Genomic DNA, 144,179 nt, shown 5'->3' on the forward strand with positions numbered 1-144,179 from the left:
CCTTGGTCACACTCCATCTGTCCCCTCTCTGACCTTTGTTTGCCTCTGCATAGGACAAATCAATGGCTCTGAAGAGCTCAGCTTTAAAAAGGAGGAGGGGGAGGAGGAAGGGGAGGAGGGAGAGGAGGAGGGAGGGGAGGAGGGAGGGGAGGAGGGAGAGAAGGAAGAAGATGAGGGAGAGGAGGAAGAAAGGAGGAGGGGTAAGAGGAGAGGGGGAGGAACCGTTTAAAAACCATTGGCCTAGATGACTTCACAACTGTGTCAGAATTCTTACGCGTCTCCTACTAAAAACTCATCTTTAAGTTTAACCACGCAATGCCCTGAGTCTGATGCATCTTCTCTCCTCAGTCTGAACCTGAGGGAGGGAGATGGGGATTCCTGAGGCCAGGCATCTTCCTTGTACCAGCCCCAGCTAGGGATTACGTCATCCCCCTCACCCAAGTTCTCCCTCCTCCTGGAGTTGGAACCATTTCTTCTATGCCCTCCCATCCTCAAGAAATTGTCAAGGAGCTTGCAAGAGTAACAAGTCCCCACTCCCATCTCCTGTCCCTGCTCACACAGAACAGCTAACTTACCATGGAGGAAGGGACAGGAATTATTCTCCCCTCTTTACAGAGGAGAGAACATGCTCAAAGAGATGAAGGGGCTTGGGCCGGGTGCTAACACTTGTTTTTGACAGAATGATGCAAGAACCTTTGCCTTCTGAGACCCAGCTAAGGTCATAGCAGCCTCAGTAGCCAAGGCAAGAGTGGCATATCTAATCTTATTCCTCTCTGCTAGGTTTACATGCACCTGAGACAGTTTCTTTCCTGCAGCTGCTACAAAGGATGCGACAGGAGGCACCTCCCCAACTCTCTACAATAGCCTATATGTGAACCTGGAACCTCTGACAGAGTCCCCCTAGTGCCTAGCTTCCAGGACAATAGCTGGACCCCTAATTCTCATTTTCCCAATGTAGCCTACACACCCATCTACCAGACTCTTAAGGCAATGGTTTTCAACCTTCTTGATGCTGCGACCCTTTAATGCAGTTCCTCATGCTGTGGTGATCCCAACCATAAAACTATTTTTGTTGATACTTCATAACTGTAATTTTGCTACTGTTATGAATAAATATCTGTGTTTTCCAATGGTGTTAGGTGATGCCTAGGAAAAGGTCGGTTGATCCCCCCAAAGAGGTCACTACCCACAGTTTGAGAACCACTAGCTCTATGTCTTAAGAAGACTACCAATAGCTGTCACACTCTCTACCTGTACATTAGATACACCCTGACTGTGTCCCCCTCTCTTCTTCCCCCACACCCTCTCAATCACAGTAACAAGACTCCATTCCCTCATCCCAAAGATCACCTTCCCCTTACCTCCACCGGGAAGTCAGAGACAGACTGCCAGCAATGCTGTGAACAACTCTCTAACCTATGGCTGGACCTATGAGGAGGCGCCACCACGCTGCCATTTGGGCCCAAGCCCTCCTCAGCATCCCCACCATGCTTCCTGTCTCTGGCATCCCTCTTTTCTTGGCATTACTATCTCTCAGTAAAGCTCTTATCAGGAAGGGCAGTCCTCCTCAGTATCCTGCCTTGACCCCTGAATCCTAAACCTTTCAGGCCCCAAGATAACTTGTCACTTCATTCACTCCAGATCTGAGGGGTCTCTGGGGAGGCAGGCATCTTTACCCTCTGAACCGTCTTTGCTAGCCGAGTAATAGCATTTTCTTTTTTCTTCTCTTTTCGTTTCATGTGGTGTGTGTGTGTGTGTGTGTGTGTGTGTGTGTGTGTGTGTGTGTACATGTGTGTGCACGTGTGCTCCCATGGATGCTTCTGTAAGTGTAACTTAGGAAATCATCCTCCATTGATCTTCAGCCTCAATCATGTGAATTAATAACTTAATGGGACAGTCAAGCCAAAGTCAAACAAAACAAAACAAACCTAAACTGTCTAGGAGAGGGACCCAAAGTTAAAATTCACAGTCTCCCTTGAAACCATCTTTTCCAAATGTCCCCTCTAGATTTGAGGGTGATCAGGAAGATGACACCTCCTTTTCATTTCCAACCCAATCGTAGTTTGAGGCTGGCTGGTCATTCTGTCTATTATGCCATGGGGAACTTAACTGCATCCCAGACTACAAGCCTCTACCTAAGGGCAGGCCAGGTCCCAATAAGCTCTCTGCCTTGCCTATAGAGCAAACTTATCACATCTGCCTACAGCAAGCAGTTAGGGGGGACCAGCGGACTCAGAAGGCTTTGAGTGACAGCAGCCCAATCCCTCATTCCTGGCTACAAAATATAAAGAGCCAGGAGACCACTCAGGGGTTTTACTTAAGAGTCCCTCTGTGTGGAAATGTGTGGGACTGTGATAGGCAGCCTATTTTGGTTGAATGGGGCTTGCTCTGGTGACCCAATAGAGAAATCTACAAGGGACGGAAAGGCGAGCCACATTCCCAGAATCAGGTGCTTGTCCATAATTCTGTGACTCAGTCATGCAAACAATGTCCCAAGCTTCTGGAATTCTGGCTAGACTCCACCCCCACAGTTACCTGACAGTAGCCAGGTATGCTCCTCCCCACGGTTACCTGATAGCCCAGCCCACTATAAGAGGGGCTGCTTGGCTCCTCCTTGCTCTCTTAAGCTCTCACCTTTCTTACTCTCTAGCCCTCCTTTCCTCTCTCCCTTTATCCCTCTCTCTACGTGGCCATGGCTGGCCTCTCTCTTTCTACCTTCTCTCCTTTCCCCTGCCTTTCTACAATAAAGCTCTAAAACCCTAGACTGTCTCTGATCATCAAGGCCCACCGTGCTTGAAGGATGGGATAAGCTTTCTCCTAATGAGCCACGTCTAACCTCCCGCCAGAAGGCCATCCTGTGCCATGGACCTGACCAAGGACTCTCGCGTGAAAACCATCCAGCGCCGCCTCTCCCCCTGCCCTCTCCTCCCTTCATCCCCAGGGCCAAGTGCCACTCCCCGGGCTTCTATTCTGGTCTCAGCTCCTCCACTGTATCCAGCGTGGGATGCTGGAGGCTGAGAACCTGGTACCTGGGGCTGCCCCTTATCCACCACCCGCCACGTGGGGTCAGTGGCTTATCACAGCCAGACGCCCACCCAGGTCCGCGTGGAAAGCGTATGGAGTCCTCTCACGTCCACCCGCCCAGAGCCCTGGAACTCTAGCGGGACGCGGGTTCTCTCCTAGTCCCCTCTTTCCCCCACACCTACGGCCCCAAAGAAATGTAAGGAGATAAGGCATAGGCACTGAGAATGCCTCTAACCCCACCCACATGGCTGCCCAGACACACCTCAGCCATCTTCGAGGCTTGCTTACCGTCACTCTCAACCTCTGCTCACCTCTGAGTACTGCCGATTTACTCCCTAAATAGGTTTTGAATCTACTTTCTTGGGCTTATTATATGACTGCTAGTTGTTAGTCTAAGAAAGTATTATCTCTCTTGTGGGCTCTTCATTAGCCCCCTTCTACCTGCAGGTTCCAACCCTTCCTTACAGGATTGTGGTTAACAGCTTGTTGCTCTTTGGTAAAAGTTAAAACCTATGACGAGGGCCCAGTACTTGGTACATCTAGCCCATGACTGCCTCCCTAGCCTTGAACATGGCGTAATTCCCTTGAAACTCATGTTAGAAACTATAGTCATTCCATTCTTCTTGATTTCTTAGAGGAAATGGCTTCATTCTGCCCCAGAATCCAATCACATACTGTTGCATCTCCCAGGATGCATCTGACCTTCAAGTCCCTTCCTTCCTTCCTCTCTCTCTCCTTCCTTCCTCCTTCTCTCCTCCCTCCTCAGACCTCCCTTCCTTCCTCCTCCTCCCTTCCTCCCTCCTCCTCCCTTCCTTCCCTCCCTCCCTCCCTCCCTCCCTCTCTCCCTTTCTTCCTCCTTCCTCCCACTAATTCCTGCTCATATTTCATGTTTTAATCTAAACACCAACCTTCTAAGAAATTCTTTCAGACCCTATCACGGCCCCTACTAAAGTATTCAAGAATCACTGATATTTTCCTCCACGGTATCAATCACAGTTAGCAATAAGATTGTTAGTCTTTGCTGTAGGCAAAAAAAATGTCCTCAACCAGCTTTAATAAGGGTTCAACTTCTCCTCCAGCTCACCACCCACCAGAGTGGAAAAGAAAGGTTACTAGGCTACAGGAGAAGTGGACCTGTTTTGAAATAGTTCTTTGGGGGCAATTCCAATCTTTGTTGTTCTCAGTCCAGTCCACTAACAAACCCTTGCCAACTGGCCTGAGTCCCCGGAAGCGGCAAGAAGCTGCAGGAATCTCACGAGAAGTTCTTTGGTGAGTTTCTCTCTGTGAAGTCACCACAAGCGAAGCTCAACAACACAATGTAAGGCAAACCAATACAAGCATGTCTGTTGTCAGCGGAAAATGTCGAGGTGGAGCAAAGCAAGCCAATGCTTGAGCTCCCACTGTCTAAGGGATCATGTTCATATTCCTTCTAAACATCACATGTCCTTTCACGTGTCTGCTATAGCAAAACATCCTTTCACCCGTGTGCCCCAGCAAAACATCATTTGACATAACTGACTTTTCAAAGAAACCACATGTTTCCACTTCATAATGCTGTGTCCTGCACTGAGGGGCTGTGGGTGGAGGGAAAGAGGGGGGAGGGAGAGAGCCGGAGTCCAGCCAGAGTTCCTGTGCTGGCAGACATGGGAGGACTGCCGGACGCTTTCCACACGGCCCCGGGTGGGCATCTGGCTGTGTGAAGCCACTGACCCCATACGGCGGCGGGTAGACAAGGGGCAGACCCCGGTACCAAGTTCTCATGCTGGATAGGGCAGAGGAGCTGAGAACAGAATAGGGGCCCCAGAGCAACACTCTTGGGCCGGAGATACGAGAAGAGGGCAGAGGAAGAAGGTTCCCACGAAGGTGAGAGTCCTTAGTCTGGGCCTTGATGAACAGAGACAGTCTATGGTTTTAGAGCTTTATTGTAGAAAGGCAGAGGGAAAGAGAAAAGGTAGAAAGAGAGAGACTGGCCATGGCCAAGAGGAGAAAGGGGGAAAAGGAGAGAGAGAGGAAAGGCTAGCGTAAGAGGGAGAGATCGAGGTGGGGCCAAGCAGCACCTCTTGTGGTGGGCTGTTATCTGCTGTTGCTAGGTAACTGGGAAGAGTCTAGCCTGAAGGTCAGAAGCTTGGGACATTGTGACTACTAGCCATGCTTCTCCTGTGGGGGCTGAGGGGGCAGTAACTTTGACAGGAGCCAGGGGTCCAGGAGACATGAGGGAACGCCTTTCGTCCCATGTAGGTGAAAATTACCACCACCAGGTTTCACCAGGGTTCAAAACCTCAGCTCGACTGGAGACCACTCTATCTGTGCAGAGCCCATTGCCCCACACTACACTATATTCTAAGCTCCAGGAAGGTGTTTTCCTATCCCTTGGCACCCAGCAAGATCACAGTATATGACAGTAGATATCTGGTAAACAATTTGCCAGTCAGTTGGATGAGGGAGAAAAGTGGCCAGAGAATAAAATGCATTTCCAGTGGATGGTTTGAGTGTCAAATGCCCGGACTGGAAAAGCATGGGATGTCTGTGTGTGAGCAGTGTGTGGACTGGGGAGCATAGAATAGCGTGTCCGCATGTGAGCAGAGGAGGGGTGCTGAGAGATAAAGGTGGGTCTGGAGTCGATGGCAGAACTAACAGATCCACTGGCCAGATGTGAGAAGCTCGGCCGTGACCTTATGATGAGTAAGTGGGTGGAAAAGGAGAGTGTCCCAGATGGGGACATACACACAATTGGAGCTACTATAGAAAATCAGGAAAATGCAGCTCTGGGCATCTGCCATCCCCAAACTTGCCAACATTTCCCTAGGATGTAGATTCTCTCTCATGCTGCCTTATCGATATGAGTTGACATTTATCATTTTGAGAGATCTACCATTTTGGTTTTGGGGAATCCCCATGGCATGAACTGGCTCTATTTGTTTCCCAAACCAGGTTCTCTAATCATTAGTCCTAATGCTACCCAATTTTCTCTAATAAATGACTTCCTTCTCTGCTTAAGTCAGCCAGAATCGGTTTCTGCTGTTTACAGCCAAGGACTGTTTTAATTTGGGAGTCAGTAGACTCCATATGACCAGGCAGGTGAGTATCAAGCATGTAGGTACCAGAAACAGGTGACAAGCATGCAAATACTCAAAAGTGTATTTTCAAAACCACTCTGGCATCACAGGAGTTTAAGGTCTCCATTGAAACGGGAAGAGGAAGTGACTGTTTGGGAGTTGGAGTTTGCAAATATCTGTGGGTAGTGGGTGGTGGCCCCACTAGATAAGAAGCACAGTTGGCTTACAGCCTTGCGTCTCCTGTACTTGTTGTGCTTCTCCTAACATGTTTGCATCCTGGTGATGTGTTTGAGAGCATTCCCCACCTGGAGGGGTGCACACTCAGGCCTAAAGCCTGAGAGGAAATCATGGAGTCAGAGTGCGCTCGCCACGCATCCTGATGCCTCACAGAGGATGTCAGAACCGGAAAGACACTCGGCCTTCTTGTCTCCTGTCTTGTGGTCTCAGACATCAATGGGCCACAGGGAAAAACTTAACAGCATGGTTCCCACGGTTTCTCAACACCCCCAGAGCTTGATCCCTGGGCCTGGGGAGAAGCCCCAGGATCTGGGGTTTGTGAGTATTCCCTGGTGATCCTAACACGTGTTGTTCAAGAACAGTGGCTTTGCACCCTTCCTCACATCTCACTGAAGAGGAAACTGAGACTCCAAAAGAAATAGTCTCCTGACCAAAGACTCCTCTGCCCTGCTCCACCCTTAGCAGAGAAGCAGTTGCCAGGCCTCACGAATTCTGGCCTCTTCGACCCCCATTTCTCTTGAGAGTCTGGGGGGCACAGAGAGTATTTCTTTCCCAAGCCATAGCGTAACATTTTGTATCTGTGCTGGGTGATTTGTTGTTGTTGTTGTTGTTGTTGTTGTTGTTGTTGTTGTTGTTGTTAATTTGACACAAGCTAGAGTGACCTAGAAGGAGGGACCCTCGATTGAGAGATTGCCTCAATCAGATTGGTCTGTGGGCTCATGTTTGTGGTGCATTTTTGTTGTTGTTTTGTTTTAATGGTTGAAATGAGAGGGCCCTGCCCACCATGAACAGTTCATCCCTTGGCAATTTGTCCTGGGTGGTATAAGCATGTGAGTTGGGGCCTGGAGTTCCCTCCAATTGGACACGGTCTTTCTCTTCTCCTTATGTATACCCAGTTCCTGCCCCTCCGCCATTCTTACAACACTGTTCCCATTCTTAGGTTGTGTTCAGGTTCATGGCCTCTGAGATAGGTCAGGCGTTTGGCTGCCTCATATTCTGCTTTAAACAGGCTAGGTTGTTTGTGGATGGGTAGGCATAGAACTCTATAAGGCTAGCTAAGCCAGTCAGGCCCTTGTTCATTGACACACTTAGAGAGGGTTCTCTTCTTCCCTGTTGAGTTGGCCCAGCTTTGGTTTGTTAGAAAAGGCAGGAGGATGAGGTAGGGATTTTAGGGTGAAGTACTTTGCATGATAATGGCTCCCATAGACTCATTACAGGGTCATTTGAATGCTTATTTAGCTCCAGCTTGGTAGAATGGTTTGGGAAGGATTGGGAGGTGTGGCTTCATTAGGGGTGTGTCACTGGGAGTGGGCTTTGAGGTTTCAAAAACCCACATTATCCCCCATCTCTGCCTCCTGCTTGTGGACCAAGATGTGAGCGCTCAGCTGTTCCTGTCCCGTGCCTTTGCTCTGCCATCATGGACCTTGAACTCAGTTAAGTGTTTTCCTCTGTAAGTTGCTTTGGTTACAGTGTCTTATCAGAGCAAAAGAAAAGTAACAGATACACAGGCCTCTAAACTCTACCCTGTACATATATTTAACGGATTAGAGTGCTTCTTCTCCACATTTAAAACACATATTTATTATACTAGCAATCTCATCACACACATATGATGTTCATTAGTCCCTATTCCAGCTTATAGAGTTCTGAGGAAGAGAGGTTGCAGGGTAATCACACAGTACACTTCCTACAAGTTGAGGATGTCTCTGAGTATTAAGCCTCATTATGACAGTCTCATGCTGTTAGGGGGTGATACAGCGATCCCCACAGCAGAGATCAGAATAGCAACAAATCAGTAGTTATTATAATCAAACTTCTGCCTACCTGCTAGGCCCTGTGTGAAGCAGTAAAGACAGAATTAAAAGACATGGGCCTCTGAATGCAAAGGGTCTTGGGCTGAGACACTTTGTGCCAAAAGTATGGATTGAAATCAGTGTGTGTGTGTGTGTGTGTGTGTGTGTGTCTAAGAGAATGTCTGTGTGTCTATGTGTGAGAGAGTGTGTGTCTGTGTGTGAAAGAATGTGTCTGTGTGTGTGTCTAAGAGTGTGTGTGTATGTGTGTTTTTGTAAGTCTAAGAGTGTGTGTGAGTGTGTCTGTGTGAGACTGTGTGTGTTTGTGTGAGAGTGTGTTTATGTGTCTGTGTGTGTATGAGTATGTATAAAAGAGAATATGTTTGAGAGTGTGTCTGAGAATGATGTGAATCTGTGTGTATGTGAGAATGTTTGTGTGCCTGAGTGTGTGTGTGTATGAACATCATGCCAGAGGTCAACCTCAGATCATTCCTCAGGAGTCTCCCCCAATTTTTTTTTTTTTACACAAGCCCTCTCAGTTGGCTCTAGTGCCATCCATTGCATTAGTAGGCTGCTGGCTAATAAGTCCCAGTAATCTTTTTTCTGCTCCTCTGTGCTGAGACTTGAAGTGTGTGTCATCACACTTTGCTTTGTATGTGGGTGCTGGGGGCTGAACTCGGGTTAGAATGCTTAGCCAGCAAGCATTTACTGACTGAGCCATTTCTCTCTGGCCCCTGAAATCACTCTTCCCATCTGACTGGCCCCAGGCTCTAGCATCAGCACCACAAATGCGCCCGGGAGTGAGCACAGGTCAGGTGCCTTCCCCTTTCGTGACTTCCTGATGCTGTGTGTCAGGCTTCACCTGTACGATGCGTATCTGCACAGCCTTTCATTTTTTCACCCACAGGAGTTCTGGGATTTGCCACTCAGCCGATTTCCCAAAGATGAAGAGGAAATGTGTTTGTTCATTTAAATTGCTTCATGTAAGGATCTGCTCAGCTGAACACCTGGATCGTATTTTGATAATGATGCTGTTGATGTTGAGGAAGCTTGATAATTCAATAACGATGCAATGCATCCTATTTTTAAAAGGAAACTTGGCTGGATCTTAGCTAAGTAAACAGAAGAGGTTTCTTTTAAGAAAATGGTAAAGGGAACAGATTTGCAAACCCACCAGAAGCGAGAACAGCCCTCCTCCTGGCAGCTTTGTCTGTGTTTGGCACTTTCCAGGTCACCTCCAGGATGATATAATGTCTCTGTGGGCCTCATGCCATCTGCTGTCTGTCATGGCCTGGGGCCCATCACTCCTAAACCTTCCCTCCTGCTGGCTTTCCATGTGAGCAGTCCCAGAAGCAGCCATGTTCGGTGCAGTGTTTTCCTGTCTTGGGATAACACATCACCCCGAGTCACAGTGTCCAACCGGCGGCTATAGGAGGAAACTACCTGATGTGATTCTGGCCTTGATCCAAAGCTGCCCCAAGAAACAGCAGTGGTAGCTTGGGATGGGAGCTGCTTCTGAAGCTGAAAGCCACCAGACAAACAGCCTGAAATCTGCTGTTCACACTGGCACCAGCCTATCTGAGATAGCCCTGTAGCCTTCTGAAGATATTTAGCCAGTTGGCACGGTAAAGACAATTCCATCCTGCCTACTTCTGTGGGCCATCCCCTCCCTGGGAGCTCCCTGAGGAGGCCGGTAGGCTGTGGGAAGCAGTGATATTTAGTGTAGGAGTCTGTAGATCTGGTTTTCATCAGAGGACTCCAGGGGTTCCATATCCTTCCCTGGGATTTTCTGGTCATGGTCCTGACTCTCTGGCTCGTGATGCTCCAGCTGAACAACTCTGTGAGCCTTCTGGCAGCCTCTGCACCTGGAAAGTGCCTGCCTTAGCCAGGAAACTAGAAATCCTAGCTCATGGGAGCGTGGACTGGCCAAGACCATCTGCAGATTTTGCACTTGTAAGGCAAGGACCTTGAAAGTCAAATTTTTAAAGAAAGCAAAAAGTGGTAGTAGAGCAAGGAGCCAAACATTGAAACAATTAAAAAAAAAAAAAGCAGAGAAGAAAATTTGACCAAGACAGATGCATTACAATGGAGCCGTGGATTGCCATGGTTCCAAGAGGGCATCAGAAGCTGTCCGTTCTTGCCCAGCCCCTTACTGCATTATGAAGAATCTTGCCTGTGTCCAATGGAGTAGGGTCTCTTCTTGGTCCTTCACTGGGTTTCAGCTGGATTAACAGAAGAGAATGATTAGGGTAGGGGGCTGTGTGAGTAGGAAAAAAACATATCAATATTGTCTTAGTCAGGATTTCTATTCCTGCACAAACATCATGACCAAGAAGCAAGTTGGGGAGGAAAGGGTTTACTCAGCTTACACTTCCATACTGCTGTTCATCACCAAGGAAGTCAGGACTGGAACTCAAGCAGGTCAGGAAGCAGGAGCTGATGCAGAAGCCATGGAGGGATGTTCTTTACTGGCTTGCCTCACCTGGCTTGCTCAGCCTGCTCTCTTATAGAACCCAAGACTACCAACCCAGAGATGGTCCCACCCACAAGGGGCCTTTCCCCCTTGATCACTAATTGAGAAAATGCCTGACAGTTGTATCTCATGGAGGCATTTCCTCAACTGAAGCTTCTTTCTCTGTGATAACTCCAGCTGTGTCAAGTTGACACAAAACTAGCCAGGACAAATATGAAAGCAAAGTCTAAGGTCTGCGGCTCATTACTGTTTAAAAATGAGATAAGGTGTAGATCAGGGGTAGAGCCCCTGCCTAACATGCTGGAAGCCCTGGATCCCATTCTCTGCAACAAAGAAGGAAGAGGGGAGGGAGAGAGAGAGGGAGGGAGAGAGAGAGAGAGAGGGAGAGAGGGAGAGAGGGAGGGAGGGAGGGAGGGAGGGAGGGAGGGAGGGAGGGAGAAAGTAGGGGTGGGAGTAGATTCTCAGCCAATGTGTGAGATTTGTCACTAGGCAAGCTGTGAGTGTCAAACCACCTAGTGTCTCCCAAGGCAAGGTCCTCAGAAGTACAGACAGCTTGGCAGCTGTGCTCACACAGCTATACATTCCATAGTCCAGTGAAGCAAGACACTAGATGGTCCTGCAGACTGACGGAACCAACAGTCAGAGGGGCTTGAGTCTCACACGAGCCCAGCACAACTGAAAGAGAACATAATCTTTCCTCTGATCCTCTTGGACTCCTCGGACATGCTGGAAATAAACTGACGAGTCCAGGTGGTTAGCGGGCCTCAGTAGCCAGAGGAACGGAAGTTTAGAACAAGGAGGGGGTGTGGGGAAGGGGGATCTGAGCTACAAAGGCCATGGTGCACATTCCCTCAGTGCAATCCCAGCCACCATTTATTACCAGCTCTGTCCTGCCGGTCCCCTGCTGACTGTGGTCTATCCTAATGCCAAACCAGGGGAAACAGATGGCCCAAGATGCTGGGATGATCACAGACTAGCATTTGAATTGAGGCAGCCACAGTATCAGGTCTAGAATGCTTGTTTTGCAGATAAGGAAGCTGAAGCCAGGTAGGAAAATATCACAGTTCTGATCCACACTCTGCTTCCCCACTAGACTACAATGGGGAAAGGACTGGCTTCCCCCTCCTCCATTTTCATATGCATGCGTTTGTATACATGTGTGGGCACACAGTTGTGCATGTAACATGGAGGGCCAAGGTTAATGTTGGGAATCATCTTTGATTGGTCTTCTATCTAATTCATTAAGACAAGGCCTCTCAATGAGACCAGAGCTGACCCATATGGCTTGCCCTGTTGATCCCCTGTCTCCATGTATGGAATTACATACATGTGGGCTGCTATGGTTACCTGGCATTTACTTGAGTTCTCAGATCCAAACTCAAGGGTCTTATACTTGCAGGGCAAATGCTCTAATCACTAAACAATCTCTCAGCCTAATGATTATTTTTGAACTCAGAGGCTTAGCAACGAACATGGCCCAAGAAAGCTGCTCAATAGATGTTTGGGATGGAGAGAGGGGTGTGGCGGAAGAGGGAATTTGCTAAGGTCACTGGTGTGACTGTCTAGATTGCACCCCCACACCTTCTCCCCAGAGAGCTGGCCACTGTCCTTCTCAACATTTCTGTCTCTTGCCAGTGCACCCAGGAGGCCAGGCTTGCTGTCCCTACTGTCCAGAAGGCATTACTGATACCATCAGAGCCCAAAGCATCCTCTGTTCGGGGACAGCATTTGGGTAGCTCCTGGTTCATTTGAGCAGCATCAGAGAGTTAAGGGGATATTCGGTTTACATCCTTGCTAAGGAGCTAAGGCTGTACCTTCTCAGGTTAGGGTTTATGGCTGAATAGGACTCAAGAATAAGACATTGCCTCCACCCCCCAGAGAGCAGAGCCAAGGAGAGTTAAGTGCAGGGCTCCATAGGACCCAAGCAGGATGAGGCAGACCGTCCAGCAAGGCATTCATGCAAAATGGTAGGGTTCTTGAAACAAACAAACAAACAAGCAAACAACTATTAGGCAGGACCAGAAAACAGACCAAGAGAGAGAGCAGAGGGGACCTACTCCAGCTCAGACACTGTCAGAGATGGAGAAAGATTAGATGCAGAACCTGGGCTGTTCGTGAGAGACAGCAGTGGCGAGCCTAGCAAGTCTGTAAGGCAACAGAGTTCATCTGTAGATTCTACAGGGCAGCAATAGCCTCTCCCAAATGGGGGCATAGGAGAGGGACATAGGAGCTATTAAGGGAACTGATCCCATCGGAACAAAAAATTTTATGTTGTCTTAGACCCAACTCTACATTCTGCCATCTCTGGGATTCCATCACTATCCTTAGTAAGGTCTACACTTTAAGGATGGCTGGAACTCAGATTGGGTGTGACCTTCTTCTCGGCCTCTAGGCCCTATCAGAAATGTGATCTTCTTGACATCCAGGTTGGGGCCAGCCCTTTTGTCTCAGGGCTGCTGCTGCTGGGTCCACTGCTTGCTCACACCCCCAAGTGTTACGATCTTGTTGAGAAATTAGACGTATTTGAGAAGCACCGTATGGCGCACTTGTGGCAACCATAGTTTCAGACCTACCTGAGCACGGGAGCCTTGGTGGCCCATGGAAGATGCTCAATAGATGTTTTCAAAGGGAGGAAAGGGAGGGATGGAGAGAGTGGTCCAAACTATGACAGTGTAGAATCAGACCTCATTCCATAGTCTCCATATGCTTGCTCACATAGCTTCATACACTAGCTGGCCTCTTAGAGGAAATACATTTGGACCTGAGCATTCCATACTGGGATGAGGGTTTGAAGTGAAGTCACCATGACAAGGTCTCAAAGGCTTCACAACAGGACAAGTGAGAGCAGCATTGTTGGGGCAGTCTCAGATACATGGGTTAAAGTCAGCAATGATCAAGATTTGTTTTGTAACCAGAAGAAAGCATCACTATATGAGAACATGTGAGAGTATACTGACCTGCCAAAAGCAGAACCGTGTATCCCCTCAGCTCCTGTGTCCTGGATTGCTTTGCTTTCTACTGTTGTGATAAACACGATGAGCAAAGCATCTTAGTGAGGAAAGGGAAAGACTGTTTCTATGTCACAGTCCATCACTGAATGAAGTCAGAGCAGGAATTTAAACAGGAACCTCTAGGCAGGAACTGAAGCAGAGATCATGGAGGGATGCTGCTTTCTGCCTTGCTCCCCTACAGCTTGCTTTGCTTGTTTTCTTATACAGTCCACGACCACCTGCCCAGGGATGGCACTGTCCATGGTGGGTTGGGCTCTCCCCACATCAATGCTTAATCAAGAAAATGCCCCCATAGACAAGCCCACGGGCCACTATGATGGCGACAACTCCTCAGCAGAGTCTTCCTAGGTGATTTTAGTTTGTGTGAGGTTGATAAAAACTAACTAGCACATCCCTCTGACCAATGTATTATTCCCACCCTAACCTCCAAAGTGACCAAAGCAGTAGAGCAATACTAATTCATTTCCCTTAATGGAGTATCAGGGAACCTGAGGCACAAAGAGCTCGAAGGATTGTCTCACCAGGATTGTCTCAAGCTCGTTTGCTATTGGGAGCATAGACATAACAGTTAAAAGGTGCTTTCTCTCCTGAGCTCACACTAGTTCTTAGAGAACAGAGCTGATCTGGAGATTCCCAGAAGCCCTGGATGTATTTGGACAAAGGCATACTTCCTGATATTCCAGTCTGACAGTCCAGCCAGAACTACCACCTCTTGGGGTTATAATCCCTTCAGTGAGAAGACTAGAAGCTTTGAATCACTGAGATGTTAACTCCAGCAACATAGGACCCAAGAGATCATGGACTGAACTAAGAAGGTAAAGATGTGGTGACTACGTGGACTCTGAGTGAAGACAGTCTGTGCTTGCTGACTTCTGGTCATTCATTCATTGGTCTAATGGTGTGACTTTGGGAACTTGAAAAAACTCAAACTAGGAAAAGTCCTGTTCTTTGCTCACAGATAATGTAGAGACTTGACCAACACTGGAAGCTAGACATGACTTTTTGCCTGTATTCCTTTGTCTTGGTTAAGGATCTATCTACCAGGCCTTTGCTCATTCTCATGACATATTTTACTCTTAATGACTTTGTGGCTGTAATGTCCAGCTCAGATTTTGAATGACATGGAACATTTAGATGGATAGCATATACAATTGTCTGTCAGTCTGTCTATCTGTCTCTATCTATCTATCTATCTATCTATCTATCTATCTATCTATCTATCTATCTATCTATTTATTTGTTAAATGCCCATTATTCAACCAATGTAAGAAATGCTTTTAAGATAAAAGCCATTTGCTGATGTCAGAGTCAACCCATCCCTCATTATATAACAGATTCCTCCCAGGTTAAAACCTTCCATCTTGGAGAAAAGCTTCCTGAGACACAGACTATAAAGAGAAAGTGAAAATGGGATGTTTTAGGACAGAATGTTATTAAGAGGTGAAAGAACAGGATGTCTAGATCCATCCTCCAGGGAAGCTCCATCAAGATAGGAAGTGAACAACTCAAAATAGCTGAGAGAAATTCCTGAAACTGACAAGACTCATTAGACCCCCTCCCTACTTCCTCCTCAAAATAAACAATAAAGACTGCTGAGAGTTACTATCAGACAAGCAAAGCTACAGAGAAGAAGCAGGGACCAGCCAACTGCATACAAGAAACTAAGATCAGCCCAGCTGACTGGAAGATGTTTAAACCAACTGAGGCTCATGGGAAGGACACTCTCCAACATGTTGAGCTGCCTGCAGGCTGTACAGTGTGCTTCCAGTTCCCAGTTTTTGTGAGCTGTCACCTGTTCTGGGGCAGGCTTTGGTGATACAGCATCTTTGCATCATTTCTGCCCCTATGAATAACCCCTCACCCATATTCCTATAAATAAACCCAGTAAAACTCATTGGTTTACCAAGTTGGACTTTGGTGGTATTGCACTTTGTTCTGTAGTCAGTTCCCTATCTTGGGTGAGTGTTATATGTCTCCAGGAAAAATATGTCCTGCAACACCCCTTGAAGTGGAAATTTCTGCTTTCTTTAGAAAGTCAGTTATGTCAAATGATGTCTTGCTGAGGATCCAGGTGAAAGGATGTTTTGCTAAAGCTGACACGTGAAAGAGCAAATCATGTTTTGAAAGAATATAAATATGACCCCACAGAGAGTGGGAGCTTGAGAAGTGGTTTGCTTTGCTTTGCCTCCCTCATCTTTGCTGACAACCTACATGTATTGGTTCACCTTACATCGCGATGCTGTGCTTCACTTGTGGTGACTTCACAGAGAGAAACTCACCAAAGAACTTCTGGTGAGATTCATGCCTCTTCCACTGACTCTGGCCAGTTAGCGAGCCTCAAGGTTTCCTTTGGATTGAACCGCCCTTGCTGGTTCATGTGTGGTGTCTGCTGCATGGGCTAGATTGCAGTCTTTGATTCACATGTGGTGTCTGCCAAGTGGACTGGACTGAGAATGACAAAGATTAGAATCACCCCAAAGAACTATTCTAAACTTCCCTTGTATCCTGACAACCTTTCTTTTCCACTACCTCTGGTGGATGGTAGGCTAGATGTAGAACCCTATTAAAGTAGGTTGCGAAAGATAACTGCCTCCTCAATCACCCAGCCAACTGCTCTCATTCTGCTCCCCCAGCCCCATGTAACCACCGAAGTTGTGCCATATTTTACAGTTTGTAAAAGGATAAAGTTCTTACTTGATCTTCACAAAAATGTCATGGAGCACACCAGGTAGGCATGCGCAAAGAGGAGGAGTCATGCTATGATGTTGTTAGCTAGCATTTATTGAACAAATATTTACTCACATGTATTTATGAGTGAGATAACAAGATCTGCTGACTTGGTTCCCTGGACACTTTCAGATATCACCAGGCACTGACTCCTAAGGCTAGAGATGAAAATGACTTTTCCACTGGATGTAGGTCAAAAGACTTAATAATACAGCATAAACAATTCACAGCAACCTGGTAGGTCCTAAATGACTCATGCTTCACCTGAATAAGAAACCAGAGCCTCTCATGCTTGCAACATGAATACACACTCGGAAAGGAAACATTTATTGAGACCAGTGGCTTTTGAACATTTTAAAATCACCCTTAAGATTGGTTCTGGCTTAGGCCATAGCTCAGTGGTAGAGTTCTTGCTGGGCATGGGCTAGGCCCTGAGTTCAATCCCCAGCCCTAAGACAAACAGAAAAGATATTCTTACCAAGCAGCTTGGCACAAAGAACCCGGGGCCTTGCTTATTATCATTCTTAGATAATTTATAAAAATTACTGCATATTTTATAGATTTATTTCTGACAGTCTTGGAGGCTAGGATGCCCAAGTCAAGAGGCCACATCTTTTTTTTTTAAATTAGGTATTTTCTTCATTTAAATTTCAAATGCTATCCCAAAAGTCCCCCATACCCTCCCCCCCCCATCCCCTACCAACCCACTCCCACCTCTTGGCCCTGGCATTCCCCTGTACTTGCAAGACCAAGGGGCCTCTCTTCCCAATGATGGCCGACTAGGCCATCTTCTGCTACATATGCAGCTAGAGACACGAGCTCTGGGAGATATTGGTTAGTTCATACTGTTGTTCCACCTATAGTGTTGCAGACCCCTTTAGCTCCTTGGGTACTTTCTCTTGCTCCTCCATTGGGGGCCCTGTGTTCCATCCTATAGATGACTGTGAGCATCCACTTCTGTGTTTGCCAGGCACCGGCATAGCCTCACAAGAGACAGCTATATCAGGGTCCTTTCAGCAAAATCTTGCTGGCATATGCAATGGTGTCAGAGTTTGGAGGATGATTATGGAATGGATTCCTGGGTGTGACAGTCTCTAGATGATCCATCCTTTCGTCTCAGCTCCAAACTTTGTCTCTGTAATTCCTTCCATGGGTGTTTTGTTCCCAATTCTAAGAAGGGGCAAAGTGTCCATACTTTTTTGGTCTTCATTCTTCTTGAGTTTCATGTGTTTTGCAAATTGTATCTTGTATCTTGGGTATTCTAAGTTTCTGGGCTAATATCCACTTATCAGTGAGTACATATCATGTGAGTTCTTTTGTGATTGGGTTACCTCACTCAGGATGATACCCTCCAGGTCCATCCATTTGCCTAGGAATTTCATAAATTCATTCTTTTTAATAGCTGAGTAGTACTCCATTGTGGAAATGTACCACATTTTCTGTATCCATTTCTTTGTTGAGGGACATCTGGGTTCTTTCCAGCTTCTGGCTATTATAAATAAGGCTGCTATGAACATAGTGGAGCATGTGTCCTTCTTACCAGTTGGAACATCTTCTGGATATATGCCCAGGAGAGGTATTGCGGGATCCTCCGGTAGTACTATGTTCAATTTTCTGAGGAACTGCCAGACTGTTTTTCAGAGTGGTTGTACAAGCTTGCAATCCCACCAACAATAGAGGAGTGTTCCTCTTTCTCCACATCCTCACCAGCATCTGCTGTCACCTGAAGAGGCCACATCTTCTAAGAACCTTCTTGTTATGTGGATGCTACAGAGTCCCAAGATGGTATGAGGACCTTATGGGTACATGCAACATCCTGGCTTAGACATCTTCTTATCATCATGATTTGGGGATGTTCAAGTCATGGCAGCATCTTCAGAGAAATCCTTTATTTACCAGTGAGAAAACAGTCCCAGAGGTCCAGGGAGAGGCCACACAAAGACTGGGTGCCTGAGAAGAAGTTAGGGCCAGAACCCATGCATTCCCTTGGAAGGTCCCTTACCAAGAATGGGTTGATCTTCCTAAGTCACCTTTTGAGCAACCACCTCCTGCTTTCTTCTTTGTATTTCTAAACCCACCTTGTCTTATATTTGACCTTTCTCGAGCTGGTCTCTCATTTCAGAGAGTACTTCCACTTGTGAAAGTTGCAACCTAGGTCAAAGGTGTCTCCCCTTCTGGGGAAGCTCTCCAGACCACAGCCAGAGAGTCGTCAGCCTCACTCCTGGGTCCCCTAGAACTGCTGGTGACTTTCAGGATGATGGTCTGTTTCAGAGCCATTTGTTGCCCAGTCCCAACCCTAAAGGCCTGTCCTCCTTGAGGAAGTGCCACGGAACGAAAAGCAGTGTCTTCCAACCTTAATCTACTCAAAGAATAGTTTCAAAAGGCATTGTTTAGAGCTGCCATCCTGTGTAGCACATGCATGTGTGCACGTGTGTGTATTTGAAACAAAACATGCTATGTAGCAGGTTGGCTTTGAATCCATAGTCTGCCAGCCTAGCCTTAGTGTTAGGATTACCTACTGGAAGTATACTGCACCTGTCTCAACTTTGTTCATTTGTTTGTTGATGGGCTTGCTCTGTGGGGTCAGTCTCATTACTACAGTACTCAAGCCCTGGGGTTTATTGTAGCTGTAGATTATTATAAAGCTATTTAATGAACATTATAGAAACTGTTGCTTTAAACTGCAGGCTAAGAGCAGGCTAAATATCAAAAGGGAATCACTCCGTGATGTAGTTGAAACTAAGCTTTTTATCTGATCTGAGAAATCAAGATTGGACACACCACACTAAAAGTCCTGGACAAGCCAGTTGTAAGTACTGTGAAATTAAGCAGCTCTTGCCTTAATCCTTCTACGAGTTGCTAAAGAGCCACTCATCAATCGAGTGCTTTTCTATCTCTCTGTCTGTCACCCTGCATTAAAAAAACAAACAAACAAAAAAAAAAAACCCAAAACTTGGAAATGACCTATACTTTGGAGGTTGGTTTCTTCAGCCATTTTGTGTCTATGAAACCAACCCTCTCAGCCTGGCTTAATGGAATACTTACTGTTTCATGCAATAAAAATATTGCCAGATTCTACCATTGAAAATAAAGCCGGTTAAGATTGTTGCATTGTAGTTTTGTCTTTTGACAAAGCAAAACCAAATTCCTTCCGTCTCGTCCTCATCTTCCTCGTTTCCGTTTTGGTTTTGTTTGGTGTTTTTTTTTTTTGTTTGTTTGTTTGTTTTTTTTTTTTTTTTTTTTTTTTTTTTGACAGGGTTTTACTCTGTAGCCCTGGCTGGAATCAGCTCTTGGCAATCCTCCTGCCTTGGCCTCTTGCATTCTGGGATTACAAGCATGAATCACCACACTTGGCATATTGGTTCTCATCTTAACTGAGTGTTGACCATACAACTCACACAAGCACCATGTGTGGTAGACCTTGGGCAGGTACTGAGCACTGGACGAGGAGTCCCTCACTGGCCCAGCTGTTCCTGGAGCAGCTTGAGGATAATGCTGCTCCTCTTCGAGGAGCCAAAGGCAAGCCACAAGGAGAGACATCAGCATAGTCCATGCTGCCTATGGGCCTGCTTAATGATACCATGGGGAAGGCATTTGAATTTGGTTTCTAAGATTTTAAACAAATTTGTAATACCAAGAGTTTCCCTGAACTTTCTCTTCCCAGCAAGTTGCTTTGGTGTTAGTTAGAGGTTTCCTCCTGCTCAGTAAGTCCTGCCCTGGTGTCCTGAACCTACTGCCCTGGAACAAGTTCACTGTACGATGTTTGTTCCTATTGAACATGCCCATCCCTTCCCAGAAAGTTGCTTAAGCTTATAGTTTGATTCTGAAATGTCTCCCATTGGCTTCTGCTTTGAAAGTTTAGTCTTTAGCTTGTAGGACTATTTTGAAAACTGTGACACACTTAGGAGGGACTTCACTGGCAAAAGTAGGCAACTAGGAGTGGGCCTTTCAGAGTTATATCTGAAAAACAAAGACCATGGTGTTGGTTAGGAGGCGGCGAGAGGGGGAAATGAGGGTGAGTGTGCACTACAGTGCATGTGTATGCATGAGATCAGAGAAGAATCAATACGATTTTAAATCCTAAAACTGCACAAGGCTTGATAGTTTTAGCATGTGTTATTTGGGAATTATGATTGACAGTGGCTAAATCTGAGCTGTTTTTTAAAAAAGGAATTGAATATAGTCTTCGTCCCTGGGTAGTGGAGAAGCATTTCCTGATACAGAAAGTTAGAAAACAGTCTTTAAGGAAATAGAAACTGAGAGGTCAAAGGTCAGCTCTGATGGGGTTATACCCTAAACTCGAGCCAACAATGGCTTCCTGGCTCCACTTTAGATGCCCCAAACCAAGGCTACCCCATTTTCATTGTCTTCCTTGGTAGCAGGTCAAGTCTTGGCAAGTGAAATCAAATTAAGATGAAGTCACACTGGAATAGGGTGGGCTCTACTATTGTATTGTATGATTGTTTTTCGCTATAAGAAGGGGGCTAGGGATACAGCTCAGGAGTGAAGCATTTGTCTAGAGTATATGAGGTCTTAAGTTCAGTCGCTAGGACCACACACAAGAAGAAAGGAGATGTAACTCTTGTTGCCTGTAGTTTTATGTTCTACTTGTCTTTGCTCCAGGATTGGGGGACACGCTAGCTTCCCTTGAATCTTTGGATAAAAGACACACACACACACACACACACACACACACACACACACACACAGAGAGAGAGAGAGAGAGAGAGTTGTTCAATTTCAACTTGCCTTGCCTTCTTGGCACAATTGCTGGGTGCTACTATCTCTCACCTGGAAAAGCATTCCCTTATCAGTCTCTCTCTCTGTCTCTCTCTGTCTGTCTCTCTTTCTTTTTTAAAATTTATTTATTTACTTTATGTATATGGATACACTGTTGCTGTCTTCAGACACACCAGAAGAGGGCATCAGATCCCTTTACAGATGGTTGTGAGCCACCGTGTGGTTGCTGGGAATTGAACTCAGGACCTCTGGAAGAGCAGTCAGTGCTCTTAACCACTGAGCCATCTCTCCAGTCCTCCCTTCCAGTTTCTTATCTTTGTGTCTCCCACTTGCCCTAAACTTCAGTTGTTAAACTCCCCTGACTACCCGCCTGTAGGAGTGGCCTGTGTGGCCACTCTGTTTTGAGATCTCACATAGTTGCCCTGTTCTCCTCTCTCTAAAGCATGGTGACACCGCTCCCCTTCCTTGCATCTCCCTGCCTCCTCCAGGGACCTGGAAGTTCCCTTCAGCCCAGCAATTGGTCCAAGGCTTTCTTTATTGATAGATCAAGAACCAATTGGGGAACAGGACATTAGCATCAGAATCACCCACTATGTAACTCATGGATGAGTACTACCCTTGCATGCATAAAGGCCTGGTCTAGAGAAATAGATATGGGGGTGGGGCGGGGTGGGGGCATGGGGGTAGGGTGGGGTGGGATATAGACAGAAGGAGACTGCCATGTGAAGAAGCAAGGCCTCTGGCTACTCTGAGAGACAGATTTTCCCTAGAGGCTTCCAAGACATCAGGGCTCTGCCATCACTCTGGACACTCTGATTTCTGACTTTGAACCTCAAAAACTATAAGAGAATATATATTTGTTGTCTGGAGCCACCCAGTTTTCAGGTACTTCGTTACAAGAGCCCCAAGAAACACACAGAGGAGATGTACCCTGGGTTAGTACCAGGATACTGCAAGCTCCAGACTAACGATGTAACCCTTGACCTGTGTTGCCAGGACAATGACCCTCAATCCCACAACCCACTTGGCTCAGTTCCCATCCTCATTGGTGTGACGTAATTTTCTGTATAAATTAGGGGATCACCCCCTCCTCGCTTTCTCTCTCTCTCTTTTTTCTCCCCCCTCTTTCTCCTCCCCCCTCTTTCTCTCTTTTCCTCTTCTCTGTCCTTCTACCTGCTTCGCCACCCCTCTATCTCTGCACAATAAACCTCTCCCACGTGGAACCACCTTGGCCTGGTCTGCTGTTTGGTTTATCCACTCAAAATATATAGATTAATATTATTTGATATTAATTAACACATCACCCTGCCCTCACAGAACTCACATATTCTGTGGAGACAGGACAGTCCCAAATAAAGAAGAAGATGTAGACTCTGGCTAAGTGTCCTGAAGGAATTAAATGGGGTTAGCATTGGTTTTTACTAGGAAAATAGCTTACGATGGTGGGAGGGGAGGGGCTCTCCAGATTGTGAAGGAAGGGCCATTAGAGAAAAGGTCACAGGAACCCTCACCTGGCCCAGACACAGACAGGATTGACAGACTGACAGCTCTTTCCCGATAGTTGTAGACAGACCTACCTAAGTGGTTCTAAAAGTGCTGGTGGTTTGAAGAAGAGAACTAGGATGCAGATGTTGTGTGACCGACAGCAGGATTCTGCTGGGGGGCTGGGTGTGCAGATAGAAGGATGAGAGTAGATGACTCGAGCCAAAACCACTTATTTTGGAGTAGACCGTAAAGACATTAATTGAAATCAGGAAGGCTTGGGGAGGCTGTGTTAAGGGAAGGGGTCGAGGGGAGGGTAACTGATAGTTTTGTTACGTCTGAAACATCTTTATGAAGAAGCCAGCAACCCATCTGTGATTGGAATGGCAAGACAGCCCTCAAGTTGAGCATCCTTCACCCTGTCTGTGGAAGGGACTTTCCAAATATGAAAGCTTGCAGTGAGAGTTTCTTTCTTCCTATTAGAAGCCTCCTCTTTCTCCAGGATTGCACTATGCTTGTGCCCTGGTCACTTGAATAACCGCTAATACTTAGAGACTTGCTAAGCAACACTGGCATTGTCAAGTCCTTCACAAAGTGCACGGAGCTTCAAAAGCTTCCTGTGACACCCTCCACAAAAATCCAGCTTCCTCAGCAGGGCAGGGGCTCTTGGGGCTTCCAGGATAAACTGGGTGGAAGGCTTGGGGGAGGCTGTAGGTGACCTTGGACAGCATCCCAAGGGCTCTAGGCTCCCAGCTGCTCAGCCAATTAAAGGAGAAACCTTTTGTTTTGCATGGTCTCACTCCCCTGTACAAAGAGCTTGAGGAAAAAAAAACCCGCCTGCATTGTGGCAGGCAAGCCTCGCTCTTCACTGCTGACTCAGAAATAGCAGCTGCATGCCCTGGGAGCTGGCAGTTGTTGGCACTGATCAGAGATCAATTAAAATTTGCCATTCTGGCTTGCCTGTCCTCCACTAGGTGTCCCAGGGCGTGTCCTCTCACTTTCAGGGTCCCCCAAGAGTCTTTTGCTGCCTAATTAACCTGTAGCCTAGCAGCCTGAGAAGGGTCACACATCATGAGTAGGAAGGAGCACTGTACAGGGAGCCTAAGACCTGGGACTTGTTCAGGGTCTACCAGAACTATTTCCCAGGCTGTGAGCAAGTCTTTGTCTCACTGGCCTCAGATCCCTCAACAAACCAGGTAGTGACTGCCCCCTTTTCTATTCAGGTGCTTGGGGGAATCATCTTAAATAGAGAAAATACACATGACTGTGCCTTTCCATACAGCATATACAATACAAATGTGTATATGTGTTTGTGTGTGTGTGTGTATAATTTTTGAAACAGGATTTCAATATGTGGTTGGAACTCTCTATGTGTAGACCAAGCTGGCCTTGAACTGACATTGACCTTAGAGCCCACCTAAAAGCAATTTTTGAAAATCATGTCTCTAAGCATGGATCTAGCACTCAGGAGGCTGAGGCAGGAGGATCACAAGTTCACACTCAGCCATGGGGATACATTTAGATTGTCACAAATTTCAAAACGAAAACAAATCTTTTCCTAGTTTCAAAGGCATTTGAGGGAAGAAATGATGATGCTTAAATTCCCAGAACTCTCAAAGCTCAAGCAACTTCTCTTGGGCCTCAGTGGTCCTGACAGGGGCTGTAATTGGATTCCCTAAAATAACTGAAACAGGGGGTGCTGGGAGAATTGTCAGATTTGGCAAATATAAATATAGGACATTCGGTTAAATCTGAATTTTAGATAAACAGTGAATATTTTTAGTGAGTATCTTCCAAGTACAGCATGGGGATATAATCATACCGACTTCATTGCTTACCTGAATTTAAATGTAAGCAGACACCTTCTGCTTTATTCAGCTCTGCAGGATGTGTGCAGGCACCAAGTGGGGCTCAGCAAGGTACTCAGAGCCCCAAACTCCTCAGCTACGTGTGCAGGAGAGGGCTCTGGCTCAGAGCAGGGTGTAAGGTTCCCGAGGTCTTTGGGTAAGGAAATGGCCTCCTTCCCTAACTGGGTGCACAGTGCTAAGGGTCCATGTATGCCATTGCCTAAATGTGTACTGCAATAATTCTAGTTGGCTTGGACTATGGCCTCAGAAGACTTGAGAGTGTAGGTTTTGGCCCTTACCTGAAGGAAGGGAGATTGTACTCACAGTGGACAATAAAGGGTCAGGATTTTGTGAGTTAGGCCAAAGATACAGAAAGAAAACATGGTTTGGGGCTGGTGAGATGGCTCAGCAGGTAAGAGCACCCGACTGCTCTTCTGAAGGTCCGGAGTTCAAATCCCAGCAACCACATGGTGGCTCACAACCATCCATAATGAGATCTGACTCCCTCTTCTGGAGTGTCTGAAGACAGCTACAGTGTACTTACATATAATAAATAATAAATAAATCTTAAAAAAAAAAAGAAAACATGGTTTGGGAAACTTCTTAGCATAGGCTCCTGACCAGGGACCCAGTCATCCTTGCATGAGTGTGTCCCCATGCCACTCTTTACTGAAGGAGGACCCTGGAGCCAGTGATGAGCTTTGGACAGAGGTGAAGGGAAATCTCAGAGAGAACATACTCCACCAATGCCCCCCTGGCAGCAGTGTCCGAGCCTCTCCTCGGAGACGGTCACTTGTGGCGTTGGCAGTGCCCACTAAGGAGAGAGCAGAATTGGCTGCCAATCCTGCTGTGTCCCAGGCTCAGCAGACACTTGGCAGTCCATCTTCTCTGTCCTTTCTCTTCTGTGTTAGCCTACTTTGTGCTGCTATAATCAAATAGCACCAGCCGGGCAACGCACACAGAATGGAAGCTGATCTGGCTCCTGGTTCTGCAGGCTGGAAGTCAGTAGATTGAGAGGCCACGTCTAGTGCTTCACACTGCCTTATCTCATGGGATGGGGTGAGGTACACGGATGGACTAGGAGACTGCATTCATCAGGCACCCACCCCTTCTTCAGCGGCACTAATCCACATCTTCATGACTTCTCCACCTCTCCATACTGTTGCAGTGAGAACTATGGAGGAGTCCATAAACCCACAGTACCTTTCTTCTTGCCTTCCCTCACTCTTCCTGATCAATGACCATGAATGACCTTTCATCTGATCTTCAGAAGGGAATCCGCTGTAGTCCACTTGCAGGATGCTTTCACCCTGAGCTCCCAAAGTTAAGGGAAAAGACTGAGGACTGGGAGATCAGAGGCAGGGGGGGTGATGTGGGCGGAGGTGGGGGGCTTCGAGAAACATCCCTGTGTCCCGAGCTGAAGAAGGCAGAGCCTTTGGACTGTGGAAAGAGAGAAGCAGGGCATAGCTGACAAAAGAGAGAGGCAGAGGGGGGACAGGTGGAGATATGCACACCTTCAAATCATCTTAAAGTAGGCTTGGGCTTCAGTCTAGGGTCCGGGGGGAAGCAAACTTTGCAGCGTTCGAGGATGCTCAGGGCAACAGACTGGTGGCGTGTTTACCTGTTCCCCCTTTCTCTTGTATTGAGCGCATCTCTATCTGTCGGAGGCTCATTTATAATTCAGGCACCCTCCTTCGGAGGAGCAGGTGTATTCTGGGATGAAGCACCTTGGGAAGCAGAATGTAGGAGTGGAAAAAAAAAAAGCAAGTCACAGCATGGCCAAGCAGATGTTTGTGTGGAGACAAGGGCGGAAGGAAGAGGAGGGTGGTCGGGGTAAGAAGACAGGGAGGAAGAAGGAGAAGGTTCCAGAAAGAAGGATCCCTGTGCACTTCCATTACCTTCCTTCCACCTCATGAATGCTTTTGAGTCTGAACTGCTCCTCCTCTCTCCCTCCTCCTCCTCCTCCTCCTCCTCCTCCTCCTCTTCCTCCTCCTCTCCCCCCTCCTCCTTTTCTTTCATAGTGTTTTTAACAAGGACAGACTCTGTAGCCCAAGCTTACCTTGGTCAACTTCTTGGTCATCTTCTGGCCGCAGCCTCCCTAGAGCTGGGACTGCAGACATGGTGCCACCATGGTGGCCAATGGCCTCTCCTTCAAGGCTGTCTTTTCAAATGGTTAAGATTCTCATGCCAGACCATCTACCCTGGGATCCCCAGAGAGCAAAGCTCAAGCATAAGACAAAGGCTCAAACTTACCTGCTTTCCCAGGTGGAGGAGAGGCAGTCAGTGGAAGGACACGCTTTCTGCCACCGGTCAGGTGAGGAGTGTTAGGCAAAATCGGAGCATCACACTCAACATGGCTGCTCAGTCTGAAGGAGCAGAAGCACGCTGCTCCAACTCTCATCTTCTGGTGGACACACTGATCTACAGTTTCACAGGCCACATATGAATGAGCACCGGCCAGGCCGAAGAGGTATCAGGGTCATCAGAGAAGGCAGTGACTCATGGTGGCTGGTGTGAGACACTGTCACATTACACCAGGGGCCAGTATGTTGGAACCCATGCACAGGGCATCACCACAGTGAAATCCGGAGCTGGAACAAGAGGCCTTGAGAGAAGCCAAAGAGTATCTGGATCTGCCCAGAGAATGTGCGGGTAGCAATGTGTCTCATTAACAGCTCTCTTCATCACCACTTTGTTCTCTGGCAGGTGTCTGCCCCTGCTGAACTGAGGGCAGGCGCCTGGGCACAGAGCAGATTGGCCATGGGTGGAGGTGCTTGGAGCAAACACGGACAGGCTGGTTTCCAGCAAGCTCCTTTGCCCACATTGACCCAGGCTGGGGTGCGGCTGTGATTCCAATCTCCCTGGGAACCGGTTTGAGCTCTGAGGAAGGCAGATTCCCCCAGAGGACCCCAGGGAGCAAGTCCAACCCAAACAAAGCTGGAGGCATTACAGGGACTCCTGAGTACTTGGCGTTATTAATGGGCTGTTCGAGCTGGAGAAATCAATGGCTGTTTAGAAAGGGCTTTGTGGAAGAAGCCAGTTCAGATTAAGAAGGAAAAACAAATACTTGGCTCTTTAGGAGGCCTCAGGGGTGAGGCAGCGTTTCCCCTAGCTTCGCGGTTGCTCTCACCTTTTGATTGGCGGATGCCAAGGAAGGTCTGTGTGTTAAGTAGAAATTGCTGTCTAGACTGATTTTTTTCATCAGCTTCTTCTCCCCTAGCGGAAAAGCCCAGATTCCAAAAGAGAAAATACATTGTTTTCCTAAAACCTTCTTTCCCAGAGAACCTGGGATACATACCAAAAGGTGTGTACAGCTTTAGGGACGAAACTGAAATGTTGGTGCTCTCTGCTTTGACAGCAGAAGGCAAGATGGCTTTGTTTCGGTTTGAGTGATCTGGTGTGATCGTGGAACATTCTTCCCCTGGGCCCAGAGCTCCTTTCTGCCCCACCCCCACCTCCCTTCTCTCCCTCCCTAGGGAAGTGTGTGTGTGTTGGGGGTGGTGGTGTCGATATTGGTTCTGATTGGCAGCTTGGGAGGCGGAGCATGTGATAGGGTCATGATCTGTTCATAAGGACACTGAGGGGAATCTCTATCTCTGTCTCTGTCTCTCTCCTCTTGATTAAGTTGCCATTTCAGAACAGAAGCTATTGTAAAGACCCCGACTTAAGGAGGGGGACAGAAGTGTTGGTTACCAATGGCTACTCCTTTAGTGTCAGGAAATCTGTTTTCATCCTTTGTCCCCTGCAGGACTGAAGCTGAGCTCACATGGCAGCCACCCACTGCTGGCTCAGTGAGTGCTTCCCAAGGGACCTCCAGAATCAGGGTGACGGCATTCGCCCCAGTGACCTGGTACAGCTTGTGTCATGACCTCATGATACTTGAGTTCCATTCTCCTTTGTTGAGAGGCGTCAGTGTACTAAGTCCTGAGCAGGGCTTCGAGTGGTCACGTGAGGCTGCACTTGGCAGAAGCTGAAGACCATCAGGCCGTTGCAGATTGCAGCACCAGTGGCCTAAGGTCCACAGGCAGGCAGCACCAGACTGGGAAGGGAGGACCTGGCTCAGTTTTGGTTCAGACTCCAACTCTGCCTCTCTAGCTCTTGATCAGGGTTTCCCCCTGATCAAGCAAGTGGCTGAACCTTGCTGACCGTGGCGTCCTCATCAGTAAGATGATGGTAATGATCTGTGTCTGCCTAAAGGCCTGCTGTGTATTAGACACTCAAAACTTCTGGGTCTTGCCATGATGGGTGCCTCTGGGTGACCCTGATTCCTCACTAGAAGCTGTGCTGGTGCCTCTCGTTTCTCAGTGTCACTCCTGTTTAGGCTTGTAGCTGTCAGGGAACCTCACAGGTGGAAAGTTACAGACATTCCGGGGCCTGCCATAAAGCACACCCACTCTCCCCACAGGGAGATGAGGAATTTCCCGGCTACAGGGTCCGGATCAGTGTGTACGGAACAGGATAGGTGGGTTGAGAAAAATTTGCTTTCATATGTCTCTGGAAATCTGGAAAGGGTGAGTGTCTCACTAAGGAGGCGTGTTTTCTATCTTGGTCATCTCTGTCATATCTGTCTGTTTGTTGGGCCTTGGGGCAGGGGAAAGGGATGGGAGTCCGAAGGCTCTGGATTTGCTTGCTCATTTCCTAAATAGCCAGGAAAAACCATCAGCTGGAAGAAAACCAACATGGCTCCTAGAAAAGCTGTCTGCTTGATTCCACGGGTACCCTCACAACTCCCCACCTCTCTCCATCTCTCTTTGTCCCCCTCCCCACAGCTCCCCTACCTCCCTATCACTCCTATCCCCCCCAATCTCCCCCCACCCCTTCTTACCCTTCTCCACCATTCTCTGCTGCTCTGCAGCCGCTGTTCAGATGACCTTGACTTAGCCGGGGAAGCCATCTCCTCCCCTTGTGGCCCATTCCCTCAGGGTTGCCTGGGCGTAAAGGCACAGACTTATGTCACTTGTGCCTCTTTGTTTTGGGTAAGATACATATCATAGATGTGTGCAGTTTGTGCTGAAGCGCTTCCTACTGTCTTGCCTGGAGTTGTAGGTCATGCCTGTATCTTGCTTTTTCAGGATTGTCAGTCTGCATTGTATCTCCCTGTAAATTCTTACACGTGCCTATATCTCAGAATGTCACCATATCTGCAGACAGGGTTCTTGAAGACACAACTAAATGAAAATGGATGAAATCAGAATGGAGCCTAATCCGAGGTGACTGCTGTCTTTGTGAGAACAGGGAAGGAACACACAGGAAGGCTCCAGGGGTGCGTGTGAGGACAGAGCAAGGAGGTGGCCTGTCTGCCAGCCAAGGAAAAGAAACCAGCCCTGCTGACAACCGGCCCTCAGACTGCCAGCCCAGTGGGAAAACTCATTCTGTTATCTAAGCCACTCTGTCTGCAACGATTGGTTATGGCGGCCCTAAAAAATGAGTACATTTTCCGTCTTTGTACTGTAAAGTTGTTGTTGTTTAATAGATTGTCTCTTTTCTTGGGTTTAAGGAATATCTTCAAAAAGAGCTTGTTTTATTGATGAACTTGGTGTATTAGGAACCATCTCGGGAGGCTCTTGGCAAACACAGAAGGGGATGAACGAGAGCACATGCCTACCCGCTGTACAGATCTCGCAACTGCAGAGATAATTGGAGAAGATAGATCTATCTGCAAAGACACAAAAGGTCGAGAGTTTATGCGAGTCATCCTCTCAGGGAAAATGAGCGATTGCGGTAGCAGCAATCCATCTTACCATTGATTTATAAGCGTCATTGGAGAACTTGATATTTGTCTCACTGGAAAAACTTTTTTTTTTAATTTAATAAGAAACATGTTTCTGCCTTTTGTAATTCTAGTTGTCCTAACACAATGTGTCCAAGCCTCACATTTCTCCTTTATTTGTTGATAAGCCCACAGATCTTGATTGAATCTATAGTTCTTCCCGGGGCTAGAAGATTTTAGAATTTTTGATGGTAACTTTTTTCCCCCTTGTATCAGGGTCTCACTATGTAACCGGGCTGACCTGGAACTTGATATGTAGACCAGGTTGGCCTCAACGTCACAGGTCAGCCTGCCTCTGCCTCCTGGGTGCTGAATTAATGGCCTGCACCACTGCATAATTTTTATTGCAGAACTGGTATCAGAACCAAAGCCAGAGCTTTCCCATGATACCCAGGGACAAAATGGCACACACTTTTAATGCTAGCACATGGGAAGCAGAGGCAGGTGGATCTCTGTGAGTTTGAGGCTAGCCTGGTCTACAGAGTGAGATCCTGTCTGAGAGAGACAGAGGCAGGCACAGACAGACATACAGGCAGACAGACAGGGAGCTAGAAATGCAAATATGATCAGTATGAGCTGAGGTTTGATTTTTAATAAGATCACAGCTCCTTTTTAAAGGAAGCCAGTGCTTCTTACAGCTAGGAGGCCTTTCTGTGTCCGTGCTCTTATTTAATTTTTTTAAGATTGATTTATTTTGTTTTATGTGTATGAGTGTTTTGCTTACATGTTTGTATGTGTATCATGTGAGTGCCTGGTGCCCACAGAGGTCAGAGTAGGACAATGGGTCCCCTGTAACTGGAGTTTTGAGTGTTTATAGGCCACTATGTCAGTTTTGAAAATGGAACCCAGGTTCTCTGCAAGAACAAGTACTCTTAACCATTGAGGGCTCCTCTAACAACAGCCACCTCCCCCACCGTGTGTGTGTGTGTGTGTGTGTGTGTGTGTGTGTGTAGGTCAGAGGTCAACATCATCTCCCTCAGTTGCTCTCCACTTTATTTTTGAGGTAAGGTCTCATATTGAACCTGGAGCTGGCTGTTTAGGCTAAACTGTGCCTATAAGCCCCAGGGAATCTCTTGTCTCTGCCCCCACTCCAACACCACCTGCCCAACACTGGGGCTACAGGCACCTGTCGCCTTGCCATGCCTGGCTTTTTTAGTGAGTGTTGAGGATGCCAGAGTAGATCCTTGTACAGCCAATGCAGCACACACCTTTGTTTTGACCTCCAAGTTTACTCTCCATATGTTGGAGGAATGTTCATCTTTGTGGTACGGTTTCTTTCATGTATTACTTATTTATTTTTTTAAAAAAATTATTTATGTATTTTATATATGTGAGTACACTGTCGCTGTCTTCAGACACACTAGAAGAGGGTATTGGTTCCCATTACAGATGTCTGTGAGCCACCGTGTAGGTGCTGGGATTTGAACTCAGGACCTCTGGAAGAGCAGCCAGTGTGCTCTTAACCATTGAGCCATCTCTCCAGCCCTCATGTACTTTTTTAAAAAGGCAGATCTCTGGAATGGACAAGGAAGGTATCTTCGATCGAAGCTGTGGGAGGAGCTTTGGACTTGGCTAAGAGCCAGAGCCCTGTAGAGGGAGCGCCAGAGAGCCACTGCGAAGACCCCAGGGGACCAGGATGCAGCTAAGTCACCTGGATGCGGAGAAGCTTCTGGGTCCCCACTCTACCTCGCATCTCTTCTAGAAGGTGCCAGCTGGTGGCTATGCTTGCACTGGAGCCTTTGCATAGCCTACGTGGCTGTCAGTGAGGCCACAGGGCCATTGCAGGCAATAGTCCAGCTGCACCCCAAGAGATAGCCTAGAACCAAAGCATTTCCCACAGCATTCCTAGAAACTACTTATGCGTGTCACTCAGAAAACCCAAATCCTATCATTTCTTAGATGTCAGCTGTGCAGATACGTCTCTCAACGTTAGATTGTCTGTTGGAAAATATAACTGGATACCAGAAGTGTCAGAAACCTGGTTCATACCACTCTTCACAAGGGGAGGCCTGCAAAAACACAGGCAGGAAGGAATCACCCACTGCTGCAGCCATGGGCCTGTCAGGCTCGCTCTTAATTCCTGCCCAGGGCTTGCTCTCTAAAGCCGTGCTGGCTCTGCCTCCATTTCCCACTTCATCCAGAGCAAACATGGCTTCCCGTGCTTGTCCTGGTACCACGATGCCATAGCGTCCCCTCAGCCCACTTCCAGATAAGGGGGCCATCTGACAAAGAAAGGTCAGGCCGGCTTTGCATCTAGACTAGCAAGGCTCTTGTTTGTATGTTGAGGGCACGAATCTGTAAGTCCTGAGTTTATTTTGTCCCCATCTGTGTTGATTTTTAAATGGCCTCATAGGCTCACAGGGAGTGAGTGGCACTATTACAAGGTGTGGCCTTGTTGCAGGAAGTGGTCACTGGAATGAGGGTTAGGGAGGGGGCGCTTTGAGGTTTCAGGAGCTCAAGCCAGGCCTGGGATCACTCTTTCTTTCTCCTTCCTGCCAATCCAGATGTAGAAGTCTCGGCTACTTCCCAGTACTGTGTCTGCCTGCACGCTGCCATGTTTCCTGCTATGATGACAGTGGACTAAACCAACTCCAATTAAAGGCTTTCCTTTATAAGAGTTCCTGTGGTCATGGTGTCTCTTCCCAGCAGTAGAAACCCTAATACACTGTCCTTCCAGGCCCATTTCTGACACTGCCATTTCTGTGCTGCCTCTGTTGTCCCGACCTGGAGCTCAGCTCTCCCTCTGGCTGTAGCTGTAGAACACATTCTCTAACCCTTCCTCAGGGCACACACACACACACACACACACACACACACACACACACACACATTGTTCAAACAACAGTGCTTCGTGCATGTCGAGGCCATGACATTCCTTTTAGGAATTCACATGACTCAAATGTCAGGTTCAGAGCTGTTCTGCAGTCCAGCAGGTATTTGCCATCTCCCTAAAGCAGACCCCTCACCTACAGGGCTGCAGGCTTCTCTGCTGGGAAGGTCCTTAGTCCAAACCACTACACCTACACAGACGCCATCTTCCCTCTACTCGCCAACGGCCTTTACTTTATTGACTTTGTTCTTTTGCCTTTTGCCTAGGATAGGTTTCGTGATTCGGATCATCCACCCAACCTCCTGCGCCCTACTCTCCCTGGCCCTGGTCCAGAGATCCTGTAATAAATTCTAAAACAAAGTGGCCTTCAAATGATGGGCTCTCCTTGATTTTTATCCCCCTGAGAGACTCACCATGGAGCCAAGGATAGCACAAGCTTAGATGGACCAGGGTCAGTTAGTGATGTTTGCTGTTGTTTTTGTTTGTTTCAAGACAGGGTTTCTTTGTGTAGCCCTGGCTATCCTGAAACTCATTCTGTAGACCAGGCTGGCCTCGAACTCAGACCTGCCTGCCTCTGCCTCCAGAGTGCTGGGATTAAAGGCGTGTGCCATCAGTGGACCATACTCTGAAATGCTAACACCACCTCTCCTGAGACCCTTGCTCCCCCTCCCTATCTGATCTCAGAGCCCCTCCCTCACCCCTTCCCACCAACATTCTGAACTCTCCAAATCACCTTTGGAGGAAGTCTCTTCCTAATCTGTGGGTTTGGTTGTTGGCTCCTGGCATGGAGGCAGACAGGAGGCTGGGCTCCATCTTCCTCTGGCAATTCTCTGAGAGCAGGGAGTGATCTTTTTTTGAGATGTGAGAATATCAGTAAGCACTGTTTTCTAAGGCGCTTTCCGTCTCTCACAGTCAGAGCAATCTGCCTGCCTGGAGTGAGCCAGAGTGCCTTGTTAGCAGCTAATTTGGGTGCCGTTAGTATATGGTTCTGTTGCTAATCTGACATTCACATCAGCGGCTTGATGAGTGTAACAAAGGGAGGCGAAGCCTCTCGCCCCTCTGCAGCAGCGCAGGCCCATATGCTGTCATTTTTTCAAGGAACAGATTTTTGTCTTTCATGCCATTTCAGAGCTGTTTCCCTCTGAAAGAAATTACCAGCTCTGATTTAATGCAGAACACGCCTGGATGTCACTGCAGAGATCTAGCTAGGCTGAGCACTGGTGGGTCCCACGAGCATGCAGGGACAGTGCTCAATTATACTGTCTTGTCTCCCAAGCCTGTGTTGGTGAGCCTAGAGCCACCCAGGGTGCTCTTCTCTGATTGCATGCGATTCAGAATTCCAGCCTGGGGTTGGCAAGGAGAAAGGTCTTTCTCCCCTCCACTTTCTCCTTACAACGGAATCAATGAAATGGTCCTGTTTCTGGGCTGGGCCTTGAATTCCTTGAAATCCCTTGGGAACCCTTAGGGTAATGCTGTTCACCCCATAGGCTAGCTGCTCATCCTCGGGGACAGATGGTTTCAACTGAGACCTGTGGTTCCAATTCTCACTGCACTGGGGAGGACCTGAGACCTGTTCTATCAGAGCTCTATCCTCCTTTTTAAAAAGAGCAAACTTAGAATGTCTGTCCTCTTTCACCCCAGTGGTCCTAACAGTTTACATCTTTCAGAGAACCCCTGTCCTCTGAAAGATCCTCTGTGGACGTCCTGTGAGCATCACAGAATTCCAGGAGGCAGGCACTCCTGCCTGATGTTGCAAAGTTATGACGCAGACCAGCTAGTGAGGAAACTTGTTTAAGGTCAGGGGGCTGGTCTGAGAGAGGGGGAGGGAGAGCCCAGCTGGCTTCACTCCCATTGCAAGGCTCTCAGAAGCCAGCAAACTGAATCAGAGGCCAGGCTTCCAATACCACATCTCACCACAGGATGCCATCTTGGAGAGCAACAGGCCTAGGCTGTCGGGCATCTCCAAAGTGAGAAGGCTGCTGGAGAACTTTTACTCTGTGATGTGTGATCTCATGAGGAACATTCTAGAAGAAGCTGAGATACAATAGAAAAGGCACCAAAACTTAAGTCAGCATTTACTTAAGTCATCGCACGACTTTGAATAAGTCACATGGCTTTGTTCTCTCAGCATTGCTAGCTAAACGAGCAAATAGATCCGCTGCCCTAAGTAACATTGGCCCTGCGGCAATAGGTTCAATGCCAGAGCCACAAAACACCATAGCGTGTATAAGATGCTAGCTGAGGGAACTCCTGAGTCTAAGACATTCAAATGCTGACAAGGCAAAATGCTCCAGGAAGAGAAGAGTTAAGCAGACTGGATGCAGTAGCCCAGCAGGTCACTCCTTCAGGTGACTTCTGTGAATGCTGAAATGGGTCACAAACTGACATCTTAGCCAAGCTGGTTAATAATGGAGAGATGAGGACAGTGTAGGGCACAGAGACTTGGGGTGACTGCAGTAAATCACTGCCTGAGTGAAATGGACTGTCACCACTCAGTCCTTGGGAAGTGATGTCAGGCAGGAACGTCAGGGCTGTGCCGCTGAAATCCCAACTTTCCATGACACTTGGGAATCTGGATATTTATATGAAAATACTCCAATTATTCAAAATTAAAAACAAATCCGAGGACTTCAAACCCCTTTCCTGCCAAGCAGACTGCATCTGCTGGCCATATGGTGCCTGAGATCGCGGCTCACAGGTCTGTGCTAACAGTCTTCTGGGTTGGTTAGTGTCTAGCTTTGCCTTAAACAATTCCAGAGGCCTCATTTCCGGGCCTTCCTGGGGTAGAGGGAGTGCCCCACAGCAGTGACACATCTCTACCATTTCACGTCAATAATGCATGGCACCGCACAAATCTCATTTTCCTGTTCAGAGCCTCTGAGACTGGATCCCCGACAGGGGCCAGCATGCATGCCCCGTTGCCCTCTCCCTGCTTGAAAATAACCATCTCAGAGACACACGTGACAGCATGGCAAACACGGAACGATTTGGCCTGGCTAGCAGGGTGGGACAGACATGGATATTTTTTTCCCTGCAGTCATATCTACTTTATTAGATCACATAACCATTTTTATTGTTAACTTAGGAACAAATTAATTGCTGTACAAATGAACGAAAGCGCAGATGAATGCCCTCGCCATTACTTGAATCTTAAATGGCAATTACTCGGCTTTGTAATCCAATAGAGGCAACAGTAGTGCAGTTGCGGTGCCTGCTCTGGCCCAGTTTGCTGCTAATGGGAAGAGTGGATTTCCCCAGAGATCCCCTAACGACCTGCGCAGACCTGGGCAAGGCGCTGAAGCCGGGCCTCCTGTCTGCTCCTGCCCTCAGTCTAAATGTGAAGGGGTGTGGGGTGGGGTAGAGACATTGTTTCCTTTCAGGAGGATTTCTTGTCACTCAAGCTCCTGTATCTGTCTTCCTCTTTCTTTCTCTCTCTCTCTCTCTCTCTCTCTCTCTCTCTCTTTCTTTTTTCTTTCTTTCTTTCTTTCTTTCTTTCTTTCTTTCTTTCTTTCTTTGGCAAATCTCCAGAACCACACATAAAGCAATAGCTCGCCAAGGCACTGCCCAGAGACTCTGGGTCCAGGCAACATTGCAACCAGCCCCACCCCCTAACCTCCTAGGCTGAGTGTGAGCAACCTCCGTGTGCTCTGGGGACCTGACGAAGCTGGGTAGAATTGTCCTAGGTAGCTGGCCGAGTCTCCACCAGAGGAGCTATAACTGACTCCAGAGCAGGGGCAGTGTCTTTGGCATCTTGCTGCCCTTGATGAGGGCGTGGCCCCTGCGGATGCAGACATCCCTTCTTCTGTCAGGTAGATTCTATTTGCCTCCTCAACTAACCTTCCACCCAGACATCAAGCGAGTCTCCCCCATGCCACAGACTTTTGTAATTTCCCGCCTAACTAAGATTGTCCTCTTCCCTCCAGCAGGGAATGTGGGATCGTCCACCTAGAAACGTCTCCTCGGTTCCCACTCCCCAGGTCTCCCTTGCAAGTGATATGTTGTTACTTTTTGATTGAATGTGCGCTCAGAAACAGATCCCACTGCTCAGATACTTTCGCACCACAGACAACTTTTTTTTTCCTGGAAGACCATTCCTTAGTGAATGTGGCTAATGCTAGACTCTAAATGAGATCTGACTTTTTTTGTTGTTGTTGTTGTTCCTGAGATATTTGGACTGAAGCCTCTTTGGAAGTTTCTAAAGTGAGCTTTTAGATTTTGATCACAAAGGCCTAAAGGTGGAATGTGTGTGCTCCCCTTCCCCCCCCCCCCCCAATTAACAGTCATCAGAGGGCCTGTTCAGAATTCAAAGACTTTCTGACTCACTACTGGGACATCCTAGTATTCTGGGAGTTTTACATTCCAATAGAAGAGCCCCTGATGGCGTCACCAAAGGTGGCTTTAAACTCTGTGTCGAGAGGCTGCCATAATGACTTCCTTCCCTTATAAAGGGCAGCTATATGGAACTGGTCCAGTGTGCTGTTGTGTTGTTTATAAGCCCAACACAACAGTCACACACGCAATCAACACTGAGTAAATGAGTGAGTGGGTGACGTCTCTCAAAACAAGGTTAGGAAACCACTCACTTATTCTAGAAGGTTCTCCTTCCTTTGACGCCACAGACAGAACTTACAGACGTATACTAATATCAAAGGTAAAATTACCCAGAAACATCTAACCTGGCTTAGTGTGCTTTGCTTTTCAGATTTAGAAATCTAAGATCCTCAGGGGGGAATTTTTGGAATTTTTGTACAGAATATGAACCCTAAGATAAGCATAGGTTTCTATGGCAACTGAGCATGAACTTGTTCATTACTTTCTATATTTTACCTCTGTGAGATTCTCATGAGTGAGCTGGGACTTGGGAATATATAAAATGACTAGTTTATCAGGTACTTACTGCCTGACGACTTCATTCAGAGAGTCTGATATCTAGCGTCTCAGACATCTCCTGCGGGGTCCATTACCAAAGCAAGGGGAGTGGAAAGAGCCCTGGGTCCACAGTCACAGGATGGGGCCCAGGCCCTGGAGTTTAAATCATGTCTCCTAGCCCTGTCTTTACCCATACAGTGAAAGTGGTTTCCCTGCCCTACCGTCCTCACTAGAAGGTAGAAGGTAGAAGCAAGATGAGGGATATAAAAGTGTTCTAGGGAATCCCAAGCAGCCAGATGGCAAGGGCAGTTACTGTCCCTGCAGTGTCCCTGGGTGCAGAATGAAGAACAGTCTACAACATTCCACAGAGGAGCGTCAGCAACTCTAAAGTGCCGTGCCTTCCAGCTCAGAGCTAATATGGAAACTATCGGCTGCCTGAGAGTCCAACCAGCGGTTCTTAACTGCTTCCAATAGAAGTCCTCCTCCGCAGCCTCAGACCGTCCCCAGCGCTATTCCTGCATGATGCTGCTTATTCTTTCAGTGTCTGGTCACTGGGGAAGTTCAGACTGACAAAAGCTATCTGAATTATGACCGTTCTTTACGTTATGTGTATTCTACTAATTGCTACGTCACATTGTTACCCGAGAAAGACTAGTGCTGGATTAGAGGAAATCATGTTAGTCTTTCAACCTCTAGACCAGTGTGGGTCTCCACCTTCCTAACGCCGCGACCCTTTAATAAAGTCCCGCATAATGTGGTGGCCCCCAACCATAAAATTATTTCCGTTGCTACTTCATGACTGCAATTTTGCTACTGTTATGAATGGTAATGTAGATAGTTTGGAGCTAGAGAGTTGCCAAAGGGGTTGCAGCCCACAGGTTGAATACCGCTGCTCTAGCTGCTCACAGGTTACCCCGTTTCTCAGAAGAATCCTCTGCACTCAGATCACCCTGAACACTATAAAGGGCGAACTTATGAAGGAATGAGGACCAAGAAGTAAAACCATTTTAGGTGAACTCTGGCCCCAGGCTGGGGACACACATAACTGATAACCCTGATATAGCCAAAGAAACATAGCTGGTCACAAGGAAACTTGGTTGCCAGGGGAAACCTAAGGAGGAACTTCGCCTTGGTGGAGCTTGTGCTGTGCCTTGCCCTTGATCGGCTTGGGTGCACTGGGCAGCATGTGATTCACCCAACTACTGATTTCCCACTCCAGGCTCAGTGATGCTTCTCGTTGTCTGCATAGAGCAGACTACACTCCTCTTTCTGTAATTGCCTACTGATGAGATGTTAGATAATTCTTTACCAGTGTGTGTGTGTGTGTGGTGGTGGGGGATTGTACATTATAGGACCTTTGACCTCTACCCTCTAGACACCAATAGCATCCTATCCCCTACCCCATTCTATTTACAGCAGTCAAAAATATCTCTAGGCATTAGAAATATTCTTTGGAGAGAGGATGCCCCAACCCCACCCAGGTAAGAACCATTAAGATGAGCCATTCCCTGATGAATGCATTAAACGTATCACCTTTTGTCCAAAGGATTTAGGACTCTTGAAAAATCCCTTTAAGGAGCTTGTGATCAGTTGTGAAATACAGCCGAGCTCTGTTTGGCCGTAATGCAGAGGGATGCTGACGGCTGGGAGAACAGAAACCTTTGTTCAGCAATCTTTCTATGTACCATGGGGCAGCTCAGCAGCAGGAGTGTGGCTGGCCGGCCACACCCACCTCTGTGGAAGCTGAGAGAAGAGAGGGATGCTGGTGTTGCACTTGCCTGCGACTGCCTTTTCAGTCCAAGATCCTAGTACTTGGGGCAGTGCCACCCACGATCAGAATGGGTCTTCCCACTGCAAACCCCCTAACAGACAGACCCAGAGTTTGTCTCCACAGCAATTCTAAATCGCCTCAGGTTGATTTAACTGCGACCAGCTGCTAGCTGGGCATGCAGCTAGGCTGTCAAATTCCTTGCCTAGCATGCTGGGAACCCTGGATTCAATCCTGAGCTGGCTAGTTTTATGTCACCTTGACACAAGATAGAGCCATCAAAGAGGAGGGAGCCCAAGGTGAGAAAAAGCCTCCACAAGATCAGGCTGTAGGCAAGTCAGCAGGGTATCTTAATGAGTGATGGATGGGGAGGGCACAGTCCATTGTGGGTGGTGCCATCCCTGGCCTGGTGGTCCTGGGTTCTATAAGAAAGTAGGCTGAGCAAGTCATGGGGAGCAAGCCAGTGAGCAGCTCCCCTCCATGGCTTCTGCATCAGCTCCTGCCTCCAGGTTCCTGCCCTGCTTGAGTTCCTGTCCTGACTTCCTTTGACAATAAACTCTGATACTGTTTTGCCTGTTTGTTGTTTAAAAAAAAAAACAAAAACAAAAAAAAAAAACAACTGACCATCATAATGACCTAGTAAACAGTCACTCTCTGGATATCAATCTTTTCAGGGGCAAAAGTGTCACCTACAAAATAGGCTACAGTCAGGATGGTTTCTTTTTCTTTTGTGTGTATGTGTGTGGATTTGAGTTTAAGTATGTGCAGCACAGGCGTGCAAGTGACTGAGGAGGCCAAAAGAGGGCGTTTGGTTCCCTGGAGCTGTAGTCACTGACAATTGTGAGCCACCACGTGCTCTTGACTGCTGAGCCATCACTCCGGCACCTAAACAAAATGTTGCTGTTTTTGTTGTTGTTGTTGTTATTGATTTAAATCCTTGGTTTGTTTTTTGGTTCTTTATTATTTACCTCTTCCTCCTAAAATTAGTGTAAAAAGGTATTTTAGTCACCTGGGAAACTCATTTTCTGTGCAGATGGGCTCAGGCTTTTTTGGTTTGTTTGTTTGTTTGTTTGTTTGTTTGTTTGCAGAGGGAAGTCTAGCATTTTCAGAAGGACCCTTCCCACAGACTCCCTTCATGAAGGAGAGCATGCGCCCCTGATCACTGCCTTGAGCAGTGTAGAGTCTCTCGTGCCTCACTCAGGTTGGAGATTTTATACTGGCTTCTGTCTAGTGGTAAGTTTTCTCCTGCTTCAGCCCTACTCATTTCTAAGGCCACTACTTTCTGTTCCAGGTCCCCAGCAGTGGTGGAGGGCAGGAACACACACTGAGTGACTCAGGAGTTTTTACCCTCTCTGTTCCGATCCAACTTCCTCTTCCAACTTGCTCCAGCCCTGTGTTTTCTGGCCTTTGGAAGAAGAAAAGCTGGTTTTACCAGCACATGCCTAGCCCTGCTTCTGTCTGGCTCTGGTTTCTGGGAGCGCTTGTTCTCAGTCAGTGTGGACTGCTTGTCCTTGGGTGCAATGAGAGAGCAGAGTCATAGGGCAACACCCTGACTCACTCCCAGAGACACACTCCTGCCCGCCTCTCTGATTCCAAGACTGAAATGGAGGCGGGGAAAGGACCAGCTCCAAGCAGACCAATCAGGAAGCCCCTTCACAATGAACGTCATCGCTGTAGTGTTAGGGGGCCTCTTTGGGGGTCCTGGGACATGAAGGCAGAGAGTCTGCATAGGAGGCTCTACAGAATGTCCCAATTCAGAGCTGGTGTGTAGATGGGCTAGCCCAGTCCAGGGAGCCCTAGATGGGACTCAGGATAGAAAAGACTCACTTCAGCAATGTGTCTAATGACAAGCAGGAGAAGAGGGGAGCCTGGCTTCGGGAAGGAAGTGCATCCCACGTGCATACATGAGTGTCAATCTTTCTGTCCTGGGCAGAGCAGGCTGGGCGCTGGAATAGACACGCAGCAGCTACTACAGCTCATCCTCTCAGTGCCTTGCAAAGAAGCCCTACCCAGGTGCTAGGCGGAGCTTGGGAAGCAGCACGTAGGCCCCGCCTCCACTCAGTTGCTATGCGCCAATGCCTCTGTGGTGGCACATTGCACAGCCTTGGGCACTGCTCTTCCAAGTTCATAGACCTATCTATTGCCTGAGATATGCAATTAGCCCTCTGTATCCATGGGCTCTAAGTGCTCATATTCAACCAACTGTGGTTCAAAGAACTCTGAAAAAAAAATCGCATCTGTAGTGAGCATGTATAGGCTGTGTGTGTGTGTGTGTTCTAGAAATGCTTTACTAGGTATATAGGGAGCTGCAGAGGAGATGTGGCTGCTCTTTCAAAGGCCCTGGACTCCATTCCTAAAACTCACACAGCGGCTCACAACCATCTTTAACTCAAGTTCCAAGGGCACCAAGTACGGAGGTACATGCAGGCAAAGTATTCATACACATAAAATTTAAAAATAACGCACACAGGAGCACGTGTATAGATATGTACAAACTCTACTTACTGAAGGGGTTGAACATCTGCAGATTTTGTCCCTTGTCAGGACTCCTGGGGCCAAACTCCATAGAGCTCCATAGAGCTCAAGGAACCGCTGTGCTTATAATGTATAATTTCACCACCCCAATAGGCAGGCAGGGCATCGTTAACCCCATTTTACATATGCCCAAGGCTGTGCAATGTGCCACCACACAGGCATTGGCGCGTAGCAACTGAGTGGAGGCGGGGCCTACTTGCTGCTTCCCAAGCCCCGCCTAGCACCTGGGTGGGGCTTCTTTGCAAGGCACTGAGAGGGTGAGCTGTAGTAGCTATAAGGCAACTGCCGGGATCTTGTACGTTTTTACAGAAAGGGGAGGAGACTGAGGTCTTCACAGTCTCCTGGTTCGTGTCTACACTCTCCCTGGGAAGTTGTAGAAGAGCCTTGATCTAGACAAAAATTAAGGATCACTACTGAGGACCCAAGGGACTTCAATCACTTCCTCCGGTATGGATGCAGAAATGGACTCCCCCAGAGAACCCGAAACAGCAGTTCTTGAGAAGAGACCAGATTAGCTATGTACGCTGTCCTGAGAAAAGCTCCTAGTCTCTTAAGAAACACACACTTTTTAAGATTTAAAAAAAAAGTAATCTGCTTCTCTCTAATGTTTATTATCACTGTAATGACTTCCTAGCTGGCAACCATTAGATGGCTTGAGGTTCAGTCAGGGGGATTCATTGGGAGAGGAATCCCTGGGACTGGAGAGATGGCTCAGTGGTTAGCAGCATAGTTCAGTTTCCAACAACCTCAACCATCTGTAACTCCAGTTCCAGGGGATCCGATGGCTTCTGATCCAATGAGAGCACTGCATAAACATGACCCATATACATACATGCAGGCAAAACACATAAAATAAAGAGAGAGAGAATCAGAGGTTGGAAGCATCCTCAGAATAGAGGCTGGGTGGCAGCAGCTAGAGAGATCATGTTCCGGGGTCTGTAGAAAGCAAGCTTGGAGACTCCTAAAGAGCGATGAAGGTGGCCTGGCAGAGAGCAAGGCTGCCTGCAGGAGGCCCGAGTACAGGACTGCACGCATCCGGTTCAAAGTACAAGCGTGCAGCTCCTGGCTCCGGCTGGCTCCGGACTTGCAGCTGTTCTGGGGATCGACACAATTAACATTCTCCCAGCGCCCGGCGCCTGCAGGAATCCATCCAGTCACGTGGCGGAGGTGGTGCCTGGGAAGAGGGCGGACAAGAGAGACTGCTCTTGCTCTGTGGCAGACTGCTAGGTTCTTGCTCCTAGTCAACCTCACCCTGCCACAAAAGCGGTCTGTAAACCGACCCTTCTCAGGCGTGTGGGTGATTGAATCTGGGGCACAGGGGACCACTGCTCCCATGGATTGGGGTTTGGCCTGCCTACTGTTTCTATAGAGGGTTAATAAGAATACCCACTCCTCTGACTTGCCTCTAGCGTGCTACGGCCTGGTTACAAGATAATGTTGGAGATACAGATTTAAAGACATCATTTGATTCTTTGTTGCCTCCCCTCTAAGAACATTTTTTGAATTGAGAGGACAAAGGCTTCCATTAGAATTTCCTGAATGAAGACCCGCACATTGTGGAAGGACCAGGCTTCTTTCTCTCCTTCCTCCAAACCCAGTCTCTTACTGTGGTATCTACTATAGATATATATGCCCCAGCCCGTCTAGAGCTCCTCCAACTTACTGGGCTAGGCACCCATGAAACTGGGTGAGACTCTTTCCTGGATACTCCAATCTTAGAACCGATAAGCCTCCCTCCATCCAAGAACCCACTGCCCAGTGGGTGTTTGTTCTTCCCCCTTTTTTCGTTTTTCTCCAGTTTGTTGTGTTTCTGCCTTTGCCTGTCTTAACAGAAACCCACACTTCCGCCAAAATCTTGTCAAAAATAACTATGCAATATTTTGTCAGAAGACAGTACTCTCTTGAAAGTCACTGCCCAGAAAGAAAAAAAAAAAAAAACACTACTTTCTTTAAAAAAAATAAAATAAAATAAACCCTATCATCTATCTATCTATCTATCTATCTATCTATCTATCTAAATCAGAAATCCCTTTACTGCCAAGAGCCTGTCAGAGAGCCCTGTTTCCTGTCAGAAGTCATACTCTTCCCATAGGAAAGCACTGGCCTTGCTGGATCTTTCTCTCCACACGATCTTGTTTGCTCTCCTGGGACATCAGCAGCTTTCCTGTGCCTCTCTGTGGGGAGAGGCTGAGCAGCTGCTGCCTGTTTACACCTGTTTTGCTCTTTATCAGGAAGTTCAGTCAGAGGTCCAGATGCAGCCTGGGGCTGTGGTCACAGCTCGCCATCCCATCCGCATTGCTTGGTCTGCACCTTTGCTCTCCCAGCACCGGCACTATCCTCGTCATCTCGGCCACGATTATGGATGCGCTGTCCTCTGCCCTGGCTGGAACAGTTGCCTTCCAGAAAGGTACTACCTGGCTTGAACAACAACAAATGTCTTTTCCTGTAACTTGTATTGCCCCACAGAGGAAGACGAACAGCTCTCCCACACTGGAGCCATAACTTTACCCATGAGCCTTCACTCTCAGCCAGGGCAGACAAGAGTCCAGCGCGTCTGAGACTGTTCCTGCTCTGACCCAGATATCCAACCTGCTAGTGTGTGAGGTGAGTTCCAGACCTATTGCTGACCTCAACACCCTACTTCCCCCAAGTCTAGTTTGCTCAGGTTTTCCTTAATGGTGTGAGCAGAGAGTCACCACCTCCCCCGTAACGGCCTGAGCGTCTGTATCTCAAATCAAGCGTGTGTTTGCCATGCCAAGGTTTCCTAAACAAAGATTCCGTTTATTTATTTCGTATTATTTGTCTGGAGGTTTGTGACTTTTCACACATATCCCCCCACCCCCAGGGTTTGGTGCCAGGAATTGAGCCCAGGGAAGCTCTCTACATTTTTTTCCCTATAGTGCTAGAGACTCAACCATAATTTTTTTGACTAAGTTTTATATGTCCCTTTATGCTAATTTCAAGATCACACAAGACCCGCAGTCTTAGGCATGAGCTCTCATTCAAGTGCTGCTTCCTCCATTACTGAGAGTGATAATTAGCACTGATTTGCCTTTTGCCTTAGGATCTGTGGTGTTGATAAACTGATGTGTCATTTTTACTAATTTCCATAGAATACTCCATGTCTCAGTCAGGATTTCCATTGCTGTGAAGAGACACCGTGACCACAGCAACTCTTATGAAGGAAAAGATTTCATGTGGACTGGCCTGCAGACCAGAGATTTAGTCTACTGTTGTCATGGCAGGAAACCTAGCAGTGTGCATGGTGCTGGAGAGGAGCTAAGAGTTCTACATCCCGATCAGAAGGCAGCAGGAAGGGAACTTTGAGCCACTAGACCTGAGCTTCTGAGACTTCAAAGCCTACCCCTTGGTGACATGCTTCCCTCAACAAGCCACACCCACTCCAGTACCTAATAGTGCCACTCCCTGTGGATCTGTGGGGGCCGTTTTCATTCAAACTTCCACACCCCATATATTTCTTGGGTTGCGTGTCTACTTTGTCACACAACAGATATAGCGTTCTGGCAAGCTGTAGCATGTGCCACCATTTTCTCTCAGAACCACTCAAATAGGTGACAACACCCTCTTACACAAGCCTCTGCCACCTGGAAGAGAGTTCATCCCGCTGCAAGAGAAGGAGGACTGAGATTGAAGGGGTGTTTACTAATTATTTATTTATTTTTACTAATTATCATTTACTAATTCTGATTTCTAACTAAGGGTTAGTGTTTAAGGTATAAGGTGCTGGGGTGGCTAGTTTTAATTGTTAACTTGACACCATATAGAGTCACCTGGGAAGAGCTTTGATTGATTACCTAGATAAAGTTGGCCCACAGGCCTGCTATTATTTTGATTGTGTTAATCGAGGTGGGAAGACCTGCCCACTGTGGGTGGTAACATTCCCTAGGAAGGGGGATCATGAACTGTATGAAAGGGGAGAAAACGAATTGGTCCTAAGCACGCATGATTTACTCCAGTGTGCTCTGCTCTTGACTGTGAATGTAATGTTCATTCAAGGTCCTGCTGCTGTGACTTCCCTTCTATGCCTTACTGTACCATGGAATTGTGAGCTAAAATAAAGCCTTTCTTTCTTAAATTACTTTTGCCAGGGTATTTTATCACAGCAAAATAAAAGAAGACCAATACACATGTGTTAATTCACTTGACTTTGTTATATCACACTAATTTTTATGAATCCTTACACTACTTTGAATTCTACAGAGTCACACAAATGTAGACTGTGTGGGATGATTTGGATATGCTTGGCCCAGGGGATGGGACTGTTAGGAGGTGTGGCCTTGTTGGAGCAGGTGTGTCACTGTGGGCATATGCTTGGCCCAGGGGGTGGGACTGTTAGGAGGTGTGGCCTTGTTGGAGCAGGTGTGTCACTGTGGGCATATGCTTGGCCCAGGGGGTGGGACTGTTAGGAGATGTGGCCTTGTTGGAGTAGGTGTGTCACTGTGGGCATAGGCTTTAAGACCCTCATCCTAGCTGCTTATAGGTCAGTCTTCTCCTGTTTGCCTTTGGATGAAGATGTAGATCTCTCAGCTCTTCCAGCCCCACGTCTGCCTGGATGCTAAGCTCCCACCTTGTGGATAATGGGCTGAACCTCTGAACTGGTAAGCCAATTAAATGTTTTCCTTATAAAAGTTGCCTTTGGCATGGTGTCTGTTCACAGCAGTAAAACTGAAACTAAGACACTGTCAATTTACAATAAGAATAAAAGAAAACCACTCTGTAACCTTAGTAACACAAGTTGCTTACCATATATTTTGGGTTTTTTTTAAACATTTTTTATAGTTTAGTTTTTATTTTTATTACATGGGTGTTGATATATTACAAGCCTAAAGAGGCCAGTGAAGGAGATGGATGTATAGGTAACTCACAGCTGCCTGATGTGTGCTGGGAACCCGACTCAGATCCTCTGGAAGAACAGTACAGACTCGTAACTACTGAGCCATCTCTCCAGCCTCAGTCCCACATACTTTGGAAGTGAGTACTGACATGCCAAAGTTGAGAACTGCTCAGATAAAGGCTAAAGGGGTGCTTCACTGGGCTGTATGTTTTTCATGTTATTTTTTTTTTTTTTTGAGACCTGGCCTCATGAATTTTGGTTGGTCTTGAACTTTCTATGTGGCCAAAGATGCTCTTGAAACTTCTGGTCCTCTATGCTCTGCCTCCTGAGGGCTGTTCTGATGAATACCACTGCATTTTGTTTATACAATGCTGGGTATTGAACCCAGGGCTTTGTGCATGCTAGGCAAACACCCTATCCACTGAGCTACATCCTCAACTCTGAACAGTGTACTTTTTTTTTTTTTTAGATTTATTTATTATTACATGTAAGTACACTGTAGCTGTCTTCAGACACACCAGAAGAGGGAGTCAGATCTTGTTACAGATGGTTGTTACAGATGGGTTGTGTAAATCCCATGTAGTTGCTGGGATTTGAACTCTGGACCTTGGGAAGAGCAGTCGGCTGCTCTTACCCACTGAGCCATCTCACCAGCACTTGAACAGTGCACTTTTAAATGGCTAACTTTATGGTATGTGAATTACCCCTGCCCACTCTCTCCTCAGAAACCCCCACATTTGTTTGTTTTATTTATTTTATTTATTTCTTTTTACTTACTTAATTTTAAAATTATTTTATTATTTATTTTTACTATTAGTTATTTAGTTTATAAATATTGCCTGGAGGCAAATAGTTTACATTTCATTCATCTTTGTCCTAAACAGGTCCTCTGCTGAGAGAAGTTTCCTAATCCTTAAGAGGCTCATTTCATCCTGCATCCAGTGAGATTTCCAATTGCCCTCCTTCTTTGCCCTCATTAAAAGACCCATTCTGCCTCCATTAGGGCGACCTTCCTTGCTTTGTATGATGGTGTGTCTCTTCATTGTCATCATTGATTGCTGTACTGGAGAAGTTAATGCCAGCAGGATTTTGGGGTTGTCACTTCTACCACTCGTCACCAGGTTTTCCACTTGTGAACATTTGTTCTTCCACACCTGCCCCAAACCCATGAAGGTCAGGCAGGCATCACCTGCCTTGCTGCTGGTTGGTTGAGATAAAGAGCTGACAGCCAATAGCGAGGGCAGGAAGTGCACAGGTGGAACTTCCAGGCAGAGAGTAGGATGCAGGCAGAGAGAAGAAATCAGCCAAGGGGGAGATTTGAGCAGACATGGAAGAGGACACAGAAGAGGACACAGTCACGGACTGGAGCAGAGCAGAGAGGCACAGAAAGAGCCATGTGGTGGGTCGTAGGCTAGAATAGTCGGGTTACGTTTAAACAGCAGCTGGGAGGCTGCCCCAGCAAAAGGCCTAAGCTTTAAACTATGTTAGAAGTCTCCGAATCATTATTTATACCTCAGGAGGATCCATGAAAAGTCCCGCAACACGCCACCACTGTGTAGAGTGGCCAATCATGACATCCCATCCTTTTAGAACCAGTGATTGGTACAGACATACTCACATACAAACTGACTTCGTCAAGATTCTTGAAGAGGGAAAATGTGGGAATTAGGTCAGTACGGGGCTACTTATTCTCAACTTGACAATGTAAGGCTCAGCCAGAGCTCCTGGGGCCATCACATGCAAAGAACACACAAGAGAGTTAATGTAGAAGAATGAAGGAAGCACGAGATCTCTGACATAGTCTGAGCCTGGATCCCATCTAGCCTGAAGCCAACCGACTGCCACTGTTTTTATTTATGTGCACCAATTCTCCTTCTTTTTCTTAAGCTTGTTTGAGTCAGAGTTCCGTGTAAATGGTATTTTAAAATATTAGTTATAACTTTATTAGTTATTAATATGACCTGGCCAGCCTCCCGGTACTCAAGGCAAAGTTAAATCAGCACTGGGCAAATTATCCCTAATCTATTTCTCTCTGTGCTAGACTGATCATTCTCCAGTTGTGTTCCTCAAGTCCTGGCTACTGGAGCCCTGCCTGGGCCACTTCTGCTCCATCAGTGAGTCCTCAGGGGGCATTTCACTCAGGCATGTGCTCCTACTCCGTCACATCTAACGGAGACCTCTTGTTCTCTCAGTCTTTCTTTCTCCTTCTCTCTCCTCTTTCTCCTGTTCTCTCATAGTCCCTACCTGGGAGTCCCACCTCACTTTTATTCTCCCCAGTAATTGGCTGTAGCCATTTCTATTTAACTGGTCAGAGAGGGTTGGTGAGCAACGTTTATACAACATCATTTGGTGTACCTGAGACTGTGCTTGTGGGAAGGGGGGGGGCCAGGACTTAACATTTGAATACATAGGAGCATCCGACCAACCCCCAATCGCTCTGTGATTGGCAACCCGAAGAGGATTAATATGGATATCTATTTTATAAGACTGTTAGGAGAATTACGAGTGTTGATAGACAGGTACTCGAAAATGAAAATATTGTAATTGCCAACACCATCATGTGATACTTAAGATAACTTTGTGTTTGCTTTATATTATTACCTTATAGTAGCAAAGATAGCACTAAGCATAAAGTAGGAGCTCAGAAAGCATTCTTTATCGATGCTTTCCCACCCCAGCCTTGGCTAAGGATTTAGGTATAGAGGGATTTAGGGAAGTCGTGTGCTCACTGCACAGAAATAGGGACCTGAGTTCAAATCCCACATAAGAAGTTACATGTGATCTCTCATAGACATGTAACCCCAGTGTTTTCCGAGGCAGAGACATGATTCCTGGGGCTACTGGCTCTAGGCTCAATGACAGACCTGTCTCAAGGAAGTAAGGTACACAGTAAGAAAGCAGGACACCCACTGTGACCTGTGTATGTGCACAGATGTGCATACTCACATACCCCCTCAACATGTGCACTTACACACACACACACACACACACACACACACACACACACACACACACACACACACACAATTTAAACACGAATTAACCAGAATTGTTCTACTCACAGGAGATACAGATGAATGAACCTCATGGAAACATGATTTGAATCTGAAACATTCCTCAACACCCCCACCCAACTCTGCTGCTATGAAAAAAAAAAGATATTTAGGAACCTTTTCTTTTTTAAAGACAGGATCTCACTATATAGCCCTATCTGTCCTGGAATTCCCTATGCAGACCAGTCTGGCCTTGAACTCACAGAGGTCTGTTTGCCTTTGACTTCCAAGTGCTGGTGTTAAGGCTGTGTGCTACCATGACTGGAAAGAGATTTTTAAAATGTATCTTTTAAAACTATTAGTATTTCTTTCATTTTATGTAGGTGGGTATTTTGCCTTCATGAACATCTGCACGCCAGGTGCAGGCACTACTCACAGAGGCCAGAAAAGAGCGTCAGGTCCCCTGAGACTGGAGTTACAGACAGTTGTGAGCCACTGCTACGTGGGTACTGAGAATCAAACCTGGGTCCTATGGACCAGCAGCCAGAACTCCTAAGTGCTGAGCTCACTCACTAGCCCCAAGGAACAATCTAACACTCTTTATCTCCTGTGAGTAAAATCAATTCACTACTCTACTCCTTTTGCCTCTTCTCTGCAGCCTCCCACCCACCGTGTCACGGCTAAGTATGGTGCTGGCCATGACTGCATTTGATTCTGTACACCCATAGGAGGGCATACAAAGAAGTTCAGTATTCAAGTTACAAGGATAAAAATGGCACCACATACATTTTAGCATGACTTTCAGCCATAAGGCCAAAAATATAGTTTAATATCTTGAAAAAAAAATCAGTGGAAGCCAATTCTGTATTGCTCATGCATCAGAGACTCGGCTGGTGACTTCTAGGAGCATATTGTGTCAGAGCAGCAATGGAAGGGCACCTAAGGCTAGCTTCTGAGGCCAAGGGCAGCTCTGCCGGGCAGGGGCTGTCCCAGAACACCATGCTCATCTCGGTGGGTGATGGTGCCGGAGTTGGAGACTAAGAGGGAACATACAATCCCTGCTGGGCTCATACTGTATACCAACCGCATTGTTTTGACACTTGGCTGTAAGTTCAAAGTACTTCCATCCCGCAGAAGTGCCCGTGTGGCCAAGGCACAGAGAGACAAGAGCCGTTCCACCCTGGCTCTCAATCTGTGGACCCTTCTTTTCTTTCTTCTCAGCCTTACTTGTCTGATTTTCTTTCTTTTCTTTTAAAGAGGAAAGTTCGCTAGAAAATAATTATAATGTTTCAATATCTAATCATCCCTCCCAGGAATATTTAAATTGGAATTTAGCTTTCCAATAAACTCCAAAACGCAAGAAAGAGAACTCTGCCAACAGCCTTCATGGGTCAGTGAATGGTGGTTGTGTAAAGGGTGTGGGCGACCGTTTATCTCACCCCCTCTGTGTGCCAGCGGGGAACATCTTCCACCCTTTTTGTGGAAGGATTAATTCTATGCCCATTTTCTCCTGAAGCTGTGAGGCAAAGACACACTATGAAGGGAACAACTCCTCTTAATGCCTGTGATTAAATCCCCAGAGAGACAGGATGTGTGGCATCTTTTGTGTTCGGGGAATGTCTTTGCCTCAGGAAGATGAGCTTGGTCCTCCTGCTGAGGGACAGACACCCTGTGGAGGTTGCAGTGGGGAAGGTCTCTCTCAGCAGAATAAGCTGACCAGAATTTTGAAGCGTAGGAGGGTGAGGGATACAGAATATACTTACCCTTCAGCTCCAGGAGGCATCTCTTGCCCTCCCTGCCTCTCATCTTCTGAGAATCAATTATTTCCCAGAAAAAAGTAGAAATGTGGCCAGAGGAGAAACGGGAAGGAGATATCTCTGGTGGGAAGACCAGGCAGCATACATTTAAGCACAGATGTGACATTGGGGCCCTCACTAGCCTTGGAGTCAGCAAAGGGGACCTGGTGTGGCCTGGTGGCCTTTGTGCTGGCCTGGAGGAGTCAGTGGACATGACCCGTAGGTACCCTCTAGCCCTTGAGATACTGTGGTGGGTTGCTGTGAGTACAGCCAGCACAGCAGGGTGATGCTCTGTGGCCTCACTTCTCACAAGGCCATGTCTACTGCACAGCGGTTTCCCAAGCCCGTCTTCAGCTGCCATTCCTGAAGCCACGTTACACACTCTCAGTGTAATTACACACTCCCCTTCTCTTCCCCAGCCAATGCCTCTCCCATCTCTTTCTGTCCAATACTTGGTTTTACCCCCAGAGCAGTGCCAGCTGCCCCCTTCCCCCTCCCCAAATCTGCCCTCAGTGGAATTCTCAACAGGAAGAATTTGTTTTACACTACGGATAGTGGTGGAAGGGTGTGCACAGCAAATGTGCATGTGTGTGACACCCAGGCTGATCCTGGCATTAAAAAGGACAGGTCTTTAGGACGCTTCAGTGTGTAAAGGCACCTGAAGACCTGAGTGTTACTCTGGAGACCTGGGGATACCCTCGGAGGAATCGACCCTGAGAGTTGTCCTCTGGTCGCCACTCGCATTCCACAGTGAGCATGTCTACACACACACACACAACATGCCAACACACAGTCACACAGATACTCACATGCAAACACGTCCACAAACACAGCACTCATATACTCTCAAACATACACACACATTCATGACCACACACACTCACATACACTCATCCATACATACTCGCACACTCATATACACACTCACACGCATACACATATACACTCATACACACTCTCATACACATTCATGTGCACATGCACTCATATACACTCATCCATACATACTTACATGCATACACACACACTCATACACATTCACATGCACACACACTCACATATACTCAGACATACACACTCACACACACTCACATGCATACACACTCAAAAAAATTTTTAAGTATATTTTTTTTTAGTGGTGGCTATAAGCTAGAACTATGGCTCAGCAGTTGAAAGCAGTGGCTGTTTTTCCAGTGGCCCCAGGTTCAGTTCTCAGTACCCACACGATGGCCCACAACTGACTGTAACTCTAGTTTCCAGGGATTTGACTCCCTCTTCTGGCCTCCTCAGGCATTGCACTCATGTGGTGCACAGCTACACATGCACAATGGTTTATCTTTGCCATACGTGTACTCCTGGAGGTCCTGGAACTCATTATGCAGCCCAGGTTGGTTCAGACTTGTAGCACCAGTGCCAGCCTACCAACTACTGGAGTTACAGATGTGCACCACCACACCAGGCAATACTTAGATCTAAATTTTCGCCTGCCTCTTAGTAACTGTAAGGTCGTGGACATATCGTGTGGCCTCTGTGTGTCAGTTCATTTATCTGAAAATTGATAATGGAGAGTTTGCTGGGGAGTTACCTCCCCTCCAAGAGGATGACGTTCTTTTTTTTTTTTTTCTGCATGAGAAGAGTCCACAGCCTTGGCTGGTGTCCTCTCTATCACAGTAGCTCCCCTCCCCTCCCCTCCCCTCCTCTCTCCTCTCCTCTCTCCCTCTCCCTCCCTTTCCCTCTCCCTCTCCCCTCCCCTCCCCCTCCCTTCCCCCCTCCCCCTTCCCCTCCCCTCCCCTCCCCTCCTCTCCTCTCCTCTCCTCTCTCCTCTTCTCTCTCCTCTCCTCTCCCTTTCTCTCTCCCTCTCCCTCCCTTTCCCTCTCCCTTCCCCTCCCCCTCTCCCTCCCTCCCTCCCTCCCCCTCTCCCTCCTCCCTCCCCTCTCCCTCCTCCCTCCCCTTCCCTCCCCTTCTCTTTTCTCCTTTTGATTGTTCCTATTTCATTGTAAGCCACACTCCCAAACTACACCCCATCCCCATCCCTGGAGTTCTGAACTAAATTTCCTGGGAAAACATGGTTCCATGAGGCACCTGAGCCCACTGGCCCTTCACCCACCATGTTCACTCTCAGGCATGTACAGACTCCTTTCCTCCAGGATTGGGGTGTTCAAGAGAGTAGAGCAGCCCCTGGGGCATTAATCTCATTGGGCCTTTTCTTGAGTCTCAGAGCCTGGGTGCCACACCCACCTGTACCTAAGCCTTCGGACGCCTTTGGTCTCTGAGGTTGTATTCTTTGTCCATTTGCTTTTTCCTTCACACACCCCTACCATTCTCCTTCCCCACGCATCTGGGCAATCACTCGGCGAATGGTTATTTTTTTCTATATTTCCTGCAAACCATATGGTGATATTTTCCCTCAGTGTGTTTTTATTTTCTGCAAGTGATATTGTGTCCTCTAGAACATTCTGCTTCTCCTTCTCCTCCTAGCGATATGGCTTTACTATAGCAACCATTCTCCTGTGATACCCCAGCCTGCCCCGCCCTGCCCCACACCAACCGCAGAACACTCTGGGTGACCTGCGCCTTCCCTGCCCCAGGTAGCTGTGCTCCAGTGCGATCCTTCACAGCCGGCCCTTCCACCCTCTCCCCACCCACCTTGCTTGCTCTGTTTTGCTCCTGCAGGTCTAATCTGTGCTCAATGCTGCGGTGTCAAAAACCCACAAAGCGCTCTCCCCTGGGCCTTTCTTTTAGACACTGGTAACACCCGAGAGTGGGGGATAGAAAAATGAACACTGTTAGTGCTGCTCTGTCTAAATCACTACAGACAAGCTGCCTGCAGACTGGTGCTCCCATACAAGAGACCTCTTAAGTAAGTCTCCGCATCAGGCCTGGTACTTTCCTCCATTGGCTGACTGATTTCCCAGAGGAAAAAGCATTTTCCCCCTCCAGAGGCTGCGCAACAGAACTCTCTGGTGAATATCTCCTTACCCGCAACACCCTTGCTCTGTGCATGTGATGGTGTTGGGATATCACTGCTAGCCTCTCAAAAGGGCATTCTATGATCGAGGCTTTCCAAGATCCTAGAGAGACCTCAATTCAATTCTTCCCTTAGTAACTCCACTAGAGGAGCTGGCCTAAACTAGTTCTGTCCCACAGAAACATCCAGGGGAGGACGCACTGTTGGAAGAGGATGGCCACATTACTGGGCAAAGTACAGCTTTCCTGACGAATGTCATTCTCTGTCACGAAGCTTCCCCCTCAGCTTCCTGTCACATGGTCTCTTTTTGGCTATTCACTCACGACACAGGTACATGGAGTCTCCCACAGGGAGCCAGTGGCCCTGGTCTTGATGCCCTCAGTGGCTTCTACCTCTGTGGGCTGTGGTATATATGACCCTGGACCTCTGACCTCTCCAGGCTTCAGCTCTCTGACGGAGGGCTCTTGAGAATTTGAGTTCTTCTGTACTGCATTTTCACAGAGGTTTCCATCCTGGTTGATATGTTTGTGAAGTGGCACCTCCTGCCCTCTCTGTTGCTACCTCAGCTTTGACTTGTGAGCCCAGCTCTCCGCCATCTCCACCTGCCTGCCTAGGCTCTGAGCACCTTCATGCTTTCTGCCATTCCCTTCAGTCCCTTCTCAGATATGTCTCCCTCAAGGAAGTCCCGCCCATGCTCAGTCTCCCTCTTGGACATGGCTGCTCTAGCTCTAGTCTCATAGGATCTCTGTCTCTGCCTCTCCCCAATTCTGCCTTCAGGCTCACAATCCTCTGGAGTTATTTATCAGTTAAGTGGAAGCTACGTAGACTTTGATACCTCTTGTCTTGCCCTAGATTCTTGGGGCTCCTCATGATCAGGAGTAATTCTGGGCTGCCCTGGAGCCTGCAGTTATGCAAGATCCCAGGCTTTTCAGCGTCCTCTAGGTTGCCCTAGACCTGTTTCTTAGACTAGCAAACAAAGAGCAATGAGTCTCTGCAATAGCAGAGAGAGAGAGAGAGAGAGAGAGAGAGAGAGAGAGGGTTTAACCTTTCCATGATCACATTTACCATGATGTAGAAGCCACAGGCACCACCTCTGTCTGGCCTCATCCATAAATCCCTTTCTCATTCCTCACGAAGGAAAGAGCTCAAGGATGTGAGACAAGTATCCCATAGAGACCAAGGCTCACAGCCTGAGAGGTTATGGGTAATAATGGCTACAGAACTACAGACAGAGGCATCTACTTCGATACAGAATAGGGAAATGGGGAATAGAGGTCAGAGTGACGTAACAGGAGGGTTTGGCTGAAAGTCACTCACTGAAAACTGTTCACGAGTTCACTTGCTACTTTGGACACAGAGGCACATACAGCAGAACAGGAGAATCAATAGGACGAAGGCAGGGGACTGTACGTTGATGAGTAGGCATATTTATCAAGCTGTCTTTTTATTCAAGTACTCTCCTTTCCCATGCCCTTTGGCTTCCTTCTATTTTCCCATCTTGTGACAGTTCATAGGTGATGGCAAGAGGCTGGAAGAGAGCCCTGAAGGGCTTGTAGCATAGTCCACGTGAAGATACTGCAAAAGCCAGGTACACAGATGCTCTGGCTTCCTGGTATAACGGCATGTGCTGAAGCACTCTCTCAGACGAGGGATTGTCTTGGAACAATATTCATTTGCTAGACAACCCCCCCATTTTTATATGTGCCTGTGTATATGCATGTGTGTGTACATGTACGTGTGGTATGTATTTGTGTGCACACACATGTGTGATATGTGTGTTTTTTATATATGTGTGTGTGCATAGACACTTGTGTGTGTATAGGGGATGTGCATGTGCAGGTGTGGGTATGCATGTGTATGGCCTGTGTGCACATATGCACTTGTGTATGTGTGCGTGCACATGTGTGTGTTCATGTATTGTGGTATGTGTGTTTGTGTGCACACACATGTGTGTTTGTGCATGCATGTATATATGTGTGTGTGTGCATGAGAATGTTTGTGTGTGCGTATAGGAGATGTGTGTGTGCACATGTGGAGGCCCAAGGCTAATACAGTCTTTCCCTTTTCCTTAAGTCAGGTTCTCTTAATCAAACGCAGAGCTCACTGATAAGGCGAGTTTTGCTGTCAAGTTTCTCTAGGTCTCTCCTGTCTCTGCCTCCCATGGCCTGAGTGACTGTTGGGTTACCATACTCACCCAGTTTTTATGTGGGTTCTAGTGATCTGATGTCAGGCTTGTGGAGCAAGCACTTTAAGCACTGAGCCATCTCACCAACCCCACAGATACCAGTTTTAGAAAATTATAATGCACCCTAAAGATATAGCATTGCCATTGGTAGCTGACATATTTTAAGAAAACTCTGGATAAGAAAGCAAATAAATATGTATACCTTGGAAATATGTATAATTCAGTTGCAAATGTATGTACAAGTTCTCAGAGACATGGGATGGGGAAGAGGGTGTTGTAATTGAGCCAGGCTTTCTTGTAAATCCTGCTCTCCTCTGTAATAGGAGTAAAGATGACGTTGCCTTCATGATTATGTTAGTTATGTTAACATCACCGTGACCAAATGCCTGACAGAGCAATGTAAGGAAAAACAGTTTATTTGGCTCATGACTCATAGGACTTTAGTTCATGTCACACAGGAGTGTAACAGAGACTCCTCTTAAAGATACGGACTAGAAGCAAACACCATGATAGAACAGGGGTGAGCTTAAACTCCAACACCCATAACCCTGACAGCCAGGCCCCGCCTCCTAGAGGCTCCACAACCTTCAAAATAGTACCACAGGCTGGAGTCTGAGGCTCAAACAGGAGGCACTGTGGCCTCTCCATGCTCACATCTCAACAGTGTTCCTTGTGAGTTCAGCCAGTTCTGGTTTGGAGCATCTCTTTGGGGTCAGCACTCAAGAGTCCTTTTCTCTCCTTTCAACCCAGGATGATGACTGCAGGTATGAGAACTCCTATTTGTCCTGTGAGGGCCTCTGTTTTATGTCTTCCATAGCCGAACTTTCAGTTCAGCCAGGGCCCAAGGACCTCCTTGCTAGCTCCCAACACCCCAGTCTCAACTTTGTTGAGTCCCTTTGTTGTAGAGCCACACTGTCCTTCACTGTGAGGTTCTAATGTCAGACTCACTAGTCTACGCTTTAACAACCATCTGTATTTCCTAAGGGGCTTACTAAGACAGAGCCCCCCTACACAGCACTTAAGGGGCAGAGAACAAGCAAGGTACCAAAAAGGTCTCCTGACTCTCTACCTTAGGTGACCATTTAGCTTTTAGTGTGGCTACCTCCTGTCTTGGATATAGCCTGCAAGCTGATCCCCTTGCAGAGAGCCATCATAGGATGGAAGGTACACACAACATTCTTGCCTCTGGCTTTCTCTGATGCAGCTTAGTCTCCCCCCTCCCCCCATCACGATTTCACAGTGGAGGAGCAGTGCTACGGACACCAGGTCAGATGATTCTCTTCCCCTGTTTTTAATCTCCTTCCTAGATGCCCACGGGGACAAGAGGGAGAAAGATCCTCATTTCTTCCTCGTCTTCCTTTAAGTGGTGACCTCCATGGCCTGAGCATCAGGAGACGGTTGTCTCCCTAGGCTTGGCGTTTGATAGGAGAGCTGCGGTGTAGTCTCAGAGTAAGGACCCACAGCACTGCTATCCCCACAGCAAGTATCTCCACCGCACGCAGTATTTATGTGTGACAGCTCGACCGTCTTTCTCTAGATGAGCACAGTTGCTTAGGGAGACATGAAGGTCAAATATAAATGTTTTAATTCAGTTACACAGAGAAGTCACTGTGCTGGCTGAAGGGAGAATAAAAAAGAGAAACTTGGAGCCAGGCACACGCCTTTAATCCCAGCACGCGGGAGGCAGAAGCAGGCGGATTTCTGAGTTCGAGGCCAGCCTGGTCCTCAGAGTGAGTTCCAGGACAGTCAGGGCTACACAGAGAAACCCTGTCTCAAAAAAAAAAAAAAAAAAAAAAAAAAAAAAAAAAAAAAACAACCAAAGAGAGAGAGAGAGAGAAGCATGGTCTCTGACCCCAAGAACTGAATATTCTGTGAGTGATGATAAATTTAAGCAGGCAACCGAGCTGCAGCGGGGCTTAAAAATGTTCATGAGATGAAATGGGGCATTAGAAAGCAAGGGAAGAAGGCAGTAGGGGACATGTCCTGTTTCAGACGGGATGCAGGCAGGAGAGCTGAAGATGTAACCGATAGATAAGATGCCCACGGTTCAAAGTCAGGCTTTCTGAAACACAGTGATTTGGAGAACCTCACCTTGGACTTCTGGTCTCTGCTGCTAACTCGTGGCTCAACTGCTCACCACACACCATGCCTGACTTCTGGGTGTTTGCTGGGCTTTGTTTCTCTCTCTCTCTCTCCTCTCTCTCTCTCTCTCTCTCTCTCTCTCTCTCTCTCTCTCTCTCTCTCTCTCTCTCTCTCTGTTTTTGAGCTGCTATGTGGATTTACAGCTCATCTGCCTGCTTCAGGTCTGTAGCAAACCTGGACTTTTTCGAGATTTGCTCAAAGTGAGTGTCTTATCGTACTTTGCTGTCCACTGCTGTGATGAGCACCATGGCCAGAAGCCACCTGGGAAGGAAAAGCTTTATTGAACGTACACTTCCATATCACAGTCTATCATCAAGGGAAATCAGGTCAAGAGCTCCAGGCAGGAACCTGGAGGCAGGTACTGAAAGAACCACGGAGGGATGCTGCTTCCGGGCCTGCTCCTCATGGCTTGCTCAGCCTGCTTTTTTTTTTATACAGTCCAGGCCCTCCAGCCCAGGCATGGCACCACCATATCAGTCATTATTCATGAAAATTCACTACAGATTAGCCTACAGCCAGATGGTATTGTTCTTTTTTTTTTTTTTTTTTTTTTTTTTTGGTTTTTCGAGACAGGGTTTCTCTGTGTAGCCTTGGCTGTCCTGGAACTCACTCTGTAGACCAGGCTGGCCTCGAACTCAGAAATCCACCTGCCTCTGCCTCCCAAGTGCTGGGATTAAAGGTGTGCGCCACCACGCCCGGCTGATGGTATTGTTCTTAAGGTTGAAGTTCCCTCTTTCCAAAACAACCTGAGCTTGTATTAATTGACAAAACAAAAGTAGCCAGGACATTCAGAGAAAGGACTTTGGGAAATGGAATTATCTTGTGGAACAGTTCCTGGAGGTTACCTCCCCTTTCCCAGCAAAAAGATCACCTGGTAAATCGCATTATCAGCTATGGCTGTACCTGTATCAGCACAAGGCGTGTCACACATTAATGAGGATGCAGGAAAGTCAACAGCATGTTCCGGAGACTGAGACTAAGCACTTGAATGTCCATCCACAATGAAGTGTCCCTACTATGTGTAAGACTTTGTTTTAGGCCTTGAAACTACAGAGGTAAAGGGGAACTGGAAAGGGGCATCTTCCGTGTTCATTAGAGAATGTAACTGGTAAATGAGAGCGACAGACAAGAGTTACATAAGTATCAGCGTAGTGGCCCTTGGAAAGTAGCTCAGATGGAGCACGCTTGCTGGGCACCTAGCACAACATATACTGGATGTGGTGAGGCATTGTCTGTCAGCCTAACACTGTAGGAGTGGAGAGGAAGGTTCAAGGTCACCTTCAAGTACTTAGTGAGTTTGAGGTCAGCCTAAGTTATAGGAAACTCTATCTCAGAAGCAGAAACTAACCAACAAACCCCAAGGAGTACGGTGAACACTGTGCTAAATAAAACCTGAAATAAGGCGATGGGCTAAAGAGAAGGGGGGTTACCATCGTCTGGACCTAGTCGGGAGAGTCGGTAAAAAATCCGATGATCCCTCCTGTGGGCTTCATACTGGGTGTAAGCAGGCCTGTAATCTCGACAGGATTTGTGTTATTGCATGCCTTGAAGCACGTCGATGTGTTGTTTCTGCCATCTACAGTTTATTAAGTTTTTGGCAGTAATTTAATAACAGCGGGGCTTGCCTTGTTTTACCCTGAGGTCCTTTCAATTCGATTACTATAGAGGAGTTCTGAGACTTGAGGATGAGTCAGACAGAGGGAGAGCATTTGATTCTCAAATTGCAGTAAGTGAGGTAGCCACACAGTGAGAGAGAGCAGTGACCATGAGGAAAAGTGAGAGAAACACTCAGTTCACAAAAGGATGAATCAGGGGACAGGAAATGGGGGACTTGGCCATGGGAAACAGGCGTCATCCGGTCTGAGCAACCTTGTCTTTTATAACGTCAGAACAGTCTATTGCCTTTCTTGTGTGTTGCTTAACAGGGCTAATACTCAACCTTCAGTCATTTCCCCTAAAAGCAAGTTCTTCTCTCCCCTGAAAGGATCCTTTTGAAATTACCCAATGCTCAGACACTCAGAAAGTCAGTCTAATAATGACACTCTAAGCCACCGAGAATATGAGCATCGCAACCTACGCCTTCTGAGATTTTATAGGAGGAGTCATGAGCAGAATACTGCCAGGGAAGAGGTCTCTCACGCCAGTTTGGAGGCTGGCCGGGTACCAAGTGGGAGGTTGCAGCCAACCCCTCCCCCAGGGAGGACAGCTGACTAGCACCTCTCTGTGATTTAAAGAGATAGCAATCTGTCCATGCCATTCAAGTATTTCTGAAGAATAGGGTTCGAAACCATGCCAGTTTATTGTAGCGCACCCCAAGTGACAAAATCAAACAGAAATGAAATAATACATAGGCAGGAAATGGTACTCAACTCAGACAATATTTCCTTCATTATCCTTTACTTAAACCAATCAGCATTCTGTCCAGCATTCAGTCATGTTTTTCTCCTCCACGGTGAGATCAATAAGTTTAATATTGCTTCTAATTACCAAGGGGGAGCCTCAATAAGTAAAGAGTCGCCATGGTCAAGTAAATCAATAGATAAACTTTGCAGTGCCAGATGGGAGGGAGAGGAAGTGACTCTTCTTTCCCACTGCCTCTGTGAGATGGGAATTCACAGTGACAGCTCTCCCAGGGGCTCATGCAGGTAACAGTTTATAATGGCCATCCTGTAGCACTATAGACTTTGCTCTCTGGGAACTAGAGCCCCAAGGAAGAGAGGTGGGTGCTATAAAAAGAAGGGAGTGCTTGTCAGTCAAGGAAGCCATCTTCACAACATTTGAGCCAGCGGACTTCTTGGTGGCCATGGTGCTAAAGGCAAGGCTAAAGAGCCAGGACCACCATACGGGATGTAGGTGGTTAGACATATAAGGCCCGATTCTCAGCCCTCGACTGAAAACCAATCACCTCCGCTCCTGCAGAATCTGTTCATCATCCTTACCTTGTGCCACAGCCGACTGGACCACAGACAATTGATCCACATTGGTCTAATAGAATCCTCTCCCCTAGAAAAGTAGAAGTGGGTTCTAAGAACTACACAGGAAATTTCTGTTATGGTTTAAATGAGTGTGTTCTTGCAAAATTCAAATGCTGGGATCTCATAGCAAATGTGATGGGATAAAGAGAGAGGGTCCTGGGGATGGAGAGGTGGTGGCCCAGTGGTTAGAGCACTTCTTGCTCTTCCCAGAATCTGGATTCGAGTCTCACCATGATTTATGACCTCAGTTCAACACCATCTCCTGGCAGCCTAGGACACCAGGTACACATGTGGTGCATATACATAATGCATGTTTTGTTTAAAACACACATGCAAAGTAAAAAATAACAAATACTAAAAATTGTTTTTTAAGAAGAGTCTTTGAGAAGTGATTATATCATAAGTACTCCATCTTCAGGAGTTGGATGGATATTTCTGTAAAAGAGATTGACGGGAGTACCCTGGTTTGTTTGCCCTCCATCCCTTCTGCCCTGTTGGGACACAGCATTTATCCTTTTTTTCTGTTTTCAACCCTCATGAAGATATAGCAACAGGCCCCATCTTGAGCACAAACAATGACCTCTTGCCACACAGCAAATCTACCTGTGTCTTCACCTACCTGTGACTTCCCAGGCTCCGGAATTGTGACAGGTGAATTTCTATTGTGGATGAACTGCCCAATCTAAAGAAAACGTTCTGTGTAACAGCACAAACTAAAACAGGAAGGCTTAGGGCACAGACACTAAAGCATGATTAAGTCAGCCAAGCAAACAAGAGTGTGATGCAGGCAAGCCTGTCAATCATCGAGCGCTACCCAGGGACCCAAACTTACAACAGTCTAGGAAGTAGGAAGTACTGTTGATACCTCTGTCCCCACTTTACAAGAGGAAATTGACGGTAAGAAGGATTTCAAATGTGCTCAAGACCACTAGAGACTTGGGGGGGGGGGGTGTTGGGGGAGGGAGGGGGACTCAGAAATAAGTACCAGAGAGTCACAGAGACAGCCGCTGCTTAGCTCCTGTCTGTTGGCAGTGTCTGGCGTCATTCCACGTGCCTTGCTTCCTCCCTTTGAGACGTACCAAATCCCCCTGTTTCTAACCAATTTTCATTTTGCTCAAGTCAGCTTGACTGAGTTCTGCTCATTGCCTCCAAACGATCTCAGACTCCATACATTGGAATAGGAGGGAACATTTTCCAGCAGGGGGGTCTGTCGTTTGCTAGAATTGTGTTATGTTAATCAGCTAGAGAAGTATGTGAGAGATGGTTTAATTTTGTTCTTTCTTGAATTCACACAGTAAACCAAGCAGGGGTCATATAATTCCCTTAATAGCTGAGATTAAACTTCACACAAAAATATGATTTAGGAAAGAGGCTTCAATTTCAGCTCAGTGATTGGGGACTCGTGTGACCATGGCTTTGCTTCCACCTGTGAGCTAAGTCTCTAGAGTGGGGAAAGTGCTCACTAATCGGAAGAGCGTAGATGACACATTTTGTAATTAGTCTTCATTTCTGCTTTCCCGGTTAATGTGTTTTTAATTACTGTGTGAATTTTTCTGTTGCTACATCACAAACCATCCCAACACTCTGTAGCTTACAAAGATCAATAATCACCGTATTTTTCTCGTGGACCAGGAATTCAGATAGGGCAAAACAGAGATGGCTCGTTTCAGTCCCGTGATGCTTGGGACCTCAGCAAGATGTCAAGTCTAAGCTTGATGGGTGTACTTTCCCCTGCGTACCTGGCTATTATTGCTGGCCCTTGGCTAGAGCTTCCCCTGGGCTGGAATCCAGAAACTCCATGTGGCTTCTCCACGTGATGCCTCCGCATGACCCAGTTTGTTCTTGCTCACAGAACTGCTGCTGTGTTTCGAGAGTCAGATCCTTGGACACAGCTGGGTAGAAGCAGCCCCTTCAAGATCTAGCCTTGGAAATCACGTAGCATCCCTTCTTCCAGAGCCACAAACCTATCTGCCTTCGAGAGGTGGAAACATAGCTCTTACCTTTCCAAGGGAGAAACTGGAAAGGATGTAGTGAGTCAAAGGATTGGATAAGGTGCCATCGCCATGGGCACAGTTGCGAAGGAAGCAGGGAGGCCCAGAACAGCGTGGCAAGTGTTGACTTCTTTAAAAGTAGATTGTAGAAGTCTCTTGTTCTTGTATACCTTTAAACGTTTAATCTAGTCAGGTCTCGAGCGGCCCAATGGAAATCTTCATCCACTGAAAGGAAGGGATGACAAATGGAATTTGACTCCAGCAGAGGCTGGCTACTGGGCAACAGTGATGTCAGCCAGGGGAAGAACGGCCACCCTATCAGAGCAGGGTGCTGTCTCCAGACGTATAGACCGGGGAGACATACTTCCAACAGTTCAGAATAGATGCAGCCATCATGAGAGGCTCTGAAAGGAGAAGGGCTAAAACGGGATTGCCCTAAAAATAAAAGCCAGAACCTAAAATTGCAAATGATGAGGAAGAAAAGGGACTAATCCAAAGAAAACAGCCTTCCTGATGATGAGCAGACGAAGCACGCAAGGCCGGAAGGAGGGGCGCATGATGGAGACCTGGATAGAGAATGTCACCAGCTCCAAAAGCAAAAGACAAAACAAAAAAACAACTCACTCCACATCCTAGGCTTGCCTTGAACTTTCCCGTTCCCATCCCCACCTCAGGACTGCTGAGACTACAAATATGTCATCAAACCTGTGTGTCATCAACTTTTAAGAAAATTGTGGGGTCCTCAAGAGCCCAGGAAAAGTTGGGGTTTCAAAGGTTGGAGGAGGGCTAAAAACAAATAACTCAACAGACTGTCTTGACACTGTGTAAGATAAAAATGGGGCCTGGGGAGGATGTCTGGGTGGGTGACAGGCTGTGTTTGCACATGCCTCATGACTTGTATTTGATCCCCAAGACTCAAACAAACTCCATGTAAAAGTGGAAGAGAACCATCTCCATAAAGTTGTCCTCTGCATGTGTGCTGGGACACGATCACCCCAACATGCAATAATAAAAAGTGAAGAAGAAGAAGAAGAAGAAGAAGAAGAAGAAGAAGAAGAAGAAGAAGAAGAAGAAGAGGAGGAGGAGGAGGAGGAGGAGGAGGAGGAGGAGGAGGAGGAGGAGGAGGAGGAGGAGGAGGAGGAAGAGGAGGAGGGAGGAGGGAGGAGGGAGGAGGGAGGGGGAGGGGGAGGGGGAGGGAGGGAGGGAGGGAGGGAGGGAGGGAGGGAGGGAGGGAGAGAGAGAGAGAGAGAGAGGGAGGGAGGGAGGGAGGAGAGAAAGGAGACACTGCTTGTAACCCCGTGGTCTAATCTGTTAAAACAGCCAGAGTGAACTTGCTGTTTTTCACAGTGAGCACTGATGGAGGAAGCACTCATAGCCCATAAGCTCTGAAATTCTTCCTTGAAGTGAGAGCCGGGTGGGTTGGTCCCTGTCGAAGGCTATTCCTCACCATTGCGGACTTTCAGATTTGGATGACCACTGGCCAAGGCTTTGTAAGACAGGCTCGATTTGTACCTATGGCCCAGTGCTTCCTGCCTCCTGCCATCCTCAGAAGTAACTTGGTGTGAATGCCAGACAAGACGGGATAGAGGGGGCCATGCCATTTGATGGATCTGGTGCAGAATTCAAATGCAGCAGTTCCTTGCCTAAATTAGCAAGGTGAAAGTGCTATCAAAGACATTACAATAAAAAGGGTTGTTTCTCATTTCTCTCATAGTCTCAGTGAGTTCTCACTGTTTGTTTGTTTGTTTTTTCATTTGTTTCCAAAACAGGGTTTCTCTGGGTAGCCTAGACTGTCCTGGAACTTGCTCTGTAGACCAGGCTGGTCTTGACCTCAGAGATCCAACTGCCTCTGCCTCTAGAGTTCTGAGATTAAAGGAGTGTGCCACAGTGCCCATAGGTGGTCTGTTTGTTTGTTTTTCTAGCACTTGCTGGTCTAAGTAAAGGAAAAAAAAAAAGCTTGACTTGCTAACATGAATTTGCCTTTTCTTTTGGTGTGCAATGACACTTTTACGTGCAGAATCATTAAAATGGAAATTCAGACATACATATTTATTTTGCTCTCATCAGAACAGGGGAAGCCCAGCATGGGATCGGCTTATTTTACTCTCTGACACATGCACACCCTGGTAACATTCTCTGACCTACACACACACACAAGCACACACACACACCACTGAAGAAGACTGAGAGATGGACCCCATGCTGTCTCTCTGCCCCTTTCTTTCTGTGTCACAGTTCCCAGGAGGAGTGACTATCTGATACAGCAAATCAGAACGCATGTAAAATGGGATATGATAATGTCCCTTGGCCATTTGTATTTCTTAAAATACCACCTCCACATCTGTGCACAAGGCAAGTGTGGCTCCGAGTGGCTATCTTCCTGTGGCTAGAGTGTCAGGATAAAATCTGTGGCTTCAATAGGCTGGGCCTGGCCCCCAGTCCCGATACTCGCACCCACGAAAGAGAGGAGTGATAGTGAAAAGAAGAGGGGACACATAAACAACACACACTGGAAAGGGAGGCCCAAGACTGGCTTTGTAACACTGATAAGCTTTAGGTTTAAATAAAGGAAGGTGGCAAGAGACCAGGTACAGACACTTAATCTAACCGTCTCTGTCGGGCCGGCTGTCATGGTCTCAGGTCTGGTCTGGAACAGTGGTTTGGACAAGATCTTGTTGTTTAAAGCAACATGATACATCACTGGAGATGGTCACTGCCTCTTCAGGTGCAGCCTTCCCAGCAAGGATAAGGTGGTGGCCCATCCTAACAGGCTCTGCTGTACCTGGAAAGTCCCATCTACCCAAGATGACTGCTGGTTTAACCAAGGACCTTCAGGCACCCTTTAGCAGCTGACAGATGCCTCCTTGCTCAGACTTCTGGCTTTCCACCCTGAAGTGGATAAGATCTGTTCAGGGTCACTGGTTCTTTGAATGATCGTCATGCCTACAAGCAGAGGTGAGCAGGTCACCTGAGAAGACAGTTGCAAAGCGAAGTTACCTTGAGGGCTTGAGAGGAGTTGATGTTTTTCAGCAAAAGCAACTTTTACAAGCTTTTTACAACCTCGGGCTCGCCGTGCTAGCTGCAGCTCCCTTAGCCTGTGGCCACTTTGAGTCTGTCTGACATCGCACACATTATAGATTCACTAGAACAGTATGTTCAGTGAACACAGAGGCTGCTCTGGATGGTAAGGCAAGGAGAACGCTGGTCCCATACATGGTGTGTTATATCTGCTGATAATTACCCGTGCTGTCCTCTAATCCGGCTCAAAGGCCCCATCAGGACGGCACTGAAGAGCACCATTCCCTGGCTGCATGCCCACAGAGCTGGTCCCATGAGAGGACAGGAATCTTTTTTGGTCCTTACACTTGAAGTGTCTTAGAATCATGCATAGGGCTTCCCTTCTGGAGTTTCTAGATCAGTAGGCCTGAGGGTGGAGCTAGAGAATTTGCTTTTCTAACAAATATCTGGATAATGTTGATGTTGTAGGTCCTGGGAACACACTTCAAGAAATACCAGTTAAGAATGCAGCCCTGTGCACACATAGGACCGACTTATCTTAGAATGAAAATCTGGGTAAGTTGCCCTAGGGTGGGGCCACCCCGCCAGTGTGAAGCCTTATCAAAATGCCAGAGTGCAGAGTAGGTGATAAGACCTATAGGAGGAACAGGGGTGGGACTGGAAACCAGCCTGAAAGCCTGAGATGGAGGAGGAAGAGGAGGCTGGGATGTATAAGAGAGAGGAAGATCGGGGGAGGGGGAAAGCATCAGAGGCTCTTTTCAGAAACTGGAGTGCTGAGGATGGAGGGCCCCACAGGGCCAAAATGCACAGGAAGGAGGAGGTGAGGCACTGAAGTGGCCCTAAAGCCTGTTGTAGTTTGGGGCAGTATGCCTGGGACAAGGTCTCCCGAAGCAACTCTCCAAACCAATTGTCCTTTAAACCCCATCAAGTCAGTGTTAGGTTAGCAGTCCCAGAGAGAACAAAACCTCCAAAAGCTAACATTCTCTCTAACCTCCTCTCAGAGTACCTTAAGACAGCCCCTTAGAGTAGAAGGCACCTTTTACTGTTGTTGAGACGAGTTGTAGCACAGGCTTAACTTGCCTCAAACTCACTGTGTGCCAAAGATGCTCCTGGCCATTTTATTTTATGTTATTTTATTTTCAGTTACAGGTATGTGCTGCCGCCCTTGTTTATGTGGTGCTGTGGATCAGACTCAGGGTTTTGTGTGGGTTAGGTAAGCATTCTACCATGTGAGTCTCATACCCAACCTATTCTTGAATTTTTTACTTTAACTTATCTATTTTATTTTAGTGTGTGTGTGTGTGTGTGTGCGTGTGTGTGGACAGAATTTCACTGTGCAGCCAGACTGGCCCCAGACTCAAGGTCCTCCCACTTTATCTTTTTTTGGGTGGTTGAGATCTCATGATGGTTCCTGAACCTCGGAATCCTGCTTGGGAGGTGACTCTGGGGAACAAAGTTTGTCTTGCTTTTCTACAGATTCTTCTATACCATGGCAGGCATGTCTTTAGGTGATCTCCAAGTTGTTTTTTCAAATAAGATTGCATGACTTGGAGAACCTGCGTGTTCTGCCTCTGTCAACACCATGAGACTCTGCCATTTCAAGTTGGCCTGAGTGTGGGTCAGGGAACTGTCCCAGAATTCCCAATGCTTCCACTTCTGTTCCCAGTTATTTCGCATCAAAGGTGTTCACCGAGCATTCCAGGACAAAGGCAGTTCCAGCCCTCAGGAAACTTCCTTGACATACCCCATCCCAACCAGGCCTGGGTTCTGCTGTGCCAGGGGAAGGAAGGCGGACATGGTAGTGAAAGAGTTAGTGAGTGGGCTGGGCTGTGACCTGAATCCTGTGGCTACCACCTACAGCTCAGAATTCTGAGGCCTCATTCTCAGGTCTTGATGAAGCTTTCAGTGTCCCTAACAGTGGGGACCGTAGCTTAGCATTCTCATGGCCAGAGCAGGGCCAGGCTAGAGCAGGGCTGGATAGAGCAGGGCTGGATAGAGCAGGGCCCAGGGCCGGACAGTTAGGGAGGTTTATAGGCATAGCAGCTTGTCTGTGTTAACTGACATTGTGTGCAAAGGTTCAGAGAATTCCTGCTTGGAAGCTAGGGATGAGAAAGAGTGGGGGAGGAGGGACCAGGCAGGGTTGGAAGAAAGGAGGGGACAAGCTGCAGGGGCAAAGAGAAAGGTCAGCCCAGAATTTAACCTCTGTCCTTCTCTTGCCTGCTTCTGTGAGCCAGAAAGAGTTTGGTCTCCTCCCTCTGCCCCACCCCCAGGGAGGTGGGTAAACCCACTTTATTTAAGATTTTAATTCAGGGGTAATTCCTTCCTTCCCTGACAAGTGGGGGTTGAGGAGACCCTTGCATCCAAGTCTTTGATCTAGATGAAGCTGAGAAGAAAGACTTCTATAAAACTGTCAGGGAGAGAGGAAAGGGCTTCGAGGGGAGGTCATAAACCCGCAGATCTCCTTTGATCAGTCCCCTGCCCCCATCCCGCATCCTTTTTAAGGCTCAGGATTATGGGTTTGGAAGTGCCCTTAGTGTGTCCTCACAGGGACCATGAGACCAGAATAGAGGGCTCTAAAAATTTAGAGAGATTGTGGACAAAAAAGAAGAAAGAGGAGAAAGCATCGGTCCAAATTAAAAACTTGAGGCCTGTGTCAGTCACAAACTAGAAACCCAAGTAGCTTCCTTCTGTGTGTTGGGATAGTACCTGACCTGGCGATTATTTAAACATCTATTTAGGTGATGATGGTGTAAGATGTACTTTTATTTCCACTTTCTAACTCCCTTGGACAGGAGAAAGCATTTGCTGTCTCACACTGTTTTATTTCAGGCTATTACAATGTGAGAGGACCAGAAATCTAGTCCTTTCAACCTGTGTCTAAACAGCTATTAGAGATGAGTGGTGACTTCCAACAAATTTGGCCTTTGAGGTCATAGTCCACCCAGACTCGTTCACCAGAGTTCTCTCTGGGCCTGTGTCCCCTCTTGCCCTCGTAACCATGGAAAGAGATGAAGTTTACAGTCTGTTGTTCAGCTTCAACACTCTCTTGCTCACCCCCTGAGGGCCTCTCATCTCACTCAGCAGACCTGTGAGCCACCCATCTCCACAGCCACACTGTCAGGAGCACCTCATTTCTCGCTGCAGCCCTCGCTTGTACGTCAGCTGGGAGGCAGCATCTCTGTGAAGAGGGTTTGTTTGCCTGGCATTCATACCTATGCTCTACCTGTGTCCATACCAAGTCCACAGGAGACACATAGACCAATCAACTCTGAGTAAGCAACCTTGTTAGATGGCCCTGGGGCTTACCTCTGTCTTAAACTTTTAAACTTTTTCTGGGGAGATGCAACACACATCTGCTCACCCCAGATAGGAATCCCATGACAAATATGGATACCATCAAAGTCCAACTGGGTTAACCAGTGATTTTATTGGGGTTACTTACCGGAAGATGGATGAGGGGTTACTCACAGGAACAGAAATAGCTCAAAGACAGCTGCATCACCAAAGCCCACCCCAGCATGACTGACAGCTCACAAAGCAGGGACCCTGGAGCTCACTGCACAGCCTGCAGGCAGTTCAACAGGTGGGCGAGTGTCCTTTCTAAGTGACTCAGTTGGTCTAAATCTCTTCCAGGTAGATCGACTGGTCTCTGCTTCTTCCAGGCAGCTGGTCTGGCTTTAGAGTCTTTGCAGCTTGGCTTATTTGAAAGTGTTTTGCTTGTTTGCCTGTTCATTTGTTTGTTGTTTGGTTTTGCAGCTTTGATTGCTAACTCTAAAAAGGAGGAGCCCAGTGAATCTGATCAGTTTTAGGGACTTCCTGAAACTATTCTGAGTTGTTTATCTCTCTACTTAAAGGAAGGTTCCCTGGAAGATAGGCTGTTCCTTCTCTGGAACCTATAGAATCCCCGTACAAGAAGAAAAATGCCACTCTGAGCCCCTTATGGTGGCCTGGGTGGACTTAGCCCTACATGTAGAATTATACAACTGTATCATCTTGTCCTCAGTGAAGACTGTTAGCATTCCTCCTCGGCTCCACCCCAGAGCTACCTGGCAACAGCCAGGTATGCCTGGCTTAGTATAAAGGAGGCTGCTTGCTCTTATTGTCTTACTCTCTCTGCCCCTTCCTGCCCTGACCCCTTTTTCTCTCTCTCTCCTCACCCCCCTTCATGTGTTTCTGGCTACCCCCTCCCCCTCCCCTCCCCCCTCCCCCTCAACTCCCCTTTCATGCTCTAAATAAACTCTATTCTATACTAAACTTGTAGTATAGCTGGTACTTCAGGGGGAAGGGATGTTTTTTTGGCATGGGCCTACAGAGGGACTCCTCCCACCTCACTATACCTGGCTCTACAAACATGTCCTTGGCGTTCTCTCTCTCTCTCTCTCTCTCTCTCTCTCTCTCTCTCTCTCTCTCTCTCATAAAATACAACAGAGACAAGCTTTTCCTTGTTATATGCCAGCCACAAATGAAACACTGTTCTTGCACCAGGTTCTGATGCGTTTAAGGCAGGTCCCTGGACTGGAAGGGTGGGAAGTAACCTATGAGGAACCAACTGTTAGGACTCTTCCAACTCACAGCAGACTGGGGAAGCCTTGCTGGTAGTAATGGGGCAGCACCCATGAGTTGGCTTCAGCTGAGCAGAGAGGGAAACATCAAGACAAATATTTACAACCCTGGTCTCACTAACCCCAGAATGTGTAGGCAGGGGAGTCAACTCTGGCAGTTTGAGACGAAGTAGTCTAAGTACTCATGTGTTTATTGCTTGGTTGTCAAGTAGACACAGGGTGTCTGGCATAGGTGGGGAGAACCAGGAAGAGCACCAGGGACATAGAAGACAACACAATTCCAGGGATGTCAGACAAACCCATAATGGGGCAACCAGACTTTTGCATTCTTGCTGTTGATTTGCCTTTCTGATTCTTTGGTCTTTGTTTTGTTGTTGTTTTCCCACCCTGTGGTAGAAATTGAACCCAGGGCCTCCTAGACCCTGCTTTGACTTCATGTGTGCATGTGTCCTGTGTACATACATGTTGGAGGTGGGGCCAAGGCCAACATAAGGCATCTTCTATCACTCTCCATCTTATGTCCTGAGACAGGGTCTCTCACCACATTTGGACCTTGCTGATTGGCTAGACTGGCTGGCCAGGGAACTCCAGGGGTCTGCCTGTCCCTGTCCTCTTCCCTGGGGTTCCAGGGAAGCCAACAGTGTCCAGCATTTATATGAGTGCTCTGTGTCCAAACTCAGGTCCTCAGGCTTGCTCAGTAAGCATGTCACCAGCTGAAGCATCTCTTTCAGTGCCATTGGGTATGTCTCAGCCATCTCCTGTTAGGTCTGCAGGAAGTTCAGGTTGCTTGTAACCAGGGCATCCATCCTTTCCATGTTCTGCCCTTGAGACAGCATCTGTGGGCATGCTGTCATTTTGCATTCTTTCTGCTAGAGGTTACTGTGCCAGGAGAGCATCCTTAACAACAGGCTCTCAACGGACCCAGTAGTTGGCAGTGGAAAGACCAGAGGGCTCCATTTCATGGGGATGAGCTAGAAAATAGGGGGTGAGTGTCTTTTAAGAGTTTACTGTGCTATATCTAGACTCCCCTGGGCATACCAGTGGTCGAAGCTGGATCTTGCCAGTCAGTTCTGCTGTAAGAAAAAGTATTTTGCTGGAAATTGGAGAAGTGAGGGTTTGGGAATGGGTGGAGCATGGAGTCCCCTCCCAGGGAAGCAGCTTCCAAAGGGCACGAGGCAAAGCCAAGGCTGCACTATAGGGGTGAGGTCAGGCAGAAACAAGCCAAGGCCTCCAAGCCTTGCTCAGTGGGACCGGCTCTCCAGGTTCTCACCCAGGAGCACTTCAGAGCCTCTGAGCTGCCCTTGGCAGTCTCTCTGTCACCTTGGCAGGGAGATTTGGGATCCTGACCCAAAGATCTTTCCACAGATATCAGTTCTTCATGAGTGCCAGCGCCCTCTTCCTCAGGAAGCACTGACTGAGTCAGTAGTCCAAGAATGGAAGGTCTTTTGGTTGTACTTTCGTTTTTGTTTTTGTTTTTTGTTTTCTTTGTGGTGTGTGTGTGTGTTTCTTCTTCCTTCCTTTCCTTCCTTCCTTTCTTTCTTTCTTTCTTTCTTTCTTTCTTTCTTTCTTTCTTTCTTTCTTTCTTTCTTTCTTTCTTCCTTCCTTCCTTCCTTCCTTCCTTCCTTCCTTCCTTCCTTCCTTTCTTCCTTTCTGAGACTAGATCTCACTATGCAGCCCGGGCCTAGAGTGAGTGAGCACATAGACCAGACTGGCCTCAAACTCACAGAAATCTGCCTGACTTTGCCTGCCAAGTGCTAGGATCAAAAGTGTGTGCCACCTCACCCAGCTGAAAGGAGTGATTTGGCCTGAGCCAGACTGACTCCATGACAGGTTACCAACTAGCTGTTCAGGAGTCTAGGCCTGAGTTTCTACTTCCCAGAATTGGGCAAGTCAGTCCCTTGAAGAATAGCAGGCTCATGTAAAAGGAACCCCTCCCCAGCTTGTGAAAGGACAGTTATCCAAGCCAAGAGGTAAAGAGCTACTGCTCGTCGGCATGAAGCAAGAATAGTCTGAACCATAGCATCACCCAGACCCTCGGAGAGGGAACCCACCAATCAAGATACAGATCACCTACTCCTTCCTACTGTTCCTCTTTTTGGCTTTAAAATGGAATCTTCGAATTCAGTCAGGGTCTTTCCAACCGGATGGAATTGGGCCCCTGCTTCCACAAATAAACATTCTTTGCTTTTGCCTATTTTTTAAAAAGATTTATTTATTTATTTATTTATTTAATGTATGTAATTACATTGTAGCTATACAGATGGCTGTGAGCCTTCGTGTGGTTGTTGGGAATTGAATTTTTAGGACCTCTGCTTGCTCTAGTCAAACCCTGCTTGCTCCAAGCCAACTCTGCTCACTCAGTCCCTGCTCGCTCTGGCCCAAAGATTTATTTATTATTATACATAAATACACTGTAGCTGTCTTCTGACACACCACAAGAGGGCGTCAGATCTCATTACAGGTGGTTGTGAGCCACCATGTGGTTGCTGGGATTTGAACTCAGGACCTTTGGGAAGAGCAGTCAGTGATCTTACCTGCTGAGTCATCTTGCCAGCCCTGCTTTTGCTTATTATTTGAGCCTGAGGTATCACTCTTCAGCGATTCATGGACCCTAACACAACTTAAACTGGTAAATCTCTATATTAATGTATGTGTTCTGTTCTTACTGAAGGGATGCTATTCAAGATAGATTTGCCAAGCAGGTATGATAGCTCATCCCGAAAGTCCTAGCACTTGGGAGACTGAAGCAGGAAAATCATAAGGCCAGTCTGGGCTCAACAGCGAAATTCTTTCGAAGAAAAAAGAGAAGGGGCTGAGGAGGAAGAAGTGGGGAGCGGGGAGTAAAGGAAAGAAGGGATGGGAGGGAAGAAAATAGATTTGTTGAATTCTATTGCTGGCCCTGTGGAATGTTAAATATAAATAACCCCGAAGGCTCATGTTGAATGTATGGTCTCCAGCTGTTGGAATTATTTTGGGGAAGTTCTAGAGACTTTTAGGAAGTGGGCCCCTGTTTGGAGGAGGGGGGGTCAGTGAGGTGGGCCCTTGAAGGTTCTGTATGTTGCTATGTTCTCTCTCTCTGCTTCCCATCCTCTATGAGGTGACAAATCTCCTCATACATGCCATGTTCTGGATATGGAGTCAGGAAATCATGATTGAACACTAAAACCAATAGTGAACAAATCCCTCCTCCCTCTCATGTGTGTCCTCTGGCGTGTTTAGCCTGGGTACTTCCTGAATTTTCCAATAAGACTGGACTATACAACTGAAAATTCATTTCAGGGAAGAGAGTTCTTCCCAGAAGGATTTCCTCAGACTGGACCCCATAGCCTAGAGATCACCCCAAATACCCTCCTTGATCCAACATCCCCAACAAGGACACCAGACATTTGGGCTTGGCTGGAGAAACGGTGCTGAGAGAGGACAGGCAAAGGAATAGGGTGAGATAAAGAAGACACTGGGGTTAGTGGGAGTGAGCGCAGGACTCAAAGGAAGCAGTCTGATCTCATGGAGGACCAGCTCTGCAAGACCAGAGGCACAGAGGCTCTGGGGTGGAGCATCAGGGCTGGTAAGAAAGGAGCTGTACCCTGAGAGTACCATCCATGCATACAAATACAACACACACCAGTGGACTGACGAAGCCTCCGAATCTCCCCCAGGCCAGAAACCCAGACAGGGCTGAGGAGTTGGGGCTGTGCCCACACAGTCCTACAAGACAGAACACAGGACTGTTGGTGACTCGGGACCTCAGTGTGTTGATAAAGTGTAGCTGCCTTTGCCCCTGTGGATGCTCCCTGGTCCTACCCTGCCTTCCGCTTTGACAAGAACTTCAGCTGCAGGACCTCTGGGGTATGGGGAGAGCCAACAGTTAGGAGGAAGGAGGTGAGATGCTGGGGTTTACTTCTGCAGCTCCACCCCTGTGGTGTCACCTTCACCAGATTGTTCCCTTCCTCCCAGAGCATCCTGGCCCCGCCCAGCTCTCTCCTTCTGGTTCTGGCAAATGATCCCTCCCCTTGTCCCCACTGTCACTAGCCCTGGGGTCCCAAGCTCTGCTTTGGGCTATCCTACACTCTATATTCTAACCCATCCATGTTACAAGTCAGCCTTGACCAGGGATGAACCTCAGGGATAGAGTCCTTGCCTTGCATGTGCACATGTGCAAGACCATGAGACTGAGGCCTAACACACACACACACACACACACACACACACACACACACACACACACAAGAGGGAGAACACTACCGAATCACCCCGATTACAGGAACATTTCTCTCCTGTGGAGACCCTTACTGACAGATAGGAGTGCTCCTGCATTTGTAATAGAATCACATGGTGACAACGCCATTGTTATAATAGGTTAGAAATATCCCAAAATGAAAGTGCATCCAGTACCTACCAAATGCCTTTCCTTAAAACACCCTGTTTTGGGCAGGCCCCAAATGCTTCCAGTAGCTGACAGTGGCGAAAACCACCAAATACTGAGCCCACCTAGTCACGGAGTATCGATCAGATACTCTGTTAATCAGCTTCCTGTCCCTGATAAATACCTGAGACGACCAACTTACCAAGAAAAGCAGTTATCTGGGGGTCGTAACTTGGGAGATTCCAATCCAGGATCAATTAACCTGTTGTTCTTGTGCCTATGGTTGTCAGATAGACCATCTCACTCACCCTGCAGACAAAGAACCAAAAGGAGAAAGAGGAAGGGGCTGGGGTCTTACTACCCCCCTTGAAGGTATCCCCCTAATGACTTTAACACACACACACATCTCCATTAGATCCCAACTCTTAACGGTTCTATGACCTTCTGATAACATCATGGATTAAGGCTAAGCCTTGAACACGTGGTTCTTTAGGGACAATCCAAATATCAAATACCAGTAATTAACTGAATGGTCCTTGATAGGAAGAGACAGCATGTGGGCATGCTTTTTGCTTTTGCACCATCATAACGTTGAATAATTCTAAGTCAAAACACCATAAACGGGGGCAGGCTGTGTAAACTGGATGTCAGTGTGGTTCTCACTTTGTCTTTTAAAAATACAAATGTCTGTGGTTCAGCTAAGCTGGAATAGAAGAGACCACTGAGATTGGAGAGGTCAGAGTAGTGAATGACGGCAACCATGAGCCCGAATGAAGACAGCAACAGCAGCAATGCCCTCGGTGATGCCCACAGTGATGCTCATGGTGATGCCCATAGTGGTACCCACAGTGATGCCTATGGTGATGCTCACAGCGATGTCAATGATAATGCCCACAGTGGTGCTTATGGTGATATTCATGGCGATGCCCAAAGTGGTGCCCACAGTGGTACCTTCAGTGCCTTACTGTGGGGTACTAGCAGGAAGGAGTGTGGAGGAGACACACATTTCTCTTTATCATCTATGCTATAGTGCATTACTGAGCAGCAGGTGGGTCAGCATAGGCACTAGGGACATCTCATCACTAAGGGAGTACCTAACCAAAGACCCTGGCAAGACTCTGGGGTAGGGATAAAAGAGCCCTCTGTATTTAACACATGTATTTTACATCTTATTTTTAAAAATCTGTACACTACAAGTTCTGTCATATCAAAGTTTTGTTTATTTTCTACTTTATTTTAGGGAAATTTCCTATGGAAAATTCCATCTAGGTGTGGTAAGTGCTCTGAGCCTTTAAACAACTGACTCACCTTGGGTGCTACACAGTGAGATCCTATCGCCAAAACTCACCCAATCAACTCAGCCTTCTCTGTAGTGACCTCTGAAGGGGGAAGAGTGATTTCCAATCTAGTGAGTGAGCCCCAATATCATTAAACTGGGAAATGTACACTTGACCTAGCCTGAGTGCTGCTTCAGGTGAGGGCTGGGGCACTCTTACCTCTCTCTGCCTGTGGTTGCTGTAGGGGTACAGGAGGGAAGATGGGAGAGGTGGTTGTGAGACAGGGATGGGATGGGGCAGGATCCGGGATGAGGTGGAATGGAGGAGTACGGTTGAAGGGTCTCAGACATGGACACTGAGAGAACAAGACAAGACTGAGGCTGACAAGCTGCTCCCGGGACTTCACTCAAACACATGTAGCCCTTTCTCCACAACTCTAAATATTGCTCAAGGAATGAATGTGACACTAAGTCTCAGGTTTCAGAAAGTGACAAACTCCAGGAAGCTGGCCAATTCGGCCCTGCCCCCCAACGAGGTTAGGGCTTTTTGTTGTTCTTTGAAATAGTAAAAATAAATAAACAAACAAATAAATAGACAGACAGACAGACAGACAGACAGACAGATAGATAGATAGATAGATAAAAATAAAACAGTGTAGCAATTCATTCCCAGTCTTGGGCTTCTAGCCGGTATCTGCAGGTCATTGAGCTGGCTGGCTGGCTGGCTGGCTGGCTGGCTGGCTGGCTGGGGTAGAAACACCTACCTCGAGACGGTAGCAGAAATTTTACTCTACCTGGCAACCTTTAGGACACCAGGATGCCCTCCCCTTGACCTCCCTGCAACCCTACCTGGCACATTCTGCCCCTGGTCACACAGGCATCCAACAAGAACGGCACTAGGTGCAGAGACAGCATTTTATGAGCGTTTGTCTCTAGAGGAAGCATTTAAAAGCCAGACAGTCTAGAGATGAACTTGGAAGTGATTCCTAAGCCTGGTTTCTGGGGCAGCTGGGGCCAGAAGACTCAGACAACCTACATTCATCATTAAGACCAACACTGGGTGGAAAAGAACCGCCCAGCGCCAAGGGTCTGAGTCGGCAGGATTCATCCAGAACCATCTGGACAGAACCGACAGCACCGCAGACACGATGCTGCACCAGCAGACACGATGCTGCACCAGCAGACACGATGCTGCACCAGCAGACACGATGCTGCACCAGCAGACACGATGCTGCACCAGCAGATACGATGCTGCACCAGCAGACACGATGCTGCTGATTTCTCTGCCCGCTGGAAAAGTCCTTTTCATCTGAGTCAATGCTCTCCCCGGCTCCGGGGCATGGGGTGGGGGCTTTAACCATTTCCTAAGGAGATTTTCCTATTTTGTGTAGCTGCCGTCTGGTACTTACGATGCTAAATGCTTTAAAGATAAAACTCCCCCAAAGCCTCCAAAGCCAAAGGCTGGCGAGTAAACTTAGGGCCTGGAGTGTCATCCATCGGATGCTGTGTGCTCTGCCCAACAAACCATGGGCACTGCGCCCCTTCTCCAGTATGTGACAGCTGGATGAAATGCATAAAATTACAAAGTGCTAGAGTTGGAAGGTAGGCAGATATCCTGCCTAATTTTTTCACTCAATGGCAGGGAAACTGAGCCCGAGGAAAGGAGAAGGAATGGCCACGGGCCACAGAGCCAATTAAAAACCAAAGACCCCTCTCCCGATTCTTGACACAGATCTTCTGCCCCATCTCCCACCCCCCATGCCCCAGTGGCATCCACCTTGAGGAGGTGGGAAGTAAGGAGACACCAGGAGGCAGTGGAACTACCATGAATGTTTTAACAGGTTTCAACTTTACTCTCCTACCTCGGGGCTCCCTGACGCCTCTTTCCTGGAGACTTCGGCCCGGAGTTCTTTTTCTCTCAGTGCTTGCTAGAGAGGGAACACACAGACATGATTGAAGTCGTCAAGAGCTTTCCACAGGGAGTGTGAGCAATGGGCGAGTGTGGTTGGCTGCAGGGGAGCCCCACTCTCACACCCAGCACAAGGCAACAGGGCAAGTAACACTCATGGAGGGCGCAGCTCAGGGAACACAACAGAAGCACCATCTGAATGTGGGGCCGTGTCGGACATGGAAGGAGATGAGCGCGGGTAGAGATGTACTTGTGCAAAATCAACACTTGTATTTGGCTAATTGGGTAAAAGAATTAAAATCAGTCTTTAGCATGTAGTTAGCTGTTTACACTTAACAGCTGTACAAGGATACAAGGACTGCGGGGGTAGGCATAGACCCCGCCCCCAGGAATCAGCTTCAACGACGCTGGTGCCCACCTTTTCTGGAACACAGGGTACCCTGCCTGCTAGATTCTTCTGGTTTACAGCACAAAAGCTTCCACCCTGTTTGTTCTCATCTCAAAGACCCTGGGGAGGGAGAGAAGGCATGACCGAGCATCCAGGTCCCTACTTCTGTCACACTAGGGGACCATGACCAGCCTGGAGATTCCCTTTCCACCAGGAAGCTAGGACGGAGCTTGGTACAGGTCAAAGTCAACCTTCAGAGTGCCTTTGTAAAGAAGGTCCTTCAGAAAATATCAAGCGCCTCTCTGGGTCAGTCAGGCCTCTCTTCACCCCGACATTTGGTTGTAAAGGAGGCTCTGTTTCCGAAACTGTGGGATCAGGTGACACCCTGTGCCTAGCAGCCAGCGCTCCTGGGGCCCTTCCTTGAGGCAGGCAGATGCTCTGCTAGGGGTATTGGCCCCAGGGAAATGTCCATTGGATTCAGAAGAATGTTTAAACTCAGTTTACGAGTTTATTGCCTCTCATTCCTCAGGGAAATCCCTAATTCCTCACTCTGACGTACTCAGAAGGTGACCGTTCTTTAAACCCGCCATGAGCGCTGAGCTCCATCCCCAAGCACCAAAGCTTGTCTCTGGGCAGCACGTTCCGCATCCGTCCCAATGCCTTCTCCTCTGCCAGCCTGTCCCCTCCTCCTGTCAGCTGATGGCCTTCTTGTCCCCTGGGGCACCGTATGCTTAATGCTAAAGAGGCGGAGTCTCCCTTAGCTGTCCTCTAAGTTTTGAAAACTGTTTGTTTCCTTCATAAAGTTGGGGGAGAAAAACACAACTTAAGCTTTAGTGCAGCCGGAGAGCTAATGGGCCAGTCTTTCCCAGGGAAGAGAAAACAAGGGTCTAGCGGTCGGTAGAGCCTGGAAATCTGGAAATCCTGCTGAGCAGTGATCACTCCCAGCTAAGGATAAAGAAGCTCAGAACTGCCTGCTCAGCGGTCGTCCTTTGTTCTGTCTCCCGTGCCACCCGAGTTATCTTCCCTGCTCCACCTCAGACACCCTCAGCCAGAAATTCTGTCTTCTGGGGGCGAGACATGGATTTGCCTCTCTAAATCATAATTCACTGGAGTGATGTTGCCTTCAAGGCAACATAAATCTGCGTTACGGGGCTTATTAGGAACTGGTCTTCCAGAGGCAGGAAGGTATTTTCAGTGCAGGTTAGTTAAAGTTCTTTCTTCTCCCCCTCTCCCTCCCCCTCTCCTCTCTCCTCCTCCCCCTCCCCTCTCTCCCTCCCCATCCCCCTCTCCCTCTCTCCCTCTTCCTCTCTCCCTCTCTCTCCCCCTCCCTATTCCCTCCCCCTCCCTCCCCCTCCTTCCCCCTCCCCCTCCCCTCCCCCTTCCCCTCTCCTTCTTCATTGTCCCCCTACTTATTATTGGGCTTTACAGCTAAAAGGCACGCAGTTAGTTCCCCGACCAGTACTTCTTACTGTTGTCTATTGCCCTGGGTGAAATATACAGGCAGTTTGAGACATGGCTTGCCCCCCACACCTTACATAACTGCACTGTGATTTTGGCTTTTGTTCCTCTCCAGATCTGGGGCTGAGAGCTGACAAAACAAGCCAGGCAGTTCCTCTGTCTTCCTCTCAACCAAATTAACACACTCCTCAGGCACCATTCAGAACAATGCTTCTGGATCCTGGCTGCAATTAGAATCAGCAGGGAGCTTTAAAAAAAAAATCAATGCTCAGGCCCCACTCCAAATCAATTAAAATAGATTTTTGAGGCGTGGGCCTCCACATGGGAATTTCTATACAGCTTCTGTGATTTTATCAACATGCAGCCATAGATGGAAATCACTGTTTTAAACATAACCCGAATTAATGATTATAGGTTTTGCTTGCATGGGGAATGTTAATTTAATATTTGTATAAAACTTAAGATAGTCACGCACTGAGTTCAATAAAGCCAACAGGAAGCTAGAATTGTGTAGGGTAACTCAGCTGCACACAGAAAGAACAAATGTAGAGAGATTTACTCCAGTGCTGCCTGGCTTAGAAGACCTTCGGAAGTCTGAAAGCAATAAGGTAGAGGGGGAAATTAGAGCGAGTCAACTGAAGCAATCTGTTTCCTATTCCACACGTTTCATAACAAAGTCCAAGTCCGTGAATACAGACGATGACGCCGGTCCTTCTTCAGCCTCCCCATGAAGGGAGCCTAGAACTGAAGCCAGTAGTCTGACTGCTGGAAAGAGCGAGTAGACAAATGACATTAGATACAAGGGCACAGCCTAGGAAGCACCGAAGCCTGCAGCAGCATCTCAGGAACTACATGACAACTGGAAGAGTCCATCTCAAGGATGCTGTCCCTCCCTCATGACATTCCTCCCAATGCATCCCCAGGCTGGTCCTGTAGGCAATTGTTTATTGGCCATAACTGTGTTCCAGGAAAAATACCCTGACTGCCAGGAGTCTACAGCTCCTGGTGAGACAGTATGCTCTTCTGAATTTATTTACCAAGTCCATGTGTCCCCAAATGATGTTTCTCAGAAAAGTGGAATCTACAAGTCTTAAACCATCTTTATTGTTTTAAAGAGGGGGGATAATATTAGCTTCAAATGGTTACAGTGATAGACAATAGATCTAGTGCCTTTGAAAACTTCGTGCTTCACATCTGTCTGGAGAACAGCGTTCTCTGTGGGATTTGGGAAAGCCGAAGTTACTGACACATAGCTGCTGGGTGACAGTTGACAAATGTGGTGGTCACTGGTTCTAAGCCCAGCCACACCTTTTTTGGAAGGCCGTGGTGGGAACAGGAAGCAATGAACCTCATGTAAAACTGCCCTATGGGTCATGGGGACTGGCATGTTCGTGTCTGTAGAGACCTTCATGAGAAGAAATTGAACAAAGGGTATGGTAGTCTGTCTGGAACTTTCTTACCAACTGAGACAGCCTCTTGTCAGGTTCTTGTCTTCCTCTAAGAATAAAGTGGGCACACAGAGGAGGGTAAACAAACAAGGAGAATTTTTATTACGTTTATTTATTTAGTACGTGTGCGTATGTATGTATATATGTGTAAGTATGTATTGCCCGAGCTTTTGTCCCCGCCGGCAAGAACACACTCAGGACAACCGTAATCTTCTGCGGCAAAGCTTTTATTGCTTACTTCTCAGGAGGGAAGACCCCGAACCGGGAAAATGGTGCTGCTTATATAGCCCGCAGCGTGACGTTTCAGCACTTGATGTGGCGTGACAGCTCCTGATTCGTTGCTCGCCCATCACCCCATTACTACGCTGTGAGATGGGCAGTGACTGGGCGTGAGTTCACTCTTGCACTTGCGCATAAGGCTTGTTTACTAGTTAGGCGCAGTGGAAGCCAGCGCCATCTTATAATGGCGATTGCTCACGGCACACACGCAATGGCTCTCCACAAGTATGCATGTATATGCATGCATGTATGTATATGTATATGTGTGTATGTATGTAGTATATGTGTATGTATATATGTGTGCATATGTATGTATATGTGTATGTATGTGTATAAGTATGTATTGTGTATACATATTATGTATTTTTAAGTATGTATGTGCATATGTGTGTATGTATGTATGTATGTATGTATGTATGCATACCATGGCATCTCTGTGGAAGTCAAAGGACAATTTATGGGAATCAGTTCTCTCTTTCCACCTTGTAAGTCCCAGGGCTTCCCTTCAGTTCAGCAACCTAGCCACATGTGCTTTTACCTCGTAAGCCATCTCCTTGGCTCCCGGAGGACTTTTATATACTAGGTGAGAGTGGCAGTGTAGATGGAAAAATTAAAGCTTAAAAAAATGCTCCATAGCAGCAGGATGCCAACAGGAGGGGTTGTCAGCAGATGTTCCAGCTGTGAGCTCTCAGTGTACCTGGGATGCCAACCAATGTCAGCCTCCAAAGGAGCCCATAAAGAACAGGTCACCCAAGAGAGTGAGCATAACAGAAGCAGAAGTGGTGAACCCTGTGGGCTCTCTCAGTGGGCCTGCCCTGGAGGCTGCATCATGTGTTCCTGCTGGAGTCAAATCTGCTCAGCCTTCCTCTGACGAGCAGGTCTACTGAGTGGATGTGAATCTCCTGCAGAAGAGCTGGGGCTCTAGTCCAAGGGCCAGACTGATGACAGGGCTGTGTCCAGGGGTTTATATTAACCCTGATGGGATCTGATTGGCTGGGTGTATGCATGCAAATGAGATGAAGAACAAAGACCAATCAATAGAGAGCCTGCTAAACCCAGGAAAGTTCTCCATCAGACCTACTGTTCCATTCCCTTCTCCCCACTCCCTCAGTGATGCAGAGAAGTGGAAAAGGTGGAACAAGACATGTAGAACTGTAGAGTACTGACATGCATTCCTTCTTCTAGCCCTGATTACATTGGCGTTGGGGGTGTCTTCTACCTGTATCCTCACCCTTATCTAACATAAGATAGCAAGACTGCCTCTTTTAGGAGTAGAAATGGAATAACCTAGATGCCAGCCTTCCAAGCTTGCAGTCAAATCTAGCTCTTCTTTCTTTTGAGAGAGTCATCTACAGATCAAGCCAGATCCAGTCTGGACTAACTGGCTGCTGAAATCAGATGTCTCAGACCCTGCTCGGTTATCAGAATCGCCCTAGTTCCTAGTCAGATCTTCCTCTGTGCCTACTCAAGGTGATCAGATGTCGTGGGAAGTGACAAGATGCTGCTCAAACTGATAAGAGGCCACGAGTCCGTTTATCAGTGCTAGACAGAACATCCAGCCTTTCATAGGAATGACCTTCTGACCTTCTCCAAATTGTGAATGACAAGGACTGAGCACTCAGAAGCCCCAACTCCCAAATCAGTATTCCTTATATCACATGCTACCAACCCTTGTTGCCATAATTTAATGAGAACAAGAGTGCACATATAATGTGGTCAACATACTCTTTGAGGAGGGTACTCAAGGAAGTTTGAGTTAGTCAGGGTTCTCTAAAGGAACAGAACTGACAGGGTGAGGACATACGTCAAAAAGGGATTTATTAGCTTGGTTTACAGGATTCAGTTCAGTCCAGTGCTGGCTGACACAAACTGAAAGAGGCCAAAAATCTTGTAGTTCCTCAGTCAACGAGACTGGCTGTCTCACCAGTTTCAATATGGCACTGAAGGTCTGAGGGAATCTCTTGGAACATGTGATGGTTTGTATAGGCTCAGCCCAGGGAGTGGCACTATTAGAAGGTGTGGCCCTGTTGGAGTAGGTGTGTCACTGTGGGTGTGGTCTGTAAGACCTACATCCTAGCTGCCTGGAAGTATTCTGCTAGCAGCCTTCAGATGTAGATGTAGAACTCTCAGTTCCTCTTGCACCATGCCTGCCTGGATGCTGTCATGCTCCCACCTTAATGATAATGGACTGAACCTCTAAAAGTCAGCCCCAATTAAATGTTGTCCTTTATAAGACTTGCCTTCGTAATAGTGTCTGTTCATATCAGTAAAACCTTAACTAAGACTGCCTGGGAGACACTCGGAGCACTGCTTAGTCTTCAGTCTAGGTTGGTATCCTGAAGAAGTGGTTCTAACCTTGGTGAGGGAATGCTACAACAACAGAATAGGGGGACTTGCCACTGAGGGTGAAGGAGAACAGACAAAAGGCAAAGTTTCCTCTTTCTGTGTCCTATGAGGGCCGCCACAGAAGGTGTCATGGAGATTTAGGATGGGACTTCTTGTTTCAAATGATCTGATCAAGAAAATCCCTCACAGAGTGCCCAGTAGCTCAATTCCAGATACAGTCACGCTGACAACCACAATTAGCTATCACAAAGTGATACTGCTGTTAAATATACTCAGATGGACAATCTAGGGTGTATATTGGATGGAAGTAAACAGAGCAAAGAATCGGGGGCAGAGAGACGCTGTGCTCTGGACAGTGGGGGCAGCCAGTCATCCCACGGCGATATGGACAGTCTACAAAGAACCAGAAGAGAGGCAGCATTTCAAAAGAAACCCCATGGCCCCACGTTTGTAGTGAAACTATTCTAAGAAAGAAGAGAGTTTGCCAGTAAACTGAATTACCCGGTCAGCTTCTTAACTGCTCTTTGTTCCAGATGCAGACAGAAGCAAGGGAAAGGACGCCCTAGCCCAGAACCCCTAGTGAGAAAAATCTACTCAGCTGATTCATTTAGCCTACTGCCAACCCGAGAGACTTGCAGGCCGTGAAGGGCCACTGTGGCTCTACAAGGGAAGAAACTATTCTACAGCTGTCAGAATTAAACTACCGTAGTGGTCATTCCCAGGCCAATACAGTGCCAGAGCAGAAGAAAGGGTTTCTCAGGTGCCAAGAACGGGCACAATTCCCATGGGCCACTGGCAAGACATGACTGCTCTCTCCTCCCCTACCTTCAGGGAAAATATAGGAGAGGAAATCTGAACTTGGCTTTCGAATGGGCTCGTTTTGTTTACCGTTGTAACATGAGCACCTCTCAAGCCCCAGGGCCTGCTGTCTGATGACTGGTCCTGGCTTTAGAGGCTGCCAAAGAAGAGCTGGCTGCTCACAGTTCCAGCCTGGTCTCCCTTCCAGTACAAAATCAAAGGAAACCGGAGTGGATTGCAGATGTGAGGGGTTAGAGGTCAAGTAGAGGCCACAGCCCTCCATTCACTATAGGAACTAGAGTCATGTTTAAGGGAAGGAGACTGATTGTGTCAAAACAGAAGTGAGCTGGGCGTCTCAGATGTGGAGCACCAGGGAGAATTCATACATCAAACAGCAATCTTACCTGGGCACAGACTTTAGGCAGTCGTCACTGCAGGCCAGTCTCCGCAGAGATGTCCTCCATTGAGGCTCTTCCCCTACCCCTCACAAGTAGGCAACAGGCCTATTGAAGGCTTTACAGAGACAGGGACAGAAAACCAGGCCTCTGGTTACATCTGTAGGGCTGTCACAGTCCTGGGAAAGCCCTTGTCCCCCACACTTACTGAATATCTTAGTTCCAGAGCACATGTTACCATGAAAGAGCAGCTTCCTGCTCCAGAACGTTCTGATGCAGGCTCACACCATGCTAAAAGCCCACAGGAGCTCCAAGGACCAGAGAAGCACACAGCACACACAGAACACCCACCCTGCTAACAGCAGACACATGGGAAAGTGCTTTTCCTAAGATGTGCTGACTGATCACGTGGGCCTGACTGAACACAGGCTAAAAAGGCTGTCATCTCTCCGTCATTATGTATCTGTCCCCAACTTTTGAGTTGATAGATCCCCATTCATCTCTACACAGCCATATTAATCACTTAAGGAGTGTCTGTCTAAAACCTTATAATACAAGGTTGGTTAGTACCTGACCTATCTCATCCCCCGTGCAAGGTGCTGTTCTGTGAGTAATTGAGCTATTTTACTGTTAGATGCTTACAGCATTCTGTTTCAGACTCCTGAAAAGGCACCTGCGAGTCTCTAGTCGTTGTCCTAAACCTTGGATTCAACAGATCACCCTGTGATGATGTCACCTCCCAAATGGGAGCAATTACCCCTTTGATTGAAATTTCCCTGCTTCCCACCACTAATCAGGAGGAACCGTGAGGCTGAGATAATGACCATCCAAATCTCAATTTGGCTAAGACTACTTTGCCCTCCCCCCCCCCCCCCCCAGTCTTTTCTCTATTTAAGACCAGCACTCTTATCAGTACCCCAGATGATAGGCTAAGATTCCTGATTTCTATCTTTGGGACATGGCCATGCTGATTAAAATCTCATTATTTTTTCTTGTTGTTGTTTGGCTCTTAGAGCAAAGAGTGGTAGCTAATTTGTTAGACTTGGCCTATCCCCTACCCACTCCCTCACTCTCCCTACACCCAACCCTTCCACCCCCATGCTCTCCCACCCTCCCCATCCTCTACCCACTCTGTGGCCTGGGACAGTGGTTATTCTCAGATAGAAACATCTTCCTCCTCACGGCCAAATGTTGAGAGCAGCCTGTACCATGCTCTAAACTCCTCCATGTTGTATAAAACAATGTCTTTTCAAACTGTGCCTTGCCCTGAGCGACTCCATCTTCAAGCACTGAGTATGGTGGTGACTCAGCACCTTGGTGGATATAAACAATACCATCTGCCTGGTACATCCCCAAGGCACAGGCTGATAATTACTTACTCCTGAAAGTAGAAAGGGCACCACCCTATAAACTTATTAAGATAAAGTAGGTCTATAGGGGCACTCGGTTTATTAAAAAATTATATCCGAGCCCGGGAATTATCTAACAATGCATACTGAGGAAAGAGTGCAGCTCTCTCACCTGGATCCCATAAGAGGAAGACACCTAACAGTCCACTGCCAATAGCCCAGAGGGCTCACACGCAGAAGACTCCAGACAGTCCCAGGGGCTTCTCTCAGATCAGTTCCTGAGGCTGATGTGGCCCACTCAGACCGCTATCCATCCACCTGCATCTCTGCTTGCCTGCACGTGGTCCTGTCTCTCACCTCTCTACTGCACTTTGCTGCAGCTCAGCAGATCCACAGCCTGGCTATCTGGGCATCAGCAGTAGCAGCACCCCCAGCCTGGGTTTTTTTTTTTTTTAATCTTATTCTCACAAACTGCATCCCTTTGGCTTCTGCTCCTCAGACTGATTTCAACTCCTAGAACTCACTTGGGGCCTTTTAACCCTTTGTGGCCAGTGAGATGGCTCAACAGAGCAAGGAATTTGCAGACTGATGTCCCGAGTTCAATCCCACATGGTAGAAAGAGAGAACCAACTCCTACAAATTGTCCTCTGATGTCTACATGCTCCCTCCACAAGCATGCATACAAAGTCACATACATACATGCATGCATATGTGTGTAAGACATACATATGCACAAAAATAAATACATACTTTTTTTTAAACAACTAGAATAAAAGAACCAGTATATTTCCCTCAGCTGGGACAGCAGACTGCTAAGCAATTATTGACAAAAAAAAAATTCCATATCTCATGAATTTATTGTTATTTACTGAATTCTGACTTTATGGGAAAAAAAATCCAAGCGTGTTCATCTGTGTTTCTGACAGCACACTCACAGCATCAAGGGAATGGTAGAAGAGACTCATTCTATTCCCAACACAGCCTGGGGTGAAGAGGACTCATTCACTCCCCGCTACGCTGCTCTGCTCCAAGGGACTCCCCAAGCCTTTGGTGATATTCTGTTAGTCAGCAAGAATACTGTGTATGTGAGACACTGTGGGTCCTAGGCAGGCCACAGGAGGAAGGCCGACACAGTCCCACATTCTTACAAGTGTATTCCCAGAGACAATATATAGTAATCCAAGAGTATACATGTTCCAGGTACCATGAAAGATGCACAAGGGAGCATGGGAATTTCCAATGTGAGGGCCAAGGAGAGCCTTCTCTTCTTTCTTAGCCACAGGCTGGCTGGCTGGCTTCCTTCCTTCCTTCCTTCCTTCCTTCCTTCCTTCCTTCCTCCCTCCCTCCCTCCCTCCCTTCCTTCCTTCCTACCTTTTTTCCTTTCTTCCTTCCTTTATTATTTTTGGTTTCTATATGTAGCCATGGCTGTCCTAGAACTCACTCTTTGGACCAGGCTGGCCTCTGTCTCCCAAGTGCTATGATTAAAGGCATGCACAACCCACCACATGGTTTAGCCACAGGATTTTAAAGTGAGTCCTTGGCCAACAGGAAGTGAGAGGAGGTGGTATATAAATATTTGGATAATGGAGAGAATCTTGCCATTCCTTGACCCTGCTGCTAGCTAAAGTGTTGTCAAGGAAAGCCATCTTGAAATATGTAAAAGAAGACACCTTGGCTAACTACATGGAAGGGGCTGGTCCTCTGGTGACCTGAGTGCCACAACCAGCTTGTTATGTGAGAGAGAAGTAAATACCTGTCTCACTTAAGCTATTTTCAGTTTGATCTTGCAGCAAAGCAATGTCCAACAAATAGCAGCAAGGGAATAATGGTACCTACTGCCCCAACTTCATGTGGTCTTCTTTAGAGCACAGTAAGTTATCATCACTTTGTATTACAGAAACTATGGCTGGGGAAGATCATTGTGTTGCCTAAGGTATACGGTGAAGCTAGTAACAGAGATTTGAAATCTTCCTATCAACTGTTTGCAGCTTTGTCTATTAGATTTAGAAGCACCCAGGAGATCAGAGAGGTACACCTCTGGTGTCTGTGACCATGTTTCCAGAGAGGATCACTGAGAGGATAAGACATACCCCATATGTGGATGGCACTGCCCAATTGCCTGGGGTGGTAGGGAGAGGTTTTTCCTAGCCACCAGACTGTGAGCTGCTCTGCTGTGTCAGGCCCTTTCTGCCACTATAGAACTGAGTTGTCTGGAACTGTGAGCCAAAGTAAACTGTTCTCTTTTAAGTTTTTGATGTCAAATAATTTGTCAGTGTGGTGGTTTGAATATGCTTGACCCAGGGAGTAGCAATATTATGAGGTGCGACATTGTCGGAATAGGTGTGACCTTGTTGGAGTAGGTGTGTCACTGTGGGTGTGGGCTTTAAGACCCTCATCCTAGCTGCCTGTAAGCCAGTCTTCTCCTAGTGGCCTTCAGAGGAAGATGTAGGACTCTCAGCTCCTCCTGCACCACACTTGCTTGGGCACTGCCATGCTTTGATGCCTTGATGATAATAGACTGAACCTGCAAGCCAGCCCCAATTAAATGTTGTCCTTATAAGAGTTGCCTTGGTCATGGTGTCTGTTCACAGCAGTAAAACCCTAAGACACACAGTAAAGCAAAATCCAACCAGGTTCAAGGGATACCCACTCTGCTTCCATTCCTCCCTCTGTCTACATCATGTTTTATTATTCCTTCCATTTAGATGAATTTTTGCCAAATCATCCACACTCCTGACTGTGTTGCCCGCTCCCAGGCCAGTCCTCCCACTGACTCTTGGTCTTGATGATGTATTCCCTGAGCAACCCTAGTCTACACAAAGCAACCCCATCTACACAAAGTCTAGGGTCAAAGATGTAGACAACATCCACTTTTCTCAAACAACTTTCATTGTGTTCTAAACGGGAGCATTTGAAGCATCCTTTTGCCCCACCACAAACTTAACTTAACTCTCCCATGTACAAAGAGCCTAGGAATTCTTGATGATAACAGCACTTGGAGAGCCCAGAGGACCCTCAACTCTGTCATTAGTGCTGTCTAGACATCCTAGCAGCCTAGCTCCCTTGGGCTCTCCCTGGGATCCTGCATCAGAATGATGTTGCTATTTCATCTTTTCTTTAGCCCTTTGACTGACTGCTTGGGGAACTGTGAGCTAAGCCCTGCCTACAGAGCCTGCAGTCACTGTTCTCGCACTGGGCTCTCTCTTTGGGTTATGAATCACTTCTGGGGTATAGCATCTGAATAATTCAGATCTAAAATATTGACTTTTACTCCTCACAGACAGGAGGCAGCTTCACCCATGCCTTTGGACTTAGTGGGCATAGTGCGGCTCTGATGATTGACACTTAGAAGGGTCTTTTGTCTGCAAATGACTGAAGCCCACAGGGAGACAAGGATGCCAGTCCAGGAGGTTTCCATGGCATCCTACAGCTTTATGCTAGACCTGGGAATTAGAAGCAAGGTAAAATGTCATACACAACATCATCTCAAATAAACAAGGTCGCAGAACTCAGCCAAGTCTCACCAAAGCCTTTCTCTTTCGTCCAGGAATCTCTATTTGCATCCTTGTTGCTGCCAAAAGCATGCCTGAGGGTCACACTCCTCCTTCAGAATTTCTGTCGCTTCTGGTTTCTGTTCTCATGAGTTTTAGGACAGGAAGCCATCCAGAGAACTCTTTGACCTGAGACTCTGAGGCAGCCCCTTCTCTTTCCTAAGCTATACTCTCTTGGTGGCTGATTCACACACTTACTTAGTTTAGCTCTGCCTTCTGTCTGTGTCCCTTTACTGGATATCTCAACCAAGTCCTGTTCATTGAGCTTCTGACTCACATGTTCATCTTGTTTGTGAATCTCTAAGCCTAGATCTCTCCCAAGGCTCCTCCTACTTTCCATGACCCCTCCTCCACTCACTCATTCCCAATTAAAGTAAGACTTTTGGACACACTGTAAGACCTTGATCCTCGGTCACTGGTACTTATTTGAGAGCCCTTCCCCCCAAGTGAGACACCTAGGCACAGATGAATGCAAAAGCAAGAGGTTTATTTTCCAGTGAGCTGGGGTTGACCTTCAGTTAGTTCCCTCAAGGCAAGTGACTAGAAGGCAACCCCCAAATGGCTATTACAAGCAGTTTTTATACTTTTTTAGGGGCACAGGTTACATCATCAAGGTTACAATTCAAACTTATTGACTAAGCATATTGACCTTCAAATCTATTGGCTAGCAAGCATGACACACATTTGAACTCTACCTGGGACTTTCCAGAGGGTCAGGTGGCTATCAGTCAGTACATTCTGAGAATTTTTACTCAAGAATGTTCCTGTGGGTGGAGAATGGAACTTGGCCTAGCCTTGACTCCAGGCAGGAGCGGGAAGCTGTAGGAGGGTATGGGACTGGAAAACCCCTTAGGGTCCCTCAACACCAGTGGTGTAAATAACGACACAAACTTTTTAATATTTTAAAGCTTGGGCGTTTAAGCTAGGGAAGCCTCCCAGCCAGTAGTCTAGCTTAACCTGACTACCTGACTAGTCCTGGACATAGCCAACTCAATCTTACTTCTCTTTTCAGTCTGTCCTATCCATCTCACTGTCCCTCCCCCCCCCATTCTAAATTACCTCTAGGCTAGTGAGGAAGGATGAATATTTATAAAATATGACACCAGTGATGGATGGGCCGTAGAAATAACAATACCAAGATCCTGCCAGCTTTTAGCTCTCTGCTGGGACAGAATTAACAAGTGAATATACAAAGACATACCTTCACATGATGTACCCCAACACCCAATCTGTGTCTTATCTCCCTTGCTGACATCTCCATCCCTCACATCTGAAGCTGAGAGTCAGTGTAGTGTGACACACTGTCCAGTGACCTTGAAGTCATTCTTCCCTCCATTTACCTTCTAAGTATGTTCCAAATAGTCTCCTAACAGAGCTGTCCTCCAGCATTCTTGTTCCTGCACAGCTACAAACGTAATTGTTACAGTTTAGATCTGGAATGTCCCCAACTCAGCACTGTTAAGTGATAGAAGCTTTAGGGGGAGGGGCCTAATGGGAGGTTTTAGGTCTTTGGGAATGAGCCTTCAAATGGGCGAATGGGACCCTTGCCCCATCTTTTTTCTTTTGTTTCTGTGCCATACATACACTGGCACTGTCATGTGATGCCTTATCATGTTGGTGTGGGGCAAGTGGACCAAGCCAGCAGACAGAAGACCTTGTAAGGTTAAAGCAGGTTTAAAAACCCAAGGGGATTTTTATAATTGTGAATGGCAGGCGTTAGAACTAGCTCCCAGCCAGGGTCTATCTGTCCTGAAACACATAATCATGATACCCCATTGAGAAGACCATGACAACCAGCCACATAGGGACAACACCTGGAGTCCTTTTCCATGCAAATAAAGCATCCCTAACATCTCAGACTGAGCCAATGAGAAACGTCTACCCCTTGATCTCACCCTACTCCCAAAATGTTTATAAGGTCCCTATCCACATGGAACAAAGTGCACAAGTTATTGCACCAAGAATTGTCTGAGGGTGGCTGTCTTATTGAGCTGTGACATTCCAGGGAGCTGAAGCTGCTTGCTGCTATGACTACTGGCTATCTTTCGTTGTCTTTGCAGCCACATCTTGTCAATCGCCTAGTGGTTCTGTCTCCAGCTTCTGTTGCAGTTAGTCGCTGCTGCTGCTGCTGCTGCTGCTGCTGCTGCTGCTAGGGATGGGGCTGCAACAGTAACAGAAGAGATTCAGCCACTGCTCTGCCCTGGCTTCCCCTTGGAGAGCGGTAACACTTTGGCCTGAGGCCCTTGGATCCTTTTGTTCTGGCCAGACTAGGGATCTTGGGTTGTGTCCTGTCTCCCCTGAATGGGGCTCCAGCATCCCAGTGGTGAGGTAGACACACAACCCAACATGTTGGCATAATGTTATTGTACATTGTGTAAAGGTTGTCCCTGTACTATTCAAATGCTGACTTCTGTGTTCCCATATCTGGCTGCAATCTGGACATGGCATTGCAATGCTTACTCTAAGAATCTCCTGTCTCAAAGTTGTGTAAACCTTGCTCCCCAATTATTCTCTGATTGCTCAATAAATAAAGAATAGGACTGGACTTCCTATCCCAGTGAGGGGGGGGGAGAGAAAGAGAAGAGGAGAGGATTGGCAACAAGGAGAGAGTCCATGAGCTACCACGAGAACACACCTTTTGCAGAGAGCCAGATCAATACTAAAGTGCAAGTGTCTCAGGAATTTTGGCTGGGAGGTAGCCAGATTATTTTAGAGGATTAGATTAAATTAATAACTGCTCAGTCATTGTGCCATAGATCTTATTAAATAAATCTAAGAGTCTCTGTCTCATTTATTTGGGAGCTAACCAGGATAAAGAGAGAACTGTCACTTTTAAAATTGCACTGACATTATCACATGCTCAAAAACATGGTCCAGTGAGTGATGGACTTTGTTTAAAGGTTTAAGCCCAAATAACCCTTTTCTCTTTATAAGTGGACTAAGATCTTTGTTATAGTTACCGAAAGCTGACCGTCTGGCACAGTAATCTTTTAAAATATAAATCTAATCATTTTGAGATTTTATAATCTTTTCAGCAGATCACTCATGCTTAAAGTCTAAATTCATTGGCAGACATGTAAAACCCTTGTTGGTCTTGCTCTGGCTATACTGTGGTCCCCATACCTCTTCCTTCATTCTCCAGATGTTATGTTATACAGTCAATATAAAGGACCCTTTTGGGAAACAGAGTTCTCAGATTCTCAATTCCCCATATAAATGGGTTCATATAATATTACACACACACACAAACACACACATTCTTCCTTATTTATTTATTTTTCAATGTCTGAATATATTACTAATTTGGCTTTGAGCTCCTGAACTCAAGAAATCCTTTTGCCTTAGCTTCCCACAATGACTACAGTGACATTGCATTACAGCCTGCTCTGTGGTAAGCCATATCTAACTTACTTATAATACCTATTATAATACCTATTATGCTATGTCTTGCAAATAACTGTTCTATTTATTATAGTGATGAGAAAAAGGCCTGCACACATTCATTTACAGATTAAGTCTTCTTCCTGAATATCTTGATGTGCAGTTTTTGATGCCTGTGTATACAGGGATCACTCACAGACAGGACTGACTGTGTTCTCAGACTTCTGTGTTCCCACACCTCTGGGCTTTGCCACTTTGCCCCTTCTGTCCTCCTCCAGGAAGCTTTGCTGACCTTGTTGTCTTTCACAGCACCCAGAACACACTGTTACCTGTAAAGTCTCTGCTGGCCTAAACAGGATAAACTGCATGCTGTTTGTCTTGCTGTGCTGTCTGACTGTCTGGACACAGGTGCTCAGTAAGTGTGTGCAGAAGGCATTTCATAGAGTGCCCAGGCTTCATGGAACGCTAGGATGTCTTCCTCCCAACGCTGGCTCTGACCCTTCTATTTTGTCAAGGTTCTGTATTGGGAAAGCCGAGGGCAAAAACAATATTAAGTCAAGAAGTGAGGGTGGGGGCTGGTGAGATGGCTCAGTGGGTAAGAGCACCCGACTGCTCTTCCGAAGGTCAGGAGTTCAAATCCCAGCAACCACATGGTGGCTCACAACCATCCGATCACGAAATCTGACTCCCTCTTCTGGAGTGTCTGAAGACAGCTACAGTGTACTTATAATAAATAAATAAATAAATAACTCTTAAAAAAAAAAAAGAAGTGAGGGTGTAAGTCAGTAAGGGCACATTCATAGCTCTCTGTTCAATATCTACGACCAAGAAAGGCAAGAAAGAAAGAAGTAGTTTATACCAATAAAAGCAGTTCTCTTTATTAGAAAATAAAGCATTTTGTTTTTAAAATTATGCATAGGGGGATTTTAAATGATGTGTTGTGGGATTGCTATATACACATGGATGCCAGTGCCCTGGGAGACCAGAGGTGCTGGATTCCTAGAGCCAGAATTAGAGATAATTGTGAGCTGTGTGATGTGTGTGCTAGGAACCAAACTCAGGTCGTCTGGAAGTGCAAGTCCAATTCGTAGCTGCTGAGTCATGTCTCCATCCCATCTCCTGTGACTTTTTCATGTGGAAATATTCATTCATTGATTCACTGGCCTATCCAGGAATCACAGCAGCTGTAAAACGCCTCCTCCAGGTCAGGGCCTATGTTAAATATTAGGGAAACACACCTGAGAGAGAGCTAAGTATACAGGAGGAGAGGCAGGCAGACACGTCCTGACAGGATAATGTGTTAAGAGCTGCAGATGAGAAGACATGAGAAGGCTGCTGGTAAGGACCCCCCCCCCTTTTCTCCAGTGGCTAGTCTCTCATCACCCCTAGGTTATAATTAGCTTTGACTGTATTCCTTATGCCCACTGTAGTATAGTCAAACTCGCTTGAGCACAGAGACTGATATTTGTCCTTGCATTCATTCAGCATCATTTATTAAGTGCCTAGTGTATGCAAAGCCCTTTTGGGTTCTGTGGTAACTGCAAATAATAATATTGGCCCAGCATGAGCCTTTGTGGGGTACACAATGTGGTTCATTTGAAGTTTGGAACATAGTGGGACAGGGAAACACTTTTCTAATTTTAATTTTTAAAATGTATATGTGTGGGGGCAGATGTGTAGGAGCATGCATATGGAATCCAGAGGACAACAATCTAGATGAATTTCCGCCTTGTTTCTTAAAACAGGGTGTCTGACTGGCCTGGAACTCAGCAATTAAACAGTTTGTTGATCAATGAGCCCCAACGATACCCTTTCCAGGCTCTACCTCCCTAGCACTAGGATCACAAAGGTTTATGTCTAGCTTTTTCTTGGAACTCATTCTATAGACTAGGCTGGCCTCGAACTCACAGACATCTGCCTGCCTCCACCTCCCAAGTGCTGGGATTAAAGGTGTGTGTCACCACCTACCAGCTCCTTCCTTTCCTTCTTAACACAAGTTCTGGCTGTTGAACTTGGATCCACATTGTTTCAAGGCAAGCACTTTACCCCCTCAGGGGAGTGCTTAAATAACAAAGTAGAGTTAGAGGGATGTCCTGTCTTCAAATGTCTAGGGGCAGAGCTAAGACCAATGCATAGCTGTAAGAACTGGCCAGGGAAAGTGCCAGGAAGAGGAGGGCAGGTGACTCTCCACCTAACTGGCTGCGGGCAGTCACAGAACCCTCCCCAAGACCATGAAAGTGATGAGGACTCTCATGAAGTATTGGCATAACTGAGGATGCAAGAAGACGAAACCGGTGGAATCCAGTTTGGGTCAGAGTTCTAAACGTATGGTAGAGATATACTTGCCATCTCCCCCGACTGTAATGGGTGTCATGGCCAACCGTGAGAAGAGAAGGAATACCAGGAGGGTGACTTCTCAATGGCACATGCCTCCAGAGCCTGCTGCAGGAGGAACAACCAGATAGACTCTGGCAGATGCAATAACTTAGCATTTTTGTTTGTTTGTTTGTTTTGTTTTGTTTTGTTGGGTTGTTTTTTTGTTTGTTTGTTTTTGTTTTTTTGTTTTGTTTTGTTTTGTTTTTCGAGACAGGGTTTCTCTGTATAGCCCTGGCTGTCCTGGAACTCACTTTGTAGACCAGACTGGCCTTGAACTCAGAAATCCACCTGCCTCTGCCTCCTGAGTGCTGGGATTAAAGGCCTGTGCCACCACGCCCGGCTATAGTTTAGCATTTTTACCATCTGAAATTCAGCAAGCTTGTATCTTTGTAAGACCTCCTGTATATGAGCGGTAGCATTCTTGAGCAACTTGTAGCTTTTGTGCTTTTAAAAAACGTTTATGTCTGTTTAGAAGCTGTACACCTATAATATCGCCATTGGATATAAAGAGGGGAAGAAAGCTGTTGTGCACACTTCCCAGTGAAATGCTATTCTGTTTCTATTTAAATGGTTCATTGTGCTTTACTGTATAGTGTCAGTAACTTAAAAAAAATTGCCTGTTAGCTTCAGCATTAGGACGGATTTTTTAAAAGATGTGTTTGTAGTGAAGTGAAGAATCACAGTGCTCTTGTAAGGAAATACAATATACCTAAAGCTATTTTCCTTTTCTAACATCTAAAGTTTTAAAATGTCCTCTTGTATACTAGCTTCTAGGTTGGGATTTTTGCTTGTTTGTTTGTTGTTTGTTGTTGGTTTGGTTTGATTTATTCATCCAGGTTTCTTGGGCAGGACTAATTATTTGGGGAATATGTATTTGTTGAGGCACTGAGAGATTTTTATTAACTTTGAATACCTCTCCTTTTTTAATTTCTAAAAATCCTAATTATAATTTTGGTCTCTTCACCAAAAGGTACAAATTTCTTTAAAATGCTTAAGCATATCATATTAATTTACTGTCTGAAGAACTGTGATTTTCTGTGTAATCATAAAATTATTGCTTAAATAGAATTGTCCCCTTGGTTGAGTGTGTGATATAACCATTAGGCATTAGTAACATTGTGTTGCTTGAGAAGGAAGCCTGCTTGCTAGCTTCACTCAGGCTCAGAGCCTCCCTTGTCCAAAGCACTGTGAGTGTTGCCTGTGGAGTTCTAGGTTAGCACTGGAGGGGAATCCCAGTGTAGACTGGAGTCTTCAGACAGGAAAGATTACCTCTCTTCAGACTGTTCTTTCCTCAGGCAGAAAGCCCCACAAACTATATTGCGTGTATTATAAAAGTGACATTTCATATTTTCTGTGTTAGTTACAAGCTGTGTGCTTTTACTGTCATGTTCCTCACTACAAACACATCTTTTAAAAAGTCCATCCTAATGTTGAAGCTAGCAAACAATTTTTTATAACTGGCACTACACAGTAACGCACAGCGAGCCATTTAAATACAAGCAGAGTGACATTTCACTGGGCACTATGCACAATAGCATCATTTTTTTTCTTTACGTCTTCAACCAATAGTTTAGAGTGGAATTAATCTTTAATTTCTTCTTCTTCTTCTTCTTCTTCTTCTTCTTCTTCTTCTTCTTCTTCTTCTTCTTCTTCTTCTTCTTCTTCTTCTTCTTTTTTCTTCTTCTTCTTCTTTTTTTTTTTTCTTTTTTTTTCCCGAGACAAGACAGGGTTTCTCTGTCTAGCCCTGGCTGTCCTGGAACTCACTCTGTAGACCAGGCTGGCCTCGAACTCAGAAATCTGCCTGCCTCTGCCTCCCGAGTGCTGGGATCAAAGGCATGCACCACCACGCCCAGCTAATTTCTTCTTTTATTCTCATTAGTGCCTCAAATATAATGCTAAATAAAGCTCAAAGTTTCTTAAAATGAGGGGGGTGGGTGGGGAGAAAGAGCCAGTATGGGGAAATGGAAAGTTCTCCGTTAGTGAAAGCTGTTCCATGTTATGAAATGTTAAAAATAAATAAGGCAAAAGCCTGCAGGAGGAATTTCTAAGTGGGTCCAAACCAAATGACCTTCAGGTCCTCTCTCAATCTGGAATCTTACCTTTGAAAACACTGAGGTTTGTCAAAAATGTTCAGCCATCCACAGAAGTGGCGAACTGGCCGTTGGTTACGGAAATTTTCTCCAAAACTGGAAACAAGTAAATATATTTCTCGTGACAGTTTCACAATGCTCTGGCCCTGAACATTTGGTGGTGTGGGGACTTCTCCACCTGATTGGCACCTGAATTGAAGCTCTTGGCCAAGCCTGGCTCTCAGGAGGAATTCCAGGGGCAAGAGGACACGTTAGTGTTCATAAAAGAAGAAAAAAAAAAGCAAAACCATCTGGCCTGGATTATAAGTCCATGCAGTGAACTATTATTTAGCTGTTAAATGAATTAAGTAGATTTATATGCACATATATATGTATAATAATAAGTTTAAAAAGAAAAATTCAAGAATACCATTTATAGCATGACTGCTTGTGCATATTTTTTAAAGGGCTACATATAAATCTGTCTGCATGCTTTTCTTACATGAGATTTTTGGTTTTTTTAAATTTCTTATATTTTTTAAGATTTTAATATAATTATATCATGCCCCTCTTTTTCTCCTTCCTCCCAATCCTTTCATATGCTCTCCCTGCTCTTTTTCAAAATCATGCTCTCTTTTTTTAATTCATTGTTGTTACACGTATGTCTGTATGGACATGCATTCCTAAACAGATAAATACAACCTGCTCAGACTGTAAACTGTCCCTTGTACGTGTGTTTTCAGGGCTGACCATTTGGTATTGGAGACCGGGTTGCTGTGTTCCTCCTGCTCTCGGCTTTCCTGGGTTGCCTGTGGTTCTCTGTGTGCGGTTAAGACTGCAAGGCTTTTTCCTGTCGACGCTAACATGCCTATTGGTATCCCTCTTGTTCAGGACACGTTTGGGCATCCATATTGATGGTGTGGCCTCTGAGATTCCTAGGAGACACAGTCTCACTTTGAGAAGCTGTTTACTAGCTGGGGGGTGGTTTCTGAACACTTTTAATCCCAGCAGAGACTTAATTCCAGATGAGATGCAGAGGCAGGTGGACCTCTGAGTTCAAGTTTGAGGCCAGCCTTATCTATAGAGTGAGTTCCAGGGCAGCCACAGAGAAACCCCATCTCAAAAAAAAAAAAAAAAAGAAAAGAAAAAAAAAGTCGTTTGTCGTTTACTTTGGTAAGGTCTTACTACAGAAAGAGGGAATGGAAGAGATGAATTTCCTTTTTCATTTGATATGTTTTCATATCAATTCTATTTTCTGATTATGTGCCTACACCCTTGTCTATTTAATGCTGACAGATCTTCCCTGGATCATGGGATGATAAGCCAAGTTTTTTTTTTTTCCTTATAATTTTCTATTCAGAAACGGCTTTTATTTCCCCAAAGGCAAGAGAAAGGGGAGTGAAGACTGATTCAGGCACCACCAAGACAGATTTTATAGCTTCGTTTCCAAGCATGCAGAAATGCAGACAAAGAAGCAGAGGATTGGGAAAGGGGCTTCTTGCTTAAGACTCAATAAAAACAAGTCTGAGCTGGAGTAGAGGCAAGATCTCCTGGGCTCTAGCATGATCCAAACTATACCAGTAAGAGAGTAAGAAAAGGGAGGGGAATCAACCCTTGCAGAGACATATGCGTTCGCCAGCTAACTGGTGGATTTACAAAGCTTTAAGCAACAAGATCCATCCATATACACTGCTTTTCTTTACCACTGGGACAAGACGCAAACAATGCAACAGAGGAAGCGCTATTTTGGCTCACAGTTTCAGAGATACTCGTTCTTGATGGTGTGAGGATGTGGTGCAGCAGAACTCTTTACATCATAGTGGAAACAGTGAATATAGGATTCAGGGCAAGAGGCAGCCCCAAAGGACTCACCACCAGTGACCTACCTCCCGTAGCTAGGTATTGCCTCCTAAGGCTTCCAGCACCTTCCAATACTACCTGGGCAGCAAGCTTCCAACACAAGAGCCCCTTGGGAGGACATTTCATATTTGATGTAGAATACCATCTCACCCTGAGATTCCCGGGATCAGTCCTAAAGTAGCCAAGGGAAGTTTACTTTCTTGACCCAATAAGCAAAAGCACAGTAAACCATGGTGCCCACAGGACCCCCTTACTATGTATCTTGGGATTCTCTTTTTTTTTTTCAGGTATTCTATTGATTGAAGATGTACTTATAGAATTCAGTGCTGGTGATAACTGACTAAGGGTACAGGTCACCTGGGACTAAAGACCTAGTGCAGCCCAGGAGATTCAAAGTAGTGTGAATGTGTGACCAGGTTGACTTTCAGGGTCTTCCACCAGCCCTCCCAGATCAGCTCTCCTCTGTTCCTCTGAATTTTAATCTATATTCCACACTTTGGACTGCAATCTGACCTTGAATAGGGGTCAGGGATGTCAAGGTCAGCTTGGGGCTTGCAACAGGCCCTGGGAAGAATATGGAGATTGGCCAGTAGTCTCATTACACTGCAGGCTTTCTCAGAAGCTCCAATGTTGTTGTAACTCGTATATCAATACTAGTAGAGAATGTGCCTCGTTCACTCTCCACCAGTTTAAGGGTCATAAGAGACCCGTGAGCGAACCTGTCAGTGAGCCCCCTTCCACCAGACACCACCCAACATCTGGAGCCCTCTCTCTTGGCAAGAGCTAAAGTGTTGCTCTGAGTTGGCTGTGTTGTTCCGTTAAACTGACTTTGATCCAAGGGGCACCGGGGGTTATGCATTTCAGTGAAGGTGGTGTAGTGCCCATGGGCACCAAAGGCAGGCATATTCTTAGTCTAGAGACTGGGAAGCATCCTCTCCTTGAAGGTACCCGCCCACCCCCCGCCAAGCAGAGGCATGAACCTCTGTGCAGGTGCCAAGCCTTTCCACCCCTGAACAGTGGAGGCGGATGCCATTGCCTTCGCAGGTAAGAGCAAGATGTGGTGCGTGGCAGGGTGACTCAGTACGTGACCTTTCAGGAGACATCTCAGAGAGAGAAGGTGGGGAGTCTGAGTTTGCTCTTGGAGTTCAAGACGTGGCTGTTGTCATTGCTTCTTTCCAATTCAGAAGACGAGACGTCGGCAGGTCCTACCTCCTGGCTCAAGGATACAATCATCGTTGGTCCCCTTGAAAACCTTTTAAAAATGTAGTTGCCTTTGTATTCCTGTTTCTCCCTAATCTTAAATTCTGTTTCCCTGCCCAAGCCACAGTAATTCTTAGTTGTGTAGTATGCTTCCTTTTATTTGCATACCATATTGCAAAAGCTATCTCTTTGCAGTATTAATTTATGTATGTGCCCCATCTTATTGTTTCTTCTGCCTCCCTTATTTATTTTTTTCTACTCTTCCTAAAACCCATTCACGTTGCTATGCAAGACCTCTGTTCCGCTGTGTAGTGTTCCCTGGAATGCCTGAGTGATAAGTCAGTGGGTGCCACACTTAGTGCTCAGTTTCGGTGAGGGAGAACTAAGATAGCCTTTTACTCTCACCATGAGTAACTGCGGATGTCTCCTGAGGAACCGAATGATAATTTGGGGGATATATCCAGCTAGGGGACTTTCTGTATGCTCTACTGAATGTGAATCAGGAGGCCAACGTGCTCCCCAAGGTGACTCATCACACCCAAGTGCTCCTCGGGATGCCTGCCAGTGCAGACTTCTCTCCCGTCCACCCTCTCTGCAGCAGTGTGCAAGAGCAGTCACATCTCACATCTGCCACCCTTGGCATTGAACTTCTCTTCATATTTTATCCATAAAAAGAGCCATGCAGGAGAATCTTGTTGCTGTTTTAATCTGAGTTTTTCGTGTGGCTTGTGAATCTCCCTTCACTTATGCTGTGGTGGAGGTGAGGTGCACTGCTCAGGCTCCTGCTTAAACATTAGATCCCCAGTTCCCAGCCTCTCAATGTTGGCCTTGACGGCATATAAGCTCCTTCATGGGTGTTTCCTTTGACTAAAGGAACCGGCTTCACCCCAGTTCATGACCCACTGATGGGGTAGCATCCATCCAGTGACTAGCCATGCAGGTGTGCGAAGTCTCAAGTTCTTGCCCCAAGTCCAGGATGGATCTGAAGAGACTAACCCCATGGTAGCAACACCCGTGGTGTTGGTAGAGGCCTGGGATATAATGCATCACAGCTCAAACTCTTAATCTACCCAGTCTTGTTTCTCTCCCTTGGCCACTGCTACCTATAAGGCCACCTCCAAGACTATACAGCTAAGCATCTCTGGGCCCGAAACCCAGGGAAATGGACCTATGTGGGGAATTTTATTTATGTAACACCTGTCTATTTCTTTCCTCTTTCCTGTTGCAGTCATGTCTAAGAGCCTTCTACCTATGAGGGGAATTTTATTTATGTAACACCTATCTGTTTCTTTCCTCTTTCCTATTGCAGTCATAAGTGTCCAAGAGCCTTCCATATTCTTCACATCAAATCCTCATTCATAAAGATATTACAGGCACAGGGGACGGTGGGATGGCTCAGCTGGTAAAGGCATTTGCTGCATCAACCTGGTGATCTAAGTTCCATCCTGAGGACCCATTTAAAGGTGGAAGGAGGGAACAAATTCCCAAGGGCTGTTTTTTGACCTCTTCCAGCACATGCATAGCCTCATTCAAACATACTCACTTCAAACACATATACACATGCACACACATATCACACACATAAATGGTAATAATACGTTCTTAGAAGATATTACAAAGACCTATGCCTATTCTGCCACCAGCCTGTTATGTATTTTTATTACACATCTCCAAATTTTGATATAATCAAATTTATAAAGTTTGCCTGGTGCTTTTTGCTTTTGACGCTTTGATTTCACGTGCGTTTCCTAGATCTCAAAGATCGTTCCCGGTACTCTGTTCTGCAGAATTATTTCTGCTATTTTTCTTTAATATTTTATTCTTAGTTTGAGCCACGAGTGCCCACTTTTATGTACAGTATCAAGTTGAGTGCAGATTTACTTTCAATTTTCATCACTTATATGTTTGCTTGTTTGTTTGCTTTAGACAGGGCTGGCCTCAAGCTGTCAATATGGCTTGGTGTATGTGGTACTGGCAAGCAAACCCAGGGCTTCACCCTTGCTAAGCAAGCACTGCACCACCCGAGCTACAGCCCCAAGCACAGTCTCATATTTCTCCTATAGTGAACCAGGTTCCTAAATGCCACTTGGTAGCTCTTCCCCCGCGGTGTGACGTCCCTTTCATCCTTTAAGTTCCGACACAGACATGGTTCCGCATTTGAACCCTCTGCTCCACAGCACTGATCTTTATGTATGTTGTCTTGATTACTGTTGATATTATGAGACTTTACTATGTCTTAGTATCAGAGAGGGTAAGAGCCCCACCACCCCCACCCCGAATTCTCCTTCTGTAAGCTGTCTTAGCTGCAGTTCTCTAGGTTCAATCTAAGTGTCTTTCCTGCTCTGCCTCTCCCTGGTTTTAGAGTATTTTGGCTCAAATGCTTTGAACTTTTTATTCTGGCTTTGTTTGGGCCAGAAATCCTTGGCTGGACTGGCATAGAAGGCCTGCCAGTTGGCACACCTGATTGGTGACTTGCGTCATTGGCAATGCACAAACACACACACACACACACACAGAGGCATGGGGGTGGGGGTAAGACACGGGGTACTCATAAGAAGTCAAGCCAAGAGATAGTATCTAACTTGCGCTGGCCACCCTAAAGCCCCGACTATGCTCAGCAAAGTAGATCCAATCTGATCCAAGAGAAACTGTCAAAGGCACACAGACTTTAATGAGCCTAGGAACCTACTCAGAGGCAGTGATGAACGGCGTGAACAACATAGTCCTACCGAGGAGAACACCCTGTCAGGACCTGCGGTGACTCGGTTCTGGCTTCTGAGGATTGCTTTCGAAGGTTAGTTATGGCCACCCGGCATCTTCAGTGTCTCTGTTACTTCCTTTTCTCTGTTCCCCAAACCTCCGCTTGTAGACATCTAGAGGTTTCATCCTGTGATAATTAGGAGCCTGGGAGCAGGCCACGGTTAGTCATCCTTGGTGTGAAGATGACGGGCGCTTCAGCTCTGGGGGTGTGGACGGGTTTAGACACATCAGAGCTGGGGTGAGAAGACAGGCTGGTTCAGGGAGTGGGGTGACTCATCCCCGAAACCTTGAGCGCCGAGGTCAAGGAGAGGGCAAAGACTTTCCTAACGCAGTCTGTTTTGTGGTGCAGTGAGACTTCTGCTAACTTCTAGTTTCTTTCTCTTCACCAAAGCCCATAGAGCCAAGAGATGAACTCTGCTGCGGTACAAATAGCTATTCTGGCATTGACCTGGTTTTGCTACCCCTCTTCTGGGTGTCTGTCTCTGACAGGTTCCGACATACTCTTTATTTGTATTTGTTTGTTTTGCTATTAGGATTCAAACCAGGGCTTTGTGTGCGCTAAACATGTGCCCTACCACTAAGCTACACTACCACCCCCTCTGTTCTTTGAGTGTAAGTTCAGTTTGAGGGATTTCGTCTGCCAGCTTTGTTCAAGCGCAGCTTAGCCAACAGCAGCAGCGGTTGGACCCTTCTCCCGTTCTGTGTTATGCTCGTGTCCCATCCCCAGTGATCTTACTTCCAAGTTCAGAGCCTCAGAGAACAGACATTTTCAAGTGACTAACCAGTCACTTGGGTTCTACACTGCACACAGGCTACACAATGCTGGCTGCCGGCTTCATGTGTTTACCCCAGTGGAAAATGAGTGTGATTGCTTTGTCTTGTGGCTCTTTCTGTCTGACCTGAGTCTATCCCCATCCCACCCTCCTGCTGGGGTACAGGGAAACCCACGGTCACCTGCTCCCTTTGGGAAAGGTTTATATACTGTGCCCATCCCATTCTGTGGCTATGACAAAACACTCCAACCAAAAACAACTTATGGGAGGAGAGGCTTGCATTTCCAGGTGGTAACCCATCACAGAAGGAAGTCAGGGCAGGAACTCAAAGCAGGAGCTTGAAGCAGAAACCATGGAAGTTTCTACAAAGGGAACAGGTGACTGTGGGCTTCCCCATACCCTAGCAGGAGGGTAGGATGGGGATAGACTCCGGTCAGACAGAAAGAGCCACAGGACTAAGCAATCACACTGTTTTCCACAGGTAAACACATGAAGCCAGCAGCCAGCATTGTGTAGACTGTGTGGTGTAGAATGTATAGAATGATGTTTGTTGGCTCACTCTCTGTCTTAGTTAAGGTTTTTTTTTTTTAAAGATTTATTTATTTATTATATGTAAGTACACTGTAGCTGTCTTCAGACACTCCAGAAGAGGGTGTCAGATCTTGTTACAGATGGTTGTGAGCCACCATGTGGTTGCTGGGATTTGAACTCTGGACCTTCTGTAGAACAGTCGGGTGCTCTTACCCACTGAGCCATCTCACCAGCCCTTTAGTTAAGGTTTTATTGTTGTGAAGAGACACTGTGACCAAGGCAACGGTGCATAAAGGAAAGCATTTAATTGGGGCTGGCTTACAGTTTCAGGGGTACAGTCCCTTATCATCATGGCAGAAATGACGGTAACATGCAGGCAGACATGGTACTGGAGGAACCGAGAGTTCTACATCTTGATTGGAAGGCAGCCAGCAGAGACTGAGTCCTGAAGGGGACAGAGCTTGAGCCTTAGGAGCCCTCAAAGCCCACCCCCACAGTGACGCACTTCCTCCAACAAGGCCACACCTCCTGATTTCCCATGGGCCAAACATATTCAACCCACCACACTGCCTGACCTATGCTCTGTTTTCTAGCAGCCCACCTGCCTTGGGATGGTAAAACCCACAGTGGTCTAGGTACCCCTCACCAATCATCGATCAAGACAATGCCCTACCAGTGTGTCTTCTCCAGGTTTGTATCCAGATGACAGCTGAAGCTAAGTAGGTCTGCTGGCTAGAGCCTCGGTTGAGAAAATGCCTCCATAAATTTATAGACAAGTCTATAGGCATTTTCTTAATTAGTGGATGGTGTGAGAGGGCCCAGCCCATTGTGGGTGGAGCCACCACCAGGCTGGTGGTCCTGAGGAAGAAGGCAGTCTGAGAAAGCCTTGGGGAACAAGCCCGTGAGCAGGAAGGACCCTTCCATGGCTTATGTGCATCAGCCCCTGCCTCCCAGGTCACTTCTGTTTGAGTTCCTGCCCTGAGTTCCTTCAGTGATGATGGGTAATGTGGAATTTTCAGCAAAATAAACCATTTCCTCTACAGGTTGCTTTTGAGTATGGTGTTTCTTCACAGTGATGATAACCCTAAGACAGTAGATAGGACACAAACTGACGGGAGCCCAAAAAAGACCTGGACAGTATTTTGGTTTGATCTAGATAGATCTTTGATCTAGAACAGAACACCTAAAGGCCAGAGTACGATGAGTTTATTGCCTTGTCTCTCTGCACCTAACAACCACTTCAAACGAGGCCTCAACACTTCTTCCTTCTCTCCTTCTTTTTCTCTGGGAATGCGTTGGGAACTTATCCTCTAGCTTCCCTTAAATTTAACAGCCCATATTTGGAGTGTCTGCAGGCAACATTGGAGACTAGCTACCAGGTCTTACACAAAGTCAAGCACGGCAGAGGAATCCATAGTGGACTTTTGGGGACTTCACTCAGAGACATGTAGAAGCACTCTATCTAGTGTTAGCCTCTCTGGGATGGAAGGACGTGATCAAGAGACTGGTGGCTTCTCTTTTCAGAAGTCAGCTTGGTAAGGAAACAGGCTACGGCACATTTTAAGAGGTTGCTGTGAGGGTTGGAGAGATGGGTGGAGTGTGCTACGCAAGCGTGAGGGCCTGAGCACAGATCCCCAGCACTCACACAGAAAGACAAGCATAGGGGTGCGTGCTTGGAACCCAGCACTGCAGGGATGCAGGCACACGGATCCCTGGAGCTAATGGCCTGCTAGTCTAACCGGTTGTTCTGTTCAGGTTCAATGAGAAACTCTGTTTCAAAAAAGAAGGTGGAGCATAATAGTGAAAGACACCTGACATTAACATCTGGTGTCTACATGCACATGCCCAGGCACACACACACACACACACACACACACACACGCACACGCACACGCACGCGCGCACACACACACACACACACACACGCACGCACACACACAAACACATACTCATGCACACACATTCACATGCCCAGGCACACACACTCACACACACATGCACATGCCCAGGCACACACACACCCTACACATACATACATTCATACACACACACACACACACACACACACACACACACACACACATGCACACGCACATGCACATGCCAAGACACACCCTCACACACACAAACACACACACACATGCCCAGGCACACACACATACACACATGCACGTGCGCAGCCACACACCCCACACCCCCAATCACTGTTAGAGGCTTGGTCTGTTACTATGTTCTGTAATAGTAAATACTGGCCCCTGAGATCTGGTGTCCCCCAATGAGGAGATTCTCAGGGACAAGGAAATCCTCACATACACCAAGTGATGCTATGTAACCTTGCTCCTTAATTTAAAACCATTGGTTAAGTAAAGATGCCAGCAGCCTGTGGTTGGGCAGGAGAGGTAGGCAGGGCTTCAGCTGCTGAGCTTGAGATGGGGTCTGAAGCAGAGACGAGGAGGAGGAGAGCAGAGGGAGAGGAGAGAAGAAGCCATGGGGTAGGTGGATCCTGAGCACACAGCCATGAGGGCTGGGCAATCAGAGTAGGAGCAGCCCAAGCAGAAACTTGCAAGGGATATCTCAGGGTTACTGACAGGGAAGTAGACAAGATAGCACAGAGGGTTGACATCCGCCCAGGTCTAGTGCTTTAAGGCTTATTATAAACAGAAAAATTTGATGTCTTTTATTTGGGAACTAAATGATCAGAGGTGGGGTAGAAACCCCCAATTAATTTTTACTACAGTACCATACACTACATGCACATGCCCAGGCACACGTACCCCACACAAACATGCACCTACACAGACACTTGGACATACACAAGTACTACACTCACAAAAAGACAAAACAGGTGAGATGCTAGTTGCCTAACAAGGGCACATTTAGAAGCCTAGAGACCCAGGACATGGGTAAGTCAAACATTCTCAAAAGGAGATACCTCAGTGATGGGGAGCAAGCTGCTGCCTAGACCAGTGCTCCCCTGGGAAATCAGATTGTCCTTTGCTAGTCCTCCCATCTCCCCATCAATCTCAGACACTCAGGGGGAAAAGAGGGTTGCAGATGCAGCTGTTGGGCACGCCTTGGGCAGGGTGCTGGCCTTGCTGGGACACCCAACAGCAGCATCACCAGGCAGATGCTGAGCACAGCTGGTTCTCAGGCGAGAACTCTGAGACTGGTGAGGACCTGGGATTTCTGAACCTCTTAAACCCTCTGGGTGTTTACACATCTAAATAAGACTCAAGAATCCACAGGCCCCGTTCTCAAGAGCTAGGAGTCTCTCAAACACTCAGACAAAGAGCCATTCTATCCTACAAGCAGGCTTTGGTAGGTTCGGCTTCCCCAAGGGAAATTAACTATAACTTTTTCACATGTGGCTGTCCTTGTGGCCAAGAGATTTCTTGGTGCAGGTTTCAGACTTGGCCTGGCAACCATGAAGGAAACCCCTAAAACTTAAGCTGCACTAAGCTACCCCACAAAATGTTGCATGTGGATAAAGAAATGTGTTAAAAACAGAAATGGGTCTGCAACGGTAGATAGCAAGGTCTTCTCTCTGGGCCACTGTTTCTGCTCCCTGGGCCACCACAGTTCTCAGGAGCTTCTGAGACATTCCATCTAGCTATTGACAGCTTGGTAAGTCAAACAAACCGGGAAGGGAAGTTTTCCTAGGAATACGTCAGAACTACTCTCTCTGGTACCTTCTTAAGTCTCCAGGTCTGTGGGTAAGTGTAGCCTCCCCTCCCCCAGCCTTAAGGGTTCCACTGTTTACACCTGGATGGAGCTTGCCGGCTCAATCTTTCTGCCACGCCCACTGCTGGAGCCCCGCGCTTTGCTGTTCCGAAGCCATCACGTGGTCACCCTGCTACTGGACTCCGAGATTATTTGGCAGGAATCCGGCCCCCTCCCCCTGCTTCATAACTGTGTGTGGAACAGTAAAATTGAGCTTTGATCAGAATAACTGTCTTGGCTACATTTCTTTCTCTCGTCGCCTAGCCCCTCTTCTCTTCCACGTTTCCAAAATGCCTTTCCAGGCTAGAACCCAGGCTGTGATCTGCTGGCCGGACACAACAGGTAAGGAGACATTTGAGTTGAAAGGTTCTTAGGCCCCCATGTGACTGACACAAATAGATGTAGTCTTTTCATTACTAAACTTAAATAGCCAAGTCCATATACTTATAAAGAAAAGGAGTTTGTCTGGCCAAACTCCAAAGAGCATAGAGCCCTTGTCCGAGGGCCCCCTTGGTGGCATCACCTCACAGCAGATGGCACCTGTCCTGGAGTGCTTTCTGTTGTGATTAAACACAGAGCAGACCAACTTGAGGGAGGAAAGGGTTTGTTTGGCTTATGTGTCTACGTCACAGCCTATCACTGAGGGAGGTCATGATAGGAACCTGAAGGCAGAGACCTCAGAGGAACGCTGCTCACTGGCCTGCTCGGCTTCCCTTCTCACAGGACTCAGGACTGCTGGCTCAGGGGACTGTTAGTTACCTAGAAAAAGGGACATGCCGTGGTTGAAGGAGAAAGAAACGCCAAACTAGATGTAGTTGATGGAATTTCCTATCTTTTGTTCAGTGTGTACCCACTGACTGACCCCGACTTTTCAACACATGGCACAGCACACTCACTACAGCCCTGCACCGCTAACCAGGGAGAATGAGCGTCATTCAACCAGCCTCACCGGGGGCTTTTGTAATAGTTGGTGTCCAGTTCTGCTTCTTGGATTCATCTTGCAAATCATCTCCTTTGATACATTTTCTGTACTCCTGACTGTTTCACCTCCCCCGCTCAGTTTGACAGGCTAAAATCAATATAAGTGACAAAAGACAATAATAGCACCCGGGATAATTTAACTGGAGCTGGAAGCCCTGTGGACTGCTGGCCTCTTTCTGGAGAATAACCTTGCACTAGCCAGAGCTGAGACCTAGTGTGATCAAATCTCTCTATGCAGGGAAGCACAGCCTGGGTTCATGAACCCCAAGGGACAAAAGAGCTACTGATAGAAAAATAACCACATTGGGGTTATTAATTCTGCTAAATTACAAATATTATAAATACCCAACTGGAGACAAATTGGAGAACAATTTACACCATAGCTATAGAACTCTAATTTAAGCAGCAAACATGAAGACTGTTGTGTTGACACAAGAAAATCTGAACGTGAGATAATCTTTTAAAAAGACAGATTTAAAAAAAAGATAAATATACTTATTCATATTGCAACAGGAAAACTGGAAAAGCATCAGAAGAAAATGACCAAAAAAAAGTAGAGATTTCATAAGCCATGGGGTTGGTTTTCCTCCAGTGATGTTTAGAGAATGATGAAGGAGCCTCTCTGAGATTGCTCCCCTTGCAGATGAGTGACACTGCATTTGCTATGACTGCCGCCCAAGTGTCTCCAGAGAACCCTCACGTCCTCTAACCCATTTTTAAAAAAAGTCCAGTCAAGTCTGCAGGCTTTTGGGAAGAATCAGCAGATAGCTACGGTTGGATGGCTAAGACTGGAGTAAGACAGGGCTCCATGGTAATTAATTTTCGCTGTCAGCCTGACTGGGTTAAGAAACACCTAGTGGGGGAAGGGCTGGTGAGACGGCTCAGAAAATAAAACATTCACCATCCTTAAGACTGGGGTTCAGATGCCCAGGACCTATATAAAAGCCTGTAGGCGTGGCAGTCCGAAAGCAATTCCAGCTCTCTAAAGACAGGGGATCCCTGGAACAAGCTAGCTGGACAGACTGAAGTGATGGAAAGCTCTCTGCTTAGTGAAAAGGTGGAGAGTAACTGAGGAAGATATTTAGTTGCAACCTTGAGCTTCCACACCCACGCGCACACACACACACACACACACACACACACACACACACACACACACGCACGCACGCACGCATTCACACCTCATGCCTATACAGAATACATGTAAAGAAACACCTAAGCATTCATGAGGTACACCTTCTAATGTAGCTGCTTCAGAGCTACTAAGAGCTGGCTCCCCGAGCCCATCCAGCGATGAGCACAGGCTCCTTTTCCTAGAGACCTCCGCTAATTGATCTTTCTTCTTTTCCCTTTTTCCTCTTTTTCTTCTAATCTCTCTCCAGGTATTCTTACCTGACCTAAACTTTTCCTCGGGTTCAAGACCCTTGGAAAGGCCTGTATACTTATTTTGTGTACCATATTTCCTTTTTGTTCCTACTCTCTCTCCCCGCTTTACTTCTGATAGCTTGTCCTGAATTTCCTCTAGAATTTTCAGCCCTATCTTAACCACTTGATAACATGTGAAAAGGAACAAAAGGGCTCCTAACACCAGAAAAAATTCAAGGCCAAACATATTCCACTTTACTTCTGATAGACTGTCTTGAATTTCGTTAGAAAGTTCAAGATCAGACTTACCTCGTTCCCCAGCTGAAAAGTTCTGAATTCATACAGTTGAATCCTTCTTAACAGTCTGCTTTACGGGAACCTTTATCACCGTCGTTCCCCAGCTGATGAGTTCTGAATTCGGCAGTTGAATCCTTCTCAACAGTCTGTGTTACGGGAACCTTTATAAACGTGATCCGCAGTTCTGGTTCCGGAATGAGGGATCCTCCTTGCGCCAGTCCCGAGTTTTTTTCTCGTCCCGGAATTCGGCACCAATTGTTATTAGACGCGTTCTCACGACCGGCCAGGAAGAACACCACAGACCAGAATCTTCTGCGGCAAAGCTTTATTCTTACATCTTCAGGAACAGAGTGCAAGAAGCAAGAGAGCAAGAAGCAAGAGAGAGCGAGAAGCAAGAGAGCGAAAAAGCAAGAGAGAGAGAAAACGAAACCCCGTCCCTCTTAAGGAGCATTCTCCTTCGCCTCGGACGTGTCACTCCCTGATTGGCTGCAGCCCATCGGCCGAGTTGACGTCACGGGGAAGGCAGAGCACAAGTAGTCATAAGATACCCTTGGCACATGCGCAGATTATTTGTTTACCACTTAGAACACAGCTGTCAGCGCCATCTTGTAACGGCGAATGTGGGCGCGGCTCCCAACAAGCTTCCACACCCACGCGCACACACACACACACACACACACACACACACACACACACACACGCACGCACGCATTCACACCTCATGCCTATACAGAATACATGTAAAGAAACACCTAAGCATTCATGAGGTACACCTTCTAATGTAGCTGCGAGAGCTTTTCCAGAAGAGATGAGCAGAGGGGGAGACCCACTTCAAATGAAGGAGGCATCATTCCCTGAGCTTGGGCTCCAGACTGTAAAAGGAAAATGGAAAAGGACAGCTGACAATCAGCAGTTATTTCTCTCTGCTTCCTGACTGGACCCTGCCTTTTTTACCCCCAGGATTCGTCTTGTCAGGTATTTGGGGACAGCAATGTGAAAAGCCACCTCTATGCCACACTAAAGTCAGAGGATCATCATCTTAGCTGTAACTGCTGTGGTGGTTTAAATAGGCTTGGCCCATGGGACATGGCACTGTGAGGAGGTGTGGTCTTGCTGGAATAGCTGTGGCCTTGTTGGAGGAAGTGTGTCACTGTGTAGGTGGGCTTTGAGGTCTCCTGGTGCTCAAGCTCCAACAAAAGAAAGCCTCGCCTTGGCTGCCTGCAGAAGATAGTCCCTTTCTGTTGTCTATGGATCAAGATGTAGAACTCTCGGCTCCTCCAGCACCATGTCTGCTTGGGCATTGCCATGCTTCCTGCCATGATGATAATGGGCTGAACCTCTGAACCTGTAAGCCAGCCCCAATTAAATGTTTGCTTCTATAAGAGTTGCCTTGGTCACTGTGACTCGTCACAGTAATGAAACCATACTAAGACAACTGTGCGGCCACTTTGCTCGGTAACCTGGAGTAGATCACTTTTAAACCTTGGGGAACTTCAGGCTTCTGTTCCTCTTCCATTAAGCAATGGCACTAGACCCACTGGGCTCTAAGGGTCTTTACTAACATTCTGGCATTGAGTGACTCTGGGTTTAGCAACTCATGGCTAGGAAAAGAGCCCCAAATGGAATTCCCATCACTCTGAGGCTGAGAATTCTTTCAGCCATCCAAAGCTCTGAAGGCCAGGGCAGCCCTGTGAACATACTGCAAGGGCAGGGTCCCACCAAGGGTTAATTAGAAGGGAAACAACACAAACAAACACAAACAAACAAACCAAAAACATTCTGCATAGTTTGGGCCATAGACACCAGACGATTGTCTCCTGAACAGGTGAAGAGCCCGGAAGTTCAAGTAAAAAACACACTGACTTTAAAAGACTCCCTGGCATCCTGACCTTGAGTAGTCATGAGGACAGGCCCTGAACTGCGCAGGACAGACAGGAGATGCAGTTAGAAGAGTCTTCTGTCAGAACAGCTTGTCTCCCATCACAGCTGCCCAGAGAAGCAAGCAAGCCCAGCAGGAGTCATCTCCGGAAGCATCAGTCAACTGGAGAAACAGCTTTGATGTATGTCAGAAATTCTTCAGGTTTTCGTGATTAGCAAGAGAAAATAGAGATCCTGTAAGAGGACAGGTTTGGGATCTAGAGGGGGGCCCTTCCTGCCACCTCAGTCTCTAAATCGAATGAGCATATCTCTTTTGGGGCAGTGACATGTGGAAGAAGCAGGGCAGACTATGGACAGAAAGAAGAGAATGCATTTGTCTGTTTGGGGCAGAGAGAATGATGGCCATTTGGTGAAACTCCTCCCACTAAGAAGAATTGAATAGAGACACTGGGATTGAGAGGTAGGGTGGCAGGGAAGTCCTCTCTATCTCAAAGATGGTATGGTCATCATTTCTGTGGAACCATAGGGACGGGTTCCATTTGAATAACAAATCATTTACAATTTTAGTGGCTTAAAATGATTGTCATTTATTTGGATGCCAGGCTGTGGGCTGGCTGGGCAGTTCTTGCCTGGGCCAGTTGGGCTCTTATGTATCTGTGAAAAGCTGGCACAGCTGGCCCTGTCCTCATGCCTGGCAGCTGACTGGGCCTCACATCTCTCAGAATCGGCCAGCGTCCGTTTGTTCGTGAAGCCCAGATTTTCAAGAGTAGGAAAGAGGAGGTTTTAGAATCCTTTGGAGGCGAGGCTTGGAACCTGCATCTTGTTACTTTTTAAGATTTTAAAAGGCCTTTCTTTTATGTGCATAAATGTTTGCATACAGGAATATATGTGCATCACGCACAGGCCTGGTGCCCATGGACGCCAGAAGAGGCCATTGGATCACCTGGAACTGGAGTTATTGATTGATGGTTGGGAGACTTTAAGTGGGTACTAGGAACTTACTGCAAGACCAATAAGCACCTGACGGCTGAGCCATCTCTCCCAGCCTAGTCATGTTTTCTGCATTATGCCCTTCAAAGCAAGACAAAAGCCACCTAGGGTGGCCAGTTGTCCCATTTTGCTTGGAACTAAGGGCTTTCCCAGAATATCAGATCTTTTTCACTGTGAAAATAGGAAAAGTCTGGACAAATAGAGAAAGTTGGTCACTATAACGGCCATCCCAGACTCAAGGAGTGGAAAAGTTAGCTAGACATCATTCCAAAGGCCAGTAAACACATGGAAAAGTGAGCACCATTAGTGATCATTAGAGAGACGCCACTCAAAGCCATAAGGAGATACTCCTTCATACCTAATACGATAGTTCTTTTCAAAAACAAAGCATTAAAAACAGACAAAAACCCCACAACAAACATAAAATCACAAATGACAGCAAGGATATTGAAAACCTGAAAGCTTGTGCTTTTAGCTGTGGGAATGTCACATGGTATATACAGCCACTGTGGAAAAGGACCCAGCAACCCCTCTAAATTAAACAGAAATACTGTCTGAATCAGAAATCCCAATGCTGGGTATATGCTTAAAAGAATTAAAATCAGGGACCCAAACAGATGTTTGTATGCTCACTGACTGTGCACTGGCAGTATCTCCATCATTGCAAATGATGGGGGCAATCCAGGTGTCAATCAACAGATGCCCGAATACACAAAGCACACGTGAGGGAGTATCCACCATTCCGTCTCTAAGAAGAAGGCGATCCGACACACGCTGTGGTAAGGACTAACCTTAAGGAGGCTGTGCCAAGTAAAAAGAAGCCAGGTCTGAAAAGACAGGAGCCAGAGGATTCTGCTTACACGCAGCACAAAGCTCTCACTTCCTGGGGATGCAAAGCTCCATGGCTGTTGCTGAGGGCTGTGTGTAGGCTCAGTGTAAAGTTAGTCTGTGATATAAACAGAGTTTCCGCTTCGCAAGAAGAAAAAGGTTCTGGAGATGAACAAAGTTGATGGTGTCACAACAATGTGATGTCACAACCACATAATGCCACAGATGTTCACACTTGAAAGAAACTACAATGCTTAAATATATGCTACATATATCTTCTTAAAAGAAGGAGGAAGATGAGGCCCCTCCTCTCCTCACAAAAGGAATGGAAACTATTGTGGCTACCCACCCCACAATCTGCCACAGGAATGAAGAACTTAACTAAATGGAGTTGAGCTGTTGAAGGAGTTCATAATATCTGAGAAGATGCTCTGGGAGACAGCATGCAGAATCCAAATGGTGCCCGCTCAGACACTATTGCCTTCGGGAGTAAGCAGTATCTGAAGATTATTTACTCCAAGTGGGAAAAGAAGTAAAATTCTAGAAAGCTGATGTCGCCAGGTGAATGAGATGGTAAGGCTACCTAGTAAGCCTTTAGCACTGTCCAGAAAAATAGGACCAAGCAACAATAATTCAGAGTCCTAGAAGAATCACTAAGATATTCTAAAGGATTGGAGCCACCGTTTCTAGCTCCCTTTACACTCCAGCATAGAGCTGGGCAGAGTGGGGATCGATAAGGAACAGACCTGTTTTCTCATCCTTTTGCGGAACTCTGTGTGTAGAGAAAGGCTTGCTGGAAGGAGGAATAGGCTGGAAGGAGGATGTCAGAGGTGTGGGTTGGTGGGAAGGCCTGGCAGGGTGACGGTTGCAAGAGGAAGCCAGGACATAGGACATTAGCAACTGCCAGATTCCTGGAACACTGTGAGGGAAGGAACTAGAGGACATCGTGTTCACACTTCCCATGGGAAAGAGCCCATCCAAGGCTTGTTTAGCACCACTTTGGAAGCAGGCTAGCCTGGTAGTAGGAACACGGTTTCTTCATTGTTATAGTTATAGCTGATGGTCTGCAAAGGCCCTGGAATCTTCTCCAGGCTGATGCTGAGAGAGTATGTTGGTTAAGCACTCATCTGCCACCAACAACCCACCTCCTCTGATGCCATGTCTGCAAGTGAGATGGTGTCCTCCCACCTCTGAGAAACAGGCCTCCTGGCTTAGCTCTTTGTCCCACCCAGGTGTTTTCCTGCAGGTTTGTTTGTGTATCACATTTGCCCATGGAAGTAAGAAGAGGGCATCAGAGCCACTGGAACTAGAGTTACAGATGGTTGTGGGCCATAGTGTGGGTGCTGGGAACAGAACTCGAGACCTCTGGAAGAGTAGTCAACACTCTTAATTGCTGAGTCATCTCTCCAGCTCTGTATCTGTCCTCTTATTAGCTACCTCACTGAGAGCTTCTAGGGTATCTCCTGATCAATTTTCCTTTGAATGTTACAGAGAATCCATTCTTTTGTCTCACAGTTAACACTTACCTGTTCTGGGTTTGATCCTGACACTCACGGGTCAGCAATTGGTAGACACAGCTGTCTCAGGCAGGCTGGAGTGCCAGGGCGTTGAATAGGGCTGCATGCTATGATCCCATCCTTTTTGGTGAAGATGAAAACTTGGAAGAACCCCAAGGAGAATGCATCTGGCAATTGATTTATTGTTCCAACTGCCTTTTCCAGCTGGGAAGATTGCCATAACTGAGAAGAAGCAGCTACAGTACTCAGTGCCATCCAGCACTGTGACACTCTAGGAATCCTGAGATATGAATCTATTGATCAGGGATCTGTTTGAGCTAGGAGACCAGGGCTCAAGAGGACTGATGGATCCCAAGCCTGACACCCAAGCCTCATGGATTGGAACCAAACAATGTAAGTGCCAGCTTGACCATCACTGCCCCATCCTACCTATTAAAGGCAGTGCTGAAGAAATGATCCAAGGCTACCTCCAGTAGTCATGTCAGGCCAAGTAAAACAGGATGCTGTAAATACCTGATTTGATGCTCTGCTATTTATTTACTGCTCCAATTGGAATGCTACCTGCAGATTATTCTTTCACTTCTGTGTGCTACATGCTTAATATGATCAGGCATTTGAAACTGAAAGTATGGCTATTGTAAATCAGTCTCCAGACCCTACAAGCATAGCTGGCATCTCCAGCAAAACCAACAAGCCGCTGTTTCAAAGGAGTGACTGCTACAGAAAGTCAAAGGGGGAAACAAGTCTCAAAAAAAAAAAAAAAGTTACCACTATGGGGACAAATTGGGCCTCTGCCACCTGGGATGGTGATGAGAAGGGTGAGTAGTGGTAATTTAAAAACCTCCCGGCATAGAAACCTGGCATCCCACACCTGGATGGCTGGGCCAACACACAAATGCCTTCCTAAAACCACAAGTGCAGGCCTAGGACACGAAGGATTTTGACCCTCTGTGTGTTTTCTTTTCTTCTCTCTGTTGTTTCCAAAGATTATTCACTGCCCAAAGTCACTTGGGAACTCATTTATCTTGGCAGGCTCTTAATGGAATGTAACTTTCTCTAGCTCTCAGACTTTTTCATGGAAAAAAATGTAAAAGAGCCCTTGAAGAAATCCGAATGACTACTAAGATCTTAAGGTAGACAAAGCATTACAGTTTAGCCTGTCCATTAGCATGGATAGGGAGTCTTCATCTGTTACAGTACACCATGAGCGTGATTTGGACTCACTCCCATAATAAGTTGATAAATGTATAGTGTTATGTCTCATGATATTAAAAAAGAAAAGAAAATTAAAAAGGAAACAGTAAATATGAGAGGAGGGGAGGGAGGAGGTGGGTATGAGAAGTATGAGGTTACACTCTTGGTAAGAAAGGTCAAAAAGAAAAGAGCATTTTTATAAGAAAGGGGTGATTTGTATGATAAAATAAGATTTTGGTCCTAAGATGAAATAACTAGAATTTTCTAAAATGGGAAAATAGAGATAAAGACAAAACCAGAAGACTGAAACAAGTCACACAAGGTCTAAGTAAGTCACACTTACTTAGATGGAGATGGTATATGGATGGTTATACTTAGTATATGATGATTTAAAGTCATTAATTCCTAAAGTCAAAGTTAGTACACTGAATTATCAATAAAACCCTTTATTCCAATAGAGCCCTTATTTAAATCAATAGGGTTCTCTTAAGTTACTGACCTACTCTTTTTTTGTTTGTTTGTTTTTGTTTTGTTTTGTTTTGTTTTTCAAGACAGGGTTTCTCTGTATAGCCCTGGCTGTCCTGGAACTCACTTTGTAGACCAGGCTGGTCTCCAACTCAGAAATCTGCCTGCCTCTGACTCCCAAGTGCTGGGATTAAAGGCATGAGCCGCCATGCCTGGCCTGACCTACTCTTAATTAAGTATATGTGTATGGCTATGTGGGGGTATGTTCCCACAGGAGTACAGGTGCCTGTGGCATCCAGAGGAGGGTGTTTGAACCCTTATGCTAGAGTTACAGACAGTTGTAAGCTACCCACAGTGGGTACTGGGAACCAAACTCAGGTCCTCGGCAAGAGAGAACACACTTTTGACCAGGGAGCCATCTTTCCTACCCCGTGTTGATACACTCCCAATATCATTTACCAAAGCTGGCTTGTAAAAAAAAAAGTTATGTCTATTTAAGATCACTATTTGTGGTTTTGTTTTATTTTGCTTTGTTAGTTTTTAACCATTAGGGAGGAGAAGGGGATGAGTCTTAAAAGAAAAAGCAATCAGGATTTATTTGCAATTTCAATTTATTTTCAACAAGCTTTATCTAAATGTTAGGAGTCAAATGCGTAAGACTGGGTTCAACAACTAAAGCTCTGAGGCTTATGCTAATGAAAACGAAAGAGACAAATAGGAGAACAAATATTTGGCTCTTGCCTTCAAGATCAGCCAGAACCCAGGAGATGATGAAGCCCTTCTACTTTAATCACCTGTCCTCTAGAACCCATAGGCTATAGAGTCTCCAGAGGTTGGACTCTATCTATTCTAACCAGTACCTACAGTGGGGAGAATCAATGGAACATGTCATGTTCCCTTTGCTTCCTTCCAGAGGAAGCTACATGGTAAACAAGATGGGCACCTCTAGATTGCCCAGCTGACAGAGGGAAAAATATAAGCTAAGGCTCCTTCTAGGTCCCTAAGTGCAACCCGATGAGTCTCAACTGACTTGATGATGATGATGATGGAGGAGGAGGAGGAGGAGGAGGAGGAGGAGGAAGACAAGGAAGTAGAAAGAGGAGGAGGAAGAGGAGAAAGAGGAGGAGGGAGAGGAGGAAGAGGATGAGGAGGGGAGGACAAGGAAGTAGAAAAAAAGGATATTGTTAATCTGTGACCACATACATGGTCTTAAAACACCCATCAGAAAAGTATATGACACTTAACCATCCATCCAACTTCAGAAATTACTAACTAGACTCACTTGTTCAGGATTTTTAAAAGACTTCACAATGAGAATCAGTAAAAACCCAATGGAGCAATAAACCAACTGAGAAGTTAGATCTTTCTCTTCAAATGAGACTGAAAGGTCAACTTCAGATAAGTGAATCTATAGCCCATGAGTCACAGCTTCTGCTAATAAATAATTATCCTCTTGGGAGGTGTCTCCATAGCATTGATAACTCCTACCTGTGCCCAACAGACAAAGCCTTCCCTTGCAACTCTCTCCATTTCACTTAATGGCTAATCAAGTTTGTGCCTTCTAAATCCAACAAATTGTTCTTGGCACATCATACCCTGCTCTGGACATTACTAGTTCAATTTTGATTTGTGTCTTTGGTTTTTATTCATGTACAACTGATGTCTTCCACATACCAGACACCAAAACTTCATATAATATGTTTAGGGTCTTTGGCCACCTCTCTCTACCAAGAGCTGTTGGGTCACCTGAAGTTCCTCACCCAGGGCAACACAGATCCACACCTTCTTAGCATGAACACTGATGAAGGATCATCCATCCAGATGAAAGCAGCCAGAGTGGCCATTGCCCTGTCCCCATCTGGGTTCAATTCTCAGCCCCCACATGACTGCTTACAACCATCTGTAACTCCTGTCTCAGAGGATCTGACGTCTGCTTCTGACCTCAGCCAGAATGTCACAAGCATGCAAGTGGTACACAGAAATGCCTGCAGGCAAAACAGTTATCTTAAATAAGAAGAGTGTGAAGGCCAGGCTGATTCTATCACAGGCTTCAAATTGGCAGTTCAGGAGACTATGCCTAAGAACTGAGCAAGTCCAGGCAAGCCCAATCAAGTCAGTTACTAGAAAAAATAAATAGATAGATAGATAGATAGATAGATAGATCAGCAAACCCAGGCTTTCAGCAGCTAGTCAGAAAACTGCTCTGCCATCAGAAGCTGCCTGGCCACTTGGCCTGAGGCAAGGACAATGGATCAGTCAGCAATAGTTTCCAGACTTTCCTAGCAACAGTTTCCTGTCCCCATGCCCTGGTAATGGTTCTGAAATATCCTTAGAGATGGACTCATCAGATTAAGGTAGAGGTCACCTACCCTGCAATTTCCATAATGTACTTTAATCAGTCCTTTGAGCTCACTTCGGGGTCTCCATCTTGAAATGAGAGACCCCGGCATGCTTGACTTCTGCAAAATAAAATGCTCTTTGCATTTATGTACTATTTGAGTCCACAGTGCCATTCTTTGGTGACTCATGGGCTCTTTCAGGAAGAGGAGAAGAAGAGAGGGAAGAGGAGGAGGAGAAAAACAAAAAGAACTGGGTTTCCAAAAGTCTTTGAGGAGGGCGTGTTATGATCAAAAGTATGAGTTAAAATAAATGTGAAAGCAAAGAAGACAAAATGGTAAACTTTAAAACACTGAAAAACATAAAAGATCTGTAGCTAAGTATGAAATAACCAAGCTAGCAAGACAAGCAGAAGGTCAGGAATCCAAAATTCAACAAAGCTTTTCCAGGTAACTAATTTTTGGTTGCATTTGGTTCAAATTGTATTGTCAATCCTCCTGTATTTACACTAATTATATTCCCAAAAAGTTGTTAGGAAAGAACAGAACTGATAATGCCCAATAACTAACACACATAGCCACACCCACATCCACACCCTCCCACACACACACACTCACACACACACATACACACACATACTCACACACTCACACACACACTCACACACACACTCACACACACACACACTCACACACACACTCACACACACACACTCACACACACACTCACACACACACACACACACACTCACACACACACACACACACACACACACACACACTCACACACCAATTAAGATCCAGTTATGTTTGTCTCACTCAACATGTCCTCTAGAATGGGCTATCCTGGGGGCATGCTGGCCCCATAACTCTATGATAGGGAGAAAGGAAAATAACAAACATATAAGGGTCATTAAACAAACAAACAAACAAACAAACAAACAAAAAACCAAAATCATTGTTCCCTTGAGAACAGAGGTAAACGGTTTTCAACAGAAGTTACTATTGTTTACCCCAAGATGTAATGCTGGTAGTGTGAAGAGGAAGCCGGAAGCCCATCCATGGAAAGAAAGCTCTCAGTCAGGAACCCTAGCTGGCCGCCTCACTATGGTTTCCTCATTTGATTTTGGATTTGATGATGTTGTCTGTTTGCTCTTTCGATCAGGCTATTCCTGTTGTCTCTGTTGGATGTTGTGCCTGGTTTGACGTTTCGCTGTCTCCTTGCTGCCTGTCTGTCTGAGATGTGCTGAGATGTGTTTTCTTTTACTTGTTACGTGCATGATAAGCTCCATCATTAGAGACTGAAAGCATGGTACAGAATACCACCCACAAGCATGAGTACCTAAGTCTGTTCGCACTGGCGTGTTTTCAGCACTGGGAAAGCAGAAACAGGCAGATCCCTGGGGCTCATTAGCCAGCTTGCCTAGCTGAACCTGTGAGTCTGGGTCCTGATGACAGATGGCCCTTGCCTTAAAAACAAAGTAGATAGCTCCTAAGAAATGTATGCCTAAAATCATCCTCTGCCCTCCACCTTCATGTGAGCCCATGAGTGAACTCGAGCACGCATGCACACACAAGCACACACATGAAACCACACAATTATGTGCAGGCAGTGACAAGTGTCCAGATAACATGAACCCCTGAAGTTATTTGAACGAAGGAAAATATGAATGGGGAGAGAGAGAGAGAGAGAGAGAGAGAGAGAGAGAGAGAGAGAGAGAGGACTCTGCTTCCCCAGCCTCTCAGGGGCTAGTAGAAGCAAGTTAGAGAATCAGGAGCCAACTGAACAACTGAAGCTGGGCTCTACAATGTATTTATCCCTGTGTGGATGGATTCCATGTCAGTGGCTTTACACTGACACGGGCTGACTCCCTGCACTCTCCAGACTGCAAGCCCTATCTTTTCCCATTTATTTGGGGATGAGATGACTCTACCCTAGATAACTTTACCCAAAAGGATCCCACTGTGCCCTGAGCTCTGGGCCCAGAAGCCTGCCTCTGAGCTTTAACCTAATGCTATGGCTCCCAGCAGGCATCTCTGTGGGAGACTAGGGAGAGGAGGAGCCATAGGCGGGCATTGCTTTGTGCCTGTAATAGAGCCGGAAGAGTTGTGAAACCCAGGAGATTCTACTAGGCTCTTCTGCAGTAAATACTTGTTATAAAAATAAACTCAGCCTGTGATTCCACAAAGAGCAATCCCCCAGAGCTGCCAGTGCTGGAAGTAATCGTACTTCTCTGGGCGCAGGGCTCAGGATGCAGGCCAAGCCACAGGGCATGACACGCATTTGAGCTCACACTCACAACTCTTTGTCTCACTGAAGACTCAGACCTCACCGTTTCAAAGGAGGCACAGTCTTACCTGCAGCCCGGTATAGAGAAGTACAAGTCTGAGTTAAATAAATGGAATAATCACCCACATAGGGAACAGAGGTTAGTTATAGCGAGAGTGACAACAGACTCCATCCGCAGTTTTTTTTTTTCCTTTTTTTAATTAGGCATTTTCTTCATTTACATTTCAAATGCTATCCCAAAAGTCCCCCATACCCTCCCCCACCCCCCTCCCCCTACCCACCCACTCCCACTTCTTGGCCCTGGTATTCCCCTGTACTGGGGCATATAAAGTTTGCAAGACCAAGGGGCTTCTCTTCCCAATGATGGCAGACTAGGCCATCTTCTGCTACATATGCTCTGGGGGGGGCGGGGTACTGGTTAGTTCATATGGTTGTTCCACGTATAGAGTTGCAGACCCCTTCAGCTCCTTGGGTACTTTCTCTAGCTCCTCCATTGGGGGGGCCCTGTGTTCCATCCAATAGCGGACTATGAGCATCCACTTCTGTGTTTGCCAGGCACCGGCATAGCCTCACAAGAGACAGCTATATCAGGGTCCTTTCAGCAAAATCTTGCTTGTGACCCAATGGTATGGAGTTATGAATGTAGCGGTGTGGTCCTAGCTGCACTGAAACCCCTAGAATATCCAGAACAGGGGAGGATGTTAACTGTTCCAGAGCGGAGTGACCTAGGAAGTACACCCAGAGAAAAGACTCGGAATGTTGTGAGAACTCAAAACTAGAAGGAGAGAATGCACAGAATTTGAAACTCCAGGGCCCAGAGAAGATGCAGAGGTAGAGGACCACCCCTACACATGCCTGCCTGGGGGGAAAAAATCTCAGCGGGGTATACGGAAGCCAACAAGGCCTCATCTAGTCCATGCTCACAAGGAACTGCGTGAGCAAAGGAGAAGAAGCATGAAGTAATATGTGGTATGATTTCATTTCAACTGAGCTGGAGGAAGCCCTCTGTGTGAGCCGAAGACAGAGACACCTGAAGAAGCTCCCAAAGGAGGCAGCACTGAATTGACCTTGAAAGAGGAGTGTGAACCCTAAGGACAGATGTAGTAACTGAGGCCCGAAGGTTATCCCGGCTCGGCTCGTTAACAGCTGGAAGGTAAGTCTTTGTGTGAATGACGTGGTTGCACATCCACACAAAATCTTGCTGAACGCTCCGAACTACCAAGCCTCCATGTCGTGCCTTTATCACCCTGAGGCCTAAGCTATCTTAGCTCTCTTCTTCTCCACGGTGGACATGGCCATCTCTGCCTTGAGTCAGAGCACCTGTAGTTATCCACAGGAGACCCTCGTGACATCTGGCCTATTTTCATTCCATCCTGGGATCCTTGTGAGGCCCTGCTTCTCCCGGTAAGCAGTAGGTCTTCAGAGATGTAGTTTCTGGGTTTTTCATGCTCTGGGTGGGCCTCTTGAGTGGTGTGGCTACCCCGGAATCACTCGAGATCCTGTAAATAACCCCAACAAATCCCTCTGTTCACCAAGCTGGTCTTCGGGGAACTCTTTGGTCTGTTGGTACCCTTTCTATCGGAGGTTAACAGATACTCTAGGTAGTTCTTTATGTCTTCCCAGAGGAACTCCCTCCATAGTAGGTTTTAACATCTGTGGGATGCAAATGTGAATGAAGACACGGGCAGTTTGTAGCCCGTGCTGCCCTGGCCCTGTCCTTCTCCACAGAAGAGCTTGCAGGCATGTGTCAATGGGTTGATGTGGGTGCCTGCAGCAGGCCCTTGTGGTTTTGAATGCTATTGAACATATGATGCTCATTAAGGCTGAGGTCACAGGTGCCCCACAGCCCCAGAGAGGCAAGTTAAATTTGCTCTCCTCTGAGGCTACAGGTCCTTAGAACCTATCGGAGATGTACCACTGTTCAAAAGAGCCTCTTAATCCTGTCCATTTTTTCCTTAGATATTCTGAAGAGCCTGCAGAGCAAGCATCTCCCCCCTTGCTTAACAAGGCACCTCACCTCCAGGTATGTGGTGTAGGAAAGGATCTCATTTCCTAGAAGGGAAAAATAAAAATTACAGGGCTTCTGTGGTTGGGAAGGCAGGACGTAGAACTGAGAACTCGTGTGGCCCCGCCTCCTTATTTTATGGACTAGAAAATGAAGGGGTGTGTCCTGGCCCGGAGCCTGGCTCCTCTTATGACACTCCCTCCCAGGCATCTGGCTGCTCCCTTCCCCAGCAAAGCCAGCTTCTCCCAAACCTCTTACTCCTGGCCAAGTGCCAAGAGCTTCTAAGCCCTGTGACAGCACAGCATAGGAGCAGGGGGCCCGTGGCTTTCCTTATGTACAAAAGCATTCAAGAGATCAAAGCATTCACAGTTTGATGATGTTCCTAAATGCGAGCTCAAATTGCTGAGTTAAACAGCCAGCAATTTTTTCAGAGGCTTTCCGGAACAATTACTCAAGAAGGAATTCAACTGTGTTTGCCTTTGGCTCCCTCTCATCCTTTTGCACTGCCTGAGAGGGGAGGGGGAGGGAGTGGCTCAACAAAGGAAATCTTAAGAGATTATTGCTAATTACAGATTTTTTTACCTACCTCCTTTCTTTCAATTCTCCAGTTAATTAAATCAAGACCAGGTGTCTGCCAGATGGGTTAGCTGCTGGCTATTGTAAGAGATTAATAGATCCCAGCAAATGAGGTAGGGCAGATGCTCTTGAGTTTTGGAATCATTGCTGCTGCTGCTGCTGCTGCTGCTGCTGCTGCTGCTGCTGCCATCTTTGCTGTTTCAGCAGAAATTGGAAGAGAGAGAAAGGACTCTTATTTTGTCAGGAACTTAGCCAGAGCTGAGAGAGCAGGCAGGTCCTCTGTACCAGCCTTTCTGGCCAGGGCATCAGATCTGAAAGAAGTCAGATCTCCAGTTACTAATTTAAAAGCAACTGTTTTGGGCTTGGGGATGTGTAACTTAGGACTAGAAGTCTGGAAGACCCTGGGTAGCAATCAGGGGTCAGTGCCCTCCTGCTCTTCTCTGATTGACTCTAGCAACTGTCCCCACCACCATTTAAGATGAGAAAAATAAAAAGGCAATAGCAGAACCAGACCTTAAAAGTTATTCCGACACAGTGCAGACCATCGTTCACAAAGACAGTGGCCCTTCTCCAACATCTCCCATCCCAGCCCTACTATGGGGTAGAGATGTCCAATCCCATTGGCAAGTCCAGGCAGGAGCACCCAGGATCCTGGCTGGGGCCAGCATGAAGGAAGGAGGGGCTGGGGGAGACCAGGAAACAAAGGTCAGTTATTATTCACAAAAGACCCATTTGTTCCGGCGTGTGAAACTGAACTTCTGTGCAGCACTGGGCCATTCACAGAAGCCCCAAGCTCACACCCAGCCACCAACTAATCAGTTCCCAATGCTCCCTAGAGTCTGCCTTCCATGGAGCAGCCTCTGAGTCACCAGCACCGAGCCTGTCTCTGGGTGAGACGGGTGAGGAGCAGCCAGGAGCGAGGCCCCAGAGCTGGAAGCACCATTTGGAAGCAGGCACACACTCTTCTTTCTTTGTAACTGAAACAGAGCAACAGAGCATGAACACACATCGGTTTGTGTAACTTGAATTCCTTTCTGAAGAACCAGATCTACTTCACCTCCCCCACGGAGAATTCAACCAAAGTGTCCTGGCTTTGGAGAGCTGGAAAGAATGACTCAGCTGTATCTGGCAGCAGATAGTCATGGTGTGCTGCTAACTCTCTGGGGGAACAGAAGCACACTATAGGTAACAATTTGGTCTATTCAATTAAAAAACAAAAACTAAAAGAAACCCACCGCCATCACCAGCAGCAGCAGCAACATCAACTCTGCCATCTCAAACCCATTCATTCCCCCATGATCTCTTGGTTCTGTAACTTTACTACAATCTTTGGGTCCCTTTCAAGGTCCAGGGTTACCTCTTCAGATTGGGTCAGGGAAGGAACCACCCAGAAAGGGGAGTGTGGCAGGCAGCAAGATGCTCAAGGCTCAGGTTGTGTGACAGAGCATGATTCCCCAGTCAGTATTACCTGGGAGTCCTATTGTTCCCTTATTCTCCTTGCCCTGAGAAAGAGGAGATTTCTGTCCCCAAAGAAAGTAATTTTCATCCCAGGTTCATAAACCAGAGGAACATTTTTAAAATACACCAAAACCAGGGGATGGGAGATAATCAGGAAAAATGTTGCTACGAAAGCACAAAGCTCTGAGTTTGACCCAACACACGCCTAAAAAGTCAGGGGTGGGGGCATGCTTGTAACCCCAAGGAAGCAGAGGCAACAGGATTCCTGGGATGCTCTGCATAGCCAGCCTAGCCTGACTGGTGAGTCCTGGACCACTGAGAGATGCTCTCAAAAACAGCAGTGAGTCCTGAAGAAATAACACTGGAGGTTGACCTCTGATCCTGACATGCATGTGAGCTTGTGTGCCCACAAGAACGCACATACGTGTGCACACACACAGAGACACCAATGTCGCAAAGAGAGTCTGGAGCATGGGCTTGGTGTGGGGAGCGGGTGTGGCGGCAGTCCTAAAGGTGCCAGGGACTGCAGCTAAGTCATATGACTTGCACCTGACTTCCTCATATAAGACACAAACATCTTGAGTGCTGCGCAGGTGTACCAGGATACAGGTGAATCCAATTTGGTGGAGATTTGCCCCTGCTGCCCTGATTAGCTGAAGCTGCGTGCCTGGTGAGGCGGCGTGGCCTGCTGTGCGTGGATGGGAACTGAGAGTATAAAAGAGTGAGAGGCCCAGGGTTCGGGGGAGATATAAAAACAAGGGAGAGATATAAACAAGGGAGATATAAACAAGGGAGATATAAACAAGAAGAAATAGGACTGAATAAACGTGTGCAGAAGGATCCTGTTGCAGCGTCGTTCTTGCTGGCGAGTTGGGGGCGCGCTCGAGAGTTGGTGCCGAAACCCGGGACGAGAAAATACAAGAAAACCCGGGACAAGAAACATCTTCAGGCATGAGCGAAGACCCCCTGCTACAGGGAGGATTCAGAACTGCATAACGGGGAAGAAGGGGTTAATAAAGGTTCCTGTAAAACAGACTGTTGAGAAGGATCCGGCGTGGATTCAGAACTCTTCAGCTGGGGAACGGTACTGATGAAGAGAAAGAAGAAAGATGAAGACTGAATAAACTGCTGTTAGAAGGACTGGTGGTCGCGTCGTTCTTGCTGGTCGAGAGTGGGCGCGACAATTGGTGGCCCGTACGGGGAACCGACTCCCCCACCGAGTTCAGAACTTTCAGCAGTCAGTGGTTGCCGGCAGGGTAAGTTCAAGGTGAGTGAAACTTGCGACCCCAGGAGTTTGGGAAGGACCTCGGATAAAATAGAGGTGAGCATAAAGTTGCCAAGAAGTAGGCACAAAGTAACCCAGGAGTTTGGGAAGGACCTCGGATAAAATAGAGGCAAGCATAAAGTTGCCAGGAAGCAGGCACAAGGTAACGAAAGGTTCCCGGCTTTGGGACAAGTTAAGGTTCCCGGTTTGGGGACAAGTTAAGGAACTATGATAACCTCAGTGTAGTGATCAAGAGATCCTCGCTGAGTAGTTATGCTTTTTTCTCCTATTGACCCTTTGTGGGTAGGTCTGATAGTTTTGGTCTTGCTTGTTCTGATATATGGACTCTGTTACTGTTTGAAACTGTGTGTAGAGGCAGTCAAGACAGGTCAGAAAATCCTTACAGAGCAACAAGAAAGTATGTCAGAAGAGGAAAAGGGCTTAAAAAGAAAAAAGAAAAAGAAAGGAGACACAGTGTTATCAGGTGGACAGAAAGGACAAAACAAAAGAGCCGAGGTGGAGGAGGAAGGCGAATTAGCTTTTGTGCCGCCTCCCTATGCCTCCTCAGCAGCCACCTGTAGGTGGACCTTCTGTCCGGAGATTTGGAGAGGATCGACCAGATCTGGTGTTGACGTGGGCGAGAGGGTCTGTTTGTGTGTTTCCACAGGACCAGACGGAACCTCTTTGGGTGCAGGAGAGATTGGTGAGACGCTACAAGAATGAGGCTCCTGATCCAGTTGCCCCTGTGGATGTGGTGGATATTCCCACAAGCACAAACAATGGAGCCGAGATGAGAGATCCTTTCGGTGTTCCAGAAGCCGATACCAGCTCGACATGACGTTTAAATTTTCCCATGCCTTTTTGATCCCTGAATTCCCCTTAAAGAGATAGCCCCTCTGGCTATCTATCCCTTGCTTCAGGGAAGATGAGCGGGGATGAGAGCCCTGGGATGTATGCTTGTTATAGTGTGTGTGTTTTGTGTTTGGCACATGTGTTAGGTGCAGAGTGTGCGGCCCGCACTTTCGCCATGGTAGCGTAGGCTTTTGCTGCAGTGGAGGCGGGACAATCTCCTCAGATTTGGTTTGCCGCTCTAAAAGAAATTATGCTGCGTTATGCCGTGGGGTGCGAGGCTAAGCACTGCACAGAGGATAGCTTGCTGTTGGCATCCTGTGGAAGGTATGTCTGATCCATGAAGGTTCAGTGTCCTAGTTCCCTTCCCCCAGGAAAAACGACACGGGAGCTGGCCAAGACCTCTCTGGGTGATGAGCCTAAGGGATGGTTTTGTGTAGGGCCCCTATGCTTGCACACTGGGGATCAGACCTCTACCTTCACCCATGAGGCTTGCTTGCAGCAATTAAGATCTGGCCATAAGTTAATTAACATCCTGGCCTTTTGATGCACCTGCCACAAGCAAAACACAATCTCCCCAGGAGTGGCTTGGCATGATTGAGAGGTAGTCAGTGATAAGACTCCCTGGGCATGTCACCAACCTAAGACAGGGATCAAACCAATGCTGTTTGTCTCCCAAAGACAGGTAAGGGGCATGGTTGCGAGGGGCTATCTACAGACATTCTCTCTGCCAAAAAAGAAAAAAGGGGGAATTGTGGGGAGCGGGTGTGGCGGCAGTCCTAAAGGTGCCAGGGACTGCAGCTAAGTCATATGACTTGCACCTGACTTCCTCATATAAGACACAAACATCTTGAGTGCTGCGCAGGTGTACCAGGATACAGGTGAATCCAATTTGGTGGAGATTTGCCCCTGCTGCCCTGATTAGCTGAAGCTGCGTGCCTGGTGAGGCGGCGTGGCCTGCTGTGCGTGGATGGGAACTGAGAGTATAAAAGAGTGAGAGGCCCAGGGTTCGGGGGAGATATAAAAACAAGGGAGAGATATAAACAAGGGAGATATAAACAAGGGAGATATAAACAAGAAGAAATAGGACTGAATAAACGTGTGCAGAAGGATCCTGTTGCAGCGTCGTTCTTGCTGGCGAGTTGGGGGCGCGCTCGAGAGCTTGGGAAACTCATCTACAGGTGAGACTTCTGTGCAGCCATGGCTAGGAATTGCTGACCTGAGGAGGCTCTCACGGGTCCAGAGTGAGTGGGTGTTGGCTCAGCTGCCTCTGACATGGCCCCTCCGAGATTTCTTCTGGGTCTTACACATCCCTGAGGTATGGCAGCTCTTCCAAGCAGCCTTAGCCACATTCTTTGTCCTGCCCCACTCTAGGCTCTCTGGCTGGATTTTCAGCAGAATTCCTTATCAGCTCCTAGAAGCATGCAGAGATAGACCCTGCTATGCCATGGACACGCCTAAGTCAGTGTAGGGACTCTCTGAGTGGTCAGACCCTGAAACTGAACAAGGCACTAAAGAATCCTGACCCGTGAGACACATTTCCCCCACCAGGCTGAAACCCTGGGTGGAAAGAGGAAGGTTTGTGTCTCAGTAAGCTGACCCATCGCTTCCTTCTGCTGCTTCTCCTGGGATCAGGAGAAATAAAATATGGGATTTCTCATGCTCACCCTCTTCCTGTAGAGATCGCTCACAGATAAACCATGATCTGATCTCAGGCCTTTTGAAAACCCTACCTCTTTAGCAGCTGGCTTTTGAGCTTGTCACTTTGGGGACTCAAAAAAATCTACTTTGATGGTGAGATCTGAACACTGGCAACTATGAATCCTTCCCCCCAAAGCAATGGACTTGCTACTGCCCACCTACACACACACACACACACACACACACACACACACACACACAGCTTCTCATGTTCAGTGAATGGGAGAACTTACAGATTACAAAAACATTTCTGAGAATGTTTTAAACATTCTCTCCATGCTGGGCCAAGACTCAGCATTTTGCCTGGAGCCATGAGATGGACAGCCACAGTCTGGGTCACAGCATTTGACAAGGCAGGTAGAGAGTGCACTCCTACTGTTCCCTCATATTTGTGTAATGAGACAAAGCAGAAGATTAGGTGGCTCCCCTTGTGATGCCGTGGTAGCTGAAAGTGGAGCTTGAGTTTTTGTATGAGCTCATCTTACTCGGCTTAAAAACGCTGTTAGAGTCTGTGGAGAAACCAGAGGTCTTCAACCCAGCGATGGGATCCGAGAGATGTGTGGCCCACCTCTTTCTGGAGCAAGCATTCTGGGCTTAGTCCTGGCTTGTCCAATGCCCACCATTCTCCCTCAGACTATCTGTCCTACCAGTCCTCTGCAAGCATGGAGAGTAGGGGCTTATCTCCTCCTCTCATTCTGTGTCCCACCCTGGTCCACTCCCCTGCCCAATTGTCTGTAGCCCAGCGGGCCTTTATCTCAGCCCACCGGCCCTGGTCTGTAGTAGCTCCAACACCACTGAGTTGTCAGGGCTTCCCAGAGCTGGGCCTGTTCTCCACAGGCAATTAAGAGCCCACAGTGAGTCAGCAGACTGGCTGGGCCTGAAGCCGAGACTCTTGGCTAGACCTCTACCAGATGGGGCATCCCTATCCTCCCAGCCCTAAGGACATCATCTGCCCCCACACTGAACACTTGGAACTCCGGTGTGTCTCCCTACTCCCCACTGCAGCTCTGAAGTTGTCCCAGCAAATACCCTTGCCTTGGGGGGCCGGTGGGGGGAGAGAGGGGCGGTTAGCAATGGGAGCCAAGCACAGGAACTTGTAGTTTCGAGAAAAAAGTGGCATTCCGGAAGCCTGAGGGTGTGAAGTGTGGGTACCTCGTCTCCTGGCTGTGACCCTCTGGGTTCTAGGAGGGAAAGCTGAACAGCCTCCAAGAAACAACCACACACCCTGGGTGCCCACACTTTTGTGAATCACAGCTACTGTATGGGGTGCTGAGTCACTCTGGGGAAACAATATAGGGCCTATTTTAAGAGGATTTGTCAGGGTACTAAAGCCCTAAGTGCTTAGTAATTTGACTGCCAAAAATAGGTATTGGTGTAGGTCTTGGTGCGGGCCAGGCTGCTCCTTTGATGGCTGTCAAGGTACATCCAGTCCTGAGCTTGTACCGTGGGCTCTGGCACACACAGGGCAGCTTCCAGCCATCAAAGCCACACCTTTGCCTCAAGAAGGGTGGAAGGGGAACTTCAGGAGAGGCCAAGTCGGAACAACAGATATTGAATCTTGGCGCCATCTTCTCTGAGTCACTACTGTCCCCATTCACGGGGAGTGAAAAAAATCTGGTGCCTGCGACTAACTGATTTGAATTTCTAACTTCTCAGCAATCCAAAAATCTTGAAGTTTCTTTTTAATGGAACAGATCTCCTTCTAACTCTGCATTTACCGGGGCCTCACTCAGTGAGCTCGAGCTCAGAGCCACCTTAGAGATCCATGATGTCCAACCTATACCAGGGATGAGCAAATACACAGCCAGAGCAGAGTGGAACTTGCCTGGGCCACAGAGCTGAATCCCAGGCAGCCATCCCTGGAGTGAAGAGTGCAGAGAGAGACATGGATGAGACACTGGCTCCCAACCAGGAGGCTAGCCCTTACTCCAACAGTAGTTATACATATTAAAAAGTCAAGAGGGCCATAAGAAGTTGAACAGAAGTCCCAGGAAGGCAAAGACGCAGATCACTCCTGCACGAGGACTCAGGACAGGGGAAAAGCGCTGGAGCTAGTTCTTCAAAGCTGGGCTGGGTGCAGATCCTTAGAGGAAGGGAAGAAGCTTAAGCTAAGTCATGGAGATGGGATGCCGGTGGGGGGGGGGGTCAGCTTGCTATTACATAGGATGCTAAGACTATTACATAGGATGCTAAGACAGAGTAATGGGCATGGGAAAGGAAGTAGGTTAAAGGCCAGGTGATGGAAAGTCTGGACTGCCACAGTTAGAGATCTGAGCTTGATCATCATCATTATCATCTAAAAGCACCAGGTGGCAATGGGCCAGACACTTCACTGAGAAAGAGTCTCAAGTTCTGCACAGTCTGCAGTTTTCTGAGAGTTTGTAATTGAGGAGAAAGAATAAAATTATGGGCAGATATTAAAGACATGTATTAAAAATGCACATAAATCAAAACCTGTTTAACACATGAGTGTCTAAGTGTGAACAGAGAATACGTCTATTTAATGAACTTGTGAAAGAAGAGGGCATTTTGGCAATCGCTCCTGGGACAACCTCAGCCTTCCCTGTGCCTTGCAGCTCTGAGAAAGGTTCCTGCATTAATCAGAGTACTCCAGAGTCACAGGATTTCTGGAATGTCTCTGTATATTAAGGGAAATTATTGGAATGACTTACAGTCTACAGTCCCACTAACCCAACAATAGGCAGCTGTAAGGAAGTCCAAGAATCTAGTAGTTGCTCGGTCTCACAAAGCTAGGCGTTACAGCTGGTCTTCTGAATAAGCTGGAATCCTGAAGAAGAAGGTTCTAGCTGATGTGCTGGCAAGTGAGTACAAGCAGCAGCAGAAGAGTGAGCCTTCCTTCTTCCCTTGTTCTTATGTGGGCCTCCAGCAGAAGGTGTGGCCCAGATTAAAGATGTGTACCACCGTGCCTGGAGCTAAGCTTTTCTTTACTTAGAATTGTTCTGTCCCGGGGCTGGCCTTGAACTCAGAGATCTGCTGGCTTCTGTCTCCTGGGATTAAAAAATGTGTACCACTTTGCCTGGGCCTAATATTTTCATGGCCATTATGCCTCAAGATCTGGATCACAGGTGAGCCTTCCACTCTGGCTTGTAGTTCATTCCAGATGTAGTCAAGTTGACAACTAGGAATAGCCATTGTAGTTCCTAAGAGTGAAGACTTCAGTCCGTAATATTAGACACTTGGCTTAGTGTGGTTTTGGCTCTTAAATGGCTGGCTTCTGAGACTGAACCATTCCATAAGCCTCCCATCCATTCTCTTTTATGTCAGTCCTCTTGTGTGTTCAACCCTGAGTCCACTGATTGCAGCTTGGAGGGGAAATGGGAAAGGAGGCCACTGGCTACAGTTGTGCGGGTTACCCCACTGAGCAAGTTGGAGCTGAGCTCTAGACTTTCTGTTGTCAAGCTGAAAAGAGGGGTTTTACACACAAGGAGAGGTGCTTTCTCTAATTCACACAAAGACATTTAATGGGCTTGTGGCCCTAATGGTTAGAGAGTGAGGTAGCTGCTCTGGGAAAATGTACTCAAGCTTCGCCCCTGCCCTGCTTCCCTCCATGGGACATTGGGAAATGTTCTATCTAGGTGTCCCTGGCCAAGTGCCAACATGACAGTGACTGTGACCTGCCCAGCTCCCTTCACTGTATCCCTTGTCCACTTACACAACATTAGGCCAGAGATCTGAAGGAAAACAGAAACAATTTTGCAAAAGCACATCAAGGACCCACACATACCGAAAACACCCACTGAGTCATACCCTGGCTTCAGACACACTTCTTTCTATCTTCCCTGGCACACTGTGGAGCACAACACTCCACGCTTCCACAGAGCTACCAGACAGTTCCAGCTTTTAAAGGACAGACCTGCAGCCCCCAAGCAGCCCTCTTCATTGCAGTGGGCCTTGGTCAGGCTAGCAATGACCTGTTCTTGTTGAGTACAGTTGGGTAGTGTGATGTCAGTGTTGGTTCCGGTTCTGTGCCCTATTGCCCTGTAGATCTATAGAAGGAAAAAGAGAAAAGGAACACAGATGGCGAGCTATTTCTTTTCCCCCTCACTCATCAGCCTACACCAGGATGGTAAGCCCCATGAGAGGAACCTCGCAGCTGGGTGTTAGCCTGTGCCAATGCCATGTGCCCTGCTCCTAACCTCAGATTCTGACTCCTGGACAAAGCTTCCTGATTATGGGCTAGCAAGAGTCTTCTGAATGATGTTCCTTGAGCATGGCTCCTGACTTCCCTCCTCAAAGCCCACCACTTCGATTCTAGGTAGCTTGTGCTAAATACCCTTCGTGGATCAGTCCAGGGCCTCTGGTGCTGTGCATTGCTCTGAGCTTCAACCTCTAGAGCTCCTTCTCTGGTTGCTGGTTTTGTCAGTCACTGTCCCATCCCTGGCTTCCCTCCTTCCAGGAAGATGGAGCCTCCCGTCTCTGGCATGTCTTGGTCTTGGAACTGCTTGCTTTGTCTTAGTGGATTATTTGCATTCAGGGGGCAGAGCATATGTCTTTTTTCATCTCTGGATCTGGTATCACAGAGTCCAATTCAGGGTCCTCAGCAAGGTATGAATCCCTCAGCTTAGGGATGAATGGTGAGTGAATGAGTAAGAGGGGTCCTCAGCAAGGCAGGATGATGGATGGATGGATGGATGGATGGATGGATGGATGGATGGGGCTCTTAGAAAGGCATAATGATGAATGAATAAATAAATAAATGAGGCTCAGCAAGATAGAATGATGAATGCATGAATGAATGAATGAATGAATGAATGAGTGAGTGAATGAGGGGCTCTCAGCAAGGTGGAGGCTTGGGAATAAATGATGAATGAATGAATGAGAGGTCGAAGAGTAGAGTTTGATTGTTACAGATGAGAGGAGAACCCTGGAACAGCCAGAGGGCTGAGGAGATCCTTAGGGTGTAGGTGGGGCTCACCTTTCCCTGGCTCTTGTGCTCAGACAACTGCTACACAATGGTCCAGTCACCTATCCTTGCAGACTCTGCATTTCAGCCCTTTGCATACTCTGTTGCTGCTCCTCAACCAAGCAGGTTTCTGTAAGAGCACTTGAACAACTGAGAGGGGAGGGAGTAGAGACAAGATCTATCCCTACACAAGGAAGCAGGGATAGAAAACGGCCTGAATTAAAGGCTTAATTAAGAGAATTTGACCAGGGTGAGTGGTCAGGGGGAAGGAAAAAAACAAACAAACAAACAAACAAACAGAGAGAGATTTCTGAGAAAAGGTGCCAGAGCCATGGACAGTCACCAATGGGGACAGGTAATGGGACTGAGTTTGGTGCTGGATGTTTTTCTAAACAGGGTTTCTCTGTGTAGCCCTGGCTATCCTGGAGCTCACTCTGTAGACCAGGCTGGCCTCGAATTCAGAAATCCGCCTTCCTCTGCTGGGATTAAAGGCGTGCGCCACCACCGCCCGGCTGGTTCTGGACCTTTTTGAAGTGTCAGTTGTTCAACCATAGCAACTGAACAACTGGCTATTGACACCAAGGACCAAGGCAACAGAAACCACCAGTGGCAGGGAGCACATAAGGAGGGCATTCTTCCAGAAGCGGGTGGCCGCACCTCCTGGCTGTGCGTGCCAAAACAGAGGACTCACTCTCTCCTGTCTCTGAGCCGCTGGGAAGAGGACAGTCCTAGTGTGTTCTAGGCACTGTGTCCTATGCTCTCCGTAAGTCACACATTCCGAACCTACTGATCATCTAGACCACATGGGAAGGAGCTTCCTGCAGTGATAAAAACATCCTTTACAGGAGGTGATCCCGTGGCCACACACATTCCTTTGAACAGTTGACACAGCTGAATAGTTCTCTCTTATAAATTTATTTAAGTATACGTGTAAATAGCTACATAAGGTCAATAGCCGCTGTACTGTAAAATTAGATCTCTTTTAGCCTTGGCAAGTCAAATGTAAGAAAACCAACGAAGTGATTTTTCTCAACAAAATCATCTCCTCTAAGATATGAACTAATGTCCAAAAATTCTATTTCCATGTAACTGTATAACTGAGACTATGTGTGCTTCATAGAAACCCTGACATAGTTAGAATTTAAGGTCTGAAGCCAATCTCATCACCTTTCCTTGGGCAATTAAGGCTCAGAGAGGGCGTGTGACTTCCCAAGGCTCCTGAGATGATGGATAAAGAGCTGTGTGTCCTTTCCTGAAGACCATCAGACCTGTGAGTGCGCACTGACCACTCCACTGCACGTTCCACTGGGATTTCTCCTGGTCCACTGCCTTAAGATGGAAGCCCATGCTACTGTCTCTACCAGAAAACATCCATCTCACATTTGTGCCTCATGACCCACTCCTAAAATTAAAACAGGAGGCTGAGAATTATAAGTCCAGGGATAAACTGGGCTACATGATGGGACTCTCTAGAGATAGAGAGAGATAGATAGATAGATAGATAGATAGATAGATAGATAGATAGATAGATGTATATATATGTATATATATATACATATATGTATACCTAAATATAGATACATATACATATATGTATAATAATACTGATGTGACAAAATAGAAATAGGTAGAGAGAAAAGTGACATTAGAAAAATCCGATACAGTCAACTAAAAGTGCTTTTCAGTTCTGAAATGTTAGCAAAGGGCTGGTCCTACAATATCTCAGAGTGGAGTAGTTCTTACAATTCAGCCATAACCAGGGACAAGGGACAACAAACACTCCTCACACCCCCACCCCCACCCCAGCTCCCTTGTGGAGTCTGAGGCCCTTACTCATTCTCTGGCCAAGCGAAGATGCCTTGCTGCATCTATCCAGGATGCTCTACCACGTATACACATCTGGGTAGTGCATAAACAACAGAGACACTTCTCCAAGTTTATAGGCTGGGAGGTGAGTTTGGGAGATGGGAGAGATAAACATTCAAAGCACCACCCACTTTCTTCTGCCTTGCACAGAGTAGGGTAGATCACTTCTAGGGAATACTATCAAGTCTGACAGTTGAGAGAAGAAAAACCCTAAACTGGAGGTTTTCTCTGTGTCTGGGACTGTTTGATCACCTGTGTCACTACAGGTGGGGTCAGTCCTACTGCTCTGGGTTTTCCTTTCCAGGGGGAAATAAAGGGCCAGAAAGAGCATCCTTCCCGGACCGGTCTGTCTTCCTTCCTTCCTTCCTTCCTTCCTTCCTTCCTTCCTTCCTTCCTTCCTTCCTTCCTTTCTTGCTCTCTTTCTCTCTTCCTCTCTTCCTCTCTTTCTCTTTCTCTCTTTCTCTCTCTCTTTCTCCCTTTCTCTCTCTCTCTCTTCCTTCCTTCCTTCCTTTTTTGTTTAAGATTTATGTATTTGTTTTATGTATAGGAGTACATTGTAACTGTACTGATGGTTATGAACCATCATGTGGTTACTGGGAATTGCATTCAGGACCCTGCTTGCTCCAGTCAGCCCTGCTTTCTCCAGCCCAAAGATTTATTTATTATATTTAAGTACACTGTAGCTGTCTTCAGACACTCCAGAAGAGGGTGTCAGATCTCATTAGGGATGGTTGTGAGCCACCATGTAGTTGCTGGGATTGGAACTCAGGACCTTTGGAAGAGCAATCAGTGCTCTTACCTGCTGAACCATCTCTCCAGCCCCTGGGACCAGTGTTTCATGTACAAAGCTGGAGTGTCATGTGCCTACCTAGGTTTTGAATCACAGACCTGGGCTGGGGTCATGGCTACAGCATGCAGTTCTGAAGACATCACTCCTCTCTTTGGTCTCAGGGCTGTCCACTGGATGGAACATGGGGAGAAAGCGGTTTGACGGTGCATGGAAAAATGCTTTGCTTGCCACAGGAAATGGAAAGACAGTGAATGCCGGGCTGATGAAGAATTGGGCTGGCTGTGGGCAATGCCGTAGGTGCCAGCTCTCCGAGTGCTTTCTCCGTGGATCTGACTGCTGTCCCTCCATGTCCTAGCCTTACAGAGCTTGCACTCTGGTGAACAGACCCTACTGAGCACCCTCAAGCTTGTGTTAATTCACATGGATAAGGAGAAGAGGGATGCGGTTATCTTGTGAGTTTACCTGGGTTCCGTTTCCTAATCTACAGATGGGCTGAGGTTTCTCTGACATTTATAGTTCATATGACAATGTCTACTCTGAGGGGCATCACTGGGATGGCATTTTTAAGAGTCTCCACCCTTTCCAACAGGGAAAGAGAAGCACATCTCCTCAGGCTCCAGGCTCAGTGCCCTTCTAGACCAGCAACAGAGTTGGTCCCCCAGCGATAGAGGCCCAGGGAGAAAGAAAGGCTCCTGAACCCCTAGGAGACAGGAGTAGGCCAGCATGCCTGCAGGGGCAGAGCAGGAGCCTTGGCTGTGATGAGCAGGTGAAGAGAAACAAGAAGAAATAGGGGCTATAAAGCAGGCTAGAGAGGTTCTGGAACCAGGACTTCCCCCAGTCCTGTTAGTGCTGGAGATCTTTGAGGGCTTCTGGAGGTGCTGTGTTGAAACCAGAACAACTTGCCCAGAAAGGCATTTTCCAGTGACCATGTCTCTCTGTGGAGAACACGACTGACTGGTTATTAGGCTCTCTGCTCTAGGAGAGGCATTCCTAAAGCCTCGTGGATGGCATGTGCCTTTGGGCACAGCAATGGGAAGGGTGGCACTGTTCAGCTATGGGGCTGGCTATTCCCCATGTTCACAAGATGCCAGCAGAGGCTAGATTGATCCAGAGTGGTGTAGCCCCAGGTCTTTGGCAGGCTCCCCAGTGCGTCCTTGGACACAGTTATGGCCTATTCTGTCAGCCTTGGCTGTGATGGACCACAGGAGCCTCATCTTTGTCCCAAGAGAAGCTGTGGGGAGAGTTTGAGCTCTTCTGCTTTGCCTGTTGAGTAGGCTCTGGATTAGAGGGCTGGCCGCTGTCAACCGCAGCTGAAGCCCAGCTGTCCCTGTAAGTCTGCCTGGCCCACTTTTCAAAGCGTGTCTTCCAAACATGATCCTCCACTGGCTGCTGAAAGCCAAGAACCAAGATCAGCCTGAAGATTTCTGGGTGCAACTTCTACGTCTTCAGCCGAGACACTGTTTTATTCTGTCTGCCCCTAAGTCTAACTTCTCTCTTGAACTGCATCTCCCCTATATATTTGGCTTGGTTCCGCCTCTCTCTGTGTGTCCCCCCTCAGACCTGCAGTTCCTGCCAGCTGTCCACAGCCCCCTCTCTCTTTGTTTATGTCTCGTTCGCTTTCCTGTCTATGTTGGGTGTGTCTCACTGTGTGTTTTAGTCCTCCACACAGACACACCCTCTCGCTGCCCCTTATCTTAAGGTGTCCAGGATAAATGACCAGCAGGAATAAAGCCCTCCCAGAGCTCGCCAAAACAAAGGAGAATGAACTACCAGTCTAGGTCCACATCTCAGATTGGCAAGACAAAGGTTTTTGGTTACTCTGAAAACCTCCCTTCTGGCCACAGTAGGAAAGTATCTAGCAGTAAGTGTTCCAAGCTTGTAGAGTAAGGCTCTTTGTTCTACAAGCAGCACCACAGGGGACAGTGGGAAAGCATACAGTGTCAACTAGTCCTGAAGAGCCTAAGCTGGAGAGATGGCTCAGCAGTTACAAGCATTCGATGCTTTCTAGAGGACCCAAATGTAGTTTCTAGTGTTGGGAGACTCACAACTGCCTATAACTATAGTTCTAGAAGAGCCTCTATGGGCATGTGCATGCATGCATGTGCACACACACACACACTCACACACACACACACACACACACACACACACAAAACCAATGTCTGAATCATAGGTCCCAGTTTTCTACAAATGAGTGAAGTAGGGCTGGGCTGAGGGTTCAACAAAGAACAAGAATGAACACAGCCAATAAAACTCTGCAGGGCCTAGAACCTGGGAAGCTTCCATATCTACCTATAGCCAAGCTACCACACATAGTCCAGCTACCTAACAACCAATGTATGATCAGAGACACAGTCATGGCCGTCCTACGGACATCCTAAGTGGTCACTGCTTCATCTTGTAGATGGAGAAACCTCGGCCTGGAAAGGCTAAGTTGGTTGCCCAAAGATATGCAACTGTCATTAAAGCCTAGAGCCATCAGACTCCAGGCCAGCCTGCCTCCCCAGTGCCACCCCGAGGAAACAGCACACAGAGACGGTTCTTTTCATAGACAAGCATCCTTCCTGTGGGTGGATCAAAACATAGAAACAGTTGGACATAATGAAGCATCAGGTTATGCTGACCTCCCCTGCCTGCCTTCCAGGCAGCAGGTGACTTCTGAAGCATGCACCAGAGCCATGCTGTTCCAATTAGTCCAGTAGGAAACGCTCACGGGAGGCCTGTGGGGGTGCTGGTCAGATTTTATTGTCAACTCGACACAAGCTAGAGTCATCCAGGAAGAGGAAACCTCAACTGAAAAAAAAAATCCCTCCATCAGAATGGCCTATAGGCAAGCCTGCAGTGCACTTTCTTGATTAATGGCTGCTGTGGAAGGGGCCAGCCTACTTCGGGTAGGTCCTGCATTGTATGAGAAAGCAGGCTGAGCAAGCCATAGAAAGTCAAACTAATAAGCATCATTAGTCCTTCATGGCCTCTGCTTCAGTTCCTGTCTTGAGTTCCTGCCATGACTTTCTTTCATGATGGACTGTAAGCTGTACAATGAAATAAACTTTTCCTCCCAAGATGCTTTTGGTCATAGTCTTTAGCATACCGATAGAAAGCAAACTAGGATGGAGGATGGAGAACTCCAGGAAACAGTCCACTACCGCATCCTCATCTCACTAGGGGTCAAAATGTATCCAGGGCTTAAGAAAAGGCACGACAGAAAAGTTATAATAAAATCCCACAGTGCTTTGTTCTCTTTGAATAAAAATAAACTGGTACTGTCCTTGTAATGGCAAAAAAAAAAAAAAAAACAAAAAAAACAAAAAAAAACAAAAAAAAAAACCTCTTCCTAATAGATTCAGCCTCGTGATGTAAGAACAGGCAGAAGGTTCACAGAGGACATCATTAGGCATTGGAGATTAGGGATGGTATGTGTGTGTTAAAGAAAGCTCTAGAAAGAAAGGGAGAGAAACAGGAAGGAGAGAAAAGGCACCTTGGCTCATTTCCCTGTAGCCTTTCCATTGCTTCCTTCAGTGGAAAGAGCTAATTCTCCTTACTGTTTCTATGAAGGAAAAAGGATGTGTGAGGGACAGACAGGACATGGCGCATATTCCAGGATATTTGATCCTGTCTAGGCTCTCAGAGTTAATGTCTCCCTGAAGGGGCCTCATTGGGACAAGATACGTATATCCGGTGCCAGGACGGCGCACACACAAAACAGTTTATGAGCCTTAAAACAATTTATTGTTCCACTTATACCCGAGTGAGCAAGTACACACCCATATGAATATGAGCCCAGTTGCCAATTTGATAGTCTTTATTAAAGACATAAACTAGATTCCACTCCTCACCACAAATATTTCTGGAGTTCCTACTATGCGCCAGCACTAAATGCGCCCCCAGGGGTAGAAATAAATCAGCCATTAAATCAGCCTTGTCCTCAGAAGAAACTGGAGAGTCCAGAAGGGGACAGATGTTCAAAGATGCAGTCATTCAACATCCAAGCCAGAGTGCACAGCTAGCTTTCTTTTTCTGTTTTGTTTTGTTTTTTCCCAAAGGAAGTCTGTGGGCAAACTTGTCTATTATTTTTTATCAAATAAGCCACTTTATTTAGCTAGCTAGCACTTGTTGTTTAGGAACTTTAAAAAAAAATATGCAACACCACCTTGCCCACCTGCCTGGTAGGTTCATGAGGGCTGAGCCACTGTGTCTTCAGTGCCGGTTGGGGGCCTGGTTTAGTGAATGGTCAAGGAAGATATGAGTTGAGGAAATGGTGTGGATATGAGATACAGAAGGGATGGAAGATAAAATTCTGCTTCCAAATGAGCCTACACAATAGTGCAATGTAAAATTCCTAGGAGAAAAAGCAAAGTCTCTCTTACTCTGCTCTGCACACAGGAAAGACAGTATTCATTATTTTCGTGCTGTGATAAAACACCATAGCCAAAAGTGACTTATGGGGGAAAGAGTTTATTCTCACTTCCGGTTCCCGAGGGATAGCGATCACTAGTGGTAAGGGATGCACGGTAACAGGAGGCCAGAGCTAGAAGCTGAGAGAGGACGTTTCAAACATCCAAAGGAAGTAGAGAGACTGAACCGGAAGTAGGGTGTGGCTACAAACTCTCAAAAGCCTGATATATACCCTCCAGCAAGGCCACACCTTCTAAGGGTTCCAGTGGCCTCCCCAAACAGCACCAGCAGTTAGGGACCAAGTATTTAAATGCCTGAGCATGATTGGGGCATTTC

At 47.0% G+C, this 144,179-nt stretch overlaps 4 long non-coding RNA genes across 27 annotated transcripts; 2 read left to right on the forward strand and 2 right to left on the reverse strand.

Annotated features, from left to right (window-relative positions):
- Positions 1–10,168: 10,168 nt before the first annotated feature.
- Gm34032 lies at positions 10,169–112,570 on the reverse strand. Of its 19 annotated transcripts, XR_001781967.2 has the most exons (9): positions 112,530–112,570; positions 86,314–86,422; positions 79,146–79,211; positions 76,210–76,316; positions 63,059–64,289; positions 62,038–62,101; positions 26,641–30,043; positions 26,009–26,114; positions 21,771–25,827 (listed from the first exon to the last, which is right to left on the reverse strand). It is a non-coding gene; the product is annotated as a predicted gene, 34032 (long non-coding RNA). The 19 variants fall into 19 exon arrangements; XR_001781968.1 differs by lacking the exons at positions 21,771–25,827; positions 26,009–26,114 and adding an exon at positions 10,169–10,329; XR_001781972.2 differs by having other exon boundaries at positions 21,769–26,114; positions 63,813–64,289.
- Positions 28,508–32,766, forward strand: Gm52238. Its single transcript, XR_003951881.1, has 4 exons — positions 28,508–28,560; positions 28,793–28,898; positions 29,460–31,862; positions 32,662–32,766. It is a non-coding gene; the product is annotated as a predicted gene, 52238 (long non-coding RNA).
- Gm46560 lies at positions 42,417–48,038 on the forward strand. 4 transcript variants are annotated; one of them, XR_001781979.2, is made up of 3 exons: positions 42,417–42,606; positions 44,391–44,763; positions 45,273–46,255. It is a non-coding gene; the product is annotated as a predicted gene, 46560 (long non-coding RNA). The 4 variants fall into 4 exon arrangements; XR_001781980.2 differs by lacking the exon at positions 42,417–42,606 and adding an exon at positions 43,411–43,425; XR_001781981.2 differs by lacking the exons at positions 42,417–42,606; positions 45,273–46,255 and adding an exon at positions 47,899–48,038 and having other exon boundaries at positions 44,168–44,763.
- Positions 112,571–124,193: 11,623 nt separating the features above from the next.
- Positions 124,194–128,061, reverse strand: Gm34256. 3 transcript variants are annotated; one of them, XR_384820.3, is made up of 4 exons: positions 127,110–128,061; positions 126,607–126,791; positions 126,033–126,067; positions 124,564–125,514 (listed from the first exon to the last, which is right to left on the reverse strand). It is a non-coding gene; the product is annotated as a predicted gene, 34256 (long non-coding RNA). The 3 variants fall into 3 exon arrangements; XR_384819.3 differs by lacking the exon at positions 126,033–126,067 and having other exon boundaries at positions 124,194–125,514; XR_876028.2 differs by having other exon boundaries at positions 124,564–126,067.
- Between the last annotated feature and the right edge of the window lie 16,118 nt (positions 128,062–144,179).

The sequence above is a fragment of the Mus musculus genome, chromosome 16 (genome assembly GCF_000001635.26).
Source record: "Mus musculus strain C57BL/6J chromosome 16, GRCm38.p6 C57BL/6J".
In the NCBI taxonomy this organism is placed as follows: domain Eukaryota; kingdom Metazoa; phylum Chordata; class Mammalia; order Rodentia; family Muridae; genus Mus; species Mus musculus.